Source organism: Xyrauchen texanus, chromosome 35 (genome assembly GCF_025860055.1).
Source record: "Xyrauchen texanus isolate HMW12.3.18 chromosome 35, RBS_HiC_50CHRs, whole genome shotgun sequence".
Classification (NCBI taxonomy): Eukaryota; Metazoa; Chordata; class Actinopteri; order Cypriniformes; family Catostomidae; genus Xyrauchen; species Xyrauchen texanus.
This window is the reverse complement of record NC_068310.1, coordinates 35,596,956-35,734,838: the sequence shown is the minus strand read 5'-3', so window position 1 is coordinate 35,734,838 and position 137,883 is coordinate 35,596,956. Positions and strand designations below refer to the sequence as shown.

Sequence of the window (137,883 nt, the reverse complement as noted above, 5' to 3'; positions counted from 1 at the left end):
TTTTGTTTGGGTTATACAACTTAAAAGGTTCCAACCCTGCAAGCAAACTGTTTTTCTCAGCCGCTGTGAGTCTGACCCATTGACCATCCTCCCAGCCAGCACCCATCTCAGTATTCAATCCTCCCCAAGCCTGATGTCGGATTGGGGCGGTGAATGCCGTCTCAATGGGTTTAGACATTTCTCTGGGGACAAGTTAAGATTTCCGACCCCGGTTTTTGCTTAATCTGCTTTGCTTGCACGGCAGGAATCTCGAAATGTCATAAGGTGGGGGCGTGAAACAGCCACATTCAACAATCCAGCGCCTCAGCATATGGCCCATCGTTCTGATTATCAGTCTGATCAGCAGCGCTGAAAGCAGCAGCTGCCTGAGCAGTCTGAGAAGAGAAGGTGGGGGCCAATGGAGCACGGGGAACTGTCTCATTTTTCACAGCATTTTCTGCCTTCTCACAAACAGCCTCGAAACCCTTACTCAAACTACACAGATCACAGCCGACTTCCTGCCCAATAATTTTTGCCACTCTATCACGCTGGGCAATCAAACTAGACCATCCGTCCATCATATTTGGAATTGCCTTTTCATGGCTTAAAGGTATACCACCCAGATTACAAATCCATGAATAGGCAAACACGGATAGATATTTGGCCCTATCAGCATCTTTTTTGTTCTGCAGCCAGTCAATCTGCTGCATGACGTTCCAATCAGAATCAAACCCCTGACTGACCATTTTCTTAGTGAGCTGTGCACATTTCTTTGATTTGAGCTCGTCAGAGCAGAGCTGTTTACAGCGTGTGCCCTCCTCGTTTTGGTCAGAACTACTCAGAAAATTCCCTTTATCAGTCATTTTTCTTGGTCACAGTTGAAAATCACTACCGAAAATATTTTAGCAGCAAATATTTTACGCGGATAAATTAACTATAGCAGCAACAATACTGGATTTCTACACAATACACCACAAAGTATTCTTCACAAACATCCTGGTCACATATACTGATCCATACCAATTCGGGTCATAATTTATTTATTTACTTGGGACCGCTCCTGATGCATCCCTGGCAAAACAATCCCTATTGTATTTTATTTTATTTTTTTATACCTAATATCTGAATCCCTAACTGCCTGATTCACTAAGCTCGGGGTACCCCTATCTGAGCTGGAAGAGATTGAGCAGGTTTACGGTGCCACTGGACCTCCCGTCCAGGGACGCACTCTGCTGGGGTAGTGCTACACCAATGCCCACCTGGGCCCCCCACAGAGCATGCTTCACTTGCGCTGTTTGCTGTTTTAACCCTTAACAGCTCTCTCAGCGACTTCTTATACTTTCAATAGTATAATTAAATTACTCTTCACTCACCTCGTCGGAGTGAAGCTCTCCCGCTCCCCTTCAAAATCTCTTCCAGTCAGACAGCCCTAACAATTAATAAAAGCTTCCTACCTTGTTTGCTGATTTGCCAGAGATGTCACCACGGAGTGATTGCCCGCATTCTCCACCAAACTGTTAGGGGTATAACAGTTGTGACCCGGACCAGATATGGAGAAAGAAGACCAGGAGTCGAGAAGTTCAATTAAAGAATCAAAAATTTACTGAAGTATAGTCTGCAGTGAAATTGGTAGAGCCAGTGGCAAAGTCTCACGAGGAGATCGAAAGCCAACTCGTACCTTACACAAAATCTTACATCAATTATACCATTTGCAAGGACGTACATTCCATTATTTTACTCCTGATTGGCTAAAAGACCATAAAGTCACAACATATAGACAGCTATGCAGCCTATCAACATTAATCAGCACACTTGTCGTCCGAGCCCGAGATTTACATCTGAAGTGACCTCGCAGACGGTCGCGGGGCGTCTTCGAGTCGGCCTGGTGTGCATCCCTGGGTTCAAAACCTGGGTAGAAAGTCAAACGCACACACAAAACACTGACGAACGACAGTTCTTCTCTGGGCACAAGAGAGCCAGAGCACAACGTTATCAGGCCATTTAAACCAAAACAGAGAGATAAAATATTCACTCCTCGAGCAGAGGAGAGGAGTAGAAATAACATACATTTCTTCCCTAAAGAAATAATAAGAGAAAATCACACTTCTACTATTCAGGTATTATTACATAGGACTTTAAACCATATAATTAGTCATGGAAAGGTAACAGTCAAACACAGAATACATCTGGAACCTATGTTTAACGCATTCTCCATGCCCCCTCCCCTGAGAGACTGGAGAGCATCACAGATAAGCTTATCCCCAAAAGACCTTCAGCCGACGTGCAGGACAGAGAGACTCTGGAATGTTCCTAAAAGAGACTAGTTAGCATTCAACACACATATGATTCAAAGTATATTTCAGTTATGCATAAGAAAATAGAATTGATTATGTGATCATGCATATAGTTAATTCATCACTTTATTAAAGAAGTTAAGCAACAGAATACAGATAGATATTGATATAAAAGGATATATATATATATATATATATATATATATATATATATATATATATATATATATATATGTATTGATATATCTGAAGAGACAAGGGATTTTGACCCTCACCCTTCATCTGTATAGAGTGAAACCGGGATGGAAGAGCGATGAGGATTGACACCTGTGGGAAATGATCTCTAACAGCTCTTTTGTGTTGCTGTGAGAGCTGGAGGGGGATAACAGGGCAATCCAGACCACCAGAGGGGAGAGAAATGGAGACTGTCAGAAGTGTCTATGTGTGTGTTCATTTGTTCTGCTGAAAAACATTAGTTTGTGTGTGTCACTGAAAAGCGTTGATATTAAAGACTTTAGTGGAATGTTTATCCGGCTCTCACGTCCTCCTTCCTACCTGAAGAGCTAGAGATATGTGATATTGAATTATTTGAGTTTTGTACAGTATGTTAATGTACATTATGTGGTTTAGAGATGATTTAGAGACATTTATAATGTAAAAAAATATATATATCTATTTAAATAAATATTGTAATCTTAATATTTTCTGTTTGTCGAAGAATCCTCTTGCAGCAATGCAGATCTTTGGCATTTAGAAGCCGCTTGACCTCAGACTGACAGTGACTGTAACGACTAGCTTTAGTAATTGTCAGAGTTCAGGAATATGCTATTAGAATTAGGGTACCGTTTAAATAATTAAGTGAATCTTTAAATATAATGACTGTTTTTGTGTTTGTAAAAACATCTCTTGTCTTGATTAGATGGAATCTATAAGGGCAGTTTCTTGCTTCTTTTGTCGCCTCTGTTCTTCCACATCCTGTTGAACTGAGTGACTCACAACCACAGTGAAGACAACATACGACCACAACCACAGAATATAGAGATTATTTTATGAATAATTTTGCATTACTAAATAGAGCTTGTTTGTTTCGTATCCTCACAATCACAATGGAAGGAACTCAACTCAAACTATTAACAGGAAGAAAATAAATCACATTTTCTGATCTATGTAAAATGTACAAAACCTTTATTTTCAGAAAAAGTCAAACTGAACTGCTGCAATAAAAGATTGACACACATATATATTGTGGTTATTTGTACAGTTTAACATTGTGATCTCTTGCTGAGGACAGGTTAAGTTACATGTGATTCCAAGTACAGAGCGTGCATTTAAAAAACAAAACCTAAAAAATAAAACCGAATGAAATTATTTAAAAATGTAAGTAATAAATGCCATGAGTATACACATTTACTTTAGATTGATCTTTTCCAGAATTTATATAATTACGAATTTCTTGATTTTTAACAAAGATGACTTTATGTAAGACATGTTTTGTTCTTTATCACAAGAATCAGTGATGGACATTTAATGATGAGTCAGAGATTGTAAAAGAGTTTGCCTCTAAATATATCTGATTTCAAATGTTGGAAAGGTGACATGCTGTCAGGGAATCCTGTGTAACTCTTGGGGCCTCTGATCAACTACATCCTCTTTAAATGAGTTCAACAGCATTATATCTATATCTGCAGAAGTGATATACTAGGAGTGGGTGAGAAACAGATCAGCATCTGCATTTATTTCCTCAATGAACCCTCCCCTTTTCAGCGATCATAAAACAGATCTGATACTATGAGATATCATTTCCCTCCTGAGCAAAGATGAATCTACGATTCTCTGTTGTGCTTCTTTTGATTTTTCTCACTGGAGGTAAAAAAGCACTTCAGCATGTAAAGTATCGATGTATTATGTGGTTCATATAGAGATGTTAATGAAAGTCTTTCTTTTTCTTGCTACAGGACACTCTCTCAAATGTTATTTGTGCACATTTAATCCAAAAACGGGTTCTTGTGATGGAACAACGATGACATGTCCCACTGCAGTTTCCAAATGTGGAAGTGTAATAACGGATTCCATTGGTAAGTCTGGTCATAAATAACTGAAAGTTACAGCACAACTGGAGTGAAAATGTTTATTTGTTGAGCTCTTCACATGAATTATTTTCCTAATTATATCCTCTGGAAATTTTTTGAATTTTTTAGGAAAACTTTCTTCTATCTTAAATTGGGGGTTTCTGTCTTTGTAGTAGGTTCCACTGATGTGTCTCTCACAACTAAGTTTTGTGCTTCTGAATGTACACCTGGAACCAAACAGATCCCAACTGGAGGAACAGTTTCTTTCAAGTGCTGTGACACTGATCTCTGCAATGGCACAGGTATTGTCCTTCATTTGACCATGTGATCATTTACATTCATTCATTAAGCAGACACTTTTATCCAAAGCTATTAGAATTAGGGTACCGTTTAAAGAATTAAGTATTTGATCACTTTATTGTTGCAATTCAAAATTCAAAAAGTCAAATTCTAATCAAGTGAATCTTTAAATATAATGACTGTTTTTGTGTTTGTAAAAACATCTCTTGTCTTGATTAGATGGAATCAATAAGGGCAGTTTTTTGCTTCTTTTGTCGCCTCTGTTCTTCCACATCCTGTTGCACTGAGTGACACAACCACAGTGAAGACAACATACAACCACCACAACCACAGAATATAGAGATAATTTTATGAATAATTTTGCATTACTAAATAGAGCTTGTTTGTTTCGTATCCTCACAATCACAATGGAAGGAACTCAACTCAAATAATTAACAGAAAAAAATTCTGATCTATGTAAAATGTACAAAATCTTTATTTCCAGAAAAAATCAAACTAAACTGCTGAAATAAAAGATTTACACACATATATTTTGTGGTTATTTGTATGACTATTTTAGCGACCTCTTGAAATCTTTATCACACACAGAATCTTGGATATTTGACATTGTATGAGAGAAAACTGAATTTTCTAAGTGAAATGTGTCCAGCAATTGGAAAACTGATTATCCACAATTCATGAAAATGTGCTTTTAAAATATAAAATTTCCCAACAAAATATGTTTGTGTATACTGCTTTGGTACATGCACAAAGACACATTTCTTGTATATCAGTCATTTGTAAATACAAGTTCTCCTTTTAATTCTGCTTTTACTGTGAAACATGTTACTGCTTTAGTTTTACAAGATTGTGTGAGCTACACACTTCAGTTCTGTATAAATTAAACTTAATTTTCTGTAATTAGGATGTTGCGTGCTCACACATGCTATAAATCAGACATCAACTGTATTTTATGCAATACTGTTGAACTACAGGTTCTCTGCATATTGAGGGATAGGACAAAGTATTTCAACATCAAATAAATGACACACATCATCTTTAAACTTCTGTTTACTCTCTTTACATCATGCAGGGCACTGATTCTTAAAATAACAGACAAACATGTTTAAAATCTTATTTTTAATTTTATAATATTAAACTAATTTGAAACTGATATATTTAAAGGTCTCAGCAAACGAACCATGTAAGGGAAGATTTTATACAAAGTAACATTTATTTACTTCATAACTTACATCTTACTGTCACTTGCGTCAACTCCGTCAGACACACTAAAAGCGTGCTATTTTAATCTGATCCATCCAAGAAGAGTGTAAAGTCTTTAATGATCTAATAATGGTGTTCAGTAAAGGAGTTAAGTGATTAAATACTTTCTACACATTTGTTTCTCTTTTTACACTATTCTGAAAATTCTGACAGAGTTGACAAAATTGAATATTTTCCCATCTTAACTATGTGTTGTGCAACAAAGTGATTCATTTTGGGTTTTTTTCTCAGTTAAACCTGCCTCTACAACTAAACAAAAATGCCCAAATTTATCCCACAATTCTAACAGAAATGATCATAATTGGATGACGGTGTCGACATGTTGAAGCTGTGAGTGCAGATACTTAAATATTGTTTGTTTTAAATCTGAAAAAATATAAAATTTACCAGACCACATGTCCTACTGTTGCATCCACCACGAGCAGGAAGTGTGAAAGGGGTCCTCAGAGTTCCCTATCTGTCACTCACTTGACGTTGTGTCGATGAGTTGACACTAGGGATTTCTGATCTTGAGAAAAGGCCAATGAGAATTGCCGTGTGGAATTTGCATGCCACTCCTCTGGACATACAGGTATAAAAGGTAGTGCCGCTTGCAAATACACATTCAGATTTCTTCTTTGGAACCGAGCAGTTGCATTCACTGAGCTGAATTCCTCCTGCCGTCTCCATTCATCTCTCCTCCCTAAAGCTGTTGGATCTACGGCGCATTCCAGTGGTCCTCCCCCTCGCACACTACCATTGTGCTGAGCAATACCCCTGGGCACTTCAGCAGCAGAGAAGCGGTGTGAACAACTTTCTATATATATATATATAAATACTTCTGTATATACACATATATATTAAAAAAAAGTGTGATTTTCCTCTAAAAGAGTAGCGCTAACGAAAAGCGTCTTTTTCAAGATGCCTTTTCGTTTGTGTATGTTTCCTGGTTGCGATCGTTACCTCTCCGCTTCCCACGGCCACTATCACTGCCTCTCGTGTTGGGCACTGCCCACGCATGGACAGCGCTTGTAGATGGGTCATGCTCCCACTGCGTAAGAGGGAAAGCCACTCCAGCGGCTCCCCGACTCGGTCCTTCTACCCACGGGTATGTGGCGGGATCGGTTAGCACTGTGGGCGATTTGGGAATTTCAATGGGTGCTTCTCCGCCTGGAAACCCCCCACGCATCTCCCATTCCCCAGCATGCTCGTTTGCCCCAGCGAGTTCACGATCTCAGATACACCTTTCCACGCAGTATTTTTCTTAAAAATGTCCTTGTATGTGGGAAGAGACATATCATAGAGACCCTTGGAAAATTTCTAACAGCAAGAATTAGCCTTTCATCCATCTTTCCATTACTGCAGGAGCTGAGAGAGAGAGAGAGAGAGAGAGAGAGAGAGAGAGAGAGAGAGAGAGAGAGAGAGCGAGAGAGAGAAGGATCACGTGAGCTCTCCCGTCTTCTCTCCTATTGGCTGTCGCTTCCGTAAGTCGCTCTTCATTTGAATAAAGTTGAACTTGTCTCAACTTTGTGGCGTCGCTGGACACGCCCACATCTAGTCGCCAACGGTCGCGACAGCTCGTGTCGCCGGAAGTCGCTGTGCTCTCATTGAAAATGAATGGGATGGAGTCGCTGTCGCGCGCGATGTCGCGCTCACCCCTCGTTGCAGGCCTGTACCGTTGCTCGCGTGCGTTGTGGCCACAAAATAAGAGATAATTGGCCGCTTCACTCCGAAGAGCCAAATAAACATTAAATGGGATACCTTCAATCCATAGTAATGTGTCCTCCCGGGTTAGGAAACTTGAATCACTCAGTTCGTCCCTGATATGCGCGTCCTGGCCTCCTTACGATCCCTCGTTGCCAGGGGAACCCTGAACCCCTCGGCGATTCAGGGCACTACCTGGATGTCCAGTCGTACAGCTCCTCCTTATCACCGTTATTCACGTTGATAAAGTCCACTTTAGTATTTAGATACTCAGTCACTATTTCGTTTGAAGTAAGCACTAACTCGTCTGGAACTCACTTTCTAAACTCAGCTTTCTGCTTACAGCCAGCGAACCCTTGCTAAACAAAATCTCTGCTGAATAAACTGCTTAAAGGCTTTTCTTTAATCAGAAATAAAATCAACCAATCCTGGTCTGATTAATCACGATTCTCTCACACATACAGACGGCGCGTTTCTATGGTTTCGACCAAGTGTGCCGCACAAGTCCTCAAAAGTGAAGCCAAAACGTCTCGATCGCCCCCCGGTGACTGGTCCTAGTATAGGTCATAAACCCCGCCTCCCCATGTTATTCAACGGGACGTGAGACCAACTAAACAATTCAATTACACTTCACATATCTTTTTTCCAAAGATAGTTTCTGTCATTTACTGTCGTTTCTATCACGTTGATGTCATTTCAAGTGTTTGTTTTCAAAATAAGTTTGTTTTTAGTTATTTGATGCTATAAAAACGGTGCTGTGACATCATGATTGACAGCTGTGATTGACAGGTTCTCTGAGCGAAGTAGTCACTGAAGCACCAACTGACTTTTTTTCGGGATCTTCGGAGGACTGAGGAGATTGGAGCTTTAAATTTAATATCTAAATTTCTATAATTAATTATTTCACACCGTCATAAGTCAAAAGTGCAGGGGCGTGTGCTTGTGATTGATTCAGCGAGAATGAGGGCGGGGCCTTGATTTCGTGGCTTTACTTCCTGCTCACTACTGCGCAGGTCTGGTCCCGAAATCGCAACTGCACAGACTCAAGTCCCAAGATGTCAGCGCCATATCGGGACACTGGCGGCTTCAGTTCTCACCAATGGAATTTTTTTTACTAGATTAAGATCCTCACTCTTTATTTATTTTTTATTTTTATTTATTGTATTTTTTATTTTATTTTTTTTTATTATTTATTTATTTCATTGTGTGTGGTTTGTTTTTACATATGCTGTATTAACACGGAAAACATATGGATGATTATTGAATTATGCCATAAATGTTTGTATTTGATTTCTGTTTAATAATAATTAAAATAAAATATAAAATAAAAAGTTCTCACCAATGGAAAGAGCGAAGGTGCGTCGTCCATCTTTTTTTTACAGTCTTTTTTTTTATTTTTTTTTATTAACAGAACATAATATACAACAGTATACAAATATATACAGAAAATACCAAAGTGTACAAAATGTTAATTCCTTAATCAAAAAGATAACCACGAAAAATACTACAAGTCTTTTTTGCTTTTTTGTTGACTATATTCTCCAAACAGGTGCTGTAGTTCTTGATCTCCTGGAGAAAATGAATGAAATTTGGCTTGGACCCTGACCATTTCTTTTTATGTATGTGGAACTTCCCCAAAATAATAAAAAGTGTCACAAGAAAAATAAAGTTATTATTATTATTTTCATTGGAATAATATATACATATATCAAAATTATTTAGTTTGAATATAGTTTTGGTTTTCCTTCTGATAAAATTTTCCATATCCCAAAACATTTTAGAGTATACACAATTATAAAAAAGATTTATAGACAATAGATTATTTTTCAGTTGAACAAAAAAAACAAAAATAATTAAAAAAAAAAAACACAGGGATAATCAATATCTAAATTAAATCTTTCTAATACACCTTTAGCTGTGTTATTATGTGAAGAGGCAGACGGGAAGTGCGGATCCAAACGCAGTTTTATTAAGAAGCAAATAATAACAATACAAACACAGGAACAAAGGAAAAGTCCACGATGGGAAAAAGAAACTAAAATATGAGATAACATACAAAGGGTGAACAGGGAGCGAACATTCACGAAGGGCGGGGTAACCTTGAACGAACAAACAACAGGAAAACATGAACAGCGGGGTTATCCTCGAGCGAACCAGCAGACTGCAGGGAAGATGAACTGAGAACACACAAGAGCTTTACAAACGTAGGCACGAACATGACACGTCAACAAACGACAAAGGAAAGGGGAAAGCAAGCGGGTTTAAATAGACAGACATGGTGATAACAAAATAACAAACAGGTGCGGACAATAACACTTTATTATTTAAAGAATATTTTTCACAAATATTCCAAGCTTTAGTCCAGTTTATATGTCTAAATACATTGTTCCATAATGAACTTTTATGAGTAGCTGTTCCACCTATTAAAATATTCCTAATATGGTTATTGGTACAATAGTGTTTAAGGATATCAATATCTCCTATAAACATGCTGTCTTTAACATACATTGTCTCAGAAATATCACTTCCACAAGTTCTTACAAAATGTGTAACCTGCTGAGGTATGGCGTCAAACACAACAGCATACTCTTTTGGTGTAACTGGAAACCCAAATTTATCCAAGAATTCACTATAAGTTAACAAATTACCGTTTGAATTTAAAAGTTGTCTTACTAACACAATATTATTTTCATACCAGCTTTTATAGAAGAGAGATCTATTTTTATATTGAATACTTCTATTATTCCAAATAATATATTTATTTGGGGGAAAATTGTGCTTAAACACCAGCATCCAAGCTAATAAAGCTTGTCTGTGAAATTTAGGTTGTCAATTTTATAATCAGATCTCAACAAAAGATCTATGCCACCCAACATATCAAACACATACTTTGGAAATGTGTACCACATGCTGTCCTTTTCTTTCATGAATGTAATTAACCAATTAACCTTAAAGGTTTCAACGGTAAGCACAGATAACCCACCTTTACTCTTTTGCTTACATAAAATGTCCTTTCTCAAATAATGTTGTCTGTTTCTCCATAAAAAATTAAATAACATTTTGTCTAATTCCTTGTATACACTGTAGATGGCATATCTCAGGGGTGCCCAACACGTCGATCGCGATCTACCAGTCGATCGCAAAGGCAATGCTTTTTTTTATTTTTTTTTTATTTTAATAAAAAAAAAATATATAATGTCTTTCCTTCTTTTAGTTTCTGTCTGACTTGAACTTGACGAGTAAATTTTGACCAGGCGAGATTTTTGTTTATTCAGTTGCCATGACAACTAGGTTCGCGCCCTCCAAGGGCTTCTGATAACAGAGCGCGAAATTGCAAAGCTAGCAGTGTTTGAGACTAGCTCCCAGCAGCTACTGCCCTGATTATGCAAAACTGTCTGATTCCATTCAGTGCAAGTCATCAGAATAAGGTAAATGCCCTGTCTATTGTAATCTATTGTCCTGTAGGTGTTTTGGGTTTAGTGTTAAAACTGGATGATATCAACATTGAACATTATTTTATTTTTTTTAATTAATTTGAAGATGAATTCCATGTAGGGATACATGCAGTAGTCCCAACAAGCATTTTATTTTATTTTTTAAATGAATTTTTTTTTAGTTGGTAGATCTTATTGAGTTGGTCATTTAAAAGTAGATCATCACGCAAAAAAAGTGTGTGCACCCCTGGCATATCTAAAGCTAAAGACACGTAAACAGATCTTGATATCCCTTCTGCTTTAGACTGTATAAAACCCTTCTATTCAGCGATAAATCTCTTTGAAGCCATACATTAAATCTCCTTTTAATGTTGTTAATTATTGGTTCTGAAGTTAAGCACACTGCGTTCATTTTCATCTTTATCTATTATAACTCCTAAATATGTAACTGTATGCTTAATGGGAATACCATTTAATTCCGTTAAATCACATGTTTTAAGTGAAAACAGCACAGATTTATTAATATTAATTTTTAGACCTGATACTGAAGAAAACTCTTTATCTGTGAAGAAATCACTGCCTGGAATTGTTGCACAGCAAATCTCTTTCACCTTAACTTACGCTATATCTGAGCTTCATTACTGCTCATTTCACCAAATTTCCTTTGCATTCCATTTCATTTGCTTCAAGCATTTTCTTTTAGATCTCCATCTTGATGACGAAATCAGCGCTTTTTAAGCCTCGATCGGCGTTTTGTTTAACACGCAGTTTGTCCTCTTTCGTTGATTTTATCAGTGATAATGTGAATGATATTGTCCTGTAACTCAGCCAGAGATGGTTCAGAACTTACTTGCATTCCTCGCAACTTATTCGTCTCTTTTCGCGCCTTTTTAGAACGTTTTTTATAGGGTGTATTAGGGCTTGAATCACAGGTTCCACCACTTTCCTTGTAAGTCTTGCATGAGTAGGAGTGTGTATCTCTAAGGGAGAAGCCCGCCACCCTTCTGAGGAAGCCCAATTCAGCCGCTTGTACTCGTGACCTAGTTCTTTCGGTCATGACCCAGCCTTCATGACCACAGGTTAGGGTAGGAACAAAAAGTGTTCATCTTGGGAACAGCTCTCGACACTGAGTGCTGATAAACAGGTAGTGCACTGAATCTTCTTCATAGTTGTTTTAACTGCAAAGCCTGCTATGTACCCCACCACAGCCTCTTTGAACATGGACAAGCTCGGAAGACATACAGTGATGTTTTTCTCTGTCTTCCGTTTCAGGCTGAACATCACTGCCTGAAATGCCAGCATATCAGAAGATGTTGCCTCCAGTGTCACTGTGCTATCCGGTGGAGAACTGTCGCCACTAGCTCTGATGGCATGTCTTGCTACCATTCTTTTGAAAGCTGAATAATGTGGGATTGTTGTTAAATCCATTAGCAGATTTGTCCCCACATATCTGCACATTTTTATTGTATTGTTCAGTTTAAGTCAATTTTTGTGTGTACTTGGAAGCTTTTGTTATTGAACAAATAAATATGTGTGATTTCCTTGAGTCATATGTCAATAAACTTATTTCTAATTATGATTTAAAAGATCAGGGATTGTTGAAATAATTAAATGCTCACAAGCTGGTATGTACATATTCCAGAAATGAATGCAAATGGATAACTCCATTAAGTAAAGGTAAATTCATTTATGTGTGTGTGTGTGTATATATATATATATATATATATATATACCCCCCCTCCCCCTAAATTAGTTCACATTTACTATATAATCTAGTCAAAAAAGGGTTAATAATGTTGGCAAATTATGCAGATGTATAATTTGTCAACATTATGAACAATAAGCATCAACAGATTTAAACTATGAAGGCAGAGAAACATTGCACCCTGTAACAATCTGCAGATGGATAACTTTGCTTTAAAAAGGGGTATTAATACACTTTGGTGTTGTATTTTTACTGTTGATTATTAAAGATTATGATCGTTATGCCCACTCTACATGGGGATAACGACTAATGTGTGCTTAATATGTACATAGTCATAAATTACAACCTGTGGGCACTTTAGCCACATCCTTACCGTGCGTTCACACCAGAAGCGGCGAGAGCGTCAAAATTCGCTCTGGCTGCCCTCCCTGCCTTCAACGCTCGTGGACGCTCTGACGTAGTTGAAATAGGCGGCAACGTTTGTTCAGAATGCTTTGTTTTGTGAACTAAATTTAAAGGGGCCGCAATTTAAACATCCAGACATGTCGACCATTTACTTTTTGCCGACCTATCACAAGAAGCGTATATCCTCATGAACATGCAATATATTATATATAATATTATATAAACCATAATATCCACTTCATCGACTCACCTGGCACACCAACAATTTCAGACACTTTTGTCCACGCATCGTTTTTTTTATTTATATCCCTGTACCCAAACAGGGACAGATCATATATTACGGGGAAACCCACCATGGCAATAATTAGTTTCTCCTCCATTTTATCTTTGGAACGAATGTTTGGTGGGAAACAAAGTTTACACTGTTGTGTTCTCTAGACTTCGCTAGAGCGGAGCACTTCTATATTCCAATAGGTTGCCAGCGAACCGCGTCACAGCTCATTACCATAATGTTGACTGCACTTGAACTTCCATCTGACGCCCACGCCGCCCACGACTCGCCGCGCCGCTTCTAGCCGCCGAGAGACGCTGGCTGTCATTGAAAATGAATGACTTCCGGTCGATTTGACGCTCTCGCCGCCTCTGGTGTGAACGCACGGTTAAATGAGTGTTGTTTCGCGGTTAAACGCTGCACGTGCCGCAATGCCCTCTGTCGGTAGGAAATAGTAAGATGGCCGCCAGAGCACTTCCGGTAGCTTCACCTACTGCTGGCAGTTTAGAATTCTATGAGCAATCCAGTTATATATATAGATCAGTGGGCACACCACATTTCTCATATTTTATAACTTCTATTTGCTTTTCATTATGGCTGGGAGGATGAGACCAGTTTACTGTCATGTAATGAGTAAGTAACCCTATGGGGGGAGCTGTGGTGCTCAACTATTGGTAGAGACGCGCTAGGCGTTAAACTAGAGAGTTACATGTCACCTGTGTAGAGCAAGCTGTTTCTGAATAAAACCTCAGACATTTAATGAAACATAGTCCTGTCCTTTGAACATCACATGGTGTCAGAAGTAGAGCAGTCGGAAAACTATGGCAAAGTTTCATCCTCCGGAATGTTTTGATTTTAGCCACCCTGCACGTTGGCCAGAATGGCGGCAGAGGTTTCACCGCTACAGAATAGCTACCAAGCTCGATAAAGAAGAGGCTGAGGTGCAGGTCTGTACATTGATTTATTCATTGGGAAAGGAAGCGGAACAAGTGTATCAAACATTCACATTCGTAAATGAAGAAAGGGAGGACTATGATACGGTAATCAGTAAGCTTGACAACTACTTTGTACCAAAAGTTAATGTCATCCACGAGCGAGCACGATTTCACATGAGAGTCCAAAACGAGCTAGCGAACACATGTGACTTTGGTGCCACTAAGGATGAGAATATACGTGACAGGCTCATGATAGGGATTCTGGACAGAAAGTTATCAGAAAAGCTCCAGTTAATGCCTGATTTGACTCTCAGTAATGCCATAGAGCTTGTGAGGCAATCTGAACAAGTCCGAGGACATGTCAGTGAACAGGCTTCTAACGTCAGTGCACAGATCAGTGAAGTGGCTGGCGCTAGGTGGAAAACTCATTATAATGAAAGAGGGAAACAGTACCGTGCCACAAAACAAAGCCAGTCTGAGCAAACCTTTGAGTGGAAGTGTAAAAGATGTGGAAGGAATCATGGAAAAGGGGAAATGTGTCCAGCTAAAGGTGCTGAATGTCGCAAATGCAGAAAGAAGGGTCACTTTGCTGCAGTTTGCAGAACTCGAGAAGTCCATGATGTTAGCAAACCACCAGAGGGCAGCATTGCAACACACTTCCTGGGTGAGCTAACTCAAATTAATGATAAAAGTGGTGCATGGATAGTGACACTTCCGATTAAAGGCACAGACATCAGCATTATTTCTGACAAAACCTTTTCAATTTTGAAGAATAAGCCACAACTCAACAGTGTCAGTGTGAAACTTGAGAGCCCGGGAGGTACGTTGAACTGCAAAGGAGAGTTTACAGCCATGACTACCCACAAGGATAGGCAGTACAAGTTTACTGTATTTGTGGTAGCTGGTTCCAATGTAAATAATCTCCTTGGACGCAACGCAGCTATAGAAATGGGTTTAGTCAAGAGGCTAGAAGAGCTTCAACCCACTATTTCATCTGAACTGGGACTGGTAAAGACTAAACCTATAAAAATCTGCCTGAAAGATGATGCTGTACCATACAGTGTGCCCACTGCAAGACGGGTGTCCGTGCCTTTGCTTCAAAAGGTTAAATCGGAATTAGAAAGGATGGTACAATGTGGCGTTATAGAAGAGATATACAGAGCCTACAGAGTGGTGCGCTCCTATGGTGGCCATTCCAAAGAAGACAGGGCAGATTCGAATATGTGTTGATCTCAAACAACTTAATAAAGCAGTAAAGGGGAAGAAATATGTGCTACCAACAATTGATGATATTCTTCCAAAACTAGCACATGCTAAGGTTTTCTCACTTCTTGTGATGCAGCTAGTGGCTTCTGGCAGTTGCCACTAGATAAAGACTGTGCTAAATTAACTCCTTTTGGAAGATATTTCTTCCGCAGGCTACCCTTCGGTATCACCAGTGCACCTGAAATTTTCAAGCGGGAGATGTCTGCAATCCTCAAAGACTTGGACGGAGTTGCAGTCTTCATGGATGACATCTTGGTATTTAGCAATACCTCTGAGGAACATGAGCAGAGATTACAGAGAGCTCTGGAAGCCATTAACCGGGCGGGTCTCCAGCTAAACACAGAGAAGTGTCTGCTGCGCCAGAGTCAACTCAGGTACTTAGGACATATCATAGATAAAGATGGCATACGGCCAGACATAGCCAAGGTTGAGGCCATAACTCACCTTGAAAAGCCATGTAATATCTCAGACCTAAGAAAAATGCTAGGAATGATTCATTACTTAGGCACGTATGTCCCTCATCTCTCAATGGTAACTAGACCACTCAACGAGTTGCTGAAAAAAGACACAATTTGGTGCTGGGGTGCTGCGCAAGATGAGGCATTCAGAAAGGTGAAGTGTTTAATCACAGAGGCTCCTGTCTTAGCATTTTATGATGTTACAAAGCCCACAGTAGTCAGTGCAGATGCTAGCAGTTATGGCCTGAGGGGGGTTTTGCTGCAGAACCATGATGGAAAGCTGAAACCGGTGGCCTACTGCTCAAGGGTGCTGACCGATGCTGAGAAAAGGTACGCACAGATTGAAAAGGAGTGCCTGGCATCTGTGTGGGCCTGTGAGAAATTTTCAAGATATTTGTATGGGCTGGAAAGTTTTACCCTACAAACTGATCACAAACCACTCATTCCATTAATCAATGCCAAAGACCTTGATTCAGTTCCACTGAGATGCCAAAGACTGCTGCTACGCATGATGCGCTACAATCCAGTTGCACAGTATGTACCCGGTAAGCAGCTGGTAGTTGCTGACACACTTTCACGGCACCCTCAGACAGCTATTTCATCTGATGTTTTTGACTTAGTGCAGGAAGTAGAAGCTTTTGAGGAAGCAGTCAAAGGTGCATGGCCGATTTCTGCAACAAAGCTGGAATCTGTGAAAGGACAAACCGAGTTAGACCCTGAACTACAGATATCTGTGAAGTGAACAAGCAGCATTACTTAGTGGCAGTCAACTATTTTTCTAGATACATAGATGTAGCTCATCTTCAGAATCTGTCAGGTGAAACAACACGCGCATGTCTAAAGAATGGGGCTGTCCCAATGTTCTCTTTACAGATAATGGACCACAGTTCAGTGGATCTGCTTTCAAAGACTTTGCTAAAGACTATGATTTTCAACATATTACTTCGAGTCCCCGTTATGCCCAGTCAAATGGAGAAGCTGAAAGGGCAGTGCAAACAGCAAAAAAGATTCTGAAACAGTCTGACCCGTTCATAGCTTTGATGAGCTACAGAGCCACACCACTCCAAGCAACTGGTGTGAGTCCTGCACAACTCATGATGGGCAGACAAATCAGAACAACAGTTCCCACACTGGAGTCACACTTGCAACCAGCATGGCCCGATTTGAGAAAAGTGAGAAAGGCGGATGTAAAGGTCAAACAGAACTACAGCAGATACTACAACAAAAGGAATAGTGTTAGAACATTGCCTGAACTTTCACCAGGAACTGTAGTTGCTATTAAGCTAGATGAAAGAGGTTGGAATAGGTCTGGAACTGTCCTTAAGAAAAGTCACACCCCACGGTTTTACTTAATCCAATCCGATACAGGAATACTTAATGCCCAAACCTGGTGATAATGATTCACCATCTGCTCAGGTACGAAACACACCTGTACAGGTCGAACAACCTGGTCATAATGTACCTGTGACAACTTACCCTGATAATGCCCCAGACATTCTAGAAGAACAACCTGGACAAAACTTACCAGAGTTCAATTCCAGTCATGCTACTAGCAGTTCACCACCATAAGTGAAAACAATGTCTAGTAGAATTGTTAAACCCCCAGAGAGATACAGAGACTTTTGTAATTAATATATACAAACACAAATTCACTAATGAGGACTTTGTGTTGTATGTTAATCAAAGTGAAGAAGAAAATAAGTATGTTCATTGACATATTACTGTTGAATTGTAAATTTGTGTATTGATCATTGAAAGAATGTTAAGAAAAAAAGTTGTATCAACTGTTGGTTAACAGTTTTATACATGTTACAAGGTTCAGTTAAGTATTAGTAGGTTAAACAAACATTAATATCTAAAGTGTACTGCGTTCATGTTAAAGGGTAACTAAACCCTAAACCAACTTTTTTTAGTTAATGATCTGTAAGCATGGGGCTTTATTAGTACTGTCATTGATTCAAGTAATTTTTTTGACATTTGTGTATAAAGTGTTTTAATTCTACAATATATGGTGTAAAAACTTCTGAGTGCTGCCCTCTTCAGGTTGAACGGTGGCTACTGCAGTTGAATTTTCCTATTGGCTGTTTGCGGTAGTTCGTGACGTAAGCGGTGAGAGCTGACATAAGCAGGTTTCAGCTCACCACGCCCTTGGTACGAGCTAGACACTGGCCCCATTCTCCCTTGCGCGGCTGCTTCGCTAGCATCGTTGGATGCCGATCGCGATGCGGGAGTTAAAACCGCAGTTTGAGCCAGCGGCTCGAATTGATATGGCTCCGGCCCTGTGTCCACAGACAATTCACCCTCCTCCACTTCAGGTGAAGGTGGGGGAGAAAAGTCCTCGACTTCAAAAGACCGCTCCGTGGCAAAGCTACTTGCGTCACTCCAGTCACTATCCATTTTAGAGTCTGACAGCAGCTGTCAACTAATCCGTCACTACGGGTCTCTGGTGCACGCCCCCCCCCCCGCGGTTCGTCCCCTCTCTCCCCGCTGGGGTCTGCCCACTTTTCCAGCATTTTTCAAATATTGCTAGTGGGTGGAGTCAGACTCTGAGCAGGGGTTAAGTTACCCTTTAAGTAACTCAAAAGGAGGGGTGATGTCATGTAATGAGTAAGTAACCCTATGGGGGGAGCTGTGGTGCTCAACTATTGGTAGAGACGCGCTAGGCGTTAAACTAGAGAGTTACATGTCACCTGTGTAGAGCAAGCTGTTTCTGAATAAAACCTCAGACATTTAATGAAACATAGTCCTGTCCTTTGAACATCACATTTACCAGGTGCACTGAGACACTTTAAATCAGGGGTGCCCAATACGTTGATCGCGGTCTACCAGTCGATCGCAAAGGCAATGCTGGTAGATCGCACAAAATTTAAATGTATTTCGTTAAATTTTAATACAAATAAATATAATATTTTACCATATTTTAGTTTCTGTCTGACTTGCACTTGACGAGTACATTTTGACCAGGCGAGATTTTTGTTTATTCAGTTGCCATGACAACTAGTGTTAATTTCGTCAGACGAGACGAGACTAAATATGTTCGTCAACGACCTTTTTTTCCATGACTAAGACGAGACGATGACGAGACTGCACCAATGTCCAAAAACGCTGACTAAGACTAAATTAACATGCATTATTGTTGACGAAAAAAGACGAGACTAAAATGTTTTGCATAAAATAAAAGCGAAGATAAAATCTATCTTCATTTTCAGTCAACAATCGTCTCTACTTTTTCATCATGAGATAGAATATTCAGCTGTTACTGAGCCTTCAAAATAATTCGAATGAGTTCAGCTGTTGCTCAAGTGACGGTTACAGGTCTCATACTCCTGTTGCTGCCAGCCTGTGGATGCAACACGAAACTACATGGAGCAAGAACACAACAACCAGTGGCGAACACGCGACGAGCGCCGACGACATGCTAGGTAGAAGGAAGAGGCTCGATATTTGGTTGCATTTTACTTACAATGACATTGACAAAAGTCAGAGTGTGTCATTATAACTGACGGGAAGCACTGCGGACAAAAAATATCGGGGAAAAACACCACCAACCTTAAGCGACATCTAAAGGCTAACCACCCACACATTCAGGTAAGTTAACTTAAATGAACATCTCATAAGCTAATGCTGATTTTAGGCATCTACGCTGTAAATTAACCAGTTAGTTATGGTGTTGTGGCACATACATTATGCAGGTTATATATATTTTATGTAACTTATTTTGCCACATGCGTGTGGGCCTTCACATCATAATCAAAATGAATGTAATTAACGTTAGGCATAAAAGCTAATTTATGTAAGGAAATCAAGTTTAACAATTACATGTAATATTTTTAACAAAGTGAATTCAACAAAAATCATTCAACAAGTGTATTTTGTCAGGTAATTATGACATTTAACCAATATTTGAGATGTGTTAAACACTATTTGACTGAAATGGTTATCTCAGAATTAATCTCAGAAATAATTTATTTTAAAAAAGACAAATGTTTTGACTTACACTTGACTAAGATATATTGAGTTTTCTTTTGACTAAAATGACGAGACTTTTAGTCGACTAAAACTTGACTAAGATACCTTAAATTCTCTTTTGACTAAAACTAGACTAAAATGACGAGACTTTTAGTCGACTAAAACTTGACTAACAAAAAAAGATATGTGAATGACTAAATATGACTAAAACTAACAAGGACATTTGGCACAAGACTAAGACTAAGACTAAATTAAAAATAGGTGACAAAATTAACACTAATGACAACTAGGTTCGCGCCTTCCAAGGGCTTCTGAGAACAGAGAGCGAAATTGCGAAGCTAGCAGTTTTTGAGGCTAGCTAGCAGCAGCTAATGCCCGGATTATACAAAACTGTCTGATTCAATTCAGTGCAAATCATCAGAATAAGGTAAATGCCCTGGCTATTTTTTATATTGTCCTGTAGGTGTTTTGGGTTTAGTGTTAAAATTGAATGATATCAACATTGAACATTATTATATATTTGTTTAATTAATTAGAAGATGAATTCCATGTATGTAGGCATAAATGCAGTAGTCCCAACAAGCATTTTTTTTTTTTAAACAAAACTGTGTTTTTTTAGTTGTTAGATCTTATTGAGTTGGTCATTTAAAAGTAGATCATCACGTAAAAAAGTGTGGACACCCCTGCTTTAAATGATACCAAACATGTTATAGTTACTATTTTGCACACACTTCACATTGCATAGGTTTTTAGTGAGCTTTAAGTGAGGAGGAGTGAGATGAAGAGACTTTAGAAGGGAGGTGTTAGCTGCACAGTTTGTTGCATCTCGGATGTTGCTGTTAAATATGCAAGAGAGAGTTCAGATGTTCATTCTCATGAGAGCCTTTTGTTTTCTCGAGGAGTAGCCCAGACTCACTGGCACCTGCCTTCATCATCATCTGTATTTTATGCAATACTGTTGAACTACGGGTTCTCTGCATATTGAGGGATAGGACAAAGTATTTCAACATCAAATAAATGACACACATCATCTTTAAACTTCTGTTTACTCTCTTTTCATCATGCAGGGCACTGATTCTTAAAATAACACACAAACATGTTTCAAATCTTATTTTAAATTTTTTAATACTAAACTCATTTGAAACTGATATATTTAAATGTCTCAGCAAATGAACGATTATTTACTTCATAACTTACATCTTACTGTCACTTGTGTCAACTCCGTCAGAAAGTGGGAAGTGTGAAAGTGGGGAGGTGTGAAAGTGTGAAGTGGGAAAGTGTGAAAGTGGGGAAGTGTGAAAGTGGGGAGGTGTGAAAGTGTGAAGTGGGAAAGTGTGAAAGTGGGAAGTGTGAAAGTGGGGAAGTGTGAAAGTGGGAAGTGTGAAAGTGGGAAAGTGTGAAAGTGGGGAAGTGTGAAAGTGGGGAAGTGTGAAAGTGGGATGTGTGAAAGTGGGGAAGTGTGAAAGTGGGGAAGTGTGAAAGTGGGGAAGTGTGAAAGTGGGATGTGTGAAAGTGGGAAAGTGTGAAAGTGGGATGTGTGAAAGTGGGAAAGTGTGAAAGTGGGATGTGTGAAAGTGGGGAAGTGTGAAAGTGGGGAGGTGTGAAAGTGTGAAGTGTGAAAGTGTGAAAGTGGGAAGTGTGAAAGTGGGAAGTGTGAAAGTGGGAAGTGTGAAAGTGGGGAAGTGTGAAAGTGGGGAAGTGTGAAAGTGGGAAAGTGTGAAAGTGGGGAAGTGTGAAAGTGGGAAGTGTGAAAGTGGGAAGTGTGAAAGTGGGAAGTGTGAAAGTGGGGAAGTGTGAAAGTGGGAAAGTGTGAAAGTGGGGAAGTGTGAAAGTGGGGAAGTGTGAAAGTGGGAAAGTGTGAAAGTGGGGAAGTGGGAAAGTGTGAAAGTGGGAAAGTGTGAAAGTGGGGAAGTGTGAAAGTGGGGAAGTGTGAAAGTGGGGAAGTGTGAAAGTGGGATGTGTGAAAGTGGGAAAGTGTGAAAGTGGGATGTGTGAAAGTGGGAAAGTGTGAAAGTGGGATGTGTGAAAGTGGGAAAGTGGGAAAGTGTGAAAGTGTGAAAGTGTGAAAGTGGGAAAGTGTGAAAGTGGGATGTGTGAAAGTGGGAAAGTGGGAAAGTGGGGAAGTGGGAAAGTGTGAAAGTGGGAAAGTGTGAAAGTGGGAAAGTGTGAAAGTGGGAAAGTGTGAAAGTGGGAAAGTGTGAAAGTGGGGAAGTGTGAAAGTGGGGAAGTGTGAAAGTAGGAAGTGTGAAAGTGGGAAGTGTGAAAGTGGGAAGTGTGAAAGTGGGGAAGTGTGAAAGTGGGAAAGTGTGAAAGTGGGGAAGTGTGAAAGTGGGAAGTGTGAAAGTGGGGAAGTGTGAAAGTGGGAAGTGTGAAAGTGGGGAAGTGTGAAAGTGGGAAAGTGTGAAAGTGGGATGTGTGAAAGTGGGGAAGTGTGAAAGTGGGGAAGTGTGAAAGTGGGAAAGTGGGAAAGTGTGAAAGTGGGAAGTGTGAAAGTGGGGAAGTGTGAAAGTGGGAAGTGTGAAAGTGGGAAAGTGTGAAAGTGGGATGTGTGAAAGTGGGGAAGTGTGAAAGTGGGGAAGTGTGAAAGTGGGGAAGTGTGAAAGTGGGAAAGTGTGAAAGTGGGATGTGTGAAAGTGGGAAAGTGTGAAAGTGGGATGTGTGAAAGTGGGAAAGTGGGAAAGTGTGAAAGTGTGAAAGTGTGAAAGTGGGAAAGTGTGAAAGTGGGATGTGTGAAAGTGGGAAAGTGTGAAAGTGGGGAAGTGTGAAAGTGGGAAAGTGTGAAAGTGGGGAAGTGGGAAAGTGTGAAAGTGGGAAAGTGTGAAAGTGGGAAAGTGTGAAAGTGGGGAAGTGTGAAAGTGGGAAAGTGTGAAAGTGGGGAAGTGGGAAAGTGTGAAAGTGGGAAAGTGTGAAAGTGGGAAAGTGTGAAAGTGGGAAAGTGTGAAAGTGGGGAAGTGTGAAAGTGGGAAATGTGAAAGTGAGAAACAGATCAAAGTTAAGTCCTTTTTTTACTCTAAATTTCCACTTTCACTTTATTTGTTGCTCTACATAATGGGGGAATATAAAAACTAGTCAAAGTTTTGTAATCTCAGAAGTATAACTCCCGCCTCTAATTTTTATGAATCTGCATTTATTTCCTCAATGAACCCTCCCCTTTTCAGCGATCATAAAACAGATCTGAAACTATGAGATTTCATTTCCCTCCTGAGCAAAGATGAATCTACGAGTCTCTGTTGTGCTTCTTTTGATTTTTCTCACTGGAGGTAAAAAAGCACTTCAGCATGTAAAGTATCGACGTATTATGTGGTTCATATAGAGATGTTAATGAAAGTCTTTCTTTTTCTTGCTACAGGACACTCTCTCAAATGTTATTTGTGCACATTTAATCCAAAAACGGGTTCTTGTGATGGAACAACGATGACATGTCCCATTGGAGGTTCCAAATGTGGAAGTGTAATAACGGAACAATCCATTGGTAAGTCTGGTCATAAATAACTGAAAGTTACAGCACAACTGGAGTGAAAATGTTTATTTGTTGAGCTCTTCACATGGATTATTTTCCTAATTATATCCTCAGGAAATGTGTCTTATGTAAACTTGGCGTTTTTGGGGGAAAAATGTCTTCTTCTATCTTAAATTGGGGGTTCCTGTCTTTGTCATAGATTCCGTTGAGGGGTCTTTCACAGCTAAGGCTTGTGTACCCGTATGTACACCTGGAACCCAAAAGCTCCCAAATGGAGGAACAGTTTCTGTCAAGTGCTGTGACACTGATCTCTGCAATGGCACAGGTATTGTCCTTCATTTGACCATGTGGTCATTTACATTCATTCGTTAAGCAGACATTTTTATCCAAAGCTATTAGAATTAGGGTACCGTTTAAAGAATTAAGTATTTGATCACTTTATTGTTGCAATCCAAAATTCAAAAAGTCAAATTCTAATTAAGTGAATCTTTAAATATAATGACTGTTTTTGTGTTTGTAAAAACATCTCTTGTCTTGATTAGATGGAATCAATAAGGGCAGTTTCTTGCTTCTTTTGTCGCCTCTGTTCTTCCACATCCTGTTGCACTGAGTGACACAACCACAGTGAAGACAACATACAACCACCACAACCACAGAATATAGAGATTATTTAATGAATAATTTTGCATTACTAAATAGAGCTTGTTTGTTTCGTATCCTCACAATCACAATGGAAGGAACTCAACTCAAACTATTAACAGGAAGAAAAAAAACACATTTTCTGATCCATGTAAAATGTACAAAACCTTTATTTCCAGAAAAAATCTAATTAAACTGCTGAAATAAAAGATTTACTCACATATATTTTGTGGTTATTTGTATGACTATTTTAGCGACCTCTTGAAATCTTTATCACACACAGAATCTTGGATATTTGACATTGTATGAGAGAAAACTGAATTTTCTAAGTGAAATGTGTCCAGCATTTGGAAAACTGATTATCCACAATTCATGAAAATGTGCTTTTAAAATATAAAATTTCCCAACAAAATATGTTTGTGTATACTGCTTTGGTACATGCACAAAGACACATTTCTGGTATATCAGTCATTTGTAAATACAAGTTCTCCTTTCACTTCTGCTTTTACTGTGAAACATGTTGCTGCTTTAGTTTTACAAATGTACAAATGAGTGTGTGAGCTACACACTTCAGTTCTGTATAAATGAAACTTAATTTTCTGTAATTAGGATGTTGCGTGCTCACACATGCTATAAATCAGACATCATCTGTATTTTATGCAATACTGTTGAACTACAGGTTCTCTGCATATTGAGGGATAGGACAAAGTATTTCAACATCAAATAAATGACACACATCATCTTTAAACTTCTGTTTACTCCCTTTTCATCATGCAGGGCACTGATTCTTAAAATAACAGACAAACATGTTTAAAATCTTATTTTTAATTTTATAATATTAAACTAATTTGAAACTGATATATTTAAATGTCTCAGCAAATGAACCATGTAAAGGAAGATTTTATACAAAGTAACATTTATTTACTTCATAACTTACATCTTACTGTCACTTGTGTCAACTCCGTCAGACACACTAAAAGCGTGCTATTTTAATGTGATCCATGTAAGAAAAGTCTTTAATGATCTAATAATGGTGTTCAGTAAAGGAGTTAAGTGATTAAATACTTTCTACACATTTGTTTCTCTTTTTACACTATTCTGAAAATTCTGACAGAGTTGACAAAATGTAATATTTTCCCATCTTAACTATGTGTTGTGCAACAAAGTGATTCATTTTGGGGTTTCAGTTAATGCTGCCTCTACAACTAAACTAAAATGCCCAAATTTATCCCACAATTCTAACAGAAATTATCATAATTGGATGACGGTGTTGACATGTTGAAGCTGTGAGCACAGATACTTAAATATTGTTTGTTTTAAATCTGAAAAAAATATAAAATTTACCAGACCACATGTCCTACTGTTGCATCCACCACGAGCAGGAAGTGTGAAAGAGGGAAGTGTGAAAGGGGTCCTCAGAGTTCCCTATCTGTCACTCACTTGACGTTGTGTCGATGAGTTGACACTAGGGATTTCTGATCTTGAGAAAAGGCCAATGAGAATTGCCGTGTGGAATTTGCATGCCACTCCTCTGGACATACGGTTATAAAGGTAGTTTGCGGTCTCATTCGTGGCTCGTGAAGTGGATGAGCTTTCGATTACAGCATCGGAGAGTGGGTTGGTTCAGTCTGTCGCCATCCGCAGCTGACGGACATTCTTGTCCGGGCGGCTGCGAGCGTCGGGATGGAGTGGAATCCTCCGCTCCCCCCTGAACCCTCGCAGCCCGGTGATTGGTCCCGGGGCACCGAGCGCCGCTTACGGCCGCCCTCCCGCCCCCGTACCTTTCTTCCCAGAAGTGCACGATGAGCTCACGCGATCGTGGCAGGCATCTTTTACTGCCCGGACCCAGTTCACGGGCTTGTCCTCTCTCACTACCCTCGACTGTGGGGCTGCCAGGGGGTGCTCGGCGACTCCCCAGGTCACTGGACAGGCCGCCTCCTCCCTGCACACCATGGCTCTCCTGCAAGTGCACCAAGCCGTGGCACTCAAAGAACTGCACGAATGTAGTTCTGACCTGAGATTGATGCAGGAGCTGCGCTCGATTACTGTCTTGCCCTCCGAGTGATGATGGTCACACCGTGGCCTCTCGGGCAGGCGATGTCCACCATAGTGGTCCAGGAGCGCCACCTTTGGCCCAACTTGATCGAACCAGGTTGGCCATAGAGGATTTCGCCCAGCAATGTTTAAAAGGCAGATGGGGACCATTCAACACATCCTGCCCTGGCGCGACGCAATGTCTCGCACTCCCGTCTGTTTGTCGCCAAGTGAGTCCCCCGGTGGCAGCAACACTGGCTCCGCCACAGCCCTCCCCAGTAGGCTGGCTCCGGCATCAAGCCACCCTGCATGCGTTTAGACAGAATACTTTGGTCCCACTGAAATCCCTTCAGAGGGTCCTGGGGCATATGGCATCCTCAGCAACGGTCACGCCGCTCGGGTTGATGCATATGAGACCACTTCAGCACTGACTACAGACCCGAGTCGAGAGACGAGCATGCCACCACAGCATATACCACGTTCTCGTCACGCAGGCTTGTCGCCGTCTATATAGCCCCTGGTCAGACCTAGCTTTCCTACGGGCAGGAGTTCCCCTAGGCCAGGTCCACAGGCATGTCGTGGTTATGACTGATGCCTCCCAGCATGGCTGGGGTGCCATGTGCAACGGGCACTCAGTCATCGGCCCTTGGACTGGCCTGTGACTGTGTTGGCACATCAGCTGCCTCGAGTTGCTGGCAGTACTACTTGCCCTGAGGAGGCTATTGCCATTGATCCGAGGCAAGCATTTGTTGATCCGGATGGACAACACAGCGACAATTGCGTACATCAGCCGCCAAGGTGGCCTACACTCTCGTCGAATGTCACAACTCCTCCTTAAGTCGCTGCGAACCACCAACATCCCGGGCCACCTCAACAGCACAGCGGACGCACTGTCGCGACAGGTTACGCTCAGGAGAGAGTGGAGACTCCACCCTCAGGTGGTCCAGCTGATCTGGAGTCGATTCGGCCAAACACAGGTAGACCTGTTCGCTTCCCCAGAATCCTCCCACTGCCCACTTTGGTACTCTCTGACCGAGGCTCCCCTCGGCACAGATGCCCTGGCACACAGCTGGCCCCTGGGGCTATGCAAATATGTGTTCCCCCCAGTGAGCCTACTTGCACAGACGTTGTGCAAAGTCAGGGAGGACAAGGAGCAGATCCTCCTAGTGGCCCCTTATTGGCCCTCCCGGATTTGGTTCTCGGACCCCCCCACCAGGCGAATGGAAGGACCTTCTTTCTCAAAGACGGGGCACCATCTTGCACCTGTGACTGGACCTCTGGAATCTCCATGTCTGGCCCTTGGATGGCAGTGGAAGACACGATCACTCAGACCAGGGCCCCCTCAACGAGGTGCCTTTACAGTCTGTTCGCTCAGTGGTGTTCTTCCCCAGGCGAAGACCCCCCGGCTGTACCCCTCCACCTTGAAAGTGTATGTAGCCACTATATCGGCGCATTACGATGCAGTGGACAGTAAGTATTTAGGGAAGCACGATTTGATCATCAGGTTCCTGAGAGGCGCGAGGAGGTTAAACCCCCCCAGGCCGTGCCTCGTTCCCTCATGGGACCTCTCCGTTGTCCTTCGGCAACTAAAGGTGCTCTCTCTGAAGACCACCCTCCTGATGACCTTCACCTCTATCAAGAGGGTTATCACGTTATAATCTAGCTGCATTAAGTGTGTACTCGAGGGACGAGTGTCCCCACAACAGAGTGTGCATCAACCGGGTGCAGTTTCAATCTCTCTCTCTTAGATCGGGACACTTTGCACAACTCCTAAAAGAGGCGCTGACACAGAGAAATTACAATTTCGGAGTTTGTAGTTATTTACATGACCTGTTTCCATATTATTTTTACTTTAATAAAGCTATAACGTATTAAATATAACTGCATTTAAGATGTAACGCCGGGGTGTTTCCTTTAAAGATGCTCGACACGCAAGTTTTGCTTCAGAGGAGCGGCAGCTCCAGCTCCACTTATTAAACAACAAGTGTGCTTCAGTATTTACTTATTTTGTATTTTTGCATTATAATTCCCTCATACTTTGCGATCTACATCACCTGAAGCTGTTTGGAAAGTTTAGAGTGCATCTGTGATCTGTGTGAACTGCAGTGCAAAAAAGTGCTCTCACACGTCATCATTACAGTTTAATGTGATCTCATATTACGTTACATGACATCAAACGACTATTCGACAACAAACATTTTTGCCGTCAATTTTTTTTTGTCGACATTGTTGATAATGGTGACTAATTATTTCAGCCCTAATATGAAGCAATACAATTAACATGGATCCTTACACTTGTCTGTTGTGACATTATTGTCCAGTCCAATATAGTTGGCACTGCATCAACCTTTAATCAAAGCAGGCATCAAACTGTGTCTTGTTTGAAAAAGAATCCACAGTAAAATGAAGCGAACAAACAGAACAGTCTTACTGACGCGATCCGGGACTTCATTCAAATTAAAATGTCAGCCACCCCCCATTCACTTCCTCAGTAAGTGCCACAATGTAACCCAGATTTTGTATTTTTTTAAAGAAAAGGAGGGAAAAGTGGAATTCAATATTAACCACAAATGTTGTTGATTGATCTTAACTTGTATTAAACCCGGAATATTCCTTTAAAATGGTTATTTAAAGTATAAAATTGTATTTACGTGATTTACCGGCAGGTGGCAGCAGATAGGCTTGTTTTTTTACAGCAGAAAATCAAGACATTTGAATTTGCTGACATCAAATGCATTTTAGAGACTACATCTTAATGCAAGATTTGTGAACGCTGTAATTGCTTGTAAAACTCAATTACAAGGTTAAATTTCAAAATACACCATATCTTAATTTAGACACTGAATCAGAGGTCAGCAGACGGGGTTATAATTAAAATACCTGTTTATAATGACATGATAGAAAACATCAGAACAATGACTTCCGAAAATCAGCTAGACTTTGGATCTCCTGATTTCCATTTACTGTATGGCTGAAATGATTTTGATTGATCAACGTTACTGATTTCCCAATCAACTTTGTTCCCTAATGTAACAGTTTTCAACTTTGGGAGCAAAGGTCAAACGAGAACATGTTTGTCAGTATATGTTCAAATCTAAACTTTGTATTTGGACACTAACGTTAACACTTACAATTTACTGTCGGAATGAATAAGGCTTATGAAAATGTCTCCAATAGTAGATCTCTGATTTAATGCATCGCCATTAGTGTCATTTTACAAAAGTTCCTTATGACAAACTAACCTTTCTAAACTAAATTGGGCTGAAATTTGTACCTCTCTTGTCCTTGGGATTTAATGTTAGAGTCTTTCTAATAAAGACCCCACAATCGGGTAACCGTACAGAATCTCTAGCACAATCAAAATCAAAGCACCCAAAGCAAACAACTGCCAGGGTATCCAATATTTTTGTGCTAGTTTATTCAAGTGAGCATTCCTCGTTTAGTCAATAACTGAACTTTGATTGCCCCATTCTGAGGAAAAGCATTGCCGAGCATGACAGAGAGCTGGAGCACGTGTTTCTGACCTAGTTATACTTTTGGGGAAAAAAATAGCTGAAAATGGCCCCAGAAATTAGCTTAATTTAGAAAAACAAGACCTATTGGGAGTGTCCTCAAAGCCAAATGCATTTCATAAACAAACAGGCCTATATTTTGATTTTCTAAAAAGCCATTTTAGGGTTGCGGTAGAATAGAACACTCAATGTATTATGTAGCTAAATGTATGTGTGCATGTGTGTAAATACAGTACATGTATATACGTAACTAAGTAACTGAGTCAGGTTTATAGGCCTCCTTGCTCTCACATGCTTTTTCAGTTCTGCCCACAAGTTTTCTATCGGACTGAGGTACATCTAAACATCTACTTATTCATGCAATTATCTAATCGGCCAATCGTGTGGCAGCAGTGTAATGAGCTTCAGTTAATGTTCATAGGGGCGGCTGTGGCTCAAGTGGTATAGCAGCTCGGCAGCCAATCACAGGGTTGGCGGTTCGATTCCCGACTCCACATGCCGAAGTGTCCTTGGGCAAGACACTCAACCCCAATTTGCTCCCAATGGCAGGCTAGTGCCTTGCCATGGCAGCTCTGTGGCCATTGGTGTATGAGCGTGAGTGTGAATGTGTGCGAATGGGTGATTGGGACACAGTGTTATGTGCTTTGGTAACCTCTAAGGTTAAAAAAGTGCTATATAAGTGCAGACTATTTACATCAACCATCAGAATGGGGTAAAAATGTTATCTCAATGATTGGGACCATGGCATGATTGTTGGTGCCAGATGGGCTGGTTTGAGTATTTCTGTAACTGCTGATCTCCTGGGATTTTCACCAAATGGTGCCAAAAACAAAAAACATCCAGTTAGTGTTCAGAAACATCCAGTTCTGTGGACAGAAATGCCTTGATAATGAGAGAGGTCAATGGCGAATGGCCAGACTGGTTTGAGCTCACAAAGGCTATGGTAACTCAGATAACCCCTCTGTACAGTTGTAGTGAGCAGAATAGCATCTCAGAATGTACAACATGTCGAATCTTGAGGCGAATGGGTTACAACAGCAGAAGACCACGTTGGCTTCCACTTCTGTCAGCTAAGAACAGAAAACTGAGGCTGCAGTGGGCCTACCATTTGTTTCAGCAGAAACCCAGATTTGTCAAGCCATGCAATGTTTTTCCAGTCATCTTCTGTCCAGTTTTGGTGAGACTGTGCCTGCTGCAGCCTCAGTTTCCTGTTCTAAGCTGATAGTAGTGGTACCCAGAGGGGTCTTCTGCTGCTGTAGCCCATCTGCCTCTATGTTCAACGTGTTGTATGTTCAGAAATGATCTGCATAGCACTGTTGTAACGTGGGTTACTGTCACCTTCCTGTCAGCTTGGACCAGTCTGGCCATTCTCCTCTGAACTCTGTCATCAACAAGCCATTTTCGTCCACAGAACAGGATATTTTTTGCTTTTCGTTCCATTCTCTGTTACACTCCAGAGACTGTTGTGTGTGAGAATCCCAGGAGATCAGCAGTTACAGAAATACTCAAACCAGCCCGTTTGGCGCCAACAATCGTGCCACGCTCCAAATCAATGAGATCCCATTTTTTCCCCTTTCTGATGGTTGATGTGAACCTTAACTGAAGCTCCTGACCCGTATCTGCGTGATTTGATACATTACAATTGGCTGATTAGATGATAGCATGAATAAGTAGATGTACAGGTGTACCTAATAAAGTGGCTGGTGAGTGTGTATATATATATATATATATATATATATATATATATATATATATATATATATATATATATATACATACATACACTGTAAACAATGTCTGTAATTTTAACAGTAAAATACTGTAATAATGCTACATAAATAAAATGTTAATTGATTAACGAATATTAACTGTAAAATATACAGTAAAATGTTTTAATATATTTTAAAAGACAATACAATCGTTTTTACAATAAAATGTTGTAAAAATATTTTTTCTTAGATGTACCAAGTAAGATTTTCCTGTATAATATAAAAAATGTACATTATGTTTAAACAAGAGAGTACATGTACTTTTTACAAGTAAAATATTGTTAAAAGTACAGTAAAACGAACGTAATCGGGCGTTCCCAGAATTCCCTGCGTGCATTTCATTTTATTTTATGGGAATAGTTTCATCTTATTTTTAATATCAGTTACATACACCGACTAATATTAAGTTTATGACATTTTTTACTGTAAATTTAACAGCGAGGTCATGTAAATGTAAAGTTGTTTACAGTTTTACTGTATTTCTTATATAATTATTATGGCAACCACCGCAGCCATATTTTTTTTTTTACAGTGATCTCCATATAGGCCTACATTGCTACAACTAAAAAAAAATGTGTAGCCTATTTGCATTATTTATGCATTTCAATTTCATATCAAAGTTCCATTAAATTGAATTGAGTAATGAGTTTATTTATTCATACAGGAAAAAGGAACAGAGTTTAAACGTTAAAATAATGTTTTCCTGGCCCAATTCTGAAGATCTGATTTTCAATGGGCTTGAGAGAGAGAGAGGGAGAGAGAGAGGGAGGGAGAGAGAGAGAGAGAGAGAGAGAGAGTTCAGCTGATTAGCAGAGTGCTCACCTGATTGCGGGCACTGCTTTTCATCCTCTGACGCATCAAAGGCTCATTTCGCTCGTGGCGCTGAGAATGGAGTGATCTCGCGCTCCGCTTCACCTGCACATCTGAAGCTGTTCTTTTCTACCCATATCAATCAATATTCATTGCCATGAAAAAGAGCAAACCGATTGCGCTGGACCGGCGTGATATTCATTCCTTGCTGGATGTGATCGGTCGCTACGGTGCTGTCGTCGCCGCGGGAATCATTGCCATGCTGTCGGTGTTCGCGGCGTTCTTCATTTACCGATCCGTTAGAGGTCAACGCGGGAAAGGTGAAGAGAATAACGGGAAGGAAACGGCCGCAGCCACTGAAGAACGGAGCTCAAGTGAAGATAAATCAACAGGTAAAACACGGATAATTGTTGAACCGTTTTCAGAGGGTGACTGGGTATTAAAGTAAATGTCAATGCGCATGCGTGATGTTTCAGCGTCTCTCCATAATGATAATGTAAAGCGCGGTTTTGTGCAAGTGTATACACCCAACAGGATGTACACATTCAGGTGTGTTCCCTCAGGAGAGCTAATGTAAGTTTTGTTGTCGTCACATGGTAAAATGTGCTTTTACGTTTTGAACAGTAATTGGATTGAATCAAAAGTACCAGTCATTCATGATCAGAATAAGTCTAATTATCCTTTTATTAAAATGTACATATCTACTAAGTGACTTCAGAGTTTTTAAGTATTTCCCCACAATTGAGGACAAAGCATATCCATCATATTGAGGACTTATGACAGGGTTGTTTCTTGCTATAATCTGTTTTAGCAGATTTGTAGGACTCCCAAACCACCAGGGGGCCCCAAACCAAAGTTTATATATATATATATATATATATATATGTGTGTGTGTGTGTCTGTATTTATTTATTAGTTTGTTTGTTTTTTAAATACCATAAAGCTGCATGTAAGGTTCAGGCAGCTGTTATGGCTCAATTAAACAGTTATATGGGGCCCCCTTGTGGCCCTAGAGAGAAGGGAGAATGTACTGATGGGGGGGGTATTAAAGTGGGATTTTGCCTCTATATGCTCAGAAATGGCCCTGAATGCTGAGTGCAACTTTTTATCAAGCTATACAAAAAAGATGGTGGCCGAATGGGCAGTGAAACTTTTCGGTTCTCCCGATGGCCCAGCCTCCCCAATCGGCCCCAAAGTGCGTCAGCCCACCGGGAAAATGCCCGGTATGCCAGATTACCCTGAGTCGGTGTATGGAACGAGAACGATTTGTTCAGAAAGACTGATTTGTTCACAAATGAAACCTCTCTAGTCTTTGGAGGGGTCTTCATTAAAGTGAAATGACAAAGTGGCTAAAATTGCTCGCGGTAGTTTAGCGACTCTATTAGAACCAGGGTCCAGGGATGGACGATACCCCTTTTCGATCCAATTCCAAGTACCATCAAGGGTAAAATCGGCAAAACACTGGTATTGATTCTGGACATGCAAATCTAGTTGATTGGCTAATAAGTTAGGAAAGTTGCAAGCACATGACCTCTGATCCAAGTTGTTTTCAGACTGCTGTGTTGCTTTGACTTTACAAAAGTTGTCATGCGGTTTGGTTACAGTTGATTTGTGGTTTATTTATTAATGGGTGAATAAACATTGGGTTCAGGTCCTTCGTCAAGTAACCTATTTTAGCTGCTGTATATTTACATATTATTTTTAGGGCTGGGAATTAAACGCGTTCATTTCTGCGTTTTAAAAGGTGACTATTGTACGTGTTAAAAAAAAATGTCTGCAATTTAATAACACTGTATTTGTTAGTTTTTTTCCACATCCCGAAATTATTTTTTTCCCCACTTTTTGTTGCTAAAATTGCCATTTGGAGGTACACGCTCAACTGCACATCCTAGTACAGAAACTGATTGTGTGGAGCAGTGCATGCTTGTTTATTACGTGCAAAGCATGTCTCAGGTATAATAAACACCGGAGCGGATATACTGTACGGAGATGTTATAAATGAAGCTGCTTGAGAGAGACCCAGCTTGTGCACAAGAGACTGAATGGAGAGATTTTATACTTCAGTAAACGTAACTTTAGTTTTCAATTTGTATCTGTATGTATAGTGTACACAAGTTTATCTTGCCAAAAAAAAACTTCATATAAACTGAATCAGCCCATTTGATCCTATGAGAAATTATAACTATAGAAAAACATGTCCACTGTTTTTATGGCATGTAAAAATCAACTTGTATAAAATTTTTATACCTGTAAAAATGTGTATTTCCACAATAATAAAAAAAATGTATGCCCAAAAGTTGAGGGGTGGGGTGGGGTTTCATGTTCATACCCAAATGGGTTTTCGAGTGGGTCACCAAACTAGATTGCACAGCCTTAAAGCCCAGGGCATTCCCGGGCACTGGCCCCATTGGCCCGGTCGGTAAGCCGTCCCTGGCTAGACATAGAATTACAGGATATATCATTAGAGGCCAAATTTTGTGTGTGTGTGTGCAAGAGGGAGCACTTCTGGGCAATAATGTGATTTCTGATGGTAAAACCATGGTACTTTGATATACAATTACCATATTTATGTACCATTCTGTATTTGCATGGTGACACAAAGTACTTTTAAAAAATACCATTTTACTACCATGGTAAATTGATATATGATTACCATATTCATATACTCTTCTATTTACACGGTGCTTCAAGCTAAAAAAAAAAAGTTATATGATTGCCATATTCATATAGCATACCATTGTATTAACATAGTACGTCCAGGTAATGGTAAATGTCCAAAAAACATGGATGTCATGGTACTTTTTTGTGATTTACGTGTAGGCTAATACGTATTTTGGTACTCTTTTGGTTGGAAAATGTATTTACTTACAAGCTGCAAACATGTTGAACTTTATAAAGACCTTATTCATCAATGGCAAACGATAGGATGCATTTGCAGGTTTCGTTTCCATTGATTGTAGATCCACTGCAACCAGCGTTTATCTTTATTTTCCGTATTTTAAAATATTCTGTGAGCTTATTGGCAAGTGAGAGCATGCACAAATTATTTAGTAGCACGAGTGCAAGCTTTCAGAGTCATTCAGATTGAATCGAAACCGATTCAGACAGCTTTCCTATCACATGTGACCAATTCACTTTAAAGAACCAACTCAGATGAGCGATTTAATTTGTGAATGGACCTCTTTAGTTTTGATTCAGAACTGGTGAGGTAAACACCGGGAACAAGGCATGATGTAGCAGTGTAGCGTTCCTCAGTGCTACGCCACTTCCTAGTCAAAAATATAGCTTCGCTAGTTTTTAAATCAAGGAGCTTTTCAGTAGCGACGCTACCATCTCGCTACTCAGAAATGTAGTTAAGTGTATAGCTTCTCTATTTGTTTTAATATATACCATATTCTTGTCCCATGGTAGATATATAGTACTGCAAGGTTCTTAAAGGACGCAATGGCATTAACATTGTACACGTCCAAAAAACATGGTTATAACATTGTACTTTTGTGGCTGTTAAAACGGGGACAATGAAACTATAAAAACATTAAAGGGCAATTAACACTTTGACAAAAAATTAGATAGAAAGACACAGATGTTCTTTGCTAGAAGAATCCCCAACTCCTTTCCGATATAAATGTTTTATCATTTAAAGTGCATGTGACTCTGCTAATGCATTTTCGTTCTTTTGTAGAAGAACATCAGGCGGGAAAACCGAAGTGTTCCAGTGAATCCAGAGGCGATATCGACCTCTCCACCACCAACAACATTCTCCTTCCTACTGAGAAAGACCTGAATGAAACCACTCTCAAGGACCTGGAAGAAATTGCAGATGAGCTCCAAACAGAATTGGAACCAACATTGGGAGACAAAACCGATTCTGATCTGGATCGGTGCATGGAAATGGATTCTGACAATCCTGACGATAACACTGAATGTGAGGATCATTTTCAACACAAGGATGACGACGATGATGGATGTGAGGAAGATGCCTATAAGCTTTTGGCTGATGTGAGTGTACGGTCCATCCAATGTGAGGCCAGTGACTCTGAGTATCTTAGAGATCTTGACGAGTCTGCGACGGGGCTAATTGGAGATGCAGATGAGCCATCTGAAACTGAAAGTGCTCAGGAGATCATTGATCAGAGACATCAAGATGTCCCTATTTGTAAACCTCAGGAAGATTTGCTAGATCAAGACTTCACTAATCAAAGCAGTTCTCCTTCAGACCAAGCGGTGGACCCATCCATGCATAGTAAGATCCGATTTGAGGCAGACAGCAAAACTGTGTCAACGGTGGGGGAGAACTCGATCAAGAAGCTTGAAGATCATCATGATTGCAATTTTCCACAGACAAATGACTTTGATTGCTGTTGCTATGATAAGAAGACTGATATGGAAGACAAAATTAAAAACCAGTCATGGTTTAACAGTGGAAGCTACCCCGTAGATGCCGTGGAAAATCGTCAACAACACCACAGAATCAGGTTAGACTACCACAACGAGCCCTTACACCAGAACTTCCTGGGTTACCACATCGGTACATTTATCGATGGATCTTCCACACAGGTCGGCCTTTCAAGCGAGTCCAGTGAAAAGAAAGAAGATGAGAAAGGTGCATCAATGGCAAAAAAGCATGAGAATAATGAGATTAGTATCATGGATGCCATTATGGAAAATGATGAGTGGCTAAATGTAGGTGGGCAAGAGCTGCGAGATCTTCCTTGGAAAACGCCGACTGCAACTTGTTGTTCATCGTCCATTGACGAAAAACTCACCCAAAAAGAAAATGAGTTGGAAATTGTCACACTGGGGCAAGCCGACACCAGTTTAGTCAAAGAAGAAGGCTTGGCAAATAGAAGAGTAGCGACTGTTCCGCCGTTGCCACAACCGTTTAACGTCACCTTCAGGATTCACTTCATCACGTATTCTCCGAGCCAGCTGGTCGCTGTTACTGGGAACCTGGAGGAGTTTGGAGCCTGGGAGAGCTTTGTTCCACTCCACAGAGCCAAGGATGGGTTCTGGGCCAACACCATCACCCTCCCTATGGAGAGCCAGCTGGAGTGGAAGTTCGTCTTGGTGGAGGGCGGAAAGATCTGCCGCTGGGAGGAGTGTGGAAACCGCCATCTTGTTTTAACAAGCCAAACTAATGAGGTCTATCTTGATAAGTGCTGGGGGTGTACTTGATCTCAGAGTTGACTTTCTCTTTCCACCCTTATATAGCAATAATAATCCATAGTGCATTATTGAAATCCAGTATGCAAGTTTATATTTTAAAATTGATTGTTAAAGAATTACTCCAGAAAGCATGAGGCTGTGGAACTGTTAATATAGCAATAAGATTATACAATTACAAATATGCATTTTTTTTAACTTTAATAAAGGATGTGCTTGTGTGTTGATTGTATCCAACTGTACTGAAAGTGTCTTGTATTGTTGAGACTATAACCCTGTAACGGCAATATACCAAAATTTTGAAAATCAACAATAAAACGTCGTTGGATATTCCAAGTCAACCAAAGTAAGAAATGTTCCCGGCTCAAAGTTAATATTTTGTCAGGAGCATAAACTTTTGTGGGAATCAGACCAATTTTGATTCTGGCTCATGCGGTTCCAGAGTTATTCGTGAAAAGGGAAATTTACTACTTGCAGTGCCACTAAGTAACTGATATATGTGTCTTTTGGGGGGATGGGGTGGGTTTTGTGAATTTGGACCATCCCACCAACTTTGAGAACATCTGTACAAATACAGTAGAGTTTTAGCCACTTTTGTGTTTTTGGACTCCTAATGATGCATTCCAGAGCTGTGCAGATGTACATTTCAGAAATCCAAATACTAGATATTGGTATTGGACTAGCTGAACTGGCCTTGTGTGTCGCTTATTCTTAATAGTGTATTTTTAGACTTAAGTTTTCCAGATTGTTGTTTTTATGTAAACAAACAAAATTTGCTCTTCACACTTTTTTGTTGGATGGAGAAGAAAAAAATAAATAAATAGTTTCATACCATGTGGCACACATTTAGTATTCGACCATTGAAAATGTAACAAATTTTGGATGGAACCGTGTTATATGGTAAATGGTCTGCACTTATATAGCACCATTTTAACCTTAACGGTATTCAAAGCACTTTACACTGACTCATTCACTCACACATTCACACACCAATGACTGCAGAGCTGCCATGCAAGGCGCTAGCATGCCATTGGGAGCAACTTGGGGTTCAGTGTCTTGCCCAAGGACACGGCATGTGGAGTCGTGGGCCAGGATTCAAACCACCAACCCTGCCAACTGTGCCACAGCCACCCCATTAAGAGCCCCATAATTCTGAGATCTAAATCTATAGGGTTTTAAAAATGAATAGACAAATAGAAAAGTTTGTTCTGAACCAGAATCTTGAAGGATGTAAAGATATCTTATATTTTGAGTTATAGGCACTCCAACTTTGGAAAAATGATTTTTGGACTCGTGCAATTGCAACACGGGGTACTGAAGTTAACTGATTTTAGTAATAGACCTACCAAGCCCTGTAAAAATAAAAGAATGATGCTGCCACCTTTCTAAGCCACCTCTCTGTAGTTTTGATAAATTATAGGTGAACATTTTTATTTTGACCCACTCTACAAAATAATTAAGTAAATATTGATTCATGATATTTAATATTTTGACTTTGATTATCCTTTTATGGTTCTTTTACCAGTAAAAAAATTATAATTAAAGCCAGGGATCTTTGGTTGAGTTGTCAAGGAATTACCCTCTTGTGTTTTTGTGTGTAAAAGCACAAAATGACATCCATCCATCTTCAACCGCTTATCCAAAGTCGGGTTGCGGGGGCAGCTGCTCCAGCAGGGGGCCCCAAACTTCCCTATCCCGAGCCACATTAACCAGCTTTGACTGGGGGACCCCGAGGTGTTCCCAGGCCAGTGTGGAGATGTAATCTCTCCACCTAATCCTGGGTCTTCCCCGAGGCCTCCTCCCAGCTGGACGTGCCTGAAACACCTCCCTAGGGAGGCGGCCAGGGGGCGTCCTTACCAGATGTCCAAACCACCTCAACTGACTCCTTTCGACGCAAAGGAGCAGCGGCTCTACTCCGAACTCCTCACGGATGACTGAGCTCCTCACTCTATCTCTAAGGGAGAAGCCCATTTCGGCCGCTTGTACTCGCGACCTAGTTCTTTCGGTCATGACCCAGCCTTCATGACCATAGGTGAGGGTAGGAACGAAAATTGACCGGTAGATCGAGAGATTTGCCTTCCAGCTCAGCTCTCTTTTCGTGACAACGGTGCGATAGAGCGCGTGCAATACCGCCCCTGCTGCCCCGATTCTCCGGCCAACCTCCCGCTCCATTGTCCCCTCACTCGTGAACAAAACCCCGAGGTACTTGAACTCCTTCACTTGGGGCAATACCTCCTTCCCTACCTGGAGTACGCACTCCATCGGTTTCCTGCTGAGACAATTAATACTAATTCTAATGTTAAATGTAACCACAAAGTGTTACAGTACCAAAAATCCTTCATCCAGTGTTTTGAAACAATTTTTAAAGTATAAAATTAAATCTCCAACCTCAGAACTCTTGATGTTGCAATAATCACATTGTTGAAGCTTTTCTAATTATTTTATGACACAATTCTTGTATCATGTTTAATGTTCTTAGCATTAGGCCAGAAACATGTTCTATACAAATGCTGCAATGCCTTGCAAGAGTGTAGTCCCATTCCACGTTTAGCATTATGAATTGTGGTCTAGAAATGTTTTGAACACAATGACATAGCCTTTGGGTTCATGCACTTGGATTCATGTAAACAGCAGCCACACCCTGAAATTAAGCAGGGCTGAGCCTGGTCAGTACCTGAATGGGAGACCTCTTGAGAAGACTAAGGTTGTTGCTGGAAGAGGTATTAGGAAGTTCTACAGGGGGTGCTCACTCTGTGGACTGTGTAGGTCCTCATGCCCCAATATAGTTATGTGCACACTATAATGTATAAAAGACACTGTCCTTTGGATGAGATGTTAAACTGAGTTACTGAATCTCTGTGGTTGTTAAAAATCCCAGGATGCTTCTTGTAAACAGTAGGGCTGTAACCCTGGTGTCCTGGCTAAATTCTCCCCATTGCCTCCTAATAATCCCCATCCACTAACTGGCTGTATCACTCTACTCTCTCCTCTCCACCAATAGCTGGTGTGTGGTGAGCGTACTGGTGCGCTATGGCTGCCATCACATCATCCAGGTAGATGCTGCACATTGGAGGTGGTTGAGGAGAGTCCCATGTTCACTGTGTAAAGCACTGTGAGTGTAGTGTCAGAAAAGTGCTATATAAAATGTAACATTCATTCATACTTATGTAGAGTTTGTTTTGGGTCATAGACATGATTGTTCAGTGGTGAACTGTTTGAGCATTGCCAAAAGCTAAAAACACTTTTATTTCACTAGTCTGACAGGACAATATGTCAAATGCTGACCAAAGTCAGCTTACTCTTTCTAAATCCGCTTACTGTCATTCCCATAATCACGAGCTCTGCGGCTGCAGTCTGTCCTTGAACTGAACTGCATCTAGCAAAACCTCATTTAGTCCTTACAGAGATTCTATGCTTTCTAAATTTAGAAAAAAATCTCTGTAGCAAACCAATGAATCATAATAATCTGATGAAACTTGTATTTATGTTTTTGGTCACAACATTTGCCTTAAGAATAATCTTTGCTGCTCACACTTTGAACTGAACTTATTTTTCTTTTGGCTTGAACTGTTTTGTTTGTATGGTTTTTTCTTCTGTGAAATTCAGGAGTTTTTGACCTTTAAACGTATGTTTAACTGTCAATCAGTAAATGTTACTCAGCAAATAATTTAACTCAATAAAATAATCTGCAATATTGACAATGTTACACCTGTCATTCCCTACCAAATGCACCTTACTAGAATATACATTTCTCACAAAGCATCACCATTGCTACTGCTCATGCCAGTATTGCATGTAGTCTGATTACTAAGTAATTAGTTTCTGTAATCTAAGTACTTTTAATTATCCAGATGTAAACACATATCAAGACGTCTAGGTGATGTGTGCTATCAGGGTACATTCTTGTAATCTGATTACATTTAATGACTTTCAATTATGATCCTTACTTTAGAGTACTTGGGCTAGGCATTTTTCTAAAATAATATTTATGTACAATACATTAAAAAATATGAGTTATGTTCACATGTAGGCTACATCTGTTGGTGTTTGACAGCTTAAGGGCTGGACGAGAAGGAAATGGGCTACTAACAAGCATTTCTGTGATGGTTTTAGAAAGTAAATGTAGCGCAATTACTTTTTTGCTTCAGTAATCTGATTTCAATTGTAGAGAAGTAATTAGTAATTTGTAGTGGATTACTTTTTGAGTAACTTACTAACACTCAAGGGCGTAGAATTTGCTTGAACATATGGGGGTGGGGGGTGCAGTGTGAAGCATTTATATGTTTCCATTGATCATGGTATAAATATGGTTTGGAGGGGGAGGGGTTTAATTGCTCCTGCTCACAATAATAACAATGGGGAAAGGGTCTTGAAAAGATGGCACAAAATATATTTAATGAATTGTTTATATAGGAGCTGCTTGTCTCCCACTGCACAAGCCAGGGCTTCATCCAAATGACAGACCTAAAAGCTTTTTGGTGTTTGTTAGGGTAGTAAATGGCACTATAGCCACACTTATTGGTTGAGAGCTGCAAGTGCACAGTTACCGTGGCAATCACGCCATTAAAAAAGGCATTCTTGAACTGTTAACCTCTGTAACTAGGGAACTATCATAAGGAATTGGGCTCTTTTGATTTGGGCCAGTAAGTATTAAAGTCTTTCTAGCAAGTCCGTCCACTGTCGGCCATCTTTGGAACGCTCTCGGGGGACTATTTCCAGTCATGCCAGTGCAGCTCCTATCAACTTGAATGGGAAAACACCAAAATCTTCTAAATGGTTTACGATCAAATAACATATTTCAAATCAGCAGTAAAATCTGACAACACCGGAATCATAAATTGTGAAACTTTACCTCAGATTGCATTAAATAACTCAATTTTCTCGCCTTGTATAGCTAATGTGCATGCACGTTGTCGAGCTGATTGACAGGTGATGTCTGAATCTAAAAGGTGATTGGCTCTTTTACCAGTAAGGCAGGACTTCTTTTCTACATCCGTTGACCATTGGCTGCATTTGGGCGTGCCAATTTCTCCCATTCATTTTTTTCATAAAGTGGCCCATTGGCAGCCTGGGCAGCTCGGCAAGTATTGACGCTGACTAACACCCCTGGAGTTGCGAGTTCAAATCCAAGGTGTGCTGAGTGATTCCAGCCAGGTCTCCTAGGCAACCAAATTGGCCCGGTTGCTAGGGAGGGTAGAGTCACATGGGGTAACCTCCTCGTGGTCACGATTAATGGTTCTCGCTCTCAGTGGGGCGCTTGGTAAGTTGTGCGTGGAACGCAGAGAGTCTCAACGGTGTCATGCACAACGAGCCACGTGATAAGATGCGCGGATTGACTGTCTCAGAAGCGGAGGCAACCGAGACTTGTTTTCCACCTCCCGGATTTCAACCGCGCCACCACAAGGACCTTCTAAGTAGTGGTAATTGGGCATTCAATATTGGGAGAAAAGTGGATAAAATAAATAAATAAATAAGTGGCAGCCACATCTGTATGCACCACTCACAATTCCTTCAGATAAGCTAAAAATCTAGTTTTTAATTATGTTTTGAATTTAAACTTTTTTGTAGCTTTTTTTTATTATTATTTATTTATTTTGCACCTTGGATCCCTTACAAATCCTTTACAAATGAGAGTAAACACTGTGTGTGAAATTCGTAAAATGGTGCAAGATTGTGTTCGATAAAATTGTTTATCCTCCCAGCAAAGGTCAAAAAGGTGATCGCACAAACGGTCTTTAACTGTACGGGTCTGCAAAGTATGTTCGTAATTGTCAATACAAACTACAATCAATGTCACTTTTACACTTGAAAGACATTCGGCGTGTGTCCTTGATTTGCAGACAGTATAATAAAGTACAGTAATCACAAACCCCCCTCTGTTTCCCTTATAAAAAATAAATCAAAGACATTTCACTGGCAGTGTTATATTACAGTGCTTATTGAAGCTACACCTCACTGCAGCACTATTTGCCATTTTACTCCCCAAACAGAGAGTGACTTTGGCCTCTGAGGGGATCATGAAAAATTCAAGGGTTCAAAGGAAGTTAGTCTGAAGTTGAATATGATACATGAAACATTCTATATGTAACGCAAGTTTATACGGTCTTGATTGTGACATCATAATAGTCATTGTGTTCTTTTTACTTTGAGAATTTGCTGTGCATGTGCGGTGTCATGAGTAAATGTGACGGGATGTTTTAACGGGAACATTGCAGTGCTCCACAGGCCTGTAAATGATTAATTTCACCACAACAACTGGAGCATTTTAAGGTCAGAAAAATAGCATACAGAATGAGAAAAGGTGGGGTAAGAAAAGAGAGGGAACACTTCAATACCTATAAAAGAAATTCAGAGCCGGTTTGGACAATGAAATTCCAGCCACCCATACATCTGATATATGGCAATGTAAGAACATATAACATATTTGTACATATTTCCAATGTACTATTTCGGCTATCCTTATGAAGACCCTCCATAGACGTAATGATTTTTATACAAACTATCGATTATATCCCCAAACCCTAAAACTAACCCTCACAAAAAACGTTCTGCATTCTGACATTAAAAAAACCCATAGTTTATTATGTTTCATAAGCGATTTGAATTGTGGGGATACTAGAAATGTCCTCATAAACCACATTTATAGCATAATACTCTTGTAATTACCAGTTTGTAACCTAAAAAAAGTCACTTACACTCTCAAGATATACTAGCTTTAATGGAACATTCACTGCTCTTGAGACTATTAATAAAACATATCTCTCTCTCTCTCTCTCTCATACAGCCATAGCCTCATATCTGCTGTTGCCCTTCAACTAGCCGTGCAGTCCAGACCACAGAAATAGCCTCTCTGGATAACAATTGCAAACTCACAGCACTGACGACATCACACCTGCTCCGTCATGATTTTTCAGTTCGTAGTTTTCACCTACTGCCACTGCTTTGATTTACAAATGCACAAAATATGCCATGTTATACACTAATTAAGTTCTATTACTTAAGCATCTCCTATCTTGTCTCGTTTAATGTAAACAGGCTGAGACCTGTACTTGAACTGGACATGCATGAGAGTTTATTCAGGTCTTATACAAGTCAGGCTCAATCGACAGCACTTATGGCTTACCGTTGATTACCGCAAACATTTCAAAGTGTCCCTCTGCTTAAAAAAACAGTTACTGTTAGACACTTCCAATGGAAGTGAATGGGGCCAAATGTGCATGTTAACATGATCCTAGTGACAAAGAAAATCTCTTAATAACCTTTTCTGTGTACATTTATAGCCAATTTTGCAACCGCAACAAATGCTGTCAATCGAGCTCAACTTGTATTGAACCCGGAATATTCCTTTAATTGTTTTGTATGCACTTATTTAAACTCTCTGATCTGTATATTTTGAGTGTGTGTGTTTGTGTTTGCTATGACACTGAAAGAGGACACTGTCTCTGTGATAGGCCTTCACAAAGAAACACTGATGCTATTTTATTGGCAAACTCTCAGCACCTCATAGCATGCAAACATTGCATGTGTGTGTGTGTGTGTTACGCAAATACAAGAATAACAAGCGTTCTGCTGTAGCGCCATTGCTTATTATTTCCGCTCATAAACAGCTCAGTCAAACTAAACATCAAAACCAAATTTAATGAAACACTTTGTACATTTAGTTATTGTTACTATTAAAATGTGACACTAAAAGACCACCCAGACATTATTATGTCAGTTCAGATTAAAATACAAAATTGAAGTGTGTGTGTTTGAGTTTGCAAACATGCTTTTGACAACAGAACTAAAATGATGATGTGCTGACACATGTATAACAGTAAATTGTGTAATTATCCTTCAAGTCTCCTGGACAAGCTGTAGAGCAGGCAACTTGAACTTGAAATTAGTGTTTCACATTTTTGTGTTTTAGCGCCCCCTTATGACCACAACATGTAACACTCATGGCAATGTTTACCTTATTTCCTACTCTCTTGAGCAAATCAAATCTCCATGCACAGTCATGATGTCTGGGAGACTGTTTTGGTTTCGGATCTGAGATGAAATCTAATTCACCTTCGGCACTAATTAGTGCACACCTATCGGCCCTTGTTAGGACACTTATGGTCAGTGCAATAAGAATGCTTTGTTTTTAGATGCTAACACTTGCACAATGTATTTCTGAAAATCCTAATGAAAATTAACAGTCAGATTTAGTTCAGTTCTAAGAGGAACAATAATTCGGCATTTGTCTTTACATCACCTTTAGGCTGTTGGGGGGACTAAAGCCACCAAGAATACCCTAGCAACACCCTAGCAACCACCCAGAACACCTGTGAAATTCTGACGAAAATAAACATAACACCCTAGCAAACGCATAGCAACCCTACAGAACATCTATCAATTGCATAACAATGCGCTAACAAACACTCGGGACACTTTTGCAATCAGAAACCTATGCTCTGGCAAATACTCATTATACCCTGTATGTTATCATTTTTATTAGTTTTGCGTGGGAATGTAAAAAAACAAATAAAAAGGTTGTTTACAAATAAGTTTGTCGGAGATTATCAAAATGAGAAATCTTTTTAAAAATCTAGTTTAAAACAAATGTATCTATTTCATAAAAATGTAATATTTGTGTTCATGTTGGGTTCAAACTAGTGCTGTTAATCAATGCAAATTTATAATCAAATTAATTACATGATGTGGCAGTTAATTAATTCCAATTAATTCCATATCAATGATTTCTGAGAAAGGCCCCCAAATAAAGACGGAAAAAAAATATATTTACATTTAAATAATCATAACTATCATAATCGTTTTTTTTAAAACATTTATAGCATTTTTTACCAAACAAAATATTTAATGACTTAAAAAAAATAAATACAAAAAAACACATGCATGTAACTATCAAGTACAGCATATTAAAATACTTTATATGCTCTTTAAAAACATGTGAATGTATCCAACTTAATCATTGATAAAAATAATAATAATACATTTAAAAAAAATACATATTTTTCAAGGTATTTATATTTAAATAACATGATTTATTTTTATTTATTCATGAATATCAAGAAGTTTTTAAGGGATACTTATGTTGCCTTTTCATAAATTGTCCAAATATTTATTTATTTATTTTTTAACAAACTTCTTGTAGTCATGAGAGTCTAAAGGGGTTCCCTCTGTTTAATTTATATTTGTAGTTATTTTATTTTATTGATTTATTTTTGGTCACATGACAACAGAATCCTCACCTGCATGTTGGTTACACCACCTGACCACCCGAATTTAGTGGACACATTTTTTTTCCAATTTTAACAAAAACATTTTGAAAAAATTGTAATTAGTAAAAATTTTAAGAAAACATTTTCAATGCGTTTTTTAAGAAATAATAATGAATTATTACAAACTACTTATGCCAACATTTATTATTATTTTTTTAATTTTTTTCAAATAAAAGAAATATCAGCTTTTGATTAGACTTTTATTTTATTTTTTTACTGTCTCGGGACAGTTACACACTCATATAACAAAATAACAAAATGACTTTGAACTCTTTCATTAAAACTCTAATTAGAGTGAGAGTGTGAATGTGTTTGTGTGTGTTAGCCCTGTGATGGACTGGCCACCTCCCCAGGGTGTTTTCCTGTCTCTGAACCAAGACAGCTGGAATAGGCTGCAGCACGGTCAGCACCCCCTGTGACCCTACATGGGATTAGCGGCAATAGGATATGGATGGATGCATATATTCTTTAATAACATAATAGATAAGGACAAAAAAATAAATAATAATTTGCTTCACATAAATGACCCATAAATCAAACGTATCACCTTTTTATCGCATCACCATTCTATCATATGACCATGCTATCATGAACAGTATACATATATTAATTATCCTAGCATGCATGCAGCATGCCATCATTGATCCCTTGTTCTTCCTCTCTGACCCCACGGGTCTGTAGCCAAGACGTCCACCTGTCTGGTACAAGTGCAAGGGGCTCAGACATGCATTAAATGGATACGACTCAATTATATACACAGAAAGGTCCACTCTTAGGAAAACTCCTCATTATAACCGCATTACATCGTATGCCTTCGGGACGAACCACTCCCTAACTAGGTGTAGACCGTTACAAACACTTATTTAGGTTAAATGCTACTGCAAATAGCTATTCTCAGCATTTCATGCATTGTTCTTGACATTATGTTCTTCCTGGGGGACTTTATCTTGACAACAGCTTGGTAAGATATTTTACTTGTTGTTTTTTCTGGCTCTCAATCATTGCCATATCAGGAAATGACCTCATCCCTGTGATGTCATCAGTAAACATGTTCAGATGTGTCTTGAAGCTACTGTGCACAGCGGCCACACCTGTTGTACTACACCGCAGGTGTGCTATTGTAATGATGAAAGGTAACATTGGAGAGGTTTTTTAGGTGTTTGTTAAGACTCATCTGATTAAATGATCATTAAAAGGGTATAAGAACATGTTTTACAGAGAAATCAAACCAACTCTGAGAAAAACATGTTCACATTTATGTGCTTTGAACTAAACTTTTCACAATTAGTCCACCCAAAAATGAAAATAAGTCACTATAAAAGTGAATGGTGACTGAGACTAGCATTCTGCCTTCTTTTGTGTTACTCGAAAGAAAGGCACACAGGTTTGAAACAATGTAAGGGTGTGCAAATGATGACAGATCTTTCATTTTTGGGTGAATTATGCCTTTAACTAATCATACATTTCAACCCTATTGTAAAGAGGCCAAAATAAAGTATAGGTAACCGTGCCCTGTGGAAGTGTTATTTCATTTATGGGAGGTGCCAAGACTTTCTAATGCTGGGAACAACAGGTAAAAACATGTTAAAGTGATGACTAAAAGGACAGGATTTGCCAAAGTTAACAACATGGCACATTTTAAACAACATTTTCTACTGTTTCGACATTGCGATGTGTCTATTTCAATCCGAATAAAATTGAGTAGTTCACCCAAAAATGACACGTATCTCATCATTTACTCATCCTCGTGCCATCCCAGATGTGTGACTTTTTTTTCTTCTGCAGAACGCAAATTAAGATTTTTAGAAATTAGAAGAATATCTCAGCTCTGTAGGTCCATATACAACACAAGTGAATTATGACCAGAACTTAGAAGCGCCAAAAAGCACATAAAGGCAGCATATAAATTGTCCTTGCGAACTCCAGTGGTAAAATCTATGTATTCAGAAAATATAGGATACGTGTGGGTGAGAAACAGATCAACATTTAAGTCCTATTTTTACTATAAATCTCCACTTTCACTTTCACTTCCTTATTTAATTCCTTTCTTTGTGCAAATCACAACTTACTGGTTGGGTCTGGTCATAGGTGGAGAGTAAAAAAGGACTTAAAAAGCCCATATTGTGCTAATTTACAGGTTCATCATTTGTTTTGGGGGGATCTACTAGAATAGATTTACATGCTGTAATGTTAAAAAAACACTCTATTTTTCTCATACTGTACATTGCTGCTCCCCTCTCTTCATCCTATGGCTGAAATGCTCTGATTGACCTACATCTGTACACTGGGTGTACACCGTAGCTACAACAAAAAACTTGCAGATAAATCCACAAATAATCAAACATACTTACAGGTTGTGGTCCTGAAGCGCCAGATTGTCCCAACCAAGCGGGAACTGCACCATCTTTCAGGAGTAACCATCTTGAAAATCCAAGACTGGTTGCGGTTGTACTGCTAAATAATTAAAATACATTTTAATCACTAGTACTTCAGTTCGTCTGCCTTAGGAAAGTGGAAGTGAAGAAAACAATGTCTTCTCGACATGGCGGCTGCTGGCCAAATTTGATGCCCTACGCAGAGTTCCAGGTGGACGTGGTTCGCTTGATATGAGCATGGGGCGATGAGCGTGAAGTTCTGTTCCGCAACTGCTTTCGGGTCCTTGAATAACGTATAACGTGTGAGTAAGGGCAGCCGGTGGACTTTCTAGTGCCCTCCTAGGGTAAGATGGTGCACCCCTAGGGAGTTGGTGCCCTACGTAGACTGCATAGTCTGCTAATAGGGAGCAGTGGTACTGCATGGCGGCAACGCTAACCCTTTGTGCATTGTAACAAAGAGCTATATTACACAATAAAGGAGAGGTAAAATCCCAAAAAGCATAATAGGGCCTCTTTAAATATTGATTTGTTTTCACAACCTATCATATCACCTCTGAAGACCTGCCTTTCACCACTGGAGTCGTATGGATTACTTTTATGCTGCCTTTATGTGCTTTTTGGAGCTTCACATTGCATAGACCTATGGAGCCGAGATATTCAAAAAATCGTAATTTGTGTTCTGCAGAAGAAAGAACGCCATACACATCTGGGATGGCATGAGGGTGAGTAAATGATGAGAGAATTTTTGGGTAAACGATTCCCAAACAATTTCTCTCTACAAAACACAAGCACAAGTTAGACAACTGTTTTACATTTTTTACTGGATCATCAGCCAACTTTAAACAACTCAAGAACATGTGCGCATAAACTTCTAGTTTAGACATTTTGCGTGGTGGAAATGTACTTATTCATTCATTTATTTATTTATTCGTTCACAATTTTGAAGATACATCAAGCGACTTATGTTGCTAACTTCAGCCAGGCTGAGGTAAAACACACGAAATCACTTCAACAACACGCCCTCTGTCGAAAACCCCGCCCTCTGAAGACATGCCAGCCAATCCGAGGTCGGCAAACCTCAACGTGCAAAATGATTGACTGGTAGAGAACGTTTGTGATTGGCTAAAAAAAGCGCGAATGGGCCCCTGAGACTTTCTTCGTTCGCTTTTTATAATGCATAGGACGGTTACGCGTACAGGTGTAATATCTGTCAAGGTAATATAGACGTTTTATGTGTGGTATTTAATTAAAATCGCCTACAGCACCTTACCGTACAGCACAGAGATGTGTAACCTAAATAACAAATATTATATGAGACGAGAAAAAACAATATCCGCTCCCTTAAGCTGCCGGTAAGGACCAAATCAGTCAAATCTATTCAGTCAGCTCGTTGAGTGAATTTTGATACACCCTAAACGCCACAGAAAGCAAGATGAGAGCATTATAAAATCAAACGTTTCACTTCGAACTGGAGTTGACCAAGCGCACCTTGTGCCAACTTGTGTATGTTTCTGTGGTTTATCCCTGCTTGATGTGGGAGGATTGGGAGCCTGCCAAGGTGGTGATTTTGATTTGACTACATCATGTCAGCAAGTTTGAGCCATAACGTGATTCGGGAGCTGAACTGAAGTAGAGCGGTTTGCAGGGTCCGCGCATGCGCATTAGGTCACAATTCTAACGAACCGTCTGATGTTGTTGGGGTGGGGGGCGCGACCGACCGCGGACTCCCACATCCATGGCTGCGGAGAGTTTCAGCGCATCTACGACAAAAGAAAACTTCATTAGCGGGTTCTGTCCATGCTGAACATGAAAGAGGGTGCCAAGAGAATCGAGTCAAATCGGTTTGGGACTGCTGAAATGATTTTGGAAACTCGCATAGGAGTTTAAAAGCTTCTTTTCTTTTTGACAGGACTCGCGGGGCGGGCGCGAGCGCTCGTTCTTTCTGCGGAGGCAGTGAAATGTATCAAATTCTATTGTGATGTAAAAATGAAGTCGGAAGCGTGTACGGGCTGACAAACGGGGTCTTTACGTGTGACCTTGCCCGGAAAAGTGGTACACTAAATCAAATTTGCTTGCTTATTTGCAAATGTAAAATTAGCAAAAAGTTGAAGAGCCTGTGGTCTGTCTGGCAGGTTTGATGTACGGAAAGGTGCTTGGAAAAGGAAAACGGTGTGGACCGAAGTGAAATAATGCGAGGAAACGATCCTGCGAGTGTACTGATTTAAAGAAGCATCGAGAGAAACATCCTGCCGTGCTCCTCTCGGGGATGACTTTTGGTTGACTGAGTAATAACACTAGTTTTCCCACAATCCAATTATGGATGATTGTATTCCAGGTTGCTGCAATGCCGCGATCCAGAAGGGAAAGTTCGCGTTCGTCGAGGCTCAGTTGCAGGGTGGAGCGCCTTGGGGTTTCACGCTCAGAGGTGGACTTGAACACGGCGAGCTGTTAATCATATCAAAGGTAAAGCGATCACCTTACCGACCTGTCTTTCAGAAGAAATATGTCTGTCAGTTCAGCCACCAGGTGCACTTCACCTGAACATAACAGCTCTTAAAAGGGCCAAAATCTTGTCAGTCAACAGGTTACTCGATACAACTAGTGTCATGTTTTTTTCATGGCAAAGAACAATTATGAATGAAAGATGCCTGAGAGTGTCATGAAAGTATTTGGACACATTTAAAAAAAAAAAAAAAAATATATATATATATATATATATATATATATATATATATATATATATATATATATATATATATATATGAATGTGATGCTGTAGATGGCAAAATTTCAAACATAGTGGGATGCAATTTGGAAGATGGCATACGTTTACATTTCAAGCAGATAATTTCTCAAAAAGGCACTTTCGAATTCTGTAAATGTAGATACCAAGATAGCACACAGACACATCTCTGAGACGTCTGTTTAAGCGTGTTTGTTTAACATCTTAAAAAGATCAGATTAACAAACAGTCTAAATCATAAAGGTCTCAAAGACATCTGCTGAATGTCTTAATGACATCCGAGAGGAAACGTCTATCAGGCATATTGCAGATGAGCAAACAACCTAAAACAACACATCTTACAGATGCAAACACACACATCAAATAGACGTCTGGGTGATTTACCTGTGCTATCAAGGTGTACAGTTCAAAATGAGGACCCCAGATAGCACCAGAGTTGTCTGTTTTAGATCTTGTCATCTGGAAATAATCACATTTTAGTTAGCATCTGCTAAACATCTTAAAAAGATCAGATTTACAAACATTCTTAAAGGTATCTAAGACATCTGCTGAATGTCTTATTGACATCCGTCTTATAAAGACGTATTGCAAATGAGCAAACAATTTGTCTTCCAGATGTAAACACACACATCAAACGGACATCTGGGTAATGTACGTGTGCTTTCGGGGAAAGTTTTGAGACACTTTATCAAACGTTAGTGGAACATCGTAGTTAAAGGAATATTCCGGGTTCAATACAAGTTAAGCTCAATGTTGATTACAAAAAAAAAACTAAAATAAAAACTACGACTTGTCCCTCCTTTAAAAACAAACGTGATTAAATTGAAGCATTTACAATGGAAGTGAATGGGGCCAATCTGTAAACGTTAAAATACTCACTCTACGTGAGTGTAGCCACAAGACGTAAACAACGATGTGTTAACATGATTTTAGTGTGATAATATTGCTTACCCTTTTTTGTCTAAAGTAACATCCACTTGTACAACTTTGTTGCCATGACGATGTTACGTCGTAAACGATTGTAAAAACTGCGATTTAAGCAACTTAACAGCTCAAATAATACACAAGTTTTAACAGAAGAAATAATATGTGTTTTAATAAAGTCATAAGCTTCAAATTTCTGCCTTAAACCCTCCAAAAATGGCCCCATTCACTTCCATTGTAAGTGCCTCACTGTAACAGATTTTTTGCTGCTTCTTTTTTTTTGTTGCTGTTAAAGAAAAAATAAAATAAAATATATATATATATATATATTTTTTTTGTATTAATCAAAATTATGTGAAAGATGCTGCCGATTGAACTCAACTTGTACTGAACCCAGAATATTTATTTAATACTGGGGTGGGGAATGTCAGGCCTTAGAGCCGGATAAGGCACACGAGACAATTTTATCTGGCCCGTGAGCACATTTGAGAGATAATCTGAAAAGCAAAAAAATTTATAAAATGACCTTGATTAAAAAGAAAATAAAAAATACAATGGAAATAATGATTACAAATATTTTTTTTATGATAACAATAAAAAATAATTTAGTAAATTCTCGAATGGCTCTTAATTGGAAAAAGGTTACCCACCCCTGCTTTAATAGAAACATAGGGGAACTGACATACATTACATCCACTAAAATCACCAAAAATAATTGCTAAACTAGCTTAAAATGAATAATTAACCCAAAAATGTAGTCAATTCTGTCATAATTTTTCTTCTGTGGAACATAAAAGATGTTAGGCGGAATTGTAGAATCAGTCACCATTCACTTTCATTGCATTGTTTTATACAATGAATGTGAATGGTGACTAAGGCTGTCATTCTGCCGTACATATTTTGTGTTCCTTTAAATAAACAAAGTCATACAGGTTTGAAACAACTTGAGGGTCGGTAAATGATGACAGAATTTGGGGAACTGTCTCTTTGTTCAAATACATTTTGGGGACACTGTATTTTCTGTAATCTTTAACATTGGTTATATAAGCCTATATCAAATATATTGTCATTTAGTATACCATAACACATTTATAGATATATAACTTATGGTTATTGATTTCATGTGCTGACATCACACAACCTCTGATGTTGTCACATGAGCTGTACTGTAGACCGTATGGTCCATATGTCACACACACTTCTTAATAAGACAGAGCGTCCTTCAGGCATCTAGATTTTAATTGTTGACTACAGGGTCAGATTCTTGGTGTGACATCCAGACTAGCGTGAGTAACAGATTTTGACCTAAACATTCATAAAACTACTTTTTCTCATGCTCCTGGGGAATTTTCCCACACCACTGGAGCCAGAGCATTAAGAATAATAGGCCGTGGAATTCTAGAATCCATTGTAGTTCTATAAAGAACTTGATGCTTAGTTGGGTGTCTGAGTAAGTTCTAGACATAACAAATGTATTGATTTTAGCACTCTGTAGTCTTGAAGGGCACTTTGTTGTGGGTTCTGTTGTTTCTAAGGACACTACCATTTGGAAGCTCATACTGTATATTCTTTTTTATTACTTATTCTCATAGAATCATGTTACTAGATTCACATTCTTTACAAATTCATTTTACTTGGCTTGTTGCACGAATCTCAGCAGTTTCCTGGTGAAATGAACACTAGAAGCACTACAACAACATTTATTTTTATTAACATTTACACAAATGAAAACAGCTGATTATCAGTTCATAAACACTTACTTTTTGCCTGTTCCTCACATAATGCTATCTTATGATATCTTCACACATTTAGTATAGTGTAGAAGAAAGTTAGGTTTAGGCACACTTTCCGGTCCCAGAAAATTAAAAAGCATTATTCAGATCATGGCTATCACAATACAAACATTAAAATGACTAAAACACTGCACACTGATGCATTTCAGTCTCTGAGGAAGGCTGAAGGCCGAAATGCATCGGTGTGCAGTGTTTTATTCATTTTAATGTTTGTATTGTGATAGCCATGATCTGAATAATGCTTTTTAATTTTCTGGGACCGAAAGATGTGCCTTGGCCTTTCTTCTAGAGTATATGTTTGAAACCCAACCAAAGATCACCTTCTGGGATTAATTTACAAGGTCCTTTCAGCAAGTAGCTTTCCAAGAAGCTGTCTTTGAACTTTTAGTACAGTGTAAGGCAACTTTTATACTTGTAAGGCAATATACTTTAATGTTTACATAACACAACCAACTACTGTACATTTACAAGTTTGTTCGCGTAAGATCAAAAGGGGTAGTTACACTTGGACACTTCGTGCGATTTTACTGATCAGATTGCGATACGATTGAATAAGCACATTGTATTTACACTTGGCCACATCAATATGTCTCCGCCAAACTGATATAAATCCAATCTTGAATTCCCACGCTATATGCTAATAAAATAGAGTTCACTTCCTTGATTGTGCTAACGCCAGGCAGTGAATTTAAAAGATTTGTGATTTACTATTTGATTCCAAGTAACTTTGCCCCACGCATGCGTATGTGCGCACACACACTGTATTTTACCCCTCTGGGCTTGTCATAGGAAAGATGCATTATATACCTGGATTGCATCTCAAACCACCTTCAGAGGTGATCGGATGAGTGATCGGATTAATATCCGTCTCGAATTCTTGTGGGAGGGCATTTACACTTGGCCTTTTCATTATCGGATATAAGTCCTATCTGTAAAAACTCATGACGTGACCAAGAATACCCCCAAATTGCGCATTAGCTCAAATGATAGAGAGTCATTTAAAAGCACATCAAAATGACTGTTTTTCATCTCTCATTTGCTTTTATAACACTATTGGTAAGGTTTAAGCCCAAAGATTACAGTACTTAGGTCAAATGCGAATGCTAAGCTTCTGCGTATAGGACGCGTGATGCAAATCTCATCATCAGCAGAGTGCTCGAGCACTAAAGGTGTGTGAAGAGGTCAGGTGATACTTGAATTTGTATAACTCAAGAAGTCTGAAGTAATATAAAGACATTGTTATGGGTCTAAATTAGAAAAAAAAATTTTTATCCCCTTTCTCCCAATTTGGAATGCCCAATTCCCACTACTTAGTAGGTCCTTGTGGTGGCCTGAGGCCATCATTCAGAGCATCTTATCACGTGGCTCGTTGTGCATGACAACGCGGAGACTCCCAGCATGTGGAGGATCATGCTACTCTCAGCGCTCCACGCACAACTTACCATGCACCCTATTGAGAGCAAGAACCACTAATCGCGACTATGAGGAGGTTACCCCATTTGAATCTACCCTCCCTAGCAACCGGGCCAATTTGGTTGCTTAGGAGACCCGGCCGGAGTCACTCAGCATGCCCTGGATTCGATCTCGCGACTCCAGGGGTCGTAGTCAGTGTCAATACTCGCTAAGCTACCCAGGCCCCCATTCATTTAGATTTTAAGGCCACGTCCACTCTAATAAGTTTTTGTTTGAGAAAGCATTAATTTAGCTATGTTTAAATCTCTCATCCACACTGGAACAGCATTGGAAACGGTGACTCGAAAACGCTCTCCATATACGCATGCTTTGGAAAACTATGACGTTATGAAACTTTCAAATTTAAACAGATTAGATTAGTGGATGTGGCCTAATTTAGGATTTGATTCCAGCCATCACTGTATTTTTTTATGTACCAACTAGGGCTGGGTATCGAGTTCGATACATTTTAGGCTCCGACCGAATTGCCTCTAAACAATCGAGTATCAAAAAATATCTTGTCGTTCTGTACCAAATTTCGATACCTAAGGGGTTAATCTTGTCAACGTCAGTGATAAGCATATAGCATGCTAGATGTGCCCAAATCTAAAAGTGCCGGTGATTGGCTGTGTTTAGGCATCAAGGGAAAACACTAGTTAACGCCGGTTACCCCCAGAGACACGTGAGGCTGTAGTGTGTATGCGTCTCAAACCCCATACATGTGAAAGATGTGAAAAAGATCAAAAGTGTGGCTACATTTCACCAGGCTCAATGCCAACAGTGCGCGATGCAATACTTGCGACAAGATAATTGCTGCCAAGACCGGCAACATGACAAATCTGATGAAGCACTTGACAGTGCACGGAATAAACTTAAGAACAGAAAGTTGCTCCGTCATCGAATGCAAGAAGACCGAGCTGGTGCGGTCATCCTCTCAGCATCCTCCTGCCCCAGAGCTTCCTTGAATACACCCACCGCATGAGTCCTCCTCCAAAACTACTGATGAATGCAGCAGCGCTATGACTGGGACTCCGACAGGTAAGGTTAACGTTTTGCAAACAAAATCGGCTAACTTGTAGTGGTACACAGTTGTGTACATGTTAAATGAACGTTTCTGTGCGCGGTGACAGTCCTATAAACTGGGAACGACGTAACGTTAGATATTGTTTGGATGTATGGCTATAGATAGCAAGCTAAATTGATGCTAAAAATGCTTTAAAGTTGCCAGTAACTGATCAAGTTTAACTCACATAAAACAAGTTATCTTGTTAAACCTTGCTTATCCTTAGTGTTGGCTGAATTAATGGCTGAATTCTTTTTTATTTTCACATTAATGTTATAGCCTCTGCCCCTTCTGACCCTGGCATGAGGAGACCAGAAGGCTCCGGAGAGGAGTCTTTGAGTCTGTAAAAACAGATATCGGTATTGTTATCGACATTTTTTGAACGATACTCAGCCCTAGTACCAACATGTCATCTTAATAAGGATAATAACGGAAAATATTCAAGATTATCCTCCTCGGAAACAGGAAATAGAAACGTTTATTTCCTCGCAAATTGCTAATTTCCTACCTAGCTAAAAAGTAACAAGGCTTATCAACTCTATAGACTTCAATTTACTGTGTTGCATAGAAAGCAGCATTTTAATTAAAATGTATAAGTTTGTTTATGGTGTTTGGTAAGGAATTCCATGGGATGACACTTCTCAATTTTATTAATTTAATAGACTGACCTCTGATCTCTGATCTTGTGATATGAATGAGCTCTTTGCACTGCACTGGATCAGCACTGATCAGTCATGTCGGATAATCAGTACACCGCAGTCTGGGAGACACATGGGAATAAAATAAAAACATTCCATTATGAATGCAAAATTCCTGCTTCCTTGTTTCTTACGCAGAAAAACATGCACACACACCCCGTTTTTTTTTTGTTTAAGACCATGCTTATCCACTTAAATATAGGGAGTAACTCCCTACCGTGGGCCAAGGGAGGATAGGGTTTTATCTTTGGGGAACAGTGGAAACTAATTGTCAGCATCATAGGGGTAAATGCTTTTCCCATGGGATTGATATGAGTTTTATCGCTTATTTTAGCAGTCCAAGAGATTACAAACTCTCAAGGCATGTTAGTCCAAAGCAGGATTTTTGGTAGACAGTAAATGATCAATGTGGAAAAAAGGACTGTATTTTTCACATTTGTTTCCAGACCATAATTAGATAAGACGAGATTTATTAATGATCATGAAATTAGACAAAAATCCCAGAGCTGGTCATTGTAACTGATCAAAGATGATATGACGTGGGAATGTACATTTTAAAGTTAACCTCTCCAGCCCCAATGTTCCTTACATTTCTGTAATTTATCCCATGTCTACAGCAGCAGAGAGGGACTTCTACATTAATTAGTTTTAGTGTATTTTGAATAGATTCACTCTTAAAAATAAAGGCTCTTTGTAGCATCTTCAAACCCTCTTCAAACATTAAAGGCTCAAGCTGTATTGAGCCTTTACTTAACAACAGTATATCGCTGTTTTGCGATTTAAAAAGTTTTTGATGAAACATTATAGGTTCTTCAGATCAACATTTAGGTTGTAGGTATCTGTTAACAGAGTGAAAGAGAAGCCCTACTAGGTTATTTTAAGCTGAAGTGTGCATTCTCTGCACCGCTAGCACCAGCGAACAGAATTGCAAAGATGGGCTAAACTTTGGTATCAAACAGCTTTCCGAATACACCTTCTATGTCTTGGTTGTCCGACCCAAAATGCATGCCATTGGTTGAGACAACGTTGCTGTGTCAGGATGGACGGGCTGCTCAAAACAAACAGGTAAATTTTTATAGCACAACAGAGACACAGTGTTTAAAGTTTTAGAGAAAAGTATCCTACAAATGGCGTAATTATACAGAAGCTATCTCTGCATATGAAGCTGGGATATGAGAAAGTATATTAACATCAAAAAAGTTACACACTTCAGCAATAAAGTGCCAGATCACCGTCAGATGATTTTCCAAAAACTGGAGACTTAAAAAGTATTGAACCTTTATTTTTAGTAGTGAATACCTGCATTTTATTGGTTAAGCAAATATACAGTATTTATCTTGCATCCAATGAAAATGCATTAATTTTGCTACGTTTACAGCTCTCGACACCGGAACGCCACTGAAAACATAGACTGCCCAAACGATTTCATTCAGAAACCAAAAACATTTCAACTTAAACAAATTGGTGTTAATCCTTAGATTTACAATGACTTGATTTAAAATGGTCAAGTGATTGATATGAATTACTTTGTTTGATTGGAGGTGTTTTAATAGGGAGTACCTCATGGATGAACTATTATTCTAAAGAGTCTTAAAAGAGGAGATCCCTGTCTCCTTCAGTATTTGGTGTTCTGGATTTGGTCTTGAGTGCCGCCACACTTCAACCTCACAGAAAAACACAAAATATCCAGATAGTTTGTGGATTTGCTGCTGCCAAGACAATGGAATCACAGAGCATGCTTTCTCTTGCATTTGTGTATACAGTACCTGCTGTGTTCTCTTGCATAAACAGGAATTGTTTAAAATGATTTTTCAATTTGGAAACGGATGTTGTGTAAGAAAACTATGCATGAGGATTTAAAAAAAATAAAAATCACTATACACCCAGTTCCACCTAAAAGCTTAATCTCAGTATTGCATGCTTAGTTCATGCCAAACTCAAAGGACTAGATCAGTGAATCCACCTCTAGATTCAATAAATACTTTGGCTGGAACCTAATTACAATATGTTCAAACTAAATAGCATGCAAGATTAGGATTAGTATGTCCCAAATCACAATACATTGCAAATAGTTCGTCAAAGGTGCCCATTTCGCAGTTTGCATCCATGTGTATGTTTTGAGCTAACATTTAGTGACTGGCCAATAAATCAGCTGATATTTGTCCATTTTGACGACCAATAACTGTGCCCAATTGACCAATGAACTCAAGTAGTTGCTCCCAGTGTCTTTTACAAAATCTACCACCAGCCTTGTCAGTAGATAGCATTAATTTTGATTTTGTGAATTAAAAGTGTTTGTTTAAATTAACTGCATTTTCCATCAACTGCAAAATACATAGTAAAAGTATGCAAATTAGGATGCAGCTTTTAAAGGGTTTGTCCTGAAAAAGCAACAAAATATATAGTGCATATGTCTCTGGTCTGTGTGGTCCAGGAAATCTACAGTCCCGCGTGAGCTAACATACCACAGCAGTTTTGTCCTTGTGGTTTAGTTCACCCTCTAATGTGGCTCTTTTGTGCCGTAATGTGTGTTGTGATGAATAGTGTGCTTTCTGTTGTGCGGTGTAGAGCAGTGTCTTGTTTTCAATAGTGAGTAGTGCGTTGTGTGACGTGTGCTGTGAAGTGTGTTGGGTTGAATAGTGAGCAGGATGCAAACAACAGCTGCGGCCCTTCACTCCCCCTTTAAAAGTTTGTCACCATTACCAGGGCAACATTACCGTCCCGGTTAAGACACCCAGCTTGATACGGAAGATAAGACAGAAGGATGAAGAGAGAAGCTATAGGCCTTGAGAACCGCTCTTATCTAAGAAAAGAAAGACGAGTATACAGAGAGTGAGAGAGAGACAGTGACAGAAGAAAGGGTGAGAGAGAGAGAGAAGTCTGGGGGCTTTTGGGTGGTGTAAATGTCACAGAGGGGCTTCTATCAGCATCTCACACTGTTATTTGCTCTTGAGAGAGATAAAAGTGTGTGTGAGGTAAAGTCAGCACCAGCAACTAGAGGTTGACGGAACAGAATGCGTCGTAAATCATAATATGATTTCATGTATTTGGCAGACACCGGTTTCCAAAGCAACGTTCGGTGCACTCAAGGTATAGATTATTGCCAGTATGTGTGATGAGTGACCTGGAAGCAAAAGAATGCAACAGTCAGGTTCCAGAAATAAAAATCCCATTTATTTTCCCCATAGTTTAATTGATTTTTTGCGAGAACCTTTAAGATAGACCCACCGTGAGCTCCACATTTGTTAATCGATAGTATATGCTTCTGATGAAGCCATCTGTCTGTGTTATTTAAAATGTATGTTTTAAAAATTTATTTTAATAGAGGAAACGATCCACCAATCAGAATGACGGGCAACAAAGCCTGCCAAATCGGTGTATATATGAATATTTTGTAATAACATTTCAATATATTGTTTCTATTCTTCTAATAAACGACTTTTAATCCATAGTTTTATATTTTTTGATTACATCATTCACAATGCTTGTCTTGAAAGTCTTGAAGCTTTGTCTTTTTTTCAGATTTTCAAATACTTTTTGACTTCATATCAAAGTTTGTAATGTTGTGATTCACCTCAGAGCAGGTCGGTTTGGTTCATGCTTAGAACTCTTTTATGAAGGATTTTAAGAAATCTCTAAGGTAAAAATGAATGGAAAAAAATTATTCCGGAACTAAGATGTTGCGCTTTTATGTAGTTATTAAGCATTTATTTATTTATCAAAATAAGCTTTTTATAGCCTATATTTTTCGCCAGATGATGTAATGAGGATGTAAATAAGGTTTATTATTATTCACAAGATATGAAGTTGGAGACACAATGTATGTACTGATGGAGCACGTTTCCACATACTCAATTTTTCTTTGCATGCTCTTGCTTCAATTTAAAACAGTTGATTTTCTAATCAAAATATCAAATATGCATTAAAGTGAGGATAAAAATATGGATGAATAATGTCAACAAGGAAAGATTTAGATCCCAATGAGTAATCAGTGATGATTGTTTTTATTTCACCTCAAGAGGCCTCTGTTATGGGGCTTTTCCACTGCACGGTACCACTCGACTCGACTCTGCTCACTTTTTGGGCATTTCCCACTGTGGAAAGTACCTGGTACCTGGTACTTTTTTGAGTATCACCTCGGTCAAGACTCCAAGCAAGCCGAGCAATACTAAATGTGACGTCAAAACCCTGCAGATCACTGATTGGTCAGAGAGAATCGTCACTACCACCGTCACTGGATTTGCGACCCGGGACATCAACCCGCTAGTTTTAAAGTTAGCTACAGTGATAGCAGTATCATTTGTTAATGCGACTTTCGAATTGTAAAGAGAAATGGCTGTGTGCAAAACCACGCCATGGTCAATAAACGAGGTGCAGACGTTCCTCTTGTTAGCAGAGAACGAAACAAGGCAAAATGAAAAAGTCTTTCAGGAAGAGTCTCAACTGTTGGCCGCACACGGCTACCACCAGACCTACCAACATTGTAGGGAAAAGTAAAAAAAAAATGTAAAGTGACTACAGTACCATCATGGAAAAGTGGAAGTGGTTCGACCAAATAAACGCTATCTAGACCGGCGAGCAATGGGAGGAAGAGTCCACGATGGAGGATGGTACATTAACTCTGTACTCTGCTTGAACGCTTCACTTTATTTAGTTGACCAGCTACTGCATGCTTCTAAAACAACCAGGCCAATTTAAGTGTTACACGTGTGTAAAATCACCACGCAACAACTGCTTTATGCAGCACAATGAGCTAGTAGCTAACCGCTTGTGGTCGTGTTATTGTTTATGGTCAGTAAGGTTTGTGTTGCGTTTAAGATGATGTCACAGCTGTAGAGGCGGCGCAACTATGACGATCAGCCTATAATCCCACCCACGTTGCGGCGGCACTAAACAGCAGTGGAAAAGCAAACTCAGAAAAGTAAAGCGAGTAGAGACAAATCGAACCGCAATGTGCAGTGGAAAAGTGACTATACTGTAGAATCAAGCCATTCTAACTTTAGAATCATCTAGCAGCTGCCTCAGAGGAACACGGTGTTATAAAAAAAATATCTGCATTAATCTTTGCCGATAACAGGTTTTAAAATCAACTATCGGTACCGATTAATCTGTAAAGCCGATAAATATCAGCCTACCTCTACTGTATTTACTGTGCATTATTTAGTAAGTTGTATGCTTGTATTACAATTCAAACATAGCCGACCTAGGTCGAGTGCATTGCAAAATACAGTATTCAAAATAGTGTGCACTGGTTGTATAGGGCACATTATGGCAAATCTGCATACTATTCTCAGTACACATGCTGCATACTAAAAGACTAGTATGAGTAGTATGGTTGTATGCCATTTGAAAAATATCTTTCTCTTTTACTGTTTATTTTTACCCCCCACACACTGTCCTAACCCCTTCATCTTCTCCTTGAAAGCTGGCAAATACTAGGCAGGATAAAGCCCAGGCCTCTGGCAAAGACCCAGAAAGAGAGAGAGAGAGCGGAATGTCAGCTACGGAATTCGCGAGAGCCACGCTAGCCTGAAAAACAACAATAGAGCAGAGATGATCAAAAAAGAACGGGGGAAAAAAACTACAAAGCAATTCCAAGCGTACACTTTCTGTTGTTTTGAATACTGATTCAGTCCTTCTGTGAAGCTGCTCTTGAATTTGTCTGTCTCAGAATGTGACGTGTTGTTTACAGTGTGGTGGCAATAGCTGACGAGCTAAGAGTGACCTAAACCCCAGAAAGCCGCAGGTTAAAATAAGGTTAAGAGAATTAGACGCTTTGTTCGGTTGCATATTAATGAATTCATTGTCACTGTTTTGGCAGCATATCTACAATTAAACAAACTATTCATGGCCTCGAGGCCAAGTGTTAAGTAAATCTGAGTTGCTGGGCTTTACGCTCAATAACCCATGAAAGAGAAGACATGCTTGCTCCTACGATTATTCTGAATATGTCCCGATTTGAATGCGGCAGCTCTCACCGCGAGGAAGTGGCTCACGGTTAGTCCTTTTGAGAGCGAGAGTTGTCACGAACGAGCCAAATGAAGGGCAGGTTTTGGCAGGAAACGAAAGACAATTGGGGACACTTCCCAAATGTGTGTCTTTAGAGTGAATGTGAAATGCTAGTTTGTTCTCTGTGGGTGTTATCTTGAAAAGACTTCCTGACGGTCTTATTTTCTTTGGCTCAGATCTGTCTGCAGTTAAGGAATGTCAATAATAAACCATTGGTCAAATCTTATTGTAGATAAAGAATGGAAGAATTACTCAGTGGAAGAATTTGCTTAGATATCTGCCTTTATGTTTAATAATTATTGGTTATTACTCACCTAGCAGGCAATTTCCTATCCAAGCAAATTATAATCGCTTGCATTGTTTTAGGGAAGCCAACTGAGAGTTGACATATCCGACTGCTTATACATCTAGTTCAGATCATAATCCCTTTGAATAAAAATATTTAAATGGAAATCAAGTTTTTTTGTTGCTTTACTGGCAAATAATTTTTCTCGTTTTTAAGCATGAACCTCAGTCAATTTTGTTTAATTTCTCAGAAAACAAGACTTAAGAATGGTTCGATATTTTAACTGGAAAACAAGACTAAAATAAAATTATGTTGTGCAGTGTTGAAACTGCTTCATCCCAAGTCACAATCAAGATCATGATACCCTGACCGTTTCTACTGTGCTCACTGAATTGCTATTGTTACATTCATATAAATACATTGGTTTCCAGGGGAAATATTTCAACGTAGCTTTTCATTGGAGTCTTTGGCGATCCATTGTGAGAACAATGAATATCTAGACACCCAGGACCTTTTTCCAAGAATTCAGACAGGAGTGCATTAACAGATCTTATCAAGCTAATTCTGTCTTTCTTTTTCCACAGTGAGATGCTACTTGGGATTTATAGAGGATTCTTTGTAGTCGAAATATCTAAACATTGCATTTCCTGTGCGTGAATAATACCTTGGGCTCTTTGTATTGTTCAGTAGCAGTAAAAGAGAATGAGTAGACATCTTTCTTGAGCTCTCTCAGGTGTACAATGGAAGCTGCCTTAGTAGGCAGCATTTTCAGAGTCTAGGCATGCTCACGATGCAACTAACAAAGCCATGACACACTGTAAAGCATTATGCCAGACTGTATGATAGACATCGTAGCCAAGTCTTTGGTCCCAGTCTTTCTGATTCACAGCGCCGAATGGGCGTTTTATCTAATCTGGCTGTCCAAGGAACAGTCACACCTCACGACTGTGATGCAAAATTTCAGACACTGCCAGAACTTCGTCGAAGGCTAAGATTCATCACATCAGCTGTCCGTGAAAAAAATTGCAAGCGTCTGCTGTTGAGTGTAGTAAAGTGTACAACAAAGAGCACTATGAATTTAGCGCTATGATGTATGCTTCAAACGCATCCGTTTGTGTTCGAGGTCAAAAGAGTATACTTTGAAAGGCTAGCATTCTCAACAGTGCACCCTTGCCTTGCAGATAAATCTTGATTATAAATACACTAATCATTTATTCAACACCATTATTCAATATCATAAAAAATAGTTAGTTGTTAGCTTAGCAACGTGCTAATTGCAAACTTTATTTCCAAATGTGAGGCAATATTTGTTTGGCACTCAAAGAGTTGCTTCCTATAGGTGAAGTCGCATTTACCTTCGCAAGGCGAAATTCCGACGGCGAAATACAGACATCTTAATGGGAATCTGTGCATCATGAATTTCGGGTGGCAAAGAATAACCCCTCACGGATTTTGTGTTGAGTTCAATTTGGTGAACTTTGACAGGCGAATTCGTTGTCTTGACCAATAGGAAGTTGCTTGGTTTGGCAGTGACTTCTGTCTGGACGGTGCTTTGTACATGGCTTTACTGAATATTCACAATAAACAAGGATATAATTTTAATCTCCCAGAGTATAAAGTGAAGCAGAATTTTACAGTGCGGAGGTAAATGTGACAGCGTCTATGTAGAGCGTTCCAAATCAGTCAATTACGAGGTTCAATTTCAGTTAGGATGCTGCCTTTTGAGCTATTCACTTAAATCTCTCTTTGCACTAGAAATATGCACTAGACGGATGTCTTTGACCATTGCCTCGCATCTCAGTGTTTTACAGCATCTCTCACAGCAGTGCCACATTTTTCAGATGCTGTGTCAAGTTAAAAAGAGCTTCAATTGATAAAAACAAGACACCTGCCTTCTGCTCTGTTCGTTGGGCTGCGTCTTGCTTTCGCCGTGCATGGGGCCAATTTTTTGGAGGGTTTAAAGGCAGAAACGTGAAGCTTATAATTTTATAAAAGCTCTTACATTAATTGTTGTTAAAACTCATGTATTATTTGAGCTGTAAAGTTGTTTAAATGGTCATTTTAAGTCATTTTAGGGCTTTAGGTTTTGTTGACATTGCACCGTCATGGCAACAAAGTTGTAAAATGGCTATAACTTTACTCAGAAAAGGTTGGTAAGTGATTTTATTACACTAAAAGCATGCTCGCACACATATTGTTTATGTCTTGTGGCTAAACTGTTGAAACTGTATTTTAACGTTCAGAAATTGCCCCCCATTCACATCCATTGTAAGTGTCACCTCGATTTTTAAATTTTTTAAAGAAAAGGAGGGATGAGTAATCATATTATGCCACAAATGCTGTAGATTGAGTTTAACTTGTATTGCACCCAGAATATTCCTTTAAAATACGCGGACAGTCAGCGTCTGTACACGTCGTCTGTCCATGCGCCTGCCGTTGATTGTAGTAAAGTGTATAACAAAGCACATAAATATCATAGTGCGCTTGCACTTTTTTAGCGCAAGACACGTTTGGTCTGAACAGCCCCTTAGAGGGCAGCCTCCTATCTAGGTAGTACACTGTAAAGAAGCTCACTAGGTTTTAGAACAGAGCCATTATGTTGTCTGGACGCTGCTGAGCTTTTGTAACGTGGGATTTTATTCTCCATGTACCAGGGCGAGAGATTATGCGACCAAACTCTGTCTAGAGACTTGATGTGAAGGTCCAAAGAAAACATTCTTTGAATTCTGGGTGGGTTTTATTAGGGGCTCCATGTCTGTGAGCATGCATGTGTTTTAAATTTTATCCGTAGATCCTTCAAAGCCTTTATCTATTAACGAACAGAGCACTCACGATCTGTGTGTTTGTATATCTTCCCACAGGTAGAGGAGGGCGGAAAGGCGTCTCTATTGGAGCACCCCCTACAGGTGGGAGATGTAGTTGTCATAATTAATGAGGTGGAGTTGAGTGGATGGAGACAAGAGGCGATATCTCTCATTAAAGGATCTTACAAAACACTGTGGCTTACGGTGCGAAGGTAAGAAGTCACACTTTGTGTTTTGACCCAAAACAACTAGTTCTGACTCTAAAATCTGATTGGATTAGAATTGTTGAGGAAAGGTGTGATTCTACTTTCCTAAGTGATCAGGGTTATGGGATAGCAGTATTGTTTTTTTTTTTCTTTTTTTTCTTTTCAGAAGAAGAATGTTATGGATTAAATTAAAACATTATTTATTTATTTATAATTAATGTATTTACATATTTTTATTATCATTGGCATTTAAAAAAAAAAAATGTCATATTGCTTTGGCTGCTGCTTTGCTCTGCACCTAGCACCACCAGCTCTAATGGCTTATTGGTTATACATAGTTATAGTCATGATTATAAGCATACGACCTTAGGATATACAAGCACTAATTCTATATTAGAACTCTCAACATCAAATGCTTTTATCCATCAGTCAATGAACACATGCACATGCTGGAACACTTATTATGCTTGAAAAGTCAACAACATGAAAACACTTTAAACGGTTTTCTTTTATCAGGGTAAGGTCATGAACGGTGAAAACTGATCAGCACACATAGATTTTTTTTGAGTTGCATGCAAACACTTATACCGCCACGTTCTGACCAGCTTATACAATGTGCACATGTCAGTGGCGACCTATGCATGTTAAGTCTTCAGTGCGATTCATGCCGTTAAGGAAACACCGTTTTACAATTAATGAGACACCCTATGGACATCATACAGTACATCACAGACAACTAGTATCACCAATAGACATTTTCACAGACTGTGATGATGTGTTTTTGCCTTATTTAGCAGTGTAAATTTACATTTACATTTATGCATTTGGCAGATGCTTTTATCCAAAGCGACTTACAGTGCACTTATTACAGGGAAAATCCCCCCGGAGCAACCTGGACTTAAGTGTCTTGCTCAAGGACACAATGGTTGTGGCTGTGGGGATCGAACCAGCGACCTTCTGATTACCAGTTATGTGCTTTAGTCACTACGCCACCACCACTCCAAGTAGTAAATTTGCGAGTAAATCTCGCAAACCTTTTCAGATGATCAATTTTTGAAATATTGAGTTTAAAATTATAACATTATGCTTTGTGTAATAATACCCTGGAATTAGTTTTTAAAAAACAAATTACCACAGCTGCTAGGGGGTTTCTATTACAGCTTCTATGACAGTAGATTTGGCATCGTCCAAGTGAAAATGATATTTGCTGTGATCTCCCATTCACTCCCATTCACCGCTGTTGAAGTTTACCCTGCAATCCTTTACTTCTGCGTTCCAAATCCTGGAAAAAGTTCTATTGACATTTTAAAAACACATTCATGCACGTTTTGACGTAAAAGCAGAGACTAACCTGGTGATTTCAAATCTCACGTAAACACGGTTTCTTTTGTTGTCTGATTTTTTGCAAAAGTTTATTTTTGGTTTTTATCAGCATATTGGTTTGCATGTGAACCTGCTCATTATTGCTCAGTGTTTGTGCGTGGTCGGTCATATTTCAGCACCTACAGTACCAGTCTAAACACAGGATGTGTACAAACACACTTACACTGACACATTGGGGCTGAATTAGTGGCTCTGCCCTTATCAACATTACCACAGCAGGGCAGACATGTTTAAACACTACTGAAAATAGAAAACACTTTCCTTCTGATAAAGAAACTTTTTGTAATTTTAAAAGAGTTTTTGTAAATTTGCTTGGCTGTCAGTGGAGTCCTGGTGTGATAACCCATTAACACCAGAGGTTTGAATGTCTGTGAGTTTTTAGAGTACATGTGAACAGAGCTGGACAGATGATACAGGATGAAGACTTACTGGTGAATCCAGCAGGTGAGGAGTGTTGCCATGGTGACAGGTGAAAGTGTAGGGAGAGGCCTCTAGGGGGCAGGTTGAACAGAGTTAGTACCCTGAGAGTGATCACACATACTCTGATATAGGTTACAGAGTATGGGCATCACACACAACACAAAGACTATGTTCTCGCAAGAGTGAAAAGTGATGCATGTGTTGTGGTTTGAGTGCTGGTTCACACTGTATTAGTTAAGAGGTGTTTATAACACACTTATAACACAACATGATAATGCACAATTTAGCACTGATAGAGCTAAAAGTGATGTGCTTCTACTGTTTACATGCAAACATACACATACTTTACAGTATATTAAAGAAATGTGCCAGGTTTAATACAAGTTAAGCTCAGACGACAGCATTTGTAGCATAATGTTGATTACCACAAAAAATGATTTTGCCTTGTCTATCGAGAAATAAAGCAAACATCACAGTTACAGTAAGATACTTACAATGGGGCCAGCTCATAATCATAAACATTAAAATTTAGCCACATGGCATAAACATTATACGTGTGAACATTAATTTTGGTGTGATAAATTCAGAGGTTTACTAGTGTTAAGGTGTTTACCGAATTACAGGGTTTACTGGCGTTACATTGTAACATTGGGTAAGCTGTAAAATTAGATATAACGGTCACACTTTATATTAGTTGTCTTTACTATATACTGTTGGAAACTCAGAAGTGAAGACCAGGAGACTCAGGGTATGTCTAAAACAATTAGCTATATATTGTAGTTTTAAAGTTATTTAGGTGGCTGTCCTTCCATGAAAAGACAAAGCTCTCAGTTGATGACTGTAAACAAAGTGTACAAAGGAAGTAAGCAGTTGTAGGAGCCCTCCCAAGACACTGAAGTTTCACCAGCCCATAATCCAATCAGCATAACTATATCACGGATCGAACCAGCAACCTTCTGATTACCAGTTATGTGCTTTAGCCCACTACGCCACCACACCATATCACTCAGACTACTTCATTATCATAGAGATAAAAAGGTCCACACCTAAGGAATGATGGTTGTCAATTGGGGGCCAGTGGTGGCTCAGCGGTTAAGGCTCTGGGTTACTGACCGAAAGGTTGGTGTTCAAGCCCCTGCACCATCAATATATCACTGTTAAGCCCTTGAGCAAGGCCCTTGAGCAAGGCCCTTGACCCTATCTGCTCCAGGGGTGTTGTTTCATGGCTGACCCTGCGCTCTGACCCCAGCTTAGTTGGGATATGCGAAAACAACTGCATTTAAGTAAGCCATTCTTGTTTAACTCACCAAAGGGTGAACAGGATCTGGCAGAGACCTCCACTTAGCAACTCTGTTTAACTGTGTAATACAGCGATGCTGTTGCTTCTATAAACCACCAAGTCTGAAACACATATATTATAAAAACCTATTCTTAAACTCGTTCTTGAATGTATATTCCCACAATACTAAGATTAAATGAATTACATTAAATACAATGTCTTTACTGTGTAAATACATGTTGTTCTGCAAAATTCTCCCAAGATTCACATTTGCTGCTACTGAGGTTGCGGTACAGGTAGGTATAAAAGTAGGGATATGTTTAGGGTTTAGAGTTAGGGTTTAGGGTAAGGGTTGGGTTAGGGTTAGGTTTAGGGTTAAGGGTTAGGGAAACGATGTAGCTACATATGTAATTAAATGGATGTTCTATAAATGTTAGTACAATGCAACAATGCATATGTACATAATAAGTACATTGTATCAAATGTGTAAGTACATAGTAGTTAAAGACACCTAATATAAGACAGATATAACTTTATACAAATAAGATTATATCGTAAATTTATCACACTAAAATCATGTCAACACATATAATGTTTACACCTTGAGGCAAAAGGCTGCCATGGCTGATATACAACATGCTGATATTCAGTACACTTTCTTATGTGATATTGCTTACAGATAATAATACTAATAATATAACCATTTAATATTATATTATTATTAGGGCTGTCGATCTAAAAATAACGCAATGTCCCCCGGACTGTAATAAGGATGATTCCTGAGAAATGCAAGCTTGTAGTACCACCTGTTTACTCCAGAGGGAAGTAAGTGAAACTTCAGCTGCGTGGCAATGCACAGTTTATATAGTGAAGAAAAACACCCTTGAGCAGCAGAACACAAACATGCGTTACGTTCTTGCGTTCAAAACACTTGATGGAGCACAAATCCGAACTAAGGGATCTCAATATGTGTTCTAAGTAGTAAACTGTATTTAACTTGACACAGTGACCTAAACATTTTATGTTTATGACGCAACGCACCTGAGATGCTACCCAAGCATGTCTGACGCAGGTGTAAATTGACGGGTCCTTAAACAAACCCTCATAATAAATTGACAAATTCACTTCTGTAATGGATTGCTGTGAACTGTGTGCCAATGATTGACTTATGATCAATAATATGGTAGTAAACAATACATTGTATTCTAAAACTGCTTTTTGTATTTTCTTAACAATGATTAACTCTTCTGTACACAAGAATGTAATTATCTGAATATTTTTTTATTTTATATATATATATATATATATATATATATATATATATATATATATATATATATATATATATATATAAAATATAAAAAAATATATAATTTTTAAATATTTAAAGGGGTCATGACATGGTTTCTTTTATTGTATTATTATGTTCCCTTAGGTGCAATTATAGTATTAATATATTTTGTTTTAAGAAAAACTTTTAAAATCTAGTGATTTATGACCTTTTCCCACCCTGTTTCTCATCCTCTGATTCAAACAGTCTGTTTTGGGGCGTTTTCCATTTAAGACTTCAGTGTTAACGCCCACTGTTATGATTGGCTAACGTCAGTGCCTATGTATCAATTATTGACGCTCCCAGCCAGAACAATATGCAAGTAAACTAAGTAAAAACACTGTGATTATTCATAATGAATGAAATTGCGCTTTAAAAAGTAGTTTAAAGTTTAAAATAGATTACTTACAGTTTGCGTCGTCGTTGTTCCCAGAATAGTCGGCACGGACTTATCTTTGAGCAACAGTTTTCTGGCAAAGCCAGCATCATATTGAGATTTGTTCTCAAAACAGTCATCCTTAAAATGTACAGAACAAACGCTTAAGTTAACACTGCCGTGACTGGGACGTCCGCAAAAAATAAACTGCATCCATTTTTCCCTGACGTCTGGATCTTTCGGCAGCTTATTCAGAGGTTTTGTTTGACCACAGCCAGGAACAGCACATCTGTGTGGCATCGTAATTTTCCTGTGCACAAGTAGTCTCTGTCAGAGCTCGCTGTCCATCGACTGAACACTTGTGAGGCGCACGGCGATACTGAAATGAGCGTAGTTGTCTTGGCGCTTATAAGCGTAGTTATCTTGTGCTGGAGGCGGTCATATGCAAACGCTGTTACGTCACTTCTAACCGACACGTCACTTCTAACCATGAATCCAGAACGAGCTGTATTTTGAGCTTGATTAAATAAATGATTCGTTTAGAATGGGGAGGACGTCTTAAAATATTAAACTTGCAGGACGTTTTAATGATACAAAGACCTCTTATATACCAAAAGATCAAGGCAAATTTGGTTTCTCATGTCATGACCCCTTTAAAGATAACTATGTATCATTATTTTATCATTACATATTGAATTATTGTTATATGAGGGGCTTTCTCAGACAATATTTGTATATGCGATTAATCGCGATTAATTAATCGGGACACCGTGTAATTAATTTGATTACAATTTTTAATCGATTGACAGCCCTAATTATTATTACTATGAATATTAATGTGACTGCTTTGTATATTACACTTTTATACAGTAGTAGTATTTTTCTGTCGCAATGTCTTCAATTTCACGCAATCAGTTGAATAAAGCATTAATCATTAGTTCTTAACCGAGAGACGAGCGTCCCCGTGACAGAGTGTGCATCAGCCTGTTGCAATTTCAGTCTCTCCCCCTCAGATCAGGACATTTGCACAAGTTATAGAAGAGGCACTGACCACACAGAAATGCCAGTTTTGGAGTTTGTACTTATTTACATGATCTGCTTCCATATTATCAAAATTTTAATAAAGCTATAACTCATTAAATATAACTGCATTAAAGATGTAACGCCATGGTGTTTCCTTTAAAGACGCTCGACACTCAAGTTTTGCTTGAGCGATGCTGCAGCTCCAGCTCCATTTATCCCACATCAAGTGTGCTTCTGTATTTATTCTGCAGTGCTGCTCTCACGCGTCATCATTAGAGTTTTTTGTAATCTCATGTTATGTTAAATGAGATCAAATGACTATTCAGCAATGAAAATATTGTCCATAATTTTTTATTTGGAATAGGGTCGCATACATTTTTTTTTTTTACTGTTTTCTGAAGGTTGGTTTCTTTTTAGACTAGTCTACTTCAAAATTTCAGTTTAAACATCAGTGAAATTAGTCATTCAGCATATTCCTAGATACTATTAGACACACTGCATGAAAATCAAGCATTCGTAGTGTGTGTCGCGTTAGTGTGTGTGTGTGTGTGTGTGTGTGTGTGTGAAGGTGATGACTGGGCAGAGAGGCACCTCTTATTCATACTGTGGTGCACACTGTGTGTGACTGTATATTATTTCATTAATACATTTGATTAAATGACGTCCTTCCACCATTTAATGATCACACTTGGCCATATAGAGCCATATATGCTAATAGCAGCATACTTTAATATGGTACCGAAATTAACAACAAGATGATATTGTACCATTTTACATTTTTTGGTATTGTGATATTTAATTAGTACTGGTATACCTCACAACCACACATGGGGCAATGGTAATCAGTTTATATTTACACAAATTTAAACTTGAGATTAATTACATTACCTGCATTTTCATATTTGTACATATATATATATATATATATATATATATATGTACAAATTAAGTGCTTTATTACTTTGAGAGTGAGTGTGATTCCCTGGCTCTGGGTAATAATGACATCAGATCCTGTAATTTACACAGTGAGGTACACTTACACACACACACACACACACACACACACACACACACACACACACACACACACACACGCACATATACACACACACACACACACACAGGCCTCTGTCAGAGTGGATAATGCTGTTATAATGGCAGGCATTGTGTCACACCTGGTTGTGTGAGGACTTGTTGGTGTCAGGTTAACTCAGACTGACTCTAGATCAGAGGTGAAAGAACGGGAAATGCGAAAATTGTGGTTCCCAGGAGCAGAGAGAGAGAGCGAGAGAGATGGAATGGTAATCAGACTTAGACAGCATACTCACAAATTGCCCATGGACTGCATAACTGACGGTCTGAACAGTCTTTTGACAAGAAAAAAAAATTCTGCCATGGCCTATAAGTAACTTTAAGAAAAGAGAGGTGCAACACGTAAGACACTCTATCTCCAACAGTGAAAAGCCTTTATTTTAATGGGCCAAATATATAAAAAACCAAAGCATATTGGCAGAAAAACTGCCTTCATAAGGGAATACAAGAAAAACACCAGTGTTCATTTAAGTAATCCCCAGTGCGGCAAGAAGCCATTTGGAAAAGAATTTCACATGGGGTTCAGGTTTGGTTTACTTTGACTCCCAAATTCACTATATTTAGAGCTTCTGAGGAAAAAGCAGTGACAGAATTTGCCAAAGTTTGTGAGATTTATGGTGGTGAAGCTTTGAAAGATTTTGAAGCATTTTGTTTGATACACGTAGCAAAAAGAAATCAAGATATTCCTGAATATTCCGATTTGCTCTCAGGGTTATTTTTTAGGTTTCAGAGTGGCCTGCCCCTCAACATCACAAGCGAACTGTATATGGCACTGTCATTCAAATGGCCCTTCCTGTCTAAGTTGGTGGTTCTGGCCAGAATATGCTACAATGTGGACCCGACTATATTCAGACATTTCTCAAGAAACCGTTCATTAGTAAATAAAGCAGTGTTGATAAGTTTTCAAGCTGCTACAATTGGTGCTCCCAAGGAAGGAATAGTTGATAGATTAGCGAGGTTTGTGGCACTGAAAATCAGAAAGATATTCAATAGTTTGATGCAGTAAACAAAATATTCTTCAGCACAACAGCACACCTCTATATCTTTATTACGATGTTATGCCGTTCCTGTCTAAATGGGCGGTTCTTGACCAGAATATGGCGAAAAGTGGACCAGACTTTATGTTTAAAGTTTCTTCAAATGTCTACGTGATTCTAAGGGGGGAAAAAGAGGTGGAGAGATTAAGATAGATGTCGAAGGAAAAGAAAAATGAAATCGGTTGAAATATGAGGCGATAGGAAGAAGGATAGAGGGAGAGATACAGTGGATCCCAGAGCAACATCATGAGAAAAACAAGAGTGCTTGAGAATATATACAGAATACACAGCGTGACAATGAAGAGGAAGGCGTCGTCAGAGTTGCATGTGTGCCGAAGTGCTCAGCGGTGAAACAGTCTGCTGAAGGAGGATGTTGATTTACATATGAGTCCAGAGGTCAACCACCGATGGAAAAGAGGGAAGGAAAACACAAAAGAAAGTTCGACACCACTCTCTCTCTCTCTCTCTCTCTCTCTCTCTCTCTCTCTCTCTCTCTCTCAGGAGATTCTGTCCAGTTCCTCTGCACCAGGTCATTTGCTATTTTGACTATTCTTAAGCCTCACATGATCTCTCTTGCCTGTCAAAATCAAGTCACAAAGACAGATCCAACAGCTTGTCTTAGCCTAGGCAAACAGCCCCGCCAGGCCCAGCAACGGTCACCGTGTGGCCTATGACATCATTGCCTCGCCATTCGGAAGAGTTATACGAGAGAATGGACTTGGGACTCTGTGTCAACTGAAGGAGGTGTCAGGACAGGCACTTGTGAAGGGAATCAAAAAGGTACTAGATCAGGAGAATGTCAGTAAGTCGGGTCTGTAGATGTGAAACTGCTTTTGTTTTCTGACTTTTTTTGGGTCCCAATAAGTGGATATTTTTAGTCACGTTCTGTGAAGAACACATCCAAACCTGGTGCAGAGCAGATTAGATCTCTCAAGCACATTTGGGTGCTTGGAGAGGTCAGATCACTGTTTGATCAGACTGATCTCAGTCCAGTTTAAATGAAGAACTCTGAGGTACATGGTGACACAGACAGGTATGTAAAACGCATTCGTGTTTGCTGAATCATTCACGGTGGCTGAAATAACCATTAGTGGAAAATGCGCGCTTTTGTTTGTGCATGCGTGTGGGTTTACATGCAAACAGGTGTTTTTGTGGAATGCTTTAATGGAGGACACCTGCCATTTGTGTTGATGTATTTGCAACTTAAAAATTCTACTTCCCCGATAGGACTTAAGTTTGATCATTTGGTGATAGATTTGATTTATGATAATGATAATGATCAAACATGGCGGCTTTTTGGAGTTGGGGAGGGGAAAATAGGGTTCAAGATGATTCTGTATATAAATATATGTATATAAGAATCAATAAAAATTTTTATAAAAACATGGCGGCTTTTGAACTTTATGAGCATAGAAACCTGTGATAATTCACACATGCACAAAAGGATTGGAATTTACAAATAGTTGCCAACCCGATTTTGGTTACTGAAGTGTGGAACACATAAACAGTGGCCTAAGAAAGTATTTGGTCACTTAAGCCACTTACTGTATGAATTTCATTGCAGAGAACAAAACATCCAACCAAATTGCATCTGCTAACACAGTGTTTTTCAACCACTGGGTTGCGACCCACTTTTGGTCACAAGATCTTTTCTGTCACGAGTACAAATTACCAATTAGAAGGAGAGAACTGTACATCTGCAATGTTTGGGGCAACTATTGTCGAATTATGTTAATATCTTCTGGTTTGTGTAATCGACCCTATGTCAGAGGCTGCATTTCTCTGATGTTAATAATTTACATTTACGTTTACATTTATGCATTTGGCAGATGCTTTTATCCAAAGTGACTTACAGAGCACTTATTACAGGGACAATCCCCCTGGAGCAACCTGGAGTTAAGTGCCTTGCTCAAGGACACAATGGTGGCTGTGGGGATCGAACCATCAACCTTCTGATTAACAGTTATGTACTTTAGACTACTACGCCACCAGCACTCATAATCATAAACCACTAACTATTAGCTGTCCAATCACAATAATCCATAAATACTACGAATAGTTCTTTTTGGATAAGGTCTCTTTACCTTGCATGCGGTAGAAGCAGTGATGGAAACCAAGTCCTCGTCTGGTGGGACTCCTGGGAACTGTTCGATCTCCATATTGAAGCCAACAGGGTCCTCAAGCTCATCCGAAGGAGTAACCTTGTCAGCCCAGATGTAGGCATGTCATCTCTCTGTAAAGGATCTTGACAGTCCTCCTGGACAAACCACGCTCTCCTGTGCAAGATTTCTGGAGAGAGTCTACTGCAATCTCTATAAGAGATAGGTGTCATTAATGCTGCCCTGGCATGCTCAACGCCCAGACAATCTGGACACATACTGTGCAGATCTTTAGATGAATTAGATAATCTGCATGCTCCTGTGCATTGGCAAGAGTGGCCAGTGGTGGCTCAGCGGTTAAGGCTCTGGGTTACTGACCGAAAGGTTAGGGGGTTCAAGCCCCAGCACTGCCTTGAGCAAGGCCCTTGACCCTATCTGCTCCAGAGGCGCTGTTTCATGGCTGACCCTGCACTCTGACCCCAGCTTAGTTGGGATATGTGAAAACAACTGCATTTCATTGGCTCTGTACCTGTGCTCTGCACAATGACAGTAAAGTTGAATATTAATATTAATATTAATTAAGAGGCCTTGGTCTTGCCAGACCTACCAGTTCAACTGGTAATTCAGTTAAACTGGTAAGTCAAACAGTTTGACTTAACTTTGAGAGGTAACTCCAGCCAAATCTATAGACCGTAAGTGCACACTAAAAAGACTTGCAGTGGCTGCCGCAAGTGTAGAGGTGTAGGGTGCCATTTTGGGCAAGTGCTAATGATTATGTAGGGAAGTGGTTGGGCTTCCCTGGTACACAATCTAGCAGCCTGTTAGGAATTATTGCATATGGCTTCATGGATGATTATGCAAGAGAAGTGCCCCATAAGAGTACCTCCTTTTTTGCTTTGGTCTTGTGTGTCTAGCACTCAGAATCTTGGGTGAACCCTTTAGCTGTCAGGTTCACGCTCTCTTCCAAACAAATTCTCTCTCTCCCTATTTTCTGATTAAAACACACTCATCTTATCCTTCACCTACTTTATGATGGGGAGTGAGAGAGAGAGAGAGCAACTGTTCTTTCGACATGAACAGATAGTCAGTCCCAACGTGACTTTCTGGAATGCTGTAAATATTTAACAATGTCTTGTTAAATGATGCTAATGTGCCAAGAGCCTCCGCATAACACCTGCCCCCCCCCCTCCCCTCACTGAACTCACTGTATAAATGCTACCTGACTGGCCCGAGATACACTCCTGCTCTGTGTGTGTTTGTGACCCGGCCCTGTGCGTTATCTCACCTGTCCAGCATTGAATGTCAGGCCGAAGTGAAGTAGGAATTAATTGTGTCCACTTAGTGTTTAATTAAACATTTGCACATATGGTTATGCTTTAATAAGTGCCTATTTACAGTCTGCCAGATTAATGTCTATTTAGTTATGCACATTCCATTTACACTTGGCAACATGTAAGTGTTGTATGTGTTTCTGCTAAATGGATATTAATCTGATCTTCTATTCCTGTCCACTTCCATTATGATGCTAATTCTGGAATTTGGCTGCACTTGATGTGTCACTTTCGGGCTCCCTTACTCCTATATAGTTCCATTTGGGAGGAATTTACATGGCTTGTTGCTTGAACAAGATGCATTTGCACTTTATTGAGTCACATCTTGTATAAAACCACCTCCTGAGTGACTGAATTGCATTTGAGTGATCTCTTATGCATCTTGGAGAGCATTTATGTTTGGATAGTGATCTGATCAGTTAAAATGCATGAAGTGATTTAGTGTAAATACCCCCAAAGACATAATGCAGTAGTTGAGGGTTCTACCAGACCACAGATGTGTATCTGACTGCAGGTCTAGATATCTAAACTTCACTACACACCTGAAACTGATCACACACTTAGATAGACCTGGTTTATTATGGGTTGGTTAGATAATTAGATTGTAGGGGACAGATTTGCTTTGTTTATATATCAACACATGAAGATGGATCGTATTATTATGGCACTAATACTTTTTGTAATGATGCATAACACGTTTTGGTGCCCTCTGCCAGAACACGAAACAAAGAGAAAGATAGAGGGGGAGCGAGAAAGAGAGAGCGATTGACTTCTGCATTAAACAACAGTGTTTGCTGTGTAGCCTTTCAGAGAATTTGCAGCTCTAATTGAGTCCAATGGTTGTGGGTTTGCACAAGGCATTGGCTGTTTGTTTGTTTGTTTGTTTACTTATAGTGTTTTTGTGTGATAATGGTGCCACTCTCAGGCCTGAAATTTTTTTGCTATCAGACATTTTTGCATCCGCTCCTATCTTCCCTTGTGGCACAATCAGGAGTGGAAAGACCCAGTTTGGATTCTGCATTGAAACCAGGAAGTAAACATGTTTGCATAGTCATTGATGAGTGCGATTTGGAGGTTACATTTTTCCCTCTAACATTACATTTTTACTCCACTGATGGTTAGGTTTGGGTTGGTGGATACAGTTTATAATGTATGCATTTCTTTTCACTGTAATACAGCCTGAACAGCTGAAAACAACTCGCTACACAACTCTATTTTGGCGCCCCTTCGTGGCATTTCATCCAGAAAATGGAGCTCATGGAGCTCACATGTGCCCACACATCCAACAACACCTACCACTTGGGCCACTGGGGGCATTGTTTATAATTTTGGTAAGCACAAACTAATTTTAGTAAAGAAAAGTCAACTTACTATTTTTGATTTCACTGTGTGATCAGTCTGTACGAGTCCTGAAGAGCATGCAGGTTGACAGGTGAGCCGAAAGTGTACAAGCACCACAATATTGCGTGGTTGCTTCAGCAATTGCGTTTTACATGTCACATTTTCTTTCTATAACACTATCACTTAAGATTTTGGTTGAAGGTTTTGGGTAAGGAGGTAGGTATGGTTGATTTAAAACTTAATAAAGCATCAACCGTAAAATCCTCAACCGTTTGTGAGAGAATTGCTTTTACATTTGACCTCCGAACTGCCGCACATACATGTAGAAGCCATGTAATGTCATATGTAAAAATGATGCCACAGTCAGGTAATTTCCCAGACTGATCTCACAGTGAAATCAGAAACAGTGGGTGGACTTTTCTTTAGCTAAAATCGGACTGTGCTTATTGAAATTCGAAACACTTACCCCAGTGGCCAAAGTGATAAGTGTTGTTGGGAGTGTGGGCACGTGTGAGCTCCATTTAGCATGCAAGATGTCCATGGAGAGGTGCTGAAATCACCTTGAGTTGTTTTCAGCAGAACAGGCAGTAATACAGTGAAGAGGAATGCATGTTTTATAAATTGTATCCCCCAAACCAAATCCCTAACCTAAGCCTAACCATCAGTGGTGAAAAATGCAACATCCGAATCATCCCCGATTATGCAAACATGATTACTTCACTGTTTCAATGTGGTATCCAAACCTGGATCTCCCACACTGCTTACGTGACGTGCTTCCAGTCATGCCAATGGAGAAGGTAAACAAGCTGGAGCAGATGCAAACATATTTGATGGGAGACGGCACTTGTCAGTGAGTCGGCATTATGTGGCCGATCTTAGGGTACCGCAAGTCTCGGAAACAACATGCCGACCTCCTGTATGATCATGTTGTGATTTTCATGCGATCAGGCTCTTTTTTTCATTGTGCATTGCTTATTATAGCCTTTCCAGCAATCTTGCTGAGATCCTAATGGTGCATTCAGACCAGAGACATTGAGAGTGTCAAATCGACCGAAAGTCATTCATTTTCTATGGCTGTCAGCGTCTCTTGGCGCATCCGTGGCTGGAGCGTTTTGGCCGTTGTGGGCGTTGGTGGAAAGTTCAAGTGCGGGACCATTATGGTAATGAGCTTTGATGCAGTTCGGCGGCAACCTATTGGAATATAGAAGTGCTCCGCTCTAGCGAAGTCTAGAGAACACAACAGTGTAAACTTTGGTTCCCAACAAACAATTGTTCCGAAGACAAAATGGAGGAGAAACTAATTATTGCCGTGGCGTGTTTTCCCGTACTATACGATCTGTCCCTGTTTGCTTACAGGGATATATGTATTTTATTTTGTTTATTTTGGTAACAAACAACCATCATTTTAATTCCCATCTACCGATTTCTTCCACATTTAAAAGATTTCATGAGGATATACGCTATTTGACATAGGTCGGCAAAAAGATTCCGGTCGTTGTCTGGATGTTTTGCGGCCCCTTTAAATATAGTTCACAAAGCCAAGCATTCCGAATGAATGTTGCCGCCTATTTTAACTACATCAGAGTGTCCACGAATCTTCGATAGCTTTGTTGGCAGGGCAGCCAGAGCGAATTTTGACGCTCTCGCCTCCTCTGGTCTGAACGCACGGTTATAGAGTAAAACTGTTTCTTGCCATTTTGTGAAGAGAATACAGAGACTGTATACACAATTTGTAGACGACCCCATCCCCCTGGTCTGTCTTGAATGCATTGTTGTGTTTGATGTTTCTGTGTTTCTATGGTGACAGTCAGATCACACACATGTAGATGCAGGGTGTAGGATTTAAGGCAGGCGTTGAATAGGACCAGAATTCCTTATTTCCACCTGTTAGAGCATTCCAACAGCATTTTCTGCCACACATTAAAATAGACACAAATGAGGTAGTTGGCATACGATAAGAGTATAGAGTTCTATAATTAATGTTGAAAGTATAGCTCAGATTGTCTTTTTGATCAGTTTTGAGTTTATATTGACTTTTTGGTATGCTAAGTAATCATAGCAAAGTTAGAGACATTGTTCTGAGGCTCTTGTCTTCTGATACTCTAAAGGAAAGATTTGAGAAGCAGAAGAAGTCTTGGATTTGATCTTCCTGTAATATTGTTTCTTTCTAGGAGAAGCAAAAGGGTCTCTTTTTTTTTACTTGTCTGCGAAACTATTATGGTGGGTGAAACCGAGGACATGAACTCTAATGTGAAAGTCTCCGAGTCACAGCAGGTACAAATATTTAAATTGTATTAACCCAAATAATTGAGGAAAATAGAAAGAAGAGAAAGCAGTAGAACAAAAGGAGAGAAAGAAAGACAGATATTTTTTGCCTAGAGTCAGGACAAGAGGAATCTGCCCTGTGACATCACTGCTGTGGCTTCCAATGAGCCCTGCGGCTGCTCTTATTGGCTGAGAGCACGGCAGTAATTTGAACTCTTTTTTTTTTTTTTTTTTTTTTTGCATCTGATATATCGCCAGTTTTTGAGAGTGAGTGAGAGACAGAGAGATGTTGGTCTTTCCCTATCAGTGTGAAGTGAGTCCGTCCTAATTTGGAGTGCGGGTTTGCGCTTTTATATCTAATGAATGAAGTTGGATTTATATCCCAGTGCTTTAAATGTTTAACTGCAGGTTTATTTAGTGTTCTGTATGGATTGAGACTTTGGGTTAAAAAAATATCAAATTCTAGTCACATTGACACCTCATCAACAAGTCAGGTAAGTCCATGCACACACACACATATACACACAAACACACACCATTAAAGACATTTATAACAGGATGTTGTTTGTATTCATGCAGTTTTCTGTGTTTTTATGTAATTCTGCATGTTTGTTTGGAATATAGTAGTATAAATTTAAACAATAAGACTTATTTGTTGTTATATAAATAGGTAACTGACATGTCGAGCAGTGACGGGAGTGTTTTGCAGTGTGACATTTTATACTTCATCTAAAACTATTTCAAAACAAAAATTTTCACATTTTTCTATAATTGTTATGCATGCAGTTTTCTAACCTAATAGCTGAGAGATTACTTGCAATATTTGTAATTTAAAAAATTAATTAGTCACACTGCAGGACTTTTTTAATAAGCTAAATGGTGTTAAAATAAAATTACATTTTCGCTTTTGCATTTATATGAGATGTAAAATAAAATCTTAAAATATTAGGAAAGACAATGTTGATTATTTATCAACTACCTATATGTGTGAACAAGAACATATTCTGATTGGTTTTAGACTGGAGAGTGTGAGATTGTCTAATTTTGCATAGATTTTCATATGAACCCCTTGTTTCCATATGCAAATAAAAGGCTCGTCCATGGTTTGTGTTTGAAGTACAGACAGACAGATAGATAGATAGAAAGATTTTTATATTTTGAACTTTGTGTATAATATGTAAATGTGTATTATATATGTATACATCCCATTTCTTAATGGCATAATACAATTACATTTACAGTCATGCATTTGGCAGATGATTTTATCCAAAGTGACTTACAGTGCACTTATTAAAGGGACAATTCCTCCCTAGCAACCTGGAGTTAAGTGCCTTGCTCAAGGACACAATGGTGGTGGCTGTTGGGATCAAACCGACAATCTTCTGCTTCACAGTTTAGTGCTTTAGCCCATTACTCCACCAATTATGAGCAGAATATACATATTCATACTTGTGTGGATCTTATAGACCAATAAGTTTAATTAACACTGATAGCAAGTTTTTAATCTAATCTTCTTGCAACCTGTTTAGACATTCTTTTCCCACAATATACACATCAACATTAGAAACTGTTCTACATTTGAATGTTTACATAATTTTGTTTTATTATCTCCTATATTGCTTTAAATTCCGACTAGTACAAAATTAAACTATCAGTCCTATCAAATGCCAAATGTCTCCATACGTGCACTTTGAGCGCATGAGGTAACATAATAGTGTCTGGTTTATCATGCTCGGGTTATTGGTGCAAAATTTACATTTATGCATTTGACAGATGCTTTTATCCAAAGCGACTTACAGTGCACTTATTACAGGGACAATCCCCCCGGAGCAACCTGGAGTTAAGTGCCTTGCTCAAGGACACAATGGTGGTGGCTGTGGGGTTAGAACCTGTGACCTTCTGATTAACCTGTGACCTTCTGATTAACAGCCCTGTGCTTTAGCCACTACGCCGCCACCACCACTCCAAATACTTGCACCTCTTTATGATGGTTTGTTATCTATTGAGATTTTATGGGCCGTTGCAATGCAATAAATGCATAAATAAACAACACAGTACACACAACAAGCACAATATGATGAAGACAGACTGCTGTCTTGCGTGAAGGAATGAGAATTGTGTTTATGAATGTATGTTGTTTCAGGCCTTTATAACAAACTGAGATGTTGTAAACACATTCACACAGAAACGAGAGAGAGAGAGAGAGAGAGAGAGGCTAAAATAGAAGAATTGAATAGTCTAAAATAAGGAAAGGGGAGGCAGAAAACGTTTATTCAGAATGCAGAAAAGTCAGGATAGCGTGTCTCAAAAGGTCAGCGTGTTTGGTTGTCACCTAATTTATTAGAAAAGCTTTGTTATGGTTTCGGTGTGGCATCAAGTGCTATTGAGCATTTTTGTGAAAGAAGAGCAAATCTCCAAAGGGAATATTCGACATAAAAATAAACATTTCTACTGTTGTTTTTATTATTCCTTAGTTTTTATCTATCTCCCTTTGTTCCCTTCATTAGCCAGAGTATTTTGTCTCATCCTGTTTTCCTCTGATATCAGGTTCCTCTCTTTTGGTTTTTCTTTCATTTGGGGGTTGTGTTTAGGAAACGAGTCATGCAGGGAGACAAATTTGATATGGTGCCTTTCAGCTGCCCAGAAGATCTTACAAATCCATAATAGATTTTTACATTTTCTGAAGAAAATTTGGTGATGCTTGCCTATGCAAATCTCGCCATCTGGGAGAGAAGAGAATGTTTGCTTGTCCGAGACCAAATGAAATATGAACAGCACTAATATAACAAGCATTATTAAAGTAAACAAAAAGCTTATTAAAAGCTGGTTTGTCTTTTCTATCGGTCTGATTTTACTTGCATTCAATTTTCTCTACATGACGATTTGGTATCTACCGAAACGAATTCTTTCTCACTGTGGTTCGCTCACAATCTCTGACATTCCTGTAGTGGGTAAAGCTGGTTTAGTATTAAAACACTTTCACAGAATATCTAAATACTGGTGATGATGTGTTTAAGAATGGCATTTTTAAAGGGAATGTCCCCTTGATCTCCACAGCTCTGAGAGCCATTTATACTATATACTGCATGAAAATTAAGAACCAGCAGCATGTGTTGAATTTGTGTGAGTGTGTGCGCATGTGTGCGCCCGTGCGTGTGTGTGTGCGTGTGTGTGTGCGTGTGTGTGTGCGTGTGTGTGTGTGTGTGTGTGTGTGTGTGTGTGTGTGTGTGTGTGAAGCAGATGAAAAGAGACAGGGGCGGGGCCAGAAGGGTGGCAGCAGACACCCTAAAAATTAGCTTTGCCACCCTATCTCGTATCCCACTCGCATACTGGAGACAGTGTGCCACGGCTTAACCCGTCCATGTCATGCATGGTTACAACGTAATATCAACCAGTAGTGTCGTCAGGGATTTTATGATGATATAAATTCCTATAAATAAACATATAAATGGCATATTGAAAAATCCTGGACACGCCCCTGAGCAGAGCGGCAACTCTTGTTCATTCTGTAGCATGCAGCACATGTGACTGTATATTATTTAATTCAAGTACATCCTTCTGCTGTTTAATGATCACACTCGTCCATATCCAGAGGTTTTTTATTTTATTTTCAATTTGTCATTTATTTAATCTCTAAATTGTCACATCTCATATCGTTTTGCTAATGACAGACAACATACTGTACTGGTACCAAAATTAGCAACAAGATGATATCGTATCGCTAGAATTTTTTTGGTAACGCGATACTGCGTTAGTACTGGTAAACCATGCATCCCTACTGTACACACTTAAAATATAGGTTCTTTAATGGTTCTTAGGTTCAACAAAGAAGTTTGGAGTGCTGGTGGCATAGTGGGCTAAAGCACATAACTGGTAATCAGACGGTTGCTGGTTCGATCCGCACAGCCACCACCATTGTGTCCTTGAGCAAGGCACTTAACTCCAGATTGCTCCGGGGGGATTGTCCCTGAAATAAGTGCTCTGTAAGTTGCTTTGGATAAAAGCGTCTGCCAAATGCATAAATGTAAATGTTTTAGCTGTACAAGATTATATTACAAATGATAATCTTGGGGGGCAATGGCCCTAAAGAACCATGGTACTTAAAATTATTTTCCCATCAGGGATTTTTGGAACCTTTATTTTTAATTACTTCTGATCTTTCAATCATATGAGAGGTGAGCACAAGCATCTGAATTGTTAAAGCACTGGTTGTCTTCTCTAGCTCCTCTCAGTGATCGTCTTTCTGGACAGTAAGGCAATTATTCATCCTGCTTTCTGTGGAGAGTTCAGTCAGTACTTGGCGTTTGTTATTGCGTGGCTGATTGATGTTATGGTTGTGAGCATTTCACTTGAGCTGCAGGTAAACAAGAGACTGAGTCAGATCTTTGAATTAAGGGTCAAATGTGTGGGCGGTGTGAAATATTTACATACACACACACACACACGGGATGTCAACAACAGATACATAGAGTTTGAGTTTCCCAAAGCATTCACAGACACGTGAGAGTAATTTTCCCAGTTGAGTGAAACTGTTTATTAAGAATCAACTTGTTTTTAGAAATAGTCGTATACAGAAGAAAAGTGGACATTTGCAGGCAAAGCACTCATGAACCAACTTCCAAAACACTTGAAATGAGAATTTTATATTATCTAAAGAAAATGAGAATGGTGTTGTGGCGCGGCTGTCATCCGTTAGAGGGTGGAGGAGTGGCCGGGGAACAAGCTACGGCGTATCAGAGAACTGGCGAGTACGTTTTTTTTTTTTTTCATCTCTCTCGCCTCTCACTTCCGCTCAGCTTTGGCCTTTTCCCCTCTCGTTTAAATTTTACAGTGTTTTTTTGGGGGGTACTACACTGTTACAGGAAGTTTATATTATATTATATTATAGTTTCCCTCCCCTTGTCCCCTCCCTCATCCAGGTGGACGGGGATGATCTGCCGGCAGACGGGGCTTCGGGCACGCCCTCCCCCAGGGAAAGGGGGGGGTGTACGTCATGCCGGGGGCTCCCCTGCCTGAGAGAACGAGGGAGGAATGTGGCAGGGTGGAGGGCGGGCCGGGTCATGATTCTACACACCCGGCCCTTATCAGGCTAATCAAGCCTCCGAGAGGGATAAAGGCAGACTGCGGAGGATTGTGCGAGGAGAGAGAGATCATTTACAGACATGTCCGTCATGTGTGTGTTGTTGTCTTTTGTTTAAGTTAAGCATTAAAATATTATTTATATTGACATGCCAGTTCTCGCCTCCTCCTTTCCATCGAACTACGTTACAGGTGTTTTCAGAACTCACTGACACAGTGCTAGGTTGTTGTGCAGGTTACCAGGGCGTTGTTATGTGGTTTCTAAGGTGTTCTGAGTGTTTTTTGCACTTTGGTTGGTGGTTTCTAGGGTATTCTGGGTAGTTGCTAAGTGGTTGCATACTGGCGAAGTCTCCATGATATTCAGGTTTCTTGATATGGCTCAGGTCTCTCCTTCATTATAAGTCTATGGGATTTTATCATCCATTTTATTTTCCACCAGACGAATATCGTAAGTCTGATTGCTTCTACCTGATCTCTTAAAAACATTATGTGAATGTTTCAACATTTTTGCAAAATTATATTACATGGTTCCTTGGACGTATCACGGCAGTTCTGCGGTGAAATATCCACTGTGTGGCGCTAAAAGCGAGTTCAATGTTCTCCCAAACAGATTACATTTTCAAGGTTTCTGCATTTTCCGGAATATAAGAAGCGTTTTTTTTTTAATCGTCTGAAAGGTACTTTGACAAATAGTCTGAAGCGACTTATATACATAATTTCCATTTATCTGATGTCGGCTGGTCAAATACACGTGCACCAAAACTGATGAAAACATCAGACATAGAAACAGTAGAAGCATTTTAAAGTTGTCAAAAGCCTTTACAAAGTACTTTATGCAACCAGTTTAAATATTTTGTCCATCATAAAATTATTGTTCTCACAAACTCTAGACCGCTGTCAAACACAACTAAATGATGCTTCACACTCATTGTAAAAACATTTAGTTAGTGAACTGGATAATAATACATTGCAAATAGTGGTCGACGGATATGGGTTTTTTAATGGCTGATGCCAATATCCAGAGAGCAGGGTGGCCGGTAGGCCGATACAATGCCGATATATCATACAATTTAATATAGTAAATAACAGACATAAAATTGCAAAGAAACCCTCTTATTTAGCACTATATATACTCAATTTCAAATTGAAATTGTTAATATATAACAAAGAAGGAAATAACAGTACACACTGTACTGAGCAACATGGATGGCATTTCCACATTAGCAATCGCATTTACTCAAAAAATACCAAATCAAACCAACTGTACATACAGTGCACAGTGAATAAGACATTATAGCACAGGAAAAGGGCTTTTACCTTGGGCTGCAGCCAAAAACATTGGCAGCTGACTTGCTACCATGCTGCATAATCAGTTAATGGCCTGAGCGCTGTTTTGAACGAATGGATCTCTTAAGGAAACTGATCTCTGAACAGTTTGAAAAGCACCTTATTTTCATCCTACTTCCATATACATCCTCCGGAGGCAGCATTTTCCTTGTTTCGGATGCAGCCTCGAAGTTGTACTTACGCGTTCGTTTGGATCCAGCGCGAGTAGCGGCAGCAGTCTCCTGACAGTTTAAACTAGATCGCCTGCTTGGATTGTCACAGGCCAGACCGTCATGATTTTTTAAGAGGAACTTTTGATCCTGAAGTTTGTGATTCTTGCTAATAGAATACGCACTTCAGAGGAAGATTTATGAGCGCTCCACAGGATGCTGGATCTGCTGAAGTTGTGTGAGGTTGGTTTATTACATCTGTTTTAATGAGATATTTGCATATTTGGAGATGGTATATTAGTTTTATAGATATTTGCCTTTTATCATTAAACAAAATGTGCTTTGATGTCAAAAGATAGCATTGAGAAAGGAACAGGGTGAAAAGTATGAACTAATAATTTGTCATTTTACTTGTGATTTGTGTACAATTGTATATAATTCCTTTTAGTTTTGGGTTTTTAATTTAGTTTACATTTTTATTTTGTCTATTGTTTAGTTTAGTTTCAGTTATTTTACTAAATGTGTTTGTTAGTTTTAGTTTTGTTTTAGTTTTTCAATTACATGTAGCTTTTGTTTTTATTTTAATCTATCAATATATATTCGTTTTTATTTCTATTTCATTTAACACAGATGAGTAAATGACTTGGCAGGGGACAACTTTGTGTAATGTACTTTAAATTAAACTATTCCCTATCCAGTGCAGATTACACTCAGGTCTACATAGTGAATCCCTAAACCTACTTATAGGAGCAGTAGTAATAGTGATGCTTGCCTTAATATACAAGTGTATTAAGTCAGCATTTTGCGAGGATCCGAGAGCACCGTTGGGGGGTTTGGGGTGCAGGGAGGTGGGGTTTACAGGAAGTTGGATGGCGGTCCTGTCTCTATGGTGACCATCAAGGTTCTCCAGGGGGCAGGCATGTGAGGAATGCTTGGGGCATTTGAGCAGAAGAGTTCAGCGATATCCACATACACACTGGGTTTTAAATTATGGAAAGCTAATGTGTTGTTAAGAGAGGATATTTCCAGACTCCCTGTTGGATAACTCACTCTTAATAAGCACTCAGAGATTTCACAGGCCACTTGAGGTGATGAATGATGGATAATATTTCAAGAACGTCTTCTCTTTAAAACAGCTCAGACTATGTATGCCTAGAGCAGACGGACTGATCCCACCCTTCGAAAGAAGCAGTTTGTTTTGTAATGTTTTTGTGCCTTTAAAAACAGAGTGACGACACGTTTCGTAACTATTGGAATTCTGTGTCAACTTTACAAGCATTTTTCTTTCTCAGTTTGCTATAGAGTAAGTGCTGTTAGCTGTTCTTTTGTCATCTAAGCTTTTGTACTTTTGCAGTTTGTGTGGCAGTGAAGAAACACATTTACTCTTGTCTGACTTTAAAGGAAAAGTTCACCCCAAAATTTTAACTCTCTCATTGTTAACACCCTCATGCCATTCCAGATGTGTATGACTTTCTTTCTTCTGCAGAACACAAATTACGATCTGTAGAAGAATATCTCAGTTCTGTAGGTCCATACAGTGCAAGTGAATGGTGATCAAAACTTTGAAGCTCCTAAAAGCACATAAATGCGGCATAAACGTAATCAATACGACACCAGTGGTTTAATCCATGTCTTTAGGAGCAATGTGATCAGTGTGGGTAAGAAACAGATCAATATTTAAGTCCTTTTTACTATCGAACAGCCCTATTGAGCACTTTTCTCTCGTGAGTTGTTGTCATTTTGTTTTTGGCTATTCACATTTTTCATGCATATCGCCACCTACTGGGCAGGGAGAAGAATTTATAGTTATAAAGGACTTAAATATTGATCTGTTTCTCACCCACACCCATTATGTCACTTCTGGATATATGGATTTAACCTCTGGAGTCATATGGATTACATTTATGTTTCCTTTATGTGATTTTTGGAGCTTCAGAGCTGAAATATTCTACTAAATATCTTGGTTCGTTAATCTGGGATGGCATGAGGTTGAGTAAATGATGAGAGAATTTGTATTTTTGGGTGAATTATCCCCTTAATTAGTACCAAACAAATATTCTCTAAATATCTGCTTCAAGTTGACAGAAACAGTGGCCTAAGATACTGTCTTAAACTCCATTAAAGTGCAAAGCTTTAAGTAATCAATTGGCAAAGAAACTATTCAGTGATCTGATCATTCAACTTGTATAAATGGTGCATGCTCCAGTGGACAGCTTAATCATCAATAGGCTTACGTTAGCTAATTTTGTACAAGGAAGAAGGAAAATATTTTTTTGTTATGTTCAAGCAAAAACTCATTGTTGTTGTACATTCATGTTTTAGTTTCAATTAAAAAAAAATTATAATCCTGTATATCACATGGGAAGTATATTTTTCCCGAGAGATCCAGTATCTAGGATCGGCCACAGTATGCCGACTCACTGACAAGCGGCATCTCCTATCAGACATTTTTGCATTGACTTCTGCATGTTTACATTTCCACGTGGCACGACTGGAAGCACATTGCGCCAGCAGCAAAGGAAACCCAGATTTGGATCCAATGTCGGATCCCACCTTTGAAATCATGAAGTAATCGCGTTCCCATATTCAGTGACAAATGCGATTTGGAGGTTGCATTTTTCACATTACAATTTTACTCCATTGATGGTTTGGAGTAACTGCAGATGTTAGATACCCGTGTGCATGTGTTTATGTGTTTTGAATGGACCAGCCGGTGCCTTTTTTGTCAAATACAGCCACAATACCAAGAGTTGAGTCATCATAAACAACCATACACACACTCCTAAGGTTTAAACGACTGTAAATTGGGAACCGATGAAGTACCTAATGTCCATAATGGTGCTTTAATGTTAAAAGCACCTCCATTTTTACATTTTTATAGTACTCTATTCCTTAAAGTGTGATTTATAAAGTGTAATATCCTAACTTAGACTTCTGTGTGTTTGTAGGGAGTGTTGTCCTGGTCCTTGCTGTTGTGAATCACGTCCTCTCAGCCCTTCCAGAGACAACAGATGCAGTGGAGGAGTGAGGCTTCGCATCAAAAACAGGTGTGTGTGTTTGTCTGTGGGTGTGGGTGTGTGACAAGCTCAACTTGCTGTTAATCTAAGTGTTTTGCTAGGCCTGCTTGCATCTGTATACATAAGGTCATTCATCTGGACTGTTTCTCTGGAAACAGAACCTCGTTTTTATTTTTTGTGTTCGCGAGGAACAGGAAATGAATTTGTCTCTTACAGGAAGAGGAAATGCTGTGGTGGATTCAGGTCTATGGTCCCCTATTGGTCGCATAAGAATGACTGTCAGTGCATCCCGTCTCTGTTATTGAGTTGTTTACGTTTTTTTACAGGGGATTTTCTGCGGAAAAGTGGAAGATTATGCTGTTGTACAAGTTATAAAGTCCTAAAATTAGCTTTACTTTTTACTTTCTCTCTTATTTCTCATGTAGTTGGCCAAAAATGTGTGTTAGCAGCATCAAGAATAGACAATGCAATTTTGTTCTTGAGTACTGTAGACATAGCAAAGAAGTGGCTTGTTTTTCTTCAGAAAGAATGATCTTTTGATATACTCTTGGTGCTATATTAGATGACTGTAATAGTGAAGAGTATTTCTGGATGGGGATTTTAATTGTACGGAACAAAATATTGACAAAAATCACATTATCATGTGCCTTCTCATAGATGGCTTGTTCATTGAATTGAAACATATGATTTATTTGATATGTGGAGGAATTTTAAGTGGGTTTTAAACCAATGCACATAGACAGGTTCAAGATTATATCAAGGAATATTGTGGGATCAATACAAGTTGAGCTCAGTCGACAGCATTTGTGGAATTTGACAGAATATAACCTGTAAAAGTGTAGCCATGCGCAATTTAAAAATAAAAATGGATGATTGGATAGATATCGGCCGATCCCAGTGTTAAAAAATTGGTTAGCTCAGCTAGTACTGATGCTGACAAACACTCCTGGAGTCGTGACTCCAGCCAGGACTCCTAAGCAACCAAATTGGCCCGGTTGCTAGGGATGGTAGAGTCACATGGGGTAACCTCCTCGTGGTCGCGATTAGGGGTTCTCGCTCTCAATGGGGCGTGTGGTAAGTTGTGTGTGGATCGTGGAGAGTAGCATGAACCTCCACATGCTGTGAGTCTCCGCGGTGTCATGCACAACGAGTCACGTGATAAGATGCGCGGATTGACGGTCTCAGAAGCGCAGGCAACTGAGACTTGTCATCCGCCACCTGGATTGAGGTGAGTAACCGCGCCACCACGAGGACCTACTAAGTAGTGGGAATTGGGCATTCAAAATTGGGAGAAAAGGGGATAAAAAAAAAGAACTTTATTTAGATGAAAAATTATAAAATGGGCATTTTTCAAAAAATAAACAATGTTTGGTCATACTTTATAGTTTAAGGGTTATTATTTCGAAGTGTGAACCTCATATCAAATATCAAACCGAAATGTGGGAACCATATTGTCCCATTTGTAGAATTGGCACAGTCGACTGGAAATCAAAACAACATTGAATTTTTTAAATCTGCTTTGTCTGACCTACAGAGAATCAAGGCACAGGCCGTGCTGGTAAGGTCACGATTTTTGAGTATAGATCATATGGATGTCCCATACAAATTCTCCTTCTGTCTGAAACTCTCTATGGTTGCGAGCGTAGAGTTGTCAAAAGTCTCTGAATATCTATTGCAGCACTAAAGAGAGCTAAATGGGAGAAATTTATGAAGCTCTCCAAAGCATGGAGAATGGCAAGGTTCATGGGATAGATGGAATCCCAGTTGAATTTTCTAAGGCTTTTTGAGATATTACAGGGAAGGATCTGCTGGATGTCCTCAATGACAGTTTAGCTAAAGAACTTCTGCCAGTGAGCTGTCATTGAGTGAGCCTTCCTCTTCTGCGCAAGAAAAGTGACCTTAAAAATATAAAAAGATGGCGACCTGTGTCCTTGCTGTGTTGTGACTAAATGTTCTCTAAGGTATTGGCGACTAGGCTGGTAAGAGTTTTGGGTAAGGTCATCCATTCTGATTGTACATGGCTGGTTGGTCAATTTGTGACAACATTTATTTAATTAGAGACCTATTTGATGCCTCTTTAGATTTTTGGTTTAAATATTGGTTTAATTTCCATAGGTCAGGAGAAAGCTTTTGATAGTGTCACCTTAGCATTGTGGCTGTGATTTCAAGCACAACATATTGTTCACAAAATGTACAAAACTAGGTAGCCTAATACTATTATTTCAAATACGTAAATGCATAAGAAAGGTGATTTATTTTCAGTCTTGCGTTTTCCTAAAAAGGTAGCATTAGACCGACAGATGGCGTGCTGACCAATGCAGAGACACACGGACAGAGATAGTGTGCAAAATAATTCCTGCCTCTCTCATGTAAACATACAGATACTGACTGAGATTAGAGTTTTATCCATGTTAAATTGCCTTACTTAGTCCCCCACCCCCCTTAAGGATCGAAATATATAGTCGTATAATTCATAATGCTTTGCATGACCTTAAAGAAATTTGCAAGATTGTGTGTTAAACTGGTCTGTTCCTGCATATTTTGGTCAACTCTGTGTTCTCTAAAAAATGTGATTGAGTTTTTGCAAGAACTGATTGGTTTGACTGATTTGATTCGTCTAAATTTGCTTGCGTAATGAATTAATGAATTCATTCATCATTGCTTGCGTAAACATGAACGTATTGAATAAAACACGTCAGTATACAGACAAAACCAAGACAAGAGTTTAACCATTTGCGTTAGGTCCACCCAACAGTTTATAGCAGTTCTGTGCTTTTATGTGTGTACATGCTATCATACACGTGCATGTAGGCATGCATGTAATAATTTCAGAAAATGAGTCATGGGACAAAGATTCAAATCTAAGTGCAAATACACACGTCTCCCAGCATCATTCATTCCCCTCCTATCTCATTTTCTCTCTCTAGCTAGCTCCGTTTCTCTATGATTCTGTAATTGGCTTTCTGTATTTTTCAATGCATAAGGATCGGTTGTATCAAGTGACGCAGGATGCTCAGATAAAGGAGGATACAACCCAATTGTTATTACCGAAGAGCTGTCAGGAAAAGTTATTCCAGATGGCTCATTATAATCCGATAGCAGGTCACTTAGGGCAGGGGAAAACACTAGACCGTCTGATGGCCCGTTTCTATTGGCCAGGCATTTGTGGGATGCTCGTAGGTGGTGTGCAGCATGCCATGAATGTCAGTTGGTGAATCCTGCGGCCACCCCAAAAGTGCCATTGCACCCCCTTCCAATGTTCAAGGTCATATTCAAAAGAATTGGCATGGACCTCGTCGTGGTACCGTTCATATTACGCAACTGTCTGTCTTGTCATGGAAGTTGTAGCGTTTTCAAATTACATGACGAATTTCCTCCATTTCTTCGGTCCTATGAGACTTTCTTGATACCGCAGCCATGCTAGTTGAAGTTCTGTTGCAGGTACATCAGGACTCCTCCCACTGAAACTTCCCGCACGTAGGTCAATGCTGCAGTTGTATTCAGTCAAAACATATTTCACATTGCACGACTTGGAATTGCAGACAGTTCAAGATATTTAACATTCTAGATATCTCGTTGACATCGGCGAGGCGTCGGTGCTTCTCTTAGATTGTGTCTTTGATAGTTCATACAATGCGTTCGTCGCACACAGGAGCGAGCTCTGATATGCCTATGATTTCAGACTTTTGTCGGCGATCTCCACAAAACTGTTGGCGTGTGAAAATCGGGCTTAAAATCGTGTAGTGTAAACTCGGCATTAGAGGTGATTGCACACAGGCATCGCTTTGTGTTGGTTCAGGAGGACTATGCAATGCGATTATGTATTTAGTTTATTTTTGGTTTGTTTGTTTGTGTGTTATTAATTTATGTGACCATGAGGGTGTTTGTTGGGGGTTAGGGTGGGTTGGTGTTATGGGGAGTGATATTAGTGGGGATTAAAAGTTAAATGTTGATTCGGTGTATATGTGTTCTGTTTTTCTCTTCTATTCTGAGAATCAATAAAAGATAAATGCCAAGTCCCGCTTCCTCTTTCAGACAGATCCAGTGACTTGTTACAGTTGGATTTTCCATAATCCACAGTTAAACACATTAATAACATTTCCACTCCCTCCTGGAAAGATTCAGTCTAAACCATGTCAGATTAAAGATAAGGTATGTTTTTTGTTTGTTTGTTTTTTTTATATTCAGGAGATAAAATACTCTCCTATCCCAAGTTGATGTGAAGAGACAACTATAAGTAAGCCAGTCTTATGTTGATTCTCCTGACAAGTGTACAAGTGGCTAAAGTATGCTTCGATTTTCCACATGCCAGAACATCATGTGCACAGTAATTGTGATGCAGATTTCGTCATCAGCATAATACGTTTGGATTGTGCGCATGCAGCCCTGTTTTTCTTGACACACAAACAGGTCCACGTCTACGCGTGTTCTCCGCACATGCACCTGGAGTTTACTTAAATTGTCAACTCAAGATGCAATTTTTGTATATGTAGTAATATAATATATTACTACATTTGCAGAAGTATGTACTTTCCCCATCACCAGCGAGGTACATTTCTCTATCTGTAACTACATCTTACCATTTTTCAACAAACACCTCTGTACTGTGATTGCTAGAATTCATACAGACAATCCCCCATCCCAAAGTCTAATACAATTCTCTAATTTCAGTTTCCTCTCAGATCAAACAGATTAGTGTAGTTGACAAGCTGCTTTCCCAAGGATCAGATAAGGTTTCTGCAGTTCGACACACCCTTCGCAGTCTGGCCCAGCCAGGGAGGCGACGAACAGACACGAGAGACTGTTTTGGGTAGGGTGTTTTTGTGGGTCAGACCCTTTAGATCCCCTTGGGTCAGTTTACCATGAGAGTGTGGCTAGCAGGGAATGTCCTGGGGTCTCCTGGGAGATAGGTGGAATGATGTGAAGCCACAGAAATCCGCAGTTATTGTAGCCGAGCTGAATGAAGTGTCACCACTCTGTGATGTATTTGTGAAAGAAATCTCCTCGATTTTCAACCGACCTCCAATTCCGACTTGCACACAAGCAATATGTCACCACATTGCTCAAGTCCATTTTAATGACAGGTGAGGACAACTGTCCTATTACACCTGCCCCGATCCCCTTCAGGCCCGGAGATGGCTGTCACCGGCACATGAAAGCGACCCTCCAACATGCCCTGATAATGGAGCTCTGTAGCTCTCCTGTACACATTACGCCCTCTGGGAATGCAATGGTTTGTTGACTTGTCTGGGATCACATGTTGAAGTATTATCATAATGATGAAGAGGGAGAAAAAGAAGGGAAAAGAAGCTGTAGATAAAGTGAAGTCTTTGTTTTGTATTATGAACACATGCTATTATTTGTTAACATTTTCTCCCGGCTGTCAATGGGTAAACCACCCTAAATGAGACATTTTGTTAAATTACTTTTTATTCGACTTTTCCTTTCCAGCTTTGACGTTTCCTTTATGCAGTTCTCTTGTAATTGTCATGTTTTCCACAATTACCTCTTTCTTCTATCCCTGTTTCTTCTCTCTTTCTCTTGTTTCTCTTGGATACATTTTCCAACTCTTCTCTTCCTCTCCGACTATCTTACAAAGTCAAAAATATGTTTGTTCTGAGTGCCCAGTACTGGGCTGGCGGGGGCAGGATGTTTATGTAAGGCCTTATCATGTCATTTTAATGATGTTTAATTACGTGCTTTAGCGATCTTTGCGTCGTTGTGCCATACCCCTCCAACCCTTCCCGCCGCTTCTTATTTGACTCTTGAGTTTATCGGGAGACGGGAGAGACACCATGGAGCTGCTTGGGGCCTTTTACCGCAAAAAGTTGCGTAGGAATCAGAAATCAATACTTGGAAGATCGGATGGGGCGCTGTGCAAAACACCATCCGAGACCAGTGTCAATGGTCTGACCTCTGGACTAATCTCTAAAGTGCTGAGGCTTACTGCAAGGTAACAGTTGCTGGGTGCTCAATATGAGAAGTAGTATCACTAGGTACCAAGGAAACAATGGTTGATGAGAATGTTGCAGACTTAGGGAGGTCAGTTGATGCTTGCACTGTGCTTTAAGCTTGGAGATATACCGTCCATTCATAAAGTATTCAGACCCCTTCATTGTTTTTACATTTTGATATGTTGCAGCCTTATGCTAAAATGCTTTAAATAATTTTTTGCTTCCATAGCAACACTTCATGAAAGCCAGATGACAACGCCAAAAAACTGATTTTTGATAACTTTGCATATTTATTAAAAAGCACATGTAATTTAAAGCATTTTAGCATAAAGCTGCAATGTAACAAAATGTGGAAAAAATGAAGGCTTATGGTACATGCTGTATTTTTTACTGGGTGGTATGGCACAGTGACTTAGGGCTTGGGCAGGTAACTGGAGGCTTTTGGTTTGAGCTCCATGAACTATGACCCTTGTGCCTTGAGCAAGGTGATTATCCCCAGGTTTTACAAGATTGTCCTTGTAATAAGCATACTTTAAGTTGCTCTGGATAAAAGTTGGACTAATGTGAATTACTTTGCATTTTGCATTTACCTTGGTGTGTTAAGTTTGATATTTTTCTTTGTTTCTGTTTTTTTCTGTTCTTAACTCTGCATGGCCCCCTTTATTTCAAAAGGAGTGTTTACATTGCTTGAGAGTATTTTGATTGCAACATTGTATGAAATAATTTTGATCCTGCTGATCAGGTATTTGTCTTCCCTTGCTTGATCAGCCATGGCAGGAAACCACAATCTGAACTGCATACTGCAACTATTCCAAAAATGCACCATAATTATCCTCCCTAAATTAAATGGCTGCTTACATGTTTTTTTGGTTCTAGATAAGTTGTTCTAGATCTGTGTTTCCTGTTTACTCTCTTAGATTAAACCACAGTAGGTTCGGAACTTCATAAGGAGGGCATAAAAGCTATCTGCTGTCTGCATGGTGCTTTGAAGGACCATGGTGTTAAATGGATAGTTCACTAAAAAAATAAAAAATCTATCGCTAATTCCGTAGGAATTAGACAAATGTGGGAGTTATATCAAACACTGTACAACTCTGACCTGTTGAGAAGGAGTGGCCCCTTGGAAGAGGGTGTTTAAGACAATAAGAGAGTTGCTTCCATAGCAACACTTCATGAAAGCCAGATGTTTCACGGATGCAATGTATGAGCTGTCTCCTTTCAGCAAGGTCAAAGTCCAGCTGAGTGGGTTGTTACATCCTTTGTAGAAGCTAAGGTAGTCCATTGACCTGAGAAATGTGATCTGTCTGAATATCAAGGAACAGCTTTGTGGAAGACAAAACCAGTGTACTGCTCCTTGAACAAAGATGTACCACGATTATAAGATGTACTAGCCAACCCTCATCCATGACCATAATATATCCATGGACCAGAATATCATAGAGACTTGGGCCAGTAAGAAACCACCTAGCAACAACCTAGAACAACTGAGGGACCACATAGAAACATGCTAACAACCACCCAGCAACACCGTGGCAACTATGCAAAATAGAGGTTGACCGATATATCGGTTTTACCGACTGATTGTTGCTTTTTGGATCTATAGTTATCTGAAAAAATCCATGGCAATAGTTGCAGATAGTTTTTCATCATTTCAAAATAAGATTCCCCGGTCTGTTTTGAGCTTGTTAATATTTAAAAGTCCCATGTTATGCACCAAATAGTTTTCTGGTTATTTTGGGGATTTTGGTTGAACAATAAACTGCATCTGGTATTTTATTTATTAAGGACTCTTTGTCTGTGCCCGTCATAGTAAGGAAAGGATACGTTTTTTTTTGTTGTTGACATTCTATTAATCAATTTTAAAAACTATTGGCCAATGAATCAGTTATCGGCTTTTCCCACCACCTAAGTCATCGGCAAAATTCACTATGAGTTGACCTCTAATGCATTGTGGTGACGAGTTGTACAAAGGCAAACAAATGTTCAAAATCAAGTTGAAATATGTACAGTATTGCGACTCAAATTTCTAATATGGTAAGAGTTCTAATACAGCTCTAAAATAGGTATGTGCTAGATTTGCCCACTCAGCTGAAGGAGTACAATCTTTCTGGGATTGTCTCACTGGCTACTGATCTCACACTATCATTAAGACCTTATTAGGTCACTTTGGTCAGTAGGCTCAAGGCTGGTTGGGCACAAACTGGCACAGACAATGTCTTTGAGTGGCATTTTATGTGTGTGTGTGTGTGTGTGTGTGTGTGTGTGTGTGTGTGTGTGTGTGTGTGTGTGTGTGTGTGTGTGTGTGTGCGTGTGCCTGTGTGAGCATGTGCGTTTTTTCAAATGTCTGGAGCAGCAGTAGGTACAGACAGTGTGTTGACCATTTGATGAGAAACATTCATTATGTTCCACACTGCTTGAAACCAAAAATGTTTTTGTTCCAAACAATGGTGGCATTTTTACCATGTTTCCACAACACACTGCAGAACGCTATGTGAAAACCAAAAATAGACATTTGCTTCCAACCCTCTCAATTTCTCATAATCATGAATAAATTTTTCCAAAATAAATTTGACAAATCACATATCCTAGAGGTTCAGGGCCATTACAGGTTTTTCAAGACTGTTCTAGATTTCGTTCATTTTTGTGTATAAAACGTGAAACCTAAATTCTTATTCCAAATATTGGTTGAGCTGATAAGAGTGCGTTTGATGGCACAATCTGTCTAAAGTATTTATTTGAGGTTCTGTTATTAGGCCACCTCAGTGCCACATTCTTCAGGGATGTTTTGATCCATTTTTCTTTGAAGCATTGACTACATCAGACAATCAGCTTCCAATTTAGTCTTTGTGTTTACTTTAAACTACTTTTACTATTGATTTGACTTTATTTAAAATAAAATAAATACAGATACTGATACATTTGTGTTGACATGAACAGTACGTTTCTTATATTGCATTCTTGAGTATTGTAAAAAACAGGCATGGATTTTTAAACCTGTTTTTTAAAATGGGGTTCATTATTAAGGGTGTGTTTGTGTACGGCTTTATGTGTGTATCAATGTGAACGTGTGTTTGCATTTACTGTATGTATGTCTTTCACCTGTGTGCTTGCATATGTTTTGATCTGTCTGTCTATATCTCTTTCTCAGACAAAGTGAGCCTGGCTCTCGACCTCATTCCTGGCACTCTACGAAGCTGGGCGAGGGCCCTCAGGACTCAGACAGCATGATGCAAGTCACCCAGGGTGGTGTGGGAGCCCCCTGGCACCAGAGCTATCATTCAAGGTCAGTACAACTCACACACACACACACACACACACACACACACACACACACACACTAGAACACCTGCAGACTAGGGATCCTTTAACCTGTTGATACGCACCCCCTTTTAGATTAGATTAGATTAGATTCAACTTTATTGTCATTACACAAGTACGGGTACAAGGCAACGAAATGCAGTTTGGGTCTAACCAGAAGTGCAATAAATACTATTAGTACAAATTAAATTGGACAAAAACTATCCGAGTAAAAGTGCAGTGGAAAGTAATTGCATATTACAGTTAAAGTACGGTTTTCCAAATGTATATGTAAACAATTGGTACTGTAAATAAACAGTCGGCAGTGCAAATGATATTCCAGTCAGATAAGTAGTGCAAGATGCATATGTAAACAGTTGTTACTATAATATAGTCAGCAGTGCAAATGAACATTATAGCAGTGCAGATAACAAAGTGTATGAGGTATGAGGAGGGAGAGGAGAGTTTATCAGTATATGAGGGGAGTGGGATCAGTGAGGGTTAGAGTTCAGTAAAGAGACAGCTCTGGGGAAAAAGCTGTTCTTTAGTCTGCTGGTCCTGGTCTGGAGGCACCTGAAACGCCTGCCAGAGGGCAGGAGAGAAAACAGTCTGTGGGCTGGGTGAGAGGAGTCCTTAAGGATGCTGCGAGCTCGGTGCAGAGAGCGTTTCCTCTGGATGTGCTCGATGGCAGATAGTTGAGTCCCAGTGATGCGCTGGGCGGTTTTCACCACCCCGCTGCAGTGCCTTGCGTTCTGCAACAGAACAGCTCCCATACCACACTGTAGCACAGTTGGTCAGGATGCTTTCTGTTGCACAGCGATAGAAGTTCACCAGGATAGTCGAGGAAAGCTGATTCTTCCTCAGTGTCCTCAGGAAGAAGAGGTGCTGGTGAGCCTTCTTGACCAGGCAGGAGGTGTTGGTTGTCCAGGACATGTCCGCCGAGATGTGGGTTCCCAAGAACTTGAAACTAGAGACACGCTCAACAGCCATTCCATTGATGTGGATGGTGTCGTGTATGCCTCTTGGCTCTTTTCTGAAGTCCACGATGAGCTCCTTCGTTTTGGTGGTGTTGAGGAGCTGGTTATTTTCAGTGCACCATGTGGCCAGGTGCTTGATCTCCTCCCTATAGGCAGTCTCATCGTTGTTGCTGATGAGACCAATCACCGTAGTGTCGTCCGCAAACTTGATGATGGAATTAGATTCGTACACAGGTTTGCAGTCGGAGGTGAAGAGGGAGTAGAGAAACGGGCTTAGCACACAGCCCTGTGGTACACCAGTGTTGAGTGTGATGGACGTGGAGCAGGTGAAGCCAGATCGAACATTCTGGGGTCTGTTGGTCAAAAAGTCCAAAATCCAGTTGCACATGGAGGTGTTGATGCCCAGGTCTCCAAGTTTGGCTATTAGCTTAGTTGGGATGACAGTATTGAATGCTGAGCTGAAGTCAACAAACAGCATGCGTGCATAGGTGTTCTTTTTGTCCAGATGTGTGAGCACAGAGTGCAGTGCCATGGAAACTGCATCCTCTGTGCTCCTATTGCTACGGTAGTCAAACTGATGTGAGTCCAATGTGGATGGTAGAGAGTCTTTTAGGTGTGCCAGGACCAGCCGCTCAAAGCACTTCATTACGATGGGTGTGAGTGCTACAGGGCGGTAGTCGTTAAGGCATTTCGGGCTGGAGTGTTTTGGCACTGGCACAATGGAAGTGCATTTAAAGCATGTTGGTACAGCTGCTTGGGCAAGAGACAGGTTGAAAATGTCTGTAAAAACCCCAGCGAGCTGCTCCGCACATGCTCTGAGTACGCGACCAGGGATGTTGTCTGGTCCTGCAGCCTTGTGCACGCTGATCCTGCTCAGTGCATTGCAGACATCTGTAGACGAGAGTGTGATTGGCGGGTGGTCTGCTGAGGATTTGAGCTTGGTGGCAGAATCTCTGTTGCCTCTTTCAAAGCGAGCATAAAAGTCATTTAGCTCGTTCAGGAAGTTGGCATCAGTGGCTGCGGGGGTGGAGTGAGTTGGTTTGTAGTCACTGATGGCCTGAATGCCCTGCCACATACGTCGAGGGTCAGTGTTGGAAAAGTGTTTGAGCACAAACCATGAAAATGACATACCTGAACTTAAATGGATGAATTTACTGGACCCTTTGGAGTACCCTTTTGAAAGAAGACACTTTGGGCTTTATTTCACAAATTTTAGAATTAATATATGTTGTTATTTTTTAAAGTTAGAGAGAGCATGAGTAATGTATTTCAGTTATAATTTCTTAACTTTAAAAACAGGGGCTTTTATTTTGACAGAACATTTCAGGAAGCCGGTGACCATAGAGTGACTGTTTGTAGGCTAGTTCACAGTAGTTTAATATCCTTTTCATTCAAAATCTGGTTAATTGCTCCTCTGGTTCCAATCTATGGATGGCGTTTATGCTGACTGTGATTTTTGAAGCATCACCATCCACTTCAGGAAGCATCAGGACCTACTGAGCTAAGATAGGTTTCTAAATTTCTTCAAACGCGTTCTATTGAATTATTGCTTAATTATTATTATTATTGTCATTAATTGTTATTTATTATAATTAATAATATTACTATAATTAGTATTACATCTTACTATACAGGTGTAATATAATTCTGTTGCAATTTCTTCAATTTCAGGTCCCTAGCTTTTATTTTGAAACATGGTTTTATTTTGACGTGAGCTTTTATTTTGGACGCATGTTTATAACGGAAGCTTAAAGGTGCACTCAGTAAATTGTTTTCCTCATTAAAAATGTTTAACTCCTAAAGATGCGTGTTGTAATTTAGCAATATATGTAGAAAATCATGGCCACTCATATTACAATGAAGACTCCAATCACATCAGTAACCCTAAAAAGGGGCAGTGGGGGCTCAGTGGGGCTCTGGGTTACTGAACAAAAGGTTGGGGGTTCAAGCCCCAGCATCATGGCTGACCCTGCTCTCAGACCCCTGTTTAGCTGGGATATGTGAAAAAAATTATTTCACTGTATATATTCAAAAAAAAAAAAATTATGTATAATGTGTGACCATAATAAAGACTTCTATGATTTATTCTCTATGAAAAAAGCTGTTTTATTCTACACAGAGACTATACATACATGGGGCTTCCATGTTAGAATCACATGACCAGCTGAATACAACTGGCTTAATTTCAGTAACCATCCTGTTATTTGACACTTTCACTCATTGATTTAAGTAATCATGGCTGACTATGAATACTACATTTCTACAATGGCAACTGAAACTGTACGATGCTGCATCCAAGCCAGTAGGTGTCAGTGTAAGTCCAAGATGACACAAACAGAAACAGAGTCCACCTTTAAATTTTTCTGATGCATCAACAGTTTGTTACATGGCCCAGTGTGATTGTTAAAGTGCTAATGCTGTGATTTAATTATATAAATATATAGTCTACATGTAATATGTGCTTCACAGTGGATTAGTGCTCTACTTTGTCATCTCATACAACACAAATGATTGTTGATGTCTTTGTAGTTTCAAGTGTGTTTGGGCAGTTTGCTTCACATAGTCTTTTAAAGCAAGTAGTTTGAATGCAGACTAGGATTGCAGCATTTTGGCGTAAAAAGAATAAGAGTACATGCTCAAATAAGTTTGTGAGCATTTGAAGGCAGTCATGTGTCTGTCGGACCGTGTGTGGGTCCTGAAATAAGTCGGTGCTCGGTGTCTTTCTTTTAACAGTTTACTGTTGTGTAGCATCAGCAATGGACACTCTCGTTTATGTAGTTTCTATATAATTTTCCCCAATTTTCCCTGATATTTTTGCTATAACAGGATTTATGTTGTGTGTGCTTGTTATCTCGGTCATTATCGCCGTATTAAGACCAGACAAAAAATTGAGTGTGTTTGAAAAGGACTAGGGAGCAAAGCATTGACGCACGGCCTAGTGGAATAAACATTCTTTGGGATGAAACTCCCTCAACAACCCTGCAAAGCTTCTCATAGCGATGGTCACCATGGGCTACACCAATAGAGATCCACATTCTGATGACCCATTGGTCATTGTTTCATGGACTGACATGTGATTGGGTGATCCAGAGCTCTGGTAGAGCTGTTGACAATGGGTCAGTGACATCATGTTAATTATGCCAGCAGAAATACCAGCGTCTGATGCCAGCAAAAGCAGTCCAGCTCTGGCAACCAAATACCCATGAAAGGACAGTCGCATAAGCAGACCCAGGGCATCACTGTCCCACACACACTCAAAAAACAAAACAAATCTAACCTTTTAGCAAATTCCCATATTTGAGGAGTAGTGTAATAGATCTAACAAGGGAAAGAAAACCCCAAATTATAATTGTGTATTTGAATCAGCATAAACCAGGAAAGAGAGAGCAGGAAGTACAAGTAAAATTCAACTTTGATGCAAATTTACTAGGACCCTTGTGATTTCACTGTCAACACTAAATATTACTTATCAAGTTTGTAAATGTGCCAGACAGAGTTAAACTTATCAGATGTAATCTAATCTTTCTGGTAAATGGTTGAGACACAAAGAATGACAATGATGCCCAGTATTATTTCTTTAGATGCAGTAAATCAATGTCTTTGAAATCTATCCAAGTCTGTAACCGCTACTGATTAAGCTTAAACCAGGCGTCGGCAACCTTTTTGACATGGTGTGCCATTTTTTATTTTCCTGGTCAATGGCTGTGCCGGTTATTTTAAATCATGCAAGCAACAGCAAAAGAGGAGTAGGCATTTTTTAATTTTACGTTTTCGCACCTGCATTCCAATCTACATCTTGATGTAATCCTTCCTCATGATCACGCAGCATGTTTTCATCTGCTGAATGGGAAGCTAAACACTATTAAAGTGTGGCAAGACTTAAGCTGCGCATGCAAGCCATTCGCACATCACAAGTCAATCAACTATTTAGCCCTTTTCAGTGAATCACACCTGCAAATCCTAAAACTTTATTTCCTTGTTTACTTCATTTATTTTAATAGATATTTGAACCCCACGATGTGGGTTTATGTACATTTACATTTATGCATTTGGCAGACGCTTTTATCCAAAGCGACTTACAGTGCACTTATTACAGTGACAATCCCCCCGGAGCAACCTGGAGTTAAGTGCCTTGCTCAAGGACACAATGGTGGTGGCTGTGGGGAATGAACCAGCGACCTTCTGATTAACAGTTATGTGCTTTAGTCCACTATGCCACCACCACTATGTTTTCTCTTTTAATCGTTTAATGTAATTTTGAGTGTGACCATGGGGGGTGTACCTGTATGCTGGGTTGGAAATCTCAAGGATTAATTGTGGTGTTTTCTTTATTACATGATGTGCAAAAAGAAACTAATGAAACACTGTTGTGGTTTCGAGTCTTTAAACAATCTAGTCTGAGTAATAAAGGGGCCGAGTCTCCTTTTGGACCTTTACAGGTAACACACAGATGTTGCACTACAAATACGTGATGACTGAGTTGCACAATTCCATCATGGTCTATTTCAACAGTCATATTAGTTTAAATCTCCCTGATACATAGTAAATTAGATTTTGTCTCGATATATTCCAAATTTTCATTAGAAATGACTTTTCATTTCAGTGGGAGTCTGATAAAACGTGTTCTATTTAATAATTTGCAGAATTGGGGAACATATTTTTTTCCTCCCCTTTTCTCCCCAATTTGGAATGCCCAATCCCCAATGCGCTGTAAGCCCTCGTGGTGGCGTAGTGACTCGCCTCAATCCGGGTGGTGGAGGACGAATCTCAGTTGCCTCTACATCTGACACCGTCAGTCCGCGCATCTTATCACATGGCTTGTTGTGGCTTCAATGGCGATCTCTTTCCCGCACACACATACAGCATGGGCGCGGATACTTTGAAAGAGTGAGCGCTGCTGCTCTCAGCCAGAATAATCACACGTAAGGACATATACATGTGAAAACTGATGCACCGTATCAAAAATAAAGAATATATGATGGTACTAACTGTAGAGAGCGCATCAATATGAAGACAAATCCCGGACATTTAAAGCAATTTTGGAATCCCTGCCGGGCGCTTTTTTCAGGTCTGAAAAATAGGACATGTCTGTGGAAAAGAGGACGTATGATTGCCCTATGTTATGTTATTTTTTGTTTGTTTGTTTTTCATTGCATTACAAATGCCATGGACTCGGCCGGACTCTGAAAAAAATCCCATGTCTGAAGGCTCGAGTCCGAGTCAGGCCTGAGTAAAAATGCATCTGAGTCCGTGACAAGTCCAAGTCCATTAAAATTGTACTCGTATTTGGACTCGAGTACCCCAACTCTAGTAGGCTGTCATCCTCACAGCCTGACCAAAGCAAAGCAGGTGCATATACTCGTGCGATAACCAAAAGTGAAGCGCTGCCAGCTTGTGATGCACGAATGGCTTGCACGCGCTGAACGAGTCTGTTGGGTATACCGCAATCTCGTCACATATTTTAACTATTTGTTTAGCCTACCGTTCAGCTCATAAAAACACGCTGCGTGATCATGAGTAAGGATTACATCAAAATGTAGATTGGAATACAGGTGCAGAATTTATATAAATAAAAGAGTCTACTCCTCTCTCGCCATTGCTTGCATGCCAGAGATTACCCCTCCACATGCCAATGGTGGCACGCATGCCAAAGGTTGCCAACCCTTGGCTTAGACAGAGAACACAAAGCTCAATAGTTTCTTATTTCCCAAGTGATATTTTTATCCAATAAAACACTTATTAGAAGCGTTCTTTGGTCTGTTTTCCTGTTTTTTTACTTACTAATTCCAGAAATAATTAATTGTAATGCATGTTCGTGGATTATCATGAACACAAATTATCTTGTGAATAAACTTCTTGAATTATCTCGCAATATACAAATATACTATGATACATTTTACCTAAACTGAGGTGGGAAGTTTACAGAATTTCTAGTGTGAGATCATGTAAGATCAGTAAGTACTTTTATTTCAAACAACTTAGAGCTGTAGAACTATTTGTTTCTAATTGTTCACATTATATTACTTGACTTTCTCTTGGTTTTTCCTTACCTGCAGTGCCTCCACCACAGACCTATCAGGGTATGATACGGGATTCCTTAGGAAGAGCCCAGATCAATACAGTTCCCGCGGCAGCATGGAGAGCCTAGACCACACTCACCCAGTCTATAGCTCCTGTAATCAACTGTCATCCTCCAAATCCTCCAGCAGCATTGATCACCTGCACAGCAAGCGTGATTCTGCATACAGTTCATTCTCTACCAGCTCTAGTATCCCAGATTACCTTGCGGCTGCACCATCGTTTAACAAGGAGAGGTCATATTCCATGGAGAATGTTCCACAGAAAGAAGGGATGCAGCAGGCAGATATACGCTACATGCGCACCGTCTATGACCCCCAACAGGGTGTGTCTGAAGAGCATGAGGTCACCTCTGCTGCACTGATGAGAACCAATGAAAGCAGAACACAGTCTAGAAGTGGGAATGTCCAGGGCTTGATCTGTCATCGTGGCAGCAGTAGTAGTGGTAGTAGTGGAAGCATCGGAGGCACCACCTACACACAACGCCACAGTGTTGGGCCAGTCTGGGATCCAACACACAACCGGCATTCCAACGAAAACCTAAAAGGGGCACCAGCACCTCCATTACGTAGTGACAGCTATGCAGCATTTCGCAATCATGAACGGCCCAACTCTTGGTCGAGTCTTGAACATGCTCGGTCACAGCGAGCACTTCACAAGGGTTCCTGGAATCACTCAAGTGGTTCTGTTGCCACAGGAAAGTCCTCATTTGGAGCTGAAGGTCAGCTGCACACTGTGATTGAGAAAAGCCCTGAAAGTAGCCCCACCACCAAACCTAAACAGGGTTTTCCTCAGGCCGCACAGCCTGGCCGCCTCATGTTACCCTCCAGCATCTACCCTGTTCCACCACCCGAGACACATTTTGCACAAATTCCAACCAGTAACCCTAGCTCTGGTAGTGTGTACCCAACACTGGCTAAGGAGAGCAAGCACAACCCTCATTGTGACCTTTTAGGGGGGTTAGAAAGAGAGGACAGGGTCATGGTTGAAAATGGATACCAAAGCCATGCTCCAAGTCTAAGCCCTGTTCAACCCCACATTTTTGCACAACCTAAGCAATCTGATATCATTCAAGATGACACTCAAGTCAAATCTTTTTACCGATCTCACTTGAAACCACAAGAGCAGAAGACACCAGCATCATCTGTAGTCCAGGAGAGGAGGGACCCTTACACACCTGTTCAACCAAGAAGAGAAAGATCTAGGCTCTCGCATGGCTTGGAAGTTTATAACAATTACAGGCAACCTAAAGACAAAGAACAAAACAAATATAGTGAACAAAACACTGATCCTGACCCTCTTTACTCAGATGAGAAAGTTGCACAGGGTCAAGTTGCCCAAATATACGGAGGAAACTTAGTCCAGACACAAGGAGGTGACCACATAGTTAAACCATTAAGGCACTACAGTGACTCTAGTGCTCTCCAACAGAGAGGTCATGACCTGGATCACCCTCTGACCAGACTGGAGAATGCACTTGCTGAGGTTCAACGATGTGCTAGTCCCGAAAGTACAGCTAGCCAATGCAGTGTCCAGAGTGAACGTACCATGTCTGTGTTGGAGAAAGTAAGTCATTTTGAGAGACAGCAAGTTAAACCTCGCAGTCATAGCATCATCTCCAATCATAGTTCTAGTCAAAGCCAAGCACCAAGACTTTCCAGTGAAAACTGTTCCATCTCTAGCGTGGAAGATTTGCGCAACATCCATTATGGGAGATCTCAGAGTGCTTCCAGCATGGCAAGTTATGATGGACACATAGAGGTGCAACAGGATTCGCGAATGAGACGTGGAAGTAGTGACCATGCACGTCATCACCATCCACAAGACCCTGCCATCACCCTTCAGAGGAATAAGAGCACCTTCCAGCTTGGTGAGAAAAATAGCTACCAAGGTAAAGGTGACATTCATAATATCCTGGCCACCATCCAGGATACATATTTTAACAGAGCATATAGAGACAGCGTTAAAGATGCTCAGTCTAAAGTGCTGAGGTCTACTTCATTCAGAAGAAGTGACCTTAGCATTAATCCTCCAGCAGCGCCAGATAAACACATGTCCCTAGAGAGAAAAGTACCTGAGACAAGTCTCAAACCTGCTACATCCCCACACACTCCAAAAGAACGACATGTTGTTCCTGTTGAGGTATCAAATGGAACCACTCCTGATCTCCCCAGTGTCCCAGCCGTGGGACCCCCAGTCATGCGGATTTGTGGACGCAAACGATTTACAATGGAGAAGAAAAAACGATCTTACTCTGAGCCAGAAAACATGCATGAAGTTGGCGTGCTGACTCAGGAAATCAGTCAGGCTGAGAGGAAGATTCAGCAGCAGTTTTTGTCAAGTGAGACAAGTGTTGCCGACCGGCGCAGGATGTTTGAGCAAGTGGCTAATCTTAACGCCAACCCTAGACTAGTCTCCTCCAGATCAGATTTGAAGCAGATGCAGCAAGAAGCCCTTGTTGAGTACATGGAACGCAAAACAGGTAGAAGAATAGATGGGCATCCAAACCGCCCACATAGTGCATATCTACAGTCAGCTTCTTCCTCTTCCACTGACTCACGGAGTCTCACCTCAACCCCAAGTTTGTGCTCTTCGCAAGAGCCAGGTTACGATGGCTTCTTTGGGGGTGTTCATAAAGCGTCCACCCTTCCAGCAGGAATGCAAAGCTCCTTTTATCCAACCAGCACCACCCAAAATCACACACGGTCTGAGTTCTTCCCCATTAGCCATCAGTCACAAGGCATAAGTCATGAATATTCGAAACCAGAGACCAAGAAACCCATCACTACACAGATCCCAGGCCCAGCCAGACATCCCCATCCTCAGCACCTGGAGGCATATTTTGAGAAAGCCACCTCAGCCAGAAGCTCGGGGAGGTCAGCTTCAGCAGAGGATCTGCTTGACCGTAGTGAAGAATGTCCAGTTCCTCAGCACTTTCGCTCCAGGTCATCTCCATCAGTGGAGAACTTTAATCAGGTAACAAGCATCTTCAGCTCTATGTTATGCATTTACTGACGTTTTCATTATCCAAAGAGTATTCTCATTCAAAGAATTGCTGTGATTAGGTGGCAAATAGCCAGGTGAACATTCCAGTGTCACTGGTTAAATGTGTGTGACATGACTTCATACCACACAAAGTTAAACATCAACTTTCATCGCAGAGCAGATTTGCTTATTTTAACCCTTGTATATAGTTAAAACAGATTACTCAATGAGTGTATTTGCTTCCCGTAGTTGCACATTTACCAAGGAAAAACGACTTATACCTCAGTACTGAATAGAGTCAGTTCTTCCCTGATGGAAAGACATTCTCCACACCCACCCTCAACAAAACTATAATAAAATCCTTTCTTGCAACCCAATTAAGTTCTGAGAGCTTTGTAGAGGATTTAGAGGTCTTCTCTTCAGGAGACTTCTGCATGCAAAGCAATACTGATTATGGGTCAAAACTTTTCTCACAAAGCCACCTCCACAGATCTGTTACTCAAAGGGATAGTTCACCCAAAATGACTCACGCTCATGTTGTTTCAAACCCAAATTACTTTCCTCCGTGTAATGGTGATGTTGACACAATGTTTGCCTCGGTGACCATTTACTTTGACTACAGAATTAAAATTTTTGGGTAAGCTATCCCTTTAAGAAACAGTCCAGATCTGTTTATGTTCCTCTGATCATACTCATGAGCAAACTTGAACATGTTTCAGTATGACAATCTTAATGCACAGATTCCTTGCAGGCCAAGTAAACAGTAAGGTACTTGGTGGTCTGTCTATTATAGGGCAAAGAAGCAGTCCTGTCCAAGAGATGGGCAGATAATCATTTTTGTACCCACTCCTGGTGCACCACAGGAAGAGACCAGTGCTCCTCACTTCCTGTTTGGTGCCTCAGAGCCTGGGCTGCAGAGATCTGACAGATGTACACAGATAACTGCACTCCTTCTGTGCCCAAGGGGAGGCGTTGGAGATAATGGACTACCCGTCATGGTGTTAGGTTCAAAATATTTCAAACGGTTAAGAAGGTCATTTATCTAGGAGAGTAATTAGCCTTTATGTACATTTACATTTATGCATTTGGCAGACGCTTTTATCCAAAGCGACTTACAGTGCAATTATGACAGGGACAATCCCCCCCAGAACAACCTGGAGTTAAGTGCCTTGCTCAAGGACACAATGGTGGTGGCTGTGGGGTTAGAACCTCTGACCTTCTGATTAACAGCCCTGTGCTTTAACCACTATGCCTCCACCACACCACTTTATGTAAACAATAATAGCTCTGATGTACAGAAGATGTATTACTGTCCTGTGAAATTCCAGACTATGCCAACATTCCAAAATAGGCATTGGTTGAAGCTGTAGATAAAATGCCAGCATGATGACTTTGTTACTTATAATGTGGTGGTTTTGGATAAATAATCAACATAAGTGGACTCACCATGCATAAATCATCAATGTCAAGAGCACCATTAAGGTCACAGTCTATGTGTCTGCTTGCGGATCCTGTCTAAATGAATACAACATGGATCAGCTATGAGGATATTGTCATTGCCCTGTCTCTTTTTCATTAATGGATGTTGGTTTAACAGAAATCATGGTATGCCCTTGAGATTAAAATTAACATGAAAGGGCCAACATTCTTTTAACATGCTGTAACCATAAAATAATGATTAACTTCCTCTTCCTGATATTTGAATCATTCCCATTTCTGTACCTTGTCTATACAAAAATGTTATGATTTACCACCACCTGAAAGAACAATTATCTTCTTTTGTTCTCATTGTCTAGGACCTAATGGCCACAAACCTCCAACAGTTTATAGCTGCCTCCAAGGAATCCTCAGAAACCAGGTTTGTGTATATAATTGTGTAAAAAAAACTCAGTTCATTATTAGCCCCTTGAGTTAATTATCCCATACACAGCATAAAGCTTTACCTTAACTGGTCAATGGCTTTGTCAGACACGAGTCCCAATTTTAGAGTTCGTTTTGACCCATGCAAGAATTCCCACCTGACATTGAAAGATAACTTATTAGTTGGATCTAATGAAATGAAAATCTTAGAAATCATAGAGAAAATCTGTCACAAGGCCACACTGTTGATGGTACTGGATGTTCTCATGTTATATCTTATGTGTGTTTGTGTTTAGCAGGGTGTTGGGGAACACAGCACCCAAACAGTCACGTGCAGAGAGGAGCTACCAGCTGAACCATGGTTCTGTCCAGCAAAACACAACTGTGCTGAGGCGTGAGCACCAGAGAAATTCTGACCGGCCCAGGGCACAAAGTGCTTCTGCTCTTGCTGCCTCCGTGGGACTGCCTTGTTCTCTCACCTCTCCAGGAACTGTTGTCAGTCTGGACTGGCATAATGGAGAGAGACTGTGTCAGCCCAACCTGGACTATATTGCTTTTCTAGAAACTGGCTCTCAAAGTCAAACGAGTCCGCACGGACTCTTGCGACAGAAATCCAACGACACCAGCACTTCTGAAGACACCCTGAAGGACTTTCCATGTCCAGTGACTTCAAAACCATCAAAGTCCACCCAGTCACCTCCATACCCGGAGGTCAAAATCATGGGGTCCCATACATCCCTGGAATATCCACCTGAAAGGTCATCAGATTCAAGGCCACCCACTTGGATCCCAGAGTCTGGTCTTCAGGACGTTCAGAATGCTGCTTTATTACAAGACGATGATGAAGTGTTTTTAGCGTCACTCCCACCACCACCATCTTTCCCCCCACCACCACTACTGCCAATCAGAGAGACAGAGATTACGGATGACTTCCCCCCACCCCCACCTCTTACACTAACTCCTCATCAACCCCCAGTTGAGGAGTTAGTAACAGAAGCTTTACAGTCATCAGGATCATTAAGACCAATCAGGTAAACATACTCATGAACGTACACAGAAATTATGTTTGGGCACATGAAGATATATGTGTTTAATGTAAACCAAGTAGGACATGTTCGTGGATCAACATCCTTGTTGGTCGTGGAACAACATTCCTATCAACCAATCAGATTTTAGGCATAGGGTTAGGTTTCGGGCTGGGGTTAGGGGCTTGAACAACATTTTTATCATCCAATAACTTCTCTCTGATTTTAGAGGTAAGTTAGGGTTAGGCTTTAGCTTCCTTGCTAAAAAGATCAGCATAGACCAACATGAATTTTCATGCTGGATAAATTTGGTTTATTGGTTTGGTGCTGGTCTAGCTGGTGGACCAGTACAGCCATGGAGTTCACCAATGGGATTAATCATTTTTAAAAGTTGTTTTAACTTGATGCAGCATCAGAAATACATGGCGATCTAGCTCAAGATGCTGCAAAAAATTGTAAAATGTGGCGCAATATTCAAAGACTTCTGTCTAGCGCATGTTTACATACAGGGCTCGACAATAAGGACTGCCCGATGACCCGGGGCCAGTGTGAGACAGATTCGGGCCAGTTGCTAACACTGTCACTTACCTGATTGGGCCAATGCTGCATTTAAAACATTAGTGCAAGCAAACACCAAGCGAAAGAGCACAAAAATGACATGAAGCAAACATAGTCTTTTGACCAAGCATTCAGATATGAACGAGTGCAGTTATATTTAGCTTGCAAGGACAAACAAGCGCATAATATACTCGACGCTCAAGCCACATCCAAGTGGACGCACAAGAGTGTGCAGACATTGAGCGTGCTCTCCTAGAACTGTCCTCACTCCTCACTCGTTTCCAAGAGTCTTAGCAGCAGCAATTACCAATGTGTAGAAAATAGCAGGAAAAACTCACTTCACGAATTTCATAGTGGGATTACACATCTTGCGCAAAATTTTAAGTATCCCCGCACATACCATGTTCACAGTGTGTGAAATTACCAAACGTTTTTGTTTTAACGTGTTGGTGAAAATTAGTAATTCATACATTGGAACACAAAAAACAACAGTTTCTTTCAGTAGGACTGAAAATCTATGTCCCTCTGTGCATCTCTCTCCGTGCAGTGTAGATGCTGTTAAACGCGTATGCACGCTTGTTAAAGGCACAGAGCGCTACTATTGTTCGCACAGTAAAAAAAAGCACCTTTTCTCTCATTAATTCACCTTTAGAAGAGCTGAATGAAACGTTATAAACTTTGTTAAACGCCAGTTATACACATGGCTGGAAATCGTGAGCTGCTCAGTATCCAAAATCTAAGTTTACATTTAATTAGTTAATGTTTCAAAGCGTAAACATTCGACATGATAATGGTGTTCAGAAGTGGGGGTGGATTTGGGACCATCCTGCCAATTTTGGTGTCTCTAGGACTTCCAGTTTTTGCTACCCATATACTTTTAGGAAGAAAAGAATAATAATAAGAAAATCTTGACAAATACATTAAGGTTCCAGCGCCTTCTGTGCTTGGCCCCCTAAACAAAAAAATGCACAGATGGATTCAAAACCACGTTCTGTATGAATTAATCTAGGTGACACCTGGTGGGGACACCAGCATCCAAAACACAATATATGCTAGTGATTAGCAGTGCTAGTCTTTCCAGCAGGGTTAAGACTGTTAAATGTAATGTTTTACCAGGAACAACACAAATTGTATTTGAGGAACATGTCCTACATTAATACTTTTGTATGTAAATCTCATAAATAAAAATTTTTTTTCTCAATTAATTTTATGTTCCAGCGATTCTGAGATTCTGGCTGACACAACGGTCTGTCCAGAGACTGAACGGTCAATAAATGGCCCCAAAACTCCTTCTGTGACCCCTGACCTAGAGTCCAGCCATCTCACAGACAGCACAGCACATCCTCACCATCAGTCACCCAGCAGTGTCTCTCTAGAGGAAGACACCTCTCAGATTCTGGGACTTGACACCCGTCTGCTCTCTAAAAGAGACCAAACTCAACCAGAGCTGCTTGTGGAGACTCTTGCCCGCGAGCTGGTGATCAGGGACAAATCCCTCACCTCGCTCCTGGACATCTGGCCGGGTAAATCAACCATAGATCTAATGGAGGACATCTTCCCCTCACACTCATTGTTGCCCTGGCAACACAGGAGGAGCAGCAGCGGTCATTTGGTTGACAGGTAAGAGTTGAACAGATGGTGAAGATAAAGTACAGTGTGGTTATACAGGCTGGTGGCAGAGTGAGCAGGTAGTTCATGTGTATAGTGTTACTCAGTAATCAGGTGGATTTCATGCTCACAGGACTAATAAACACAAAAGCTCTTTGTTTAAAGCTGATTTTATTAGTATTAGAGGTCAACAGAGAATGGCCAGACTGGTTTGAACTGACAAAGTCTATGGTAACTCAGATAACCACTCTCAGAATGCACATGTTGTCAACTAACTTTTTTTACTTGATCCCTGATGTGTATCTTATTTATAATGCACTAAAGTGTTGTGGCGGTACCAAGTGTCAGGTGATAAGTCTGTGAAGAATATGTTCCTTATTTAAAGTGAAAACAGGCTTTGTAGCCTAACACACACAACCACTCCAACAGCATTTTTGGAAAGATATGAAACACAAATTAAAACTCACCTCTAATATCCTGACAACTTCCAACTCCCACTATCTCCATCTCGAAAACTTCAATGAGATATGTATAACTGGTGTCCTGCCAATCAATGCACAACCACACTGATATTGTAAATAGTCTGCACTTATATAGCGCTTTTTTAACCAAAGCGCTTTACACTGAGACTCATTCGCCCATTCACACACACACTCACACACCAATGACTGCAGAGCTGCCATCCAAGGCACTAGCCTGCCATTGGGAGCAACATGGGGTTCAGTGTCTTGCCCAAGGATACTTCGGCATGTGGAGTCGTGTGGGCCAGGAATCGAACTTCCAACCCTGCGTTTAGCGGCCGACCCGCTCTACCACCTGAGCAACAGCTGCCTTTTCTTTAAACTTTCTGTGTATATAAACTTGTGTTACTTGTAAATACTCACAATACGCACAACTCTGCACATAGGCGCATAGCATTTCAATATTTTATTCTTTGTTTAGTTAATGCGGAGTCATTATTTGTCCATCTTGCTAACAAAAAAGTATACTTATGACACTTTTTAGACACTTTTTTTTTTATTATTGTACATATACTGTACCGTGCAAACGTTTTAGCCACTTGTGAAAAATGTTGCATAGTGAGGATGTCTTCAAAAATAATGAAATAAATATTTTTCAGTTAATGTCATACAAAGTCCAGTAAACATAAAAAAGATGAATCAATATTCGGAGTGACCACCTTTGCTTTTAAAACAGCCCCGATTCTCCTAGTTACACCTGGACACAGTTTTTCTTGGTTGTTGGCGGATTGGATGTTCCAAGCGTCTTGGAGAACTTTCCTCAGTTCTTCTATTTCGGCTGTCTCAATTGCTTCTGTCACATTATGTAATCTCAGACTGACACGATGTTCAGTGGGGGGCTTTGTGGGGGCCATGACATCTGTTGCAGGGCTCCCTGTTCTTCTATTCTAATCTATTTGAAAAAGGAATGTTTAGGAGTCTAACATTTATATTTCCTATTGACACACTAAAGCTGAAGATATAAATAACCATCTTAAGACAAATACTTTTGAGACTTGGCACAGTATGTATGAATAATAGTAATATGTGGACTATGGTAATGCTTTGTTTAATATGTATTATCATAGTATCCTGGTTCTGCCACCATCCAAGATTTATCATTTATCCCGCACTTATAAACACTCCCCCCTAAACCCACTAAACACTCATTAATATGTGTGTGGGGGGGTGGGGGGGTGATTGTTCTATTGTGCTGTGGAAAGTTGAGTGTAATTATGTGTGCTCTGTTTGACAAGGGGAATGTGAATTTTGGACATTCTGTATCTGTCTCTCTCCCCCTTTCTTTCAGACAAATGGGGCACTGTGGTAATAAAACCAGTGTATGTGTGCGTGTGATTAAGATGAACATTTCTCATCATTGGTAGTCCCAGTATTTCCTAATATAATGTCTTTTGTTTTTGTGTGTTTGATTAGGACTCAAGATGGCTCGTGTACCCCAGATACTCACATTCAGACTGTACCAAGAAATATGGAGACGGATCTGGATGATGAAGAGGCTTATCTGAATCAAAAGAAGGTTAGATTCACCTTCATAGACTCACTCTTATTCATACTCTAGGTATAGCCATTCATCAAATGCATACTTCACATTGCAATGTTCCATCTTGTCCTGCAGGTGGAGCTGTTGCACGCACTGAACATGAGCATCAGATTGTTGCGAGGGGAGAGAGAGAATCTGGTTGAACAGCAGAAGCGCTTCAGCACTCTAGGAGGCAGTTTGGAAGCTTTAGTCCAGGAACGCTGTAAACCCAATGAGAGAGACAAATACTTCATGTTCGTCGGTGACCTGGAGAAGATTGTAAACCTGCTGCTGTCCCTGAGCGCTCGACTCGCTCGCGTGGAGAATGCACTGACTGCTCTCAGAGGAGAAGAGAGCCAGGAAAGTGCAGAAGAAAGGGTGAGAATTTTGTTATATATATAAACTAAACACACAAACACACTTCCTTTATTTGTTTCATGTTTGTCCATGAAGTCTACTTATACAAGTTTCCACCCTCTTTCTCTGACCTTTAGAATTAAACAGCAAATACTGCACCTTTATTACAAATAAACACTCACGTATTCAAGTCAAGTCAAGTCAAGTCAAGTGGTTTTTATTGTCGTTTCAACCATATACAGTTAGTACAGTACACAGCAAAACGAGACAACATTCCTCCAGGACCATGGTGCTACATAAAAACAACAAAGGACCAACACAGGACCACATGAGACAACACAACGAAATAAAATACCTATATAAACTACCTATATATACCTATATAAAGTGCACGTGCAAACATGTGCAAAAAGTACAGGACAGTACAACAAATTACTGACAATGAACAGGACAATAGACAGTGCAGCGTCGACCAGTACTCAGTAGTGCAAAAAGATGACAGTTTCTAAAAATGTAAACATAACATACTACAAGATAGTGTTCTATGCACATGGCAGTTATTGAGGTAGCAGACAGTTATAAAGTGACAGTTATTAAAGTGCAACTCAGGACACGTGTGTGTGTGTCAAACCAGTCTCTGAGTATTGAGGAGTCTGATGGCTTGGGGAAGAAGCTGTTACACAGTCTGGCCGTGAGGGCCCGAATGCTTCGGTACCTCTTGCCAGACGGGAGGAGGGTAAAGAGTTTGTGTGAGGGGTGTGTGGGGTCGTCCACAATGCTGGTTGCTTTGCGGATACAGTGTTTTTTGTAAATGTCTTTGATGGAGGGAAGAGAGACCCCAATGATCTTCTCAGCTGTCCTCACTATCCTCTGCAGGGCTTTGCGGTCCGAAACGGTGCAAGTCCCAAACCAGGCAGTGATGCAGCTGCTCAGGATGCTCTCAATAGTCCCTCTATAGAATGTAGTGAGGATGGGGGTTGGGAGATTCACGTATGAAATAGCAGCAACGCTTACTTACATCCCAGAATAGTTGGCGCTGCCCCATCCTTCAATAAGAGACTCAGGGTTCGCATAACATTATTACAGTATTACAAAACAATACACTCTGAAATGTGCTACACAAACATCTTTCATTTCAAAACATAAAGAAAATAATCGCTTAGATTTGTGATATCACTGTCAACCATGTTGAGTGGTCCAAACATCATCTGCAGCCTGGAACTGAACTTTGGTTGGATTGTAAGAGTTAATGCACTTGGCTGCATAGGAAAGATATAGGATGCTCTCTTGCTCCCTATTTAGTGAATGACTTAACCTCCAGTGTGCTGTCATTCTGCACTGGTCTCAGAACAGTTTAAAATGCACCTTATTTTCATCCTAACTCCATATAAAGCTTCTGAGAGCAACATTATTCAGCTTTTGTATGAACCCGTTGATTCTGAATGTGATAATGTACAGTGAATATAGGATGTCTAAGAAAATATAGTGCTATTGTACACTATATTGTACATTGTGTTTCACGATAAATCGCTAAAACGCTAAAAACGTCTTACCGGATGAAACTACGGACTCTTTTATCTCAAATAGGTTTCAATGTTATAACTTAATGAGGTTTCTTACCAGATGTAGTTTTGTTGGCGTTTCTCCTAAAGACAAACTCCGCTGTGATCGGCGCCATGCTGTTTTGTCACATGACTCCGTACGTCTTCTGAACTGAGATTAGTCATTTTAAATTAATTTAAATTATGCCTTGCATATAGCTAAGCCAAAATACAACGTCCACGCATGTGGACGCGGGGTTGCTCAAGGTTAACACACCAGTGCTGTACAACAAAAACAGGGATCTGGACACATCTGGGTAATATTTCAATGGGAATTTGGAGGGGAAATATGCTTAAAGGAATAGTTGTGAAACCCCTAACCTTAAAAAATTTAAACTCTCTCATCATTTACTCACCCTCATGCCATCCCAGATGTGTATGACTTTCTTTCTTCTTCAGAACACAAATGAAGAAGAATATATTAGAAGAATATTTCAGCTCTGTTGGTCCTTTCAGTGCAAGTGGAAGGTGACCCAAATGTTGAAGCTCCAAAAGCACATAAATGCAGCTTAAAAGTAACCAGTGGTTTAATCCATGTCTTCAGAAGTGATAAAATAAGTGTGGGTGAAAAAACAGATCAATATTTCAATCCTTTTTTACTATAGATTTCCACTTTTACTTCCACATTCTTCTTCTTTTGCTTTTGCCAATTCACATTCTTTGCACTTATCGCCACCTACTGGTAGGGGAGGACCTAAATATTGATCTGTTTCTCACCCACACCTATCATATTACTTCTTAAGACATGGATTTAACAACTGGAGATGTATGGATTACTTGTATGCTCCTTTTTGGAGCTTTTTGGTCACCATTCACTTACATTGTTACTTACACAGAGCTGAGATATTCTTCTAAAAATCTTCATTTGTGTTTAGCAGAAGAAATTCCTACACATCTGGGATGGTATGAGAGTGAGTAAGCGATGAGAGAATTTTCATTTTTGGGTGAACTGTCCCTTTAATTGTCATGAAAATACTATTAAAATACACACACAAAAAAAAACATTAATCGTCCTAAACTAGGCTTCATTTTCTTTACAGAATAATAATTATTATTATTTATTTATTTTGATTTTGTGGTGAAATGTAATCTGGATATGTTTTTGTGAGATTCACCCATTAAGTGCCTTGCAGAACAACCATTCTGGTTTAAACATGCAAGTACAAAACATTATGATTATGTTAGATAATCTTAGAGATAATCTTAGATTACAAAATTAGTGACACATTTGCCTCTAAATAATGCTAGTGATGATGACAAATGTATCTCACACAAACACACACAGTAGAGTACTTTGGTATGTACCTAAAGAAACAGCTCAGTCTGTAACCAGACACTCCTAAAACATTTTGTTTCACTAAAAGAAAGGCTGGTCCAAATAATTACACTGCACACACACACCCCATGTGCTGAGAAAGATAATAAAGTGATTTGAAGGACAATATGTTACATAATGCAATAAAGCCATTCATTTTTTTAAATATCTCTCTATAACAGAGACTAAAATAAAGATTTATATTGTTGTTTTCCAATCTTCCCTTTAATAGTCAGTTAATAATTTTCTGTCATATGTTTGTTTTTAGGATAATGCAGTAACTTCTTACCTCATATATGGAGGGCTTGAGTCTTCACATTTATTACTTATTTATAAACACTTTGGTGAACAAAACATGAAAATGACATAATAGCGTAGATTATGAATTGTATCGCTTCAAAAGTGTTTGCCACAGTTTACTAGGTGCGCTTCGTTTTTTTGACCACCAGATGGCAGTAATTTGAACCGTGTACAGAAGCTTTGCGTAATGAACACATTTGTATTTAAATACTTGTTGCTTCATAAAGCTTCACTTTCCCATAAAGACCTGCACAGAATATGTAAAACTGTAAACAACGTGTCTCTGTGCCACTATAAAATCAACTCTTTTTGTTCTGAGCGACCCATCTCAAGAGAGACAAAAACAGTGACTCAACCAATGGCGTGAGTTAGGGGGCGGGACTTACATTTTGTATTTTCAAGGGCTAACATGGGCCATATTCAATTACGTTCGTTGGTGCTAATGCCTCAGAAATTAAATAGTGCAAATACATGGATATATCTCTTTTTTTTCCCCAATTTGGAATGCCCAATTCCCACTACTTAGTATGTCCTCGCGGTGGTGTGGTTACGCACCTCAATTCGGGTGGTGGAGGACAAGTCTCAGTTGCCCGTTGTCAATCCGCGCATCATATCACCGCGGAGACTCGAAGCATGTGGAGACTCATGCTACTCTCCTTGATCCACGCACAACTCATCACACGCCCCATTGAGAGCGAGAACCACTAATCGCGACCACAAGGAGGTTACCCCATGTGACTCTACCCTCCCTAGCAACCGGGTCATTTTGGTTGCTTAGGAAACCTGGATGAGTCACTCAGCACATCCTGGATTCAAACTCATGACTCCAGGGTTGGTAGTCAGCGTCAATACTCACTGAGCTACCCAGACCCCCCCTAACAAATTCAATAGGAGTTTATTCAGTAAATGTGTTTTCATCATAGTTTATGCACATTTCCTCTTTGTTTCACCCATCTCAAGCGAGCGTATAATTTCTTTATGCGCATTTTGGAGATTTATTCGCATCTTGGTGTTTCCATCCAGCCGTTTTTATGCAATATCCCAAAATGCGCATGGAAAAACATTGATGGAAACATAGCTAATGACTCAACAGACTGCATTTGTGTATGAAGGTTCCTCCAGAAACTGGTTTTGGTCAGGCTGCTGAGGCAGCATGTCACATCGTTGCTAGGATACCAGCTACTGATTATCGCCACCTGGTGTCCACTAAAGGTGACGCATCTGCTTCATTCAGTCCAGAGAGTATTTCAGATAACCAAGCGTATATTTCATAACTACAATACTTCTTTTCTCACTAGAAATGGAATCAAAAGATGGAAAAAGTTGAAAAAACTTACATTTACACAAATTGGCTATCAACCGCCTATTGGGACACCATAATTTTTTCTTCAGCTCAACCATTGTGTATCAGTGTGCACAGCATTATGGGATTTCATAGGCAGTGAAGGATACATTGACGACCAAAAGTTTGGAATAATGTACAGATTTAGCTTTTATGGAAAGAAATTGTTACTTTTATTCACCAAAGTGGCATTCAACTGATCATAATGTACAGTCAGGACATTAATAACATGATAAATTACTATTACAATTTGAAAAAAAAAATTATTCTCATCAAAAAATCCTCCATGTGCAGCTATGACAGCTTTGCAGATCCTTGTTATTCTAGCGGTCAGTTTGTCCAGATACTCCGGTGACCTTTCACCCCACACTTCCTGTAGCACTTGACCTTTCACCCCACACTTCCTGTAGCACTTGCCATAGATGTGACTGTCTTGTCGGGCACTTCTTACACACCTTACAGTCTAGCCGATCCCACAAAAGCTCAATGGATTTAAGATCCGTAACACTCTTTTCCAATTATCTGTTGTCCAATGTCTGTGTTTCTTTGCCCACTCGAACCTTTTCTTTTTGTTTTTCTGTTTCAAAAGTGGCTTTCTTTGCAATTCTTCCCATAAGTCCTCCTGAGTCTTCTCTTTACTGTTGTACATGAAACTGGTGTTGAGCGGGTAGAATTCAATGAAGCTGTCAGCGGAGGACATGTGAGGCGTCTATTTCTCAAACTAGAGACTCTGATGTACTTATCCTCTTGTTTAATTGCACATCTGGTCTTCCACATCTCGTTCTGTCCTTGTTAGAGACAGTTGTGCTTCGTCTTTGAAGACTGTAGTTACACCTTTGCATGCATGATTGACTGATGAGTTTCTAGAGAAAGATGTTTATTTTTTTGCCATTTGTGACCTAATATTGACCTTAAGACATGCCAGATCCCTTCCTACCTCTATATGCAGCCTCCAAAGGCAGTGTTTTCTTGGTTTCAGTTGCAGCCTCTATCACACAGTATCATATACATTTCCAGGGCATATTACTGTCTCCACCTTAAAACACGGATTCCTTTTAAAACTGAGAAATTTAATTGTGATGCATTGTGTTATGATTTAACATAGCTAATCCTATTAGAGCAAGAGAGCCGGAACTGTACAAACGGCAGGAAACTCCTGTGCCTTTCCATTCTTAATGGGTGACTCTCCTACAAACAGTAGACTGCAAAGTTTCTGTAATTTCTAGCATGTAAATAAATATATTTGTAAATATTTAATTGTGGGTGTATATTTTTGCACACTATAAGTTACGATGTTTGTGCGTGTCTATAGGAGTCGCTGCTGTTGAAACGCAAGCAGTTGTGCAGTCAGCAGGAAGACGCCCGTGAGCTGAAAGAAAATCTGGACCGACGTGAGCGAGTGGTTCTGGATATCCTGGCGGGTTACCTGAGCGGCCCGCAACTGCACGACTACCAGCAGTACATCCGCATAAAACCCGCCCTGCTCATCCGACAGCGCCATCTGGATGAGCTCATACGGCAGGGGGAGGAGCACGTGCAAAGACTGGAGGAGAACCTCCCCCTTGAGTTCCACCCAAAGAACACTGACCCCGCCCCCATATCACCACACTGTTTTAACCCCACCCACTCGCCACGCCCCACCACCGTGACCTCACTCTGACTCCGCCCATCATAGAATGCAACTACGTACAGCTGCTGAGGAAAGAATCAATGAAACTGATGTAGATATTGAAAGAGACTATGAGACAATGCACACAGAAAAGTGCCTTAAATGAAGGATTTGACTTTATGACTTTGCAATTGGAGTATCACCAACAGTCAAGAAAACGTCCAAGTTCTATTTCACCCCAAAATCTGAAGAAAAAACATATTCAATTATAAAAAGCCGAGTTTTGGCTCCACTAAGATTTTTTGCATTGTGACATAATTTTTTGTTCAATTAAGCGCATTTTCCCTCCTTGCGTCCTGATTAGATACAGTTTCCATTTAATCACAATGTTCATTTGAAGAATGCAAATACCAGTTCTTAAAATGTGTGTGTGTGTGTGTTAATATACTGTACATGTTAATAACATTGCTATTGAACTGCATAGTTTGGCCCTGTTGTTAATTTTTTTTAAATGTATATTTTTATAATGTATCAAGTTTGAAGGTTCCCTCTGTAATTTGCAGCATATGCAAAATGGACATTATACTGTAAATGAAATATACCCAAATTCCTTTCAAATCTATTCAAAATGTTTCAAAATATAATCGTTTGTGAATCAGAATAAAATCAAATTTGGAATTGTGCCCTAGTCCATAAATGTTATACATTATTTCCAATGTTTATTCTCAATACTATAATACTAATCATACAAAAAGAAATACTGTCAAATGGTTTACTGTAATAAGGTAAAACTACATTGTTATAAAAAGATTTTAAAATTATAATTAGAATAGGTCATACAACAAATAATACCATAATGTCTTAAATACTTTAATCATTTATCATTATTTACATTACAGTAATAAGAACTGGAGGTTTGAGCTTAATTGTCTAGAAAAAAATGTCACTATGCAAAAATCCAAATCACCCTAAAAATGAACTTTTATAGGTTTTTAAAATAGACATTTTCTACATATACACAGTACTGTGCAAATGTTTTAGGCACATAAGATGTTTCACAAACAAATTGTGTTAGGATGGTTATTTACTGTATATCTTCAGCTTTAGTGTGTCAATAGGAAATATAAATGTTAGACTCCTAAACATTAATTTTGCAAATAGAAAATATTAGAATAGAAGAACAGGGAGCCCTGCAACAGACGCCATGGCCCCCACAAAGCCCCCCACTGAACATCGTGTCAGTCTGAGATTACATAATGTGACAGAAGCAATTGAGACAGCCGAAATAGAAGAACTGAGGAAAGTTCTCCAAGACGCTTGGAACATCCAATCCGCCAACAACCAAGAAAAACTGTGTCCAGGTGTAACTAGGAGAATCGGGGCTGTTTTAAAAGCAAAGGTGGTCACTCCGAATATTGATTCATCTTTTTTATGTTTACTGGACTTTGTATGACATTAATTGATAAATGAAAAATATTTATGTCATTATCTTTGAAGACATCCTCACTGTGCAACATTTTTCACAAGTGCCTAAAACTTTTGCACAATACTGTGTATATATATATTTATTTACATTTTAATGCAAAGTATGGAAGTTCATCAATGTGCGAGAAATCTTTTTTTATTTCACACATGCATGGTGCATTTACGTAGCATACTCAAATTAGCACAACACAACAACTGTACAACACTAAAGCACAAGGCACAGCACAATGCAAATTCAATGGCACAAAAATGCCTCATTGTGATTGGTGAATTCAATAACCGCTGAGCACTTTGGAACAGATGACCCACGTGTGTCTCAAAGACAAGAACATATTTCAGACACACACATTCTATTTGGAATTTTAAAATAATAAATTCCTGTTTTTTATAAATGTCTTCCTGAAATGCCACCTTTTACATCAATAGCATCAGATAATTATTTATAATTTTAGGTTTAGAGTTGATTTTGTATTCTGTATGTTACTGTACATACTCGGAGCGATCCCCATGTGAATTAAAATGTAGATGATTTTAAAAAGAAAACAGATGATGTTGTATTTTTGTAAGCAAATTACAAAAAAGCAGAACAGTTATGAAGAGTGCTTTTGTGGCTCTTGTATGTTTACGGTTGGTTTTAACTGGTGCGCTTGTTACTGCGCTGGGGGGGGGTCATAGCTGATGATTAACCAGCACTTGACTGCAATGTCAGTACTATGTTTCTATGGTGATTAGGACACAATTTCTTCACATCTTATGCAATAAGCTGGGTTGAATTGCGATGCACACTCCCAAACTATATTGCCAATATAAATATCTAAACCTCATACAGCTATATAAACTCAATGGCTAAAGGCCGCAATAGCAGCACATTTTAGATGCATTCATATTGGACTTACCGTATGTTCCTGTATAAGAGGCAGATCTGCATTGTGATTCGACACACGTGATAGTTGATTTTGTTTTGAGGGAGGATAATCGGAGAAGTTTCTGCCATGCTTTATGATTTTTAAATGCAAAACAAGCACAATTGGAAGTCATAATAAATCAATTTTTTAAATACATCCTGCATTTCAATGCATCTTCCTTTCATACTGAGATAAGTCAACAATATACTGATATGAAGCTGAAGATATATTTGCATGAAGATCAAATGACTGCTCATTCATGGAATGTGTGAATGGTGGAATGCATGAATTATACAACTCAGTTCATATCTTATTTAATAGCGCACCAAATATGTTACACATCTGAAATATTAACCTCTCCTATGCACAAACCGAAACTCCCTGAAGTTATACTGCTGCTGTGAAGCTTCGGGAATGTTCTGAATGTCTTGCATTTGGCAAAACTAGTTGCTCAACCAAATATAAATCATGCAGGGAGAGAGAGAGAGAGAGAGAGAGAGAGAGAGAGTACTGCTGAAAACAGTTTTGGTCTTTATAAAGAAATTATTATACCAGGGTTCCAACAACCATAGAAATCTTGGTAATAAAGGGTTATATACACACAGATCAGCCACAACATTAAAACCACTGATATGTGAAGTGAACAACATTGATTATCTCATTAAAATGGCACCTGTCAAGGGGTGGGACATATTAGGCAGCGAGTGAAAAGTCAGTTCTTGAATTTCACGGAAGCAGGAAAAATGGGCAAGCGTAAGGATCTGCGCGAATTTGACAAGGGCTAGGTTGTGATGGCTAGATGACTGGGTCAGAGCATCTCCAAAATGGCAGGTCTTGTGGGGTGGTCCCGGTATACAGTGGTTAGTACCTAGTACCTACTAAAAGTAGTCCAAGGAAGGACATCCGGTGAACCGGCGATACGGCGACAGGGTCATGGGTGCACAAGGATCATTGATGCACGTGGAGAGCGAAGGCTAGCCTGTCTGGTCCAATCCAACAGAAGAGCTACTGTAGCTCATATTGCTGAAAAACATAATGCTGGCCATGATAGAAAGGTGGCAGAACACACAGTGCATACCATAACCGCAGACCGGCCATGAGTGCCCATGCTGACCCCTGTCCACTGACGAAAGTGCCTACAATGGGGACGTGAGCCTCAGAACTGGACGATGGAGCAATGGAAGAAGGTGGCCTGGTCTGATGAATCACGTTTTCTTTTAGATCATGTGGACGGAGCATGTGTGCGTCATTTACCCGGGGAAGAGATGGCAGCAGGATGCACTATGGGAAGAAGGCAGGCCAGCGTTGGCAGTGTGATGCTCTTGGCAATGTCCTGGCAATCATGTGGATGTTACTTTGACACGTACCACCTACCTAAAGATTGTTACAGACCACGTACACCCCTTCATGGCAACAACGGTATTCCCTGATGGCAGTGGCCCTTTCAGCAGCAAAAAATGATTCAGGAATGGTTTGAGGAACATTACAAAGAGTTCAAGGTGTTGACTTGGCCTCCAAATGTCCCCAGATCCGATTGAGCATCTGTGGGATGTGCTGGACCAACGAGTCTGATCCTTGGAGGCCCCACCTCGCAACTTACAGGACTTAAAGGATCTGCTGCTCAAGTCTTGGTGCTAGATACCACAGGACACCTTCAGAGGTCTCGTGGAGTAAATGTCTTGATGGGTCAGAGCTGATTTGGTGGCACAAGGGGGACCTACATGATATTAGGAAGGTGGTTTTAATGTTGTGGCCGATATGTGTGTGTATATATATATATATATATATATATTCTAGTCAGCATGAAGGACTGGAAATGTACCTTTACTCCAGAAATGCTGTATAGACACAGATCTGTTTTAGTGGATCAGGTCACTTTTTTGTCACTAATAATACAGTTGGTGGTGGCAACAGGACACTTGCATGTGAAATTGAACTGCCAAACCAACAATTCAATGGTAACCAGATCCCAAAGAAAGTAATAGCTAAACCATTGTGATATGCTCTACTACTTTATCATGGTTACATTATCAATCTGAATCATTTAACATGCCCCAGGTGGTTTCGTGCAGGTCTCACAAATGTTTTGGTTCTTAACTGGCCTGTAATTTACAACATTTTGGTCAAATCAAATGGGAAAGCTTCCTAAAGCTTGTTCAGAAGTCTAATCATATAGAACGTCTAGAATATATATATTAAAGCAGGTAGACAAATATACAAGCAGAATAATTACAAAGTTCAAAGTCTTGTCTTTTATTCATATAATAAAGTTAGATTACAATGGTGCATCACATAGTGTACATATATTATGTAAGACTCAATACAGAGCAGAAAGGAAGTCAAGTAAACAAGCACCATCCTGTGACGTGTTGAAACATGTTGGGCAAACACAACAGTTCATACTCATAGAATTACATTTACTCAAACATGACAGTGAGAGCTAAAGAAACAAATCCAACTTCAACCAGTGAGGTCACGCTAAACTCTTCCCCCTAAACTCATTTTCTGTTTTTCTCAGATGGGATATGCAGTTCGACAACAGAACACAAAAGACAGGTTTAGCTCGACATGCAAATCATCAACCAACATGAGCACACATGAACTTTCGTTCCAACATAGAACCACCAAGTCACTCCAAAACATGACTGTGAACAAAAACAAAAAGAAAAACAGAGGAAGTTGGGGTAACACGATGTTGCTTAGGCAACACTAAAGGAGGTCTGTGAGGTACGGTTGTTGTGGCATCTCCTTAGCAACAACAGTGCAGGAATGCTCATCTTAGGGTTGGAATCTAACATTTTTATCTCTCACCTTCTGATTTGAGATAAGGGCGGGAAAGAGGGTTAAATATTAAACCGGCTAGACCAGCGAAGGTCTTATTAGTAGCATTCATCGTGAACATCTAGGGTTGGATAACGGAGAAAATTGATATCTGAAATCATAGGAAGAAAGACAGTTGCATTCTCAATACAAAAAAACAGAATGACTACTGTAAACGAAACAGGCCACATCATCCAACATGTCTTTCATCACACCAAATCACTAGTTCATGGGCTGCATAGTTTCCTAGATTAAATACAGAGATGGAGAGAGGACACAGAACAGCTAATACCTTTCCCTAGGAAGCTCAAGCGTACAAAATCAAAGCACTAAACAAAATATTTCCCGGCAGAGGAAATGAAACGCCGTTCTAAGCAGAAAACGTATTTTGAAGATCCCAGTCTGAGACGGCATGATTGGGAATCTAGTTTGTGTGGGTACGAAGCAAAACACGGTTGGAAACAAGACATATTAAAGTAATATTTCAAGATTAATACAGGTTAAGCTCAGTAGCTTTTGTGGCAGAGCCAAAAGAAGCAAAAACTGAGGTTACAGTAAGGCATTTACAATGCAAGTGAATGGGACCAGTCCATAAACATTGAAATACACACCTTTTCAGGAGTATAGCCAGAGGGCTTTAGCGATAAAATCACTAACAGGGTTACCGGTATTGCATCTCTTTGGCAACGAGGTTGAAATATTGGATATAACTAAACAAAGATTAGGTTAGTAAGCGACTTCACACTATAATCATGTTAACATGTATAGGGTTTACATCTTGTGACTGCTTTTAAAACGGTTTGTATTTTAGCATTTATGTACTGGCCCCATTCACTTCCATTGTAAGTGCCTTACTATAACCATGATTTTTGCTTAAGTAAACATGGAACGAGATTACAAAACATAGAAAAGCATTGTGCCATTGACTCAAAGTTACAGTATTTTTCAATCCTAAAAAAAGAAGTGACAACGTGCATGCTTTTTAAACCACCAAAACAAGTGCTACCATCACGAGTAAGAGTCTAACTCCATGCAAAACAATCTAGCCAGTTAAAACTACTAAAATGCCTCTGAGCTAGACGAGACCCTTAGGTGAGACTTATGTTTAAACAGAGCAGCAATAGATGTATGTCTTTTAACGTTCACCCTGGCGGATGCAGGTCTTGTGGGCAGGCTTACAGAAGAGCTTTGCATCCCTGGACTATGACCAATCATTCTCTCTGGAGCACCCAAGACTTCTAAGATATCTCGATTTTCATCTTTACTCAAGTACTGCCACGGTCTTTTCCCGCTGCTGTCCCTGATCATCACGTCCGCTTTGAACTTTTGCACAAGTAGTCGAATAAGCTTCTTGTGTCCATGAATGGCCGCCAGGTGAAGAGGCGTATATCCACACGATGCCTTTGCGTCAACATCTAGAGTCATTCCAGCCTTGTCAACTCCGTACCCAAGCGTATTCAGAACGCGATGGTCACCATGCTTTGCGATCCAATGTACAACAGTGAAGCCAGAAATGAAGTCTCGTTTGCTTAGAAGGTTTGGGTCCTCTCGGAAGAGGGCGTAGATGTCAGTCCATGTGCCTGATGCTGCTTTAACAAACCAATCGTGTTCTCTGGAATCAAGAGGAACCGAAGAATGTTTGCTGTTGAAGGACCCATCAAGCACGGGAGTCCCCAAACTTTGCATTGATCCAGCAGACGAGGAAAGGTTTTGAGAACTTTGTCCTCTGCTGGAAGAGGCGGAAACTAGATTACCCATGCTCAGAGTCGAAGACAACAACTGGAGACGGTTGTGCCGTGCTGAGATGGCGTCCTCTGGGAAAGGCTGATTCAAGTCTTCTCCCAGACTCCGACACATCCGACTTCGCAGACGAGAACTGAACCGGCGGGCAATTGGTCCGTAACGGATCTCCGGTGAAGTGCTCCGTGGAGACCCCCTTGAGTCCTGGTCCTCAAGGTGACCAGTGGAATGGTGCAAAGGCGTAATCTTGTGACTCGGTTGGTGGAGTTGCGACAACAACCTTGCCTCCTGGGAGTGACGTAGGAAGGCACGTACATTGTTACCATCTTGTCCTGCGAGGCCTTGATACTTCACGCCATCATCACCGGACCAATCTTCCTGCTCAAATCCTTGTGGCCAACCAGTATCAGACGGAATAGAGGAAGGGGACGGGACTGAGAGGCTGTCGTGACTTGAGGAAAGACTTGAGGGGGGGCGTAGCTGCAGGTACGCTTCGCTTGCATGTCCAGGAGGGGGGTCTACAGGCAAGCCGTAGATCTGAGGGTTCAGGACACCCATGGATGCAACATACTCACTATTAAACACTCCGTTTGGACTGGGCAGACTATCATTGCTGTGACTCAAACCTGCATTGGAGTATGGAGCTACAGGGTGGTCCAACAGACAAGGCGTAGAGCTGGATATATGCAACTGTCCGTGGGGTGTGTGCGGAGGCCATGCTTTGGAGAATGGCTCCTCTAAATACTTCCTCTGAAAGTGTTTATAAGAGTTAACGTCCAATGTGTTCAAATTTGCCTTTTCAGGTGGAGGCGTCACTCTAACCTCATAGTACGCACAAGGCGTATTAGCGACAAAGTACTGCTCGCAGCCATCTGCCTCCCTTAACTGTCTCAGTTCGGCAGGGTAAACACTGTTGCATTCCAGCTCGGTTGCTTTCGACTCCCATGGCTGTTCTAAGCTCTGGCCGCTCCCACTTGAGTGACTGTCAGTGTCAGATGGGGCTGGTTTCAAAGGGCAGGTGCAGTCAAGTTTCTGTTCTGCACTGGAAAGGGATGCAACAGGTTCCCAGCCATTAGGAGATGACACTTTGATGGCTTTCTCAAAACTGGGAGTAGAACCGTTGTTGTTGTTATTGTTGTTAGTTATGGTTGTTACAATATCAGCAGCTGGCAAGATTACAACACCAGTGTCAAGAGTTGGGACAGGCAAAGCAGCTTGTGGTTTACGTTCTTGGTTCATACTCACCACTTGTTTAGGATCTCGGTCTATCTGTCGCTCGAGCTCCCGATTCTTAGCGACGTCTCCGAGGTGTACACGGTATTTCTTCCTTAGCACAACACGAGACACCCCCTCCTCCTGCCTCACCGTCGCCACGGAGTTCACGTACCTCTTAAATAACTCGCGGTTTTGATCTCTCTCCTCGTCCTCTCTTATAAACCGCTTGTAGTGTGCCAGTAAATCCGCGTTTCGCACCTGCCCGCCATTGTTGAGAAGGAAACGGAGAACGGAATCCTGTGTGAGTTCGGTGGCCATGCTCGCGCGTGCTGTTTGAATTGCTCTCCTGGTATCGCTGAATCAAACTGGAGGGAGTTGACGAGCAGTTTCGCTTGTTGAGATTGTAACTCCGCCCATTCTCTCCTCTGTTGGTCCCACCTGTCTGCATACCTACATGTTGAGTTTACTGGTGTACCTGACAAACAGTGGTGTTAAATATTCTGTATTTTGTGTATTGCACTAACACAATAGTAATACATCTTAAAACTGTATTACATTAATTCACCTTATTCTGTATTTATAAATATAGAAATATACAACACCATTTAAACTGGTTAAAAATGCAAACCCTTAAAAAAAAATCTTTTTTTTCTCTCTCTCTCTCTGGCAAGTTTTTTTGCGTTTGTGTTTTGTTTTTTGATTGAATAATACTCAGTGTAGCATACGCAAACATATAGAAAGTACAAGCTCTTAAATCATTTAGAAAAAGGATTTAATGATACAGCAATAGAGACTGATTAAAGTGAACTGTTCAAATGATATAGTGTATATACTGTCTGGTTGTCAAGCATAGTGGGACATGTCCATAGTGTGTGAACTTGAATTATTACATCCTCTATACTCAACTTTAGACCAGTTGGTTAAAAAGTAATTGCATAAATGACTCACAAAAATCTCTAGCACCATTTATAACCTGTCTGGTATTTTTTTATGTAATGGAATGACATTTAAACATTTTAAAGATATATATATATATATGTGTGTGTGTGTGTGTGTGTGTTTGTGTGTGGCAGCCAACAGTTTGGAATAATGAACAGATTTGGCTGTTTCAGAAGAAAATTGGTACTTCCATTCACCAAAGTGGCATTCAAATGATCACAAAGTATATTCAAGACATTTTGTGCACCATCACTATTTGAAACAAGTCATTTTTTATCAAATCTAGACAGTAGCATCACTCCAACACCTCATCCTTGAGTATTCATGCTAAATTGCTAATTTGGTACTAGAAAATCACTTGCCATTATATCAAACACAGTTGAAAGCTGTTTGGTTTATTAAATGATGCTTAACATTGTCTTTGTGTTTGTTTATGAGTTGCCGGAGTACGTAATAGACTGACATGTCTTAAGGTCCATATTAGGCCAAAATGGCAAAAAAGATTGCGATACAATGCTTGAAATTGCCATTTCACACAAAGGTGTAACTACAGTCTTCAAAGACAAAGGACAACTGTCTCTAACAAGGACAGAACAGAGATGTGGAAGACCAGATGTGCAACTAAACAAGAGGATAAGTACATCAGAGTCTCTAGTTTGAGAAATAGACGCCTCACATGTCCTCCGCTGACAGCTTCATTGAATTCTACCCGCTCAACACCAGTTTCATGTACAACAGTAAAGAGAAGACTCAGGAGGACTTATGGGAAGAACTGCAAAGAAAGACACTTTTGAAACAGAAAATCAAAAAGAAAAGGTTTGAGTGGTCAAAGAAACACACACATTGGACAACAGATAATTGGAAAAGAGTGTTACGGATCTTCACCCATTGAGCTTTTGTGGGATCAGCTAGACTGTAAGGTGCGTGAGAAGTGCCCGACAAGACAGTCACATCTCTGGCAAGTGCTACAGGAAGTGTGGGGTGAAAGGTCACCTGAGTATCTGGACAAACTGACCGCTAGAATAACAAGGATCTGCAAAGCTGTCATTCTTACCCACTGGAATTGTGATATAGTCAACAAAAAGTGAAACAATCGGTCTGTAAACAATTGTTGGAAAACTTGTACAGTAGATGTCCTGAACGACTTGCCAAAACTATAGTTCGCTAATATGAAATCTGTGGAGTGGTTAAAAAAATGTGTTTTAATGACTTCAACTAAAGTGTATGTACTCAGTGTATATATATATATATAGGAACTGAGAATAACTAATAACACAGTACCATCATATCCCTCACAAAAAAACAAGACATCAACAGTTCAGAGGATGTTTTCATTTATTTGAGCATTGGGAGATTTCTCTTCAGCAGCACAGACTGTTCAGCACCTCAGAGGAAGAGAGAGCTTTCAGCAGGAAACGGCGCATAAACGTTATGATCAGCAAAGGAATGGTGAAGATCTAAAGTTTTTTTTTTGTTTGTTCACAATGTTATTCTTGTATTTTTTATTCTACTCAGTATAACAGTTACATCACTACTATGTTTAAAACAAGCAATAAACAGTTCATCTAACCATGCCAGGCCAAGTGTAATCTTATGCCATGGTAACACTAATTCATCCATAATGCTCAGTATTAAGTAGTGATAGGGAATTATCACCCAGCACACACACACACACACACACACACACACACACACACACACACACACACACACACACACACACACACACACACACACACACACACACACACACACAACATCACAAGCGTTTAGACAAAGTCATCAACCAAGAGAATGAGAGTGTGCATTTGTACAAATCTAATATACATCTTTATAAATGCCACTCTTTAACCATAGCCTTAAAAGAAAATATATTCATCAAAACTGCAAATTTCAGTCATGAATTCGGCACTCAAACATGTTGACAAGGAAACTGAAAAAATGAGACATTGATGAAAAGTTAAAGATTAAGGAGAGGAAAACGGTTGGCAAATACACTTAAAAAGAGACAAACAACAATAATGGCAGACAAAAATGTTCCGCAGATGAGAAAAGTATTCCTGCTTTTTTGCAAACATTTTTCATTTTCTATATATATATATATATATATATATATATATATATATATATATATATATATATATATATATATATATATATATATATATATATATATATATATATATATATTGACTTTATGCAATATGCATGGTTATGAAATAGCATCATGCACAGAATGTATTTATGTTAGTATATTTGTCTCTCTCTTGCTCTGAGGTTGACAGATGAACACGTTTGCTGAGGTTGTGATTGTTTAGGCGTTTTCTTGCTCTAGGTTTCCCTGACAGGTTGGAGAGGTGGGCAGGGTGAGGAACCAGCGTTCTGCCGTACTACAGGCGGTCCACAGCTCAAACCCGACCCCCCTCCAACTGTTTCACCACTGCCTTGGGGCACCCCTCCTGGGGACTCTCCTCGTTGTACAGACGCTTGATCCCATCGAAATACTCGTCCACCTCCATCTCTTCCACCTTCCGCTTGGCCGAGGACTTGCGGTGAAGTCGAAGCTTGGGGCAAGAGTGGGTGTGGGCTGTGTTGGGGTCAGAGGGTCGGTGAGGGTCACAGCCCGATGCGGTCGGAATGAGGGAGTCTTGCCAGGCGGGCAGGGCTCCCCCATGGCGAGGCAGCCGGGAATGACAGATATACACAGTGTTAGGAGGCAGGGAAGCCGTGTGTGTGGACAGGCAACATGCAACTAGCTCTCGACAGCCAATCAGCTGAGAACAGTCCATCTAAAAGAGAAAAAAGTGAAAAGAATATATTAGTTCTAATACAACTAGAAATAACTTTCAATATAATAACGTCAATAACATATAAACAGATGTTGCAAGAATGCTCAAACATCTCATTAATAAAACAATATGCCACAAAAATGCGTTAGTGATTTTACAGGTAAGGGGTGGTTCTTATGCGTAACGTGACCCTCTAACCCAGATTCATGTGTAGAACCTGCTATAGTTTACTTCCATGTAGGGCTCGGAGATTTTTTTTTATTTTGTTCTACATCTTGATGATTAGATCAAGTTTGTGATGCTAAAAGCGTAAGTAGTTTAACATTAGGCAATGTTAATCACACGACAACTAGCCACCTGAAATCACATTAACGAAATTAGCCTGTAAGGAAATATTAGCAGGCTAATGGCTACACAGCCTCATTGTCGGTTGTCATGACGGCATGCTAAGTAGTCGCTAGCTATCCGGCTAGTAAGACATCGTTATGTACCGAACAAAACAGCAACAAAAATGTGCAATGCATTTCTTCCCCACTCCTTAAAAGATAGGGGCATAACTCCAAAATTAGATGAGGTACAGAGGGTGGAATGACGTCCCGAGTCACTAAAGACCCGAGCTAGGCGTTAAAGGGTTAATTGTGTGTATTTTGGATACTTCAAATGTTAGCTCTGAAATTAGCCTAAACAAGACAAAAGGTGCGTACACACTGCCAGCGACATCGGCGACATCGCGACAGCGACTCCATACCATTCATTTTCAATGCGAAGACAGCGACTTCCGGCGACACGAGCTGTCGCGACCGTTGGCGCTAGATGTGGGCGTGTCCAGCGACGCGACAAAGTTGAGAAAAGTTCAACTTTGGAGCAACTAACGGAAGCGACAGCCAATAGGAGAGACGACGGGAGAGCTCACGTGATCCTTTCTCTCTCTCTCAGCTCCTGCAGTAATGGAAAGATGGATGAAAGGCTAATTCTTGCTGTTAGAAATTTTCCAGTGCTCTATGATATGTCTCTTCCCACGTACAAGGACATTTTTAAGAAAAATACTGCGTGGAAAGGTGTATCTGAGATCGCGGGGATTTTATGGACCCAGACAGACCGGCATTTGCATTTTCGCCGCAGATAAACAGCAGCTATGGCAAACAGCACGCCTTGTTTCTCATTCATCTTTGATATAAAGCATTTTATGTACTGATTCCATTTATATTTAGTCTTTTCCCTCCAAAATGTTTGTTTTTAGTGGCAAGAAAAGAGATTCGCTGTCAACAGCAATGGAATGACATCCGTGAATGTCATTTATAAACGTTACTAGGCAACCAGTAGTGGGAACGCCCACTAGCGACTTCACCGCCAGCCACTGCCGACCTGCAGCGACAAAGTCGCTGGCAGTGTGTACGCACCTAAAGGATTCAGACATTTTTATTTCAAAAACGTTAAAAACGTCATTTCCACCTCTGAATTCTATTAAACACAATTCAG

At 39.9% G+C, this 137,883-nt stretch overlaps 6 protein-coding genes across 10 annotated transcripts in view; 4 read left to right on the top strand and 2 right to left on the bottom strand.

The window, feature by feature from the left end:
- The first annotated feature begins 4,232 nt into the window (after nt 1-4,232).
- LOC127629081 (secreted Ly-6/uPAR domain-containing protein 2-like) lies at nt 4,233-5,059 on the top strand. The gene is made up of 3 exons (XM_052106123.1): nt 4,233-4,348; nt 4,516-4,644; nt 4,862-5,059. The coding sequence occupies exons 1-3, from the start codon at nt 4,294-4,296 to the stop codon at nt 4,927-4,929; spliced, it is 252 nt and encodes an 83-aa protein (XP_051962083.1). The 5' UTR covers nt 4,233-4,293; the 3' UTR covers nt 4,930-5,059.
- Nucleotides 5,060-23,200: 18,141 nt separating this feature from the next.
- On the top strand, nt 23,201-24,351 carry LOC127629078 (lymphocyte antigen 6B-like). The gene is made up of 4 exons (XM_052106119.1): nt 23,201-23,291; nt 23,381-23,503; nt 23,691-23,816; nt 24,034-24,351. Exons 1-4 carry the CDS (start codon nt 23,243-23,245, stop codon nt 24,099-24,101), a joined length of 366 nt encoding a protein of 121 aa, XP_051962079.1. The 5' UTR covers nt 23,201-23,242; the 3' UTR covers nt 24,102-24,351.
- A 7,923-nt stretch (nt 24,352-32,274) lies between these two features.
- LOC127629058 (uncharacterized) lies at nt 32,275-40,980 on the top strand. The gene is made up of 2 exons (XM_052106095.1): nt 32,275-32,647; nt 35,938-40,980. The coding sequence occupies exons 1-2, from the start codon at nt 32,413-32,415 to the stop codon at nt 37,428-37,430; spliced, it is 1,728 nt and encodes a 575-aa protein (XP_051962055.1). The 5' UTR covers nt 32,275-32,412; the 3' UTR covers nt 37,431-40,980.
- Nucleotides 40,981-50,814: 9,834 nt separating this feature from the next.
- On the top strand, nt 50,815-126,639 carry LOC127629048 (protein Shroom3-like). 5 transcript variants are annotated; one of them, XM_052106066.1, is made up of 11 exons: nt 50,815-51,522; nt 66,889-67,043; nt 91,537-91,635; nt 100,708-100,842; nt 107,890-110,887; nt 112,693-112,754; nt 113,056-113,787; nt 115,558-115,959; nt 117,882-117,984; nt 118,084-118,365; nt 124,215-126,639. In XM_052106066.1, the coding sequence occupies exons 1-11, from the start codon at nt 51,376-51,378 to the stop codon at nt 124,560-124,562; spliced, it is 5,463 nt and encodes a 1,820-aa protein (XP_051962026.1). In that variant the 5' UTR covers nt 50,815-51,375; the 3' UTR covers nt 124,563-126,639. The 5 variants fall into 5 exon arrangements, with proteins under 5 accessions (XP_051962026.1, XP_051962025.1, XP_051962028.1 ...); XM_052106065.1 differs by having other exon boundaries at nt 113,053-113,787; XM_052106068.1 differs by lacking the exons at nt 50,815-51,522; nt 66,889-67,043 and adding an exon at nt 75,799-76,010 and having other exon boundaries at nt 113,053-113,787.
- A 4,141-nt stretch (nt 126,640-130,780) lies between these two features.
- Nucleotides 130,781-132,994, bottom strand: LOC127628587 (ankyrin repeat domain-containing protein SOWAHB-like). Its single transcript, XM_052105359.1, has one exon. The coding sequence runs from the start codon at nt 132,992-132,994 to the stop codon at nt 130,781-130,783; it is 2,214 nt and encodes a 737-aa protein (XP_051961319.1).
- Nucleotides 132,995-134,932: 1,938 nt separating this feature from the next.
- Nucleotides 134,933-137,883, bottom strand: part of LOC127629066 (cyclin-I-like) — a 16,322-nt gene continuing 13,371 nt past the window's right edge. The window contains exon 7 of the mRNA XM_052106104.1: nt 134,933-136,404. Coding sequence (XP_051962064.1) covers nt 136,024-136,404 — 381 coding nt within the window. The 3' untranslated portion in view covers nt 134,933-136,023. The remainder of the gene's footprint in view (nt 136,405-137,883) is intronic.

Excerpts from the sequence above, each read along its gene's own strand:
- LOC127629048 (XM_052106065.1), top strand. The coding sequence starts at position 51,376 with ATGGATGATTGTATTCCAGGTTGCTGCAATGCCGCGATCCAGAAGGGA. Across the intron at positions 91,636-100,707 it reads AGGCTTCGCATCAAAAACAG|ACAAAGTGAGCCTGGCTCTC; the intron begins GTGTGTGTGTTT and ends TCTCTTTCTCAG. Across the intron at positions 112,755-113,052 it reads AAGGAATCCTCAGAAACCAG|CAGGGTGTTGGGGAACACAG; the intron begins GTTTGTGTATAT and ends GTTTGTGTTTAG.
- LOC127629081 (XM_052106123.1), top strand. The coding sequence starts at position 4,294 with ATGACATGTCCCACTGCAGTTTCCAAATGTGGAAGTGTAATAACGGAT. Across the intron at positions 4,349-4,515 it reads TGTAATAACGGATTCCATTG|TAGGTTCCACTGATGTGTCT; the intron begins GTAAGTCTGGTC and ends CTGTCTTTGTAG. Across the intron at positions 4,645-4,861 it reads TGATCTCTGCAATGGCACAG|ATGGAATCAATAAGGGCAGT; the intron begins GTATTGTCCTTC and ends TGTCTTGATTAG.
- LOC127629058 (XM_052106095.1), top strand. The coding sequence starts at position 32,413 with ATGAAAAAGAGCAAACCGATTGCGCTGGACCGGCGTGATATTCATTCC. Across the intron at positions 32,648-35,937 it reads AAGTGAAGATAAATCAACAG|AAGAACATCAGGCGGGAAAA; the intron begins GTAAAACACGGA and ends GTTCTTTTGTAG.
- LOC127628587 (XM_052105359.1), bottom strand. The coding sequence starts at position 132,994 with ATGGCCACCGAACTCACACAGGATTCCGTTCTCCGTTTCCTTCTCAAC.
- LOC127629078 (XM_052106119.1), top strand. The coding sequence starts at position 23,243 with ATGAATCTACGAGTCTCTGTTGTGCTTCTTTTGATTTTTCTCACTGGA. Across the intron at positions 23,292-23,380 it reads TTTGATTTTTCTCACTGGAG|GACACTCTCTCAAATGTTAT; the intron begins GTAAAAAAGCAC and ends TTCTTGCTACAG. Across the intron at positions 23,817-24,033 it reads TGATCTCTGCAATGGCACAG|ATGGAATCAATAAGGGCAGT; the intron begins GTATTGTCCTTC and ends TGTCTTGATTAG.